General features: G+C 46.3%; 1 protein-coding gene and 1 long non-coding RNA gene across 5 annotated transcripts; one reads left to right on the top strand and one right to left on the bottom strand.

The window, feature by feature from the left end:
• The first annotated feature begins 41,119 nt into the window (after positions 1-41,119).
• LOC143833283 (uncharacterized) lies at positions 41,120-105,541 on the top strand. The gene is made up of 9 exons (XM_077328897.1): positions 41,120-41,655; positions 59,345-59,559; positions 83,204-83,264; positions 85,983-86,078; positions 92,843-93,013; positions 94,240-94,365; positions 96,174-96,394; positions 98,667-98,722; positions 99,588-105,541. Exons 1-9 carry the CDS (start codon positions 41,320-41,322, stop codon positions 101,432-101,434), a joined length of 3,129 nt encoding a protein of 1,042 aa, XP_077185012.1. The 5' UTR covers positions 41,120-41,319; the 3' UTR covers positions 101,435-105,541.
• LOC143833284 (uncharacterized) lies at positions 83,561-106,950 on the bottom strand. Of its 4 annotated transcripts, none has more exons than XR_013229582.1 (5): positions 106,744-106,950; positions 96,135-96,361; positions 91,898-92,023; positions 91,448-91,565; positions 83,561-84,184 (listed from the first exon to the last, which is right to left on the bottom strand). It is a non-coding gene; the product is annotated as an uncharacterized LOC143833284 (long non-coding RNA). The 4 variants fall into 4 exon arrangements; XR_013229581.1 differs by lacking the exon at positions 106,744-106,950 and adding an exon at positions 106,312-106,488; XR_013229580.1 differs by lacking the exon at positions 106,744-106,950 and adding an exon at positions 106,518-106,612 and having other exon boundaries at positions 83,562-84,184.
• Between the last annotated feature and the right edge of the window lie 37,229 nt (positions 106,951-144,179).

The raw sequence follows: 144,179 nt of genomic DNA on the forward strand, positions 1-144,179 counted from the left end.
TGTTTAATTCCATGTTATGCTAAGCTGTGCCTACCGGTTCTGCAGGTCAGTTGGCCACTCTACAAATACTTGGAGACCGCAACAAAGAGATCGCAGGTTGTGTAGAGTTTTACAGGGCAGCAACTGCGTGGGCCAGCCTTAAGTGGAATTTGATGCCTATTCTAAGCACAGACAAAACTTGTTTGATTTCGTGGAGAGAAAGATCAGACAGGAATTTGCTCCGGGAATGTCTCTGACCAATTCTGTTATCGCAAAGAAACTTTGTGTTTGTTGTTTTGGACACCATGGAAACCGCTGAGCAATTATTAGACCAACAACCTTCCCGCCTACAGGTTTGACCCTTGCTCTTCCACCTTCAAGAGAGTCGTCTTCCTCTAATGAAATATGAAGAACTCCAGAAACCCTTGTCAAAGTTTTGCTTTTCTTCACTAGAGCAATCCTATAGGGCAACCCTAATTTTCTCTACGTGCACAAGGATTTGGAGGACCCAGCCTGGGAGTCAAAGAACATCTATCCCAATCCCCCTTTATTTCCGTACTGGAGGGCCATTTATTTAGCTGTGAGTCACAACATGGAAAAGCCTGGGGGGAAAAAACCAACAAAGCTTGTAGTTTAAGCAAACATCAAAGCATTCTTGTTGAGGGTTCAGTACTGCAGGCTTCTGCATTATCTAGCAAATTCAAAGAGGCCCACAATGAGCTCCGCTCCACTGGTGGTGGGGGAAGAGCTTTATCTGGGGGCAAAATCAGGCAGGCACAGCATTCTGGCATGCATCAGGTCCTAAGCCCATTTGCACACCTGTATTTGCTGTACTGCTTTGAAAAGAGGGAGAGGGAGGGAGGGGGAGAGGGAGAGGGAGGGAGAGAAAGGCGGGGAGAGCAAATGATGGAGAGTGTCTGAGTGGCAACTCTTGGCAGGACTTCAATGTGAAGTAACAAAGAAATAATAAACCATGATTCTTAAAAAGGCTTAAAGTAACAAGCTGAACAAGCATACTCACTGTATGGTTGTGGCCTGTGAGGGAATCCTAGATCTTCTTCTATAGAGGAAGCCATGTTGCCCGAAGATTAGAAGAAGGGTCTTCACCATTCCCAGTTGGACCTACTTTTAGATAGCATCGTGGAAGCCACAAAATCTATAAGCCTGTGACATCATGATCATGTGACAGGAAGAAGGGGGGCTAGAGTTATGTCCTTATTGGTCCATGACCAAGAGACCTGGGGCCCAGAAACACCATCAGAGGACCAGCAGGTGTTCCATAGTGGAAGAACACATGAAGCTGCCTTATACGGAATCAGACTCTTGGTCCGAAGGCAGTATTGTCTACTCAGACTGGCAGCAGGTCTCTAACATCCCAGGCTGAGGTCTCTCACTTCACCTCCTACCTGATCCTTGCAACTGGATTGAACCTGGTACTTTCCGCATGCCAAGCTGATGCTCTGACAGTGAGCCATAGACAAAGTTCAGAGCCATGGAACAACCATATCCACTAGAGTTGCCAACTCTTACTCGGGAAATTCCTGGAGATCCGGTAGAATCTAGGGAGGGATTTCACCTAGGATCTAGGATAAACCATAGAGTTTGCTCTCTAAAGTTGCCATTTACTCCTCAGGAACTGATCGCTGTAGTTTGGAGATCAGTTGTAATACTATGAGAATTGGGTAACTCTAGTCAAAATTCACCAAGTGGCCTCATATTGCCATCCTGCAGCTCTTCTTGGCTTACATACAGAGAGGTAGGAGGTGTGGCATGAGAACTAGCAGTAGGCCCTTCTGCACAGCAGCAAAAAAACAAACAAACAAACCCCCCCAAAAAAACGAGATTAGAGAGAGCTCCAGGCCTTTTCTGGAGGTTGACATCCCCAGATATATAGGGTTTCCCGCCCTACCTTGGGAAATTACTAGGCATTTAGGACTGGTGCATGAGAAGCAGAGTTTAAGAAGGGGATGAGGATTTCCATATCTCCTAGTCTCTGTGGTCTACTTCCATTTGCTCCAGGCCAGGGGAACTCTAGAGGTCAATTGTAATTCTGGGAGAACTTCAGACCATGGAGGTTGGCATCCCCAGCTGTGTAGGTCCCCATTGAGGGCCCTGACCCACAAGGAGGACCACTGGATTGGCCAGCCCTCTAGCATGTCAAAAATGAAAACGGGGAGTCCCTTTCTGTTCTTCTCTCCCACAATGCTGGAAGATTTTTGCCGCCTGATATATGTTGAACTGATTTATTCTGCCACACTGGCTTCTAAAGGATAGCACGTGAGCAAACAGATCATAATACTTTAAAGTAGCGATCCCCAACCTGTGGGCCGCGGACCACATGTGGTCCTTCAACTAATTGGAGGTGGGCCCCGAAGGATGCCTCCCCCCCCCCCGGCCCTTTACTTCACCCCCCCCCCCAGCCCTTTACAACACACTTCATTGTTGTGGCGTGTCTGTATCTTATTTTGAAGGGATGTTTAAACATTACCATAGTGATCAGAGAGTGTTAGGGCAGTGGTTGAGAGTAGAGGAGTAAACTACCCCCCCACACACACCGGGCCTCAGAAAAAGGCGTTGAGTGGTCCCCGGTGAGTGATCCCTGGCGTTGAGTGGTCCCCGGTGATAAAAAGGTTGGGGACCACTGCTTTAAAGGAATGCTTAATAGGGTGTTGAATTGTAGAGTGCATCTGATTGCAGAAATGTTAGTGTGCATGATTCAAAAACCTATGAGGAATATCCTACGAGGAGATATGTATTTAGCATAGTTGGAACAGGAATTTCCTGACATTTTTCAAATTATCTCCTCCTGTGCCCTTATTGACTCTTTGGAGACTCCCTGTTCCTTTGAGCACACTTCCTCCCTGCTTGCCTCCAGAACAGATTGAATGAAGACAACAGCACACTTAAAGAGAGAGTTGAGTCTCTCTCTCCTCTCCTATTTCTCCTCATAATAAAAGCAATTTTATTATTTTAAGCAGCCTGATGCTCCTCTACGCTCTCTAGCATATTTAAACTCTGCTAACATGACATTCCCTGTAATCCCTCCCCCCTAAGAATTCCTCTCCTCAGACTGTATTTTGTGACAGGGGAGGTGGGGGGAGGCAGGGGTGCAAAGGAGAAATCTCCTCTGCCACCTACCACTTTCCCCAGCAAATGCCCTCCCCTGCCTCTGCTTGCATAGGTTTAGCATCGAACCTGCACAACAGGGCCTTGCACTAGCAAGTTTACACAGGTCACCACCAATCACAACTGACCTCCTTCTGCCATTAGATGCTTTAAAAAAAAAAAGAAATGTTTTGCTTTAGGGCAGGACCAGCTCTACCCAGTAGGCTGATCAACTGAAAATTAATGGGTTTCCCAAATTAAACCACTAAGGGAGGGGGCGTTACTCTCATACACTTCGTTTGATTGTGCAACAGGTCCCTGATATGGTGCCAATGGGAGGGGCAGGGGGCTCATGGGAATTGTAGTCCATGAACATCTGGAGAGCCACAGTTTTGGTCTAGATCAAGCTCCAGTTTTCTGTCCACTTTGCACATTAACAAAAAAAAGGGGAACAAAGAACCCAGGGAGAAAAGCTTATGGGACACAGCATGGATGTGGTCAGTAAGAGGTTAACCGATTCAGCTCTAGCTGATTTGCAGGTTCCCCTTCAGCATTCCTATAAAGGCAATCCAGACAAAAACTGCTTGTACTTTCCCCCTTATAATGCTACAACAAATGTCGTTAGAGACTTGCTTTTCTTTAAAAAGTGAAAGCTAAGAATCCAGGGCAGAGTCTGCACTTACATTCTTTATTCCATTGTCAATCCTGTTGAATTCAGATCACTTTGAACTCACGTCTTTCTCCCCCCCCCCTTCCCCATTGAAACAGGAAAGTCTTTGCACGTGGTTAGGGAGGCTCAGAAGGTGGGGGGGGGGAGGAGTCATGCCTCTTTCTTTCTTTTCTTGAGGGGAGGGGGGGAGAGGAGCCAGGCAGGGAGCCTCTTTCTTTTCTTGGAGGGGAGGGGGAGAGGATCGAAAAGGCAGAGAAGGGAGGAAAAATCCAGGACCGACAGAAGTTGAGAGAAATTAGGGGCTTCTCCTTTAAGGCAAGCGTATCACATGACCAGGTGTAGCCTATCAGAGGTTCTCTACCACAGAGCTTTCTTTCCCAAGCTGGATATTCAGGATTAAAAGCAGCCTGAGATATCGCACAATAAAGGTAGGGTCACTCCGGATCAATCCTTCTTGCTGCAGAAGGAAAATTAAGATCGCACAAAATCCAAACGGAAATCACATTCTGTGTAGAGGGCAGGGACTGAATCGATCTGGGGTTGGAATAAAAGCTCCGTGCAGTTTACACCCAGGAAGGGGGGGATGGCATTTTGAGGGGGCATTGCCCATTATGCCCCCTGTAGCTGCACTGCAGGCCTCAAGAACCAGAGACTTCCCTGGAATACAGAAATGACTCTATGAAACTATGGGCCAGTTCAGCCAATATATAGTAAGAGGAAAGGAGGGTTGCCAACAGGCCTGGAAAAAGTCCTGTATCTTTAATTGTGGCTTAATGGGATGTTATTTACCATGCTATGTTATTTAACACCATGCCTTGAAAAGCTTCACCTGCCATTCAAGCACTTTAAACCTGGATTAAAAGGACAGGACATGTTCCTTCAGGCCTTTTGGTAAACCTAGGGAGGAATGCCTTACCTCATCGTCCACCTGGCATACCTGTCCATCTTAAAACCTTTGTCTGTCTAGTACTGTAAACATACAAATGCAGCCCAGTCCAGTGAACACAGGCTTAGTAGATGGACTTTAAACATTTATATGAAATTCAGGAACTGATAACCTGTTCAGAAACACGTGTTGGCTCTTAATCCATTAACATGTCCTTCCAGGTTGATCCATTAACATGTTATACCACCTGGATTCCCCACTGCTTTACATGCAGCCAACTGGGTGATCTTGGGTTAGCTACAGTTCCATTAGAGCTGCTCTTGCAGACCAGTTCTGTCAGAGCTCTCTCTGTCCCACCTACATTACAGGGTGTCTGCTGTGGGGAAAGGAAGGCAAGGGGATTGTAAGCCGCTTTGAGGTGCCTTTGATGGTCATCTTGGTGTAGTGGTTAGGAGTGCAGACTTCTAATCTGGTGAGCCAGATTTGATTCCCCGCTCCCTCCCATGCAGTCATCTGGGTGACCTTGGGCTCACCACAGCACTGATAAAGCTGTTCTGACCAAGCAGTAATCTATCTAAGGGCTCTCTCAGCCTCCCCTCCCTCACAAGGTGTCTGTTGTGGGGAGAAGAAAGGGAAGGCAGTAATCTCAGGGCTCTCCCAATCTCACCTACCTCACAAGGTGTCTGTTGTGGGGAGAGGAAAGGGAAGGCAGGAATATCAGGGCTCTCTCAGCCTCCCCTCCCTCACAGGGTGTCTGTTGTGGGGAGAGGAAAGGGAAGGCAGGAATATCAGGGCTCTCTCAGCCTCCCCTCCCTCACAGGGTGTCTGTTGTGGGGAGAGGAAAGGGAAGGCAGGAATATCAGGGCTCTCTCAGCCTCCCCTCCCTCACAGGGTGTCTGTTGTGGGGAGAGGAAAGGGAAGGCAGGAATATCAGGGCTCTCTCAGCCTCACATACTTCACAAGGTGTCTGTTGTGGGGAGAGGAAAGGGAAGGCAACTGTAAGCCACGTTGAGACTCCTTTGGGTAGATAAAAGCGGCATATAAGAACCAACACTTCTTCTTCCTCTTCCTTTGGATAGCGAAAAGCAGGGTATAAAAACCAAGGGCCATTTCCCACGGCTTAAAAATAGCACAATGGTTGCTAATTGAAAACGCTACTAATTTGGCATTACCCACGACGTCGTAGACAATCTGCAACACTCCTGAAACCGATCAGCAATAAGCGCTTCGTTTTAGCGCTTTCAGGGGAATCCAGAAAAGTGGATTCACCCTCCGGATAGCGATACACTCCTGCAACCAATCTGCAACACTAGCGCTAAAGACCTGTGCGTTGCCATTGTTGCTGGTTCTTCAAAGTCCCTCCCCCTGGCTCTCTCCTCCAAACTTCCGGCGAAGCGATCGCCATTTTTTTTCTCGGAGCGAGCGGGGATAAACGCACCGGTGAGCCTCTTTCTGTTTAGAGGCTTCCCTGGCTTCAGTCCTTCACCTTTAGTCACTAAGCACAAACCACTTAAAAGCCCGTTTGCTGAAATAAAGTCCCTTTATTTTTTACACATAAATTCAGCCGAAAATCGAGCCCGTGAGAAGGGGGGGGGGGGGTTATCACTCGAGGCAGCGTGCAAACGATCAACGACAGCTCAAATTAGGCAGCTGGATGGGTCTCTCCGTAGCAACGAATCTACACAGATTCGTTGCTATGGGTCTGTTTTTTTTTTAAAAAACCTTTCTTAAAGGGAAAGCGGCTGTTTGGGAGCATGCTAACGGCTGCCCATTGGCTGCTTGACGGCCAGGGGCGGGACGAGCTTGGCAATAGCGCTTCCTTTCTAGCGATTTCTGCCGAGACCGGAAGCCTGTGGGAAACGCTAAAAAACGCAACTGATTCCACTACAAAGCCAGGTGTGCAAAACGACGAATTCCACTATTTTAAATGGCGATTTTTCATTCCGCAAACAATTTGCAACAAAGATCCCCGTGCGAAATGGCCCCAAGTCTTCATTCTCCTCTTCTAGCATGGCATAGAAGCCCTGACCTGGATAGCTCAGGCTAGCTCAGTCTCATCAGATACAAGGATTTGGATAGAGGGCCTCCAAGGAACACAAGGGCCATGGTAGGGAAGCAGGCGAAGACAAACCACCTCCAAACATCTCTTGCCTGGCTGCCAGACAATCCTAGGCTCTCCTGGCTATACTGCACACCTGCCATACGATCAATAAACAAATAATAACCACAGCAAAGAAGATGAAGTTGAGTTTCAGAAATGGATTTGATGGCCAAGGAAGGATTTGTCATTAATGGCACATGCAGTAGCTTGCCAGTGCAGAAGATGGTTCCTGGGTCAGTATATTTGGCATGGCTGGGCAGTCATATAGCAGAGGACCCCACTGCTGACACTTCCTGTGCCATTCCCTCCAGGTGTTTGAGGACATCCCCTGTTGCCATGTTTGCGGAGGTCGTGCCCTGAAGTGGTTTTTTGTGCAACATGGGGAATGCAAAATATGCAGAGCACCTGCAGTTTCAACAGTCAGTGAAGGAATTATTCAGATATTTCCACGAGAGCTGGTGTGGTGTAGTGGTTAAGAGCCACGGCCTCTAATCTGGAGAGCTGGGTTGGATATCCCACTCCTCTACATACAGCCAACTGGATAACCTGGGGCCAGTCACAGTTCTTAGAATTCTCTCAGCCTCCCCTCCCTCACAGGGTGTCTGTTGTGGGGAGAGGAAAGGGAAGGCAGGAATATCAGGGCTCTCTCAGCCTCCCCTCCCTCACAGGGTGTCTGTTGTGGGGAGAGGAAAGGGAAGGCAGGAATATCAGGGCTCTCTCAGCCTCCCTTCCCTCACAGGGTGTCTGTTGTGGGGAGAGGAAAGGGAAGGCAGGAATATCAGCGCTCTCTCAGCCTCCCCTCCCTCACAGGGCGTCTGTTGTGGGGAGAGGAGAGGGGAGGCAGGAATATCAGAGCTCTCTCAGCTCCACCCACCTCACAGGGTGTCTGTTGTGGGGAGAGGAAACGGAAGGCAGTGATATCAGGGCTCTCTCAGCCTCCCCTCCCTCATAGGGTGTCTGTTGTGGGGAGAGGAAGGGAAGGCAGTGATATCAGGGCTCTCTCAGCCTCACCTCCCTCACAGGGTGTCTGTTGTGGGGAGAGGAAACGGAAGGCAGTGATATCAGGGCTCTCTCAGCCTCCCCTCCCTCATAGGGTGTCTGTTGTGTGGAGAGGAAAGGGAAGGCAGTAATATCAGGGCTCTCTCAGCCTCACCTCCCTCACAGGGTGTCTGTTGTGGGGAGAGGAAACGGAAGGCAGTAATATCAGGGCTCTCTCAGCCTCCCCTCCCTCATAGGGTGTCTGTTGTGTGGAGAGGAAGGGATAAGCAGGGTATAAAAACGGATTTTTCTTCTAAATGCTCCCAAAGATGTTATTTTGCATGCAGAAAGAGGATGTGGGGCTCATTTAATACTGTCATATAACTCTGTCTTTATCCCTAATGAGGACCCAACCCAAAGTCGTTGACATGTTCCTTTCCTCCGGTTTTTTCCTCACAATGACGAGTCGGGTTAGGCTGAGCAGCCTTGAGTTGGCCAAGGCTCAGCCTGCAGGTTGCCATGTCTTTGAGGGAGGATTCAAACCTGCGTCTCCCAGATCCTAACCACTGGATCACCCTCTACTTAATACCTGATATTAAGAGATAATTTCTAGGTTGGAGGGAGTGACTTGTAGGCAGGTGTGACTTGGGAATCTCCCATGTTAGTAATTAAACACTGATTGCTTCCACCCCCACAGGTTTCCCAAAGCTATTTCAAATCTTATCCACTAGCCTCATGCCCTTCAATGTCTATTGAGAAGAATACAGATATGCTAAGGAAAGGAGCAAAGGACTGTGGGTATGCCATGGCAAAGGTTGCCAAGGGGATGGAAAAGAAAACCCTGTTCCTTCCACAGTGGTTTGATGAGTGGAAATTAGCAGGTGATGTTTTTCGTGCCATGAAGTTAAATGACATTCCCTGATAACAGCTGGCACATGTTCTGTTATTAAAGAGACAAGCAGAGGAGCCAGCTGAAGACTGTTCTGGCAGACCCAGATTTGAAGAAGAAGAAGAAGAAAAAGAAGAGTTGGTTCTTATATGCCACTTATCTCTACCCAAAGGAGTCTCAAAACGGCTTCCAATAGACTTCCCTTTCCTCTCCCCACAACAGACACCCTGTGAGGGAGGTGAGGCTGAGAAAGCCCTGAGATTACTGCTTGGTAAGAACAGTTTTATCAGCACCGTGGCGAGCCCAAGGTTACCCAGCTGGCTGCATGTGGGGGAGTGCAGAATCGAACCTGGCATGCCAGATTAGAAATCCACACTCCTAACCACTATACCAAACTGAAGCTCCACTGTGCTGTGAAAGCTTGCTGGATGACCTTGGGCCTGTCACACACACTCAGCCTACTGTACCTCACAGGGTCGTTGTGAGGATAAACTGGAGGGAAATTTAATTTAATTTTCCGCTTGTATTCCGCTCTTTCCTATCGGCTTAGGGCGGGTAATAATAAGATTCCAGGCAGTGTTAAAATACAGATAAGCTAATAAAAAGAGGAATACAATCTACTTAGCACATTTAAAATTTATAACTAACAATCATAGCCGCCATCTCCTCCCGCTCTGAGACTGTGAAGAAAGGGCGGGTAACAAATAACAGGAAGTTACACGAATAGAGCATCTAAACTGAGGGGACCACATGAACTCTTTGGAGAGTATATCTGTCTGGGTGGAAAAATAAACAGTGAGGCCAACATTTCTTGATGTTATTTCTAGTGTTCATCCATTGGTAAAGATGTGACAACACTTCCAGGAAATTCTAGAAGTGACATCTCACTCACACAATTGTAGGAATTGCCAAAAATTCTAATAATTCCTAGAGAAGACTGAATTCCCTTCCAAATTTTCCATGGAAGTGACAACATACCCATTTTTTTTAAAGCTTATCAGATGTATTTCAGTGAGGTCACTAATCCCTGGGGATGCCAACCTCCAGGTGGGGTCTGATAATCTGGAATTTCAACTGACCTCCAAATGGCACAGATCAATTCCCCTGGAGAAAATGGCTGCTTTGGAGTGTGGACACTAAGGCAGGAAGCTATGTTGAGGTCCCTCTTTTCCTCAGACTCTGCCCTTTTCAGGGTCCACCCCCACTTCCAGGAATTTCCCAACCTAGAGTTGGTAACCCTAAAATGCTCCCCAGGGCTTCTCTGAAAGGCAGTTGTGTCTCCCCCTGGTTCTTTTTACCTGCAGTGAACAATTACAGAATATTATTGTATATTTTCTAGAGTGAACAATCATTTAATCTGTAATAATGGTAAGGTCCAAGTAGAGCTTCCTGTGGTAAGCAGCAGAAATGCTATCTGAAGCTCTGCCCATGAGGCTGGGAGTTCAATCCCAGCAGCCGGCTCAAGGTTGACTCGGCCTTCCACCCTTCCATGGTCGGTAAAATGAGTACCCAGCTTGCTGGAGGGTAAACAGTAATGACTAGGGAAGGCACTGGCAAACCACCCCGTATTGAGTCTGCCATGAAAACGCTAGAGGGTGTCACCCCAAGGGTCAGACATGGCTCGGTGCTTGCACAGGGGAAACCTTTACCTTTACCTTTAATGGTAAGGTCCAGTCGGCAGAACCAGTGTTCCACTTGCCTAGAAGATGCACTCCAAAACACATCTCTGTATCTTCTGCAACAACCAAAGGGGAGCGTTTTCAGGAGGTGCTCATTTTCAAAGGATATCCTACAAGGAAAACGACCTGACAGTGCAAATGAAATCTGAATAAATAATATCTCAATCTCGTGTTTAATTAAATACCTTTAACTGTATTCCATACCATGCGAGACTCTGCCCATGTGGTTCTGGCTGCCCTGACTTTACCTCACACATTTTGTTAGATTGCCCCTTATATGAGCGATGTCGGGGTGACAGTTTTGTTGCTTTGCTGGAAATCAAGCCTTCTGTAAGTAAGTCAATGACCTTGCAATTCCTGCTCTCTGACAGAGATCCAGAGGTAACCATTGTAGTCACCAGAGTCTTAACTAAGATGCTTTTATACTATGCTAACTATTTTGTATTTTATCTTCTACAGTTTATCTTATCATTTTAAGATCTGTTCGGTCATATAACCCCACGGCCTATTTTATTATTTCATTGTAATTCTAAGCCCTATTTCTATATGTTTTATACATACTTTATGCCAATAAAAGGTTGCTGACTGGGGGAAAAAATTAAATACATTAAAGTGATAATTGAGTGGTCAAAAAAAAAAAAGAGTTCAGATCACAATACAGATCCTGGTTAGTAGTCAGAAGATCTTGTTGCTGTCAAAACTGAGGAAGGGCGCCTGAAGTCTGAAACGGCATGACCAGTCTGTTTGTCTTGTTTTTCTTTACCTGGATTAATTTCCCTTACCTGGATTGTTCTGCTTTACCCAGACTGTGTTGTGTTTTTGATCACTTGATTATCATCCATGCTGTAAACTTTAATGCATATGCCTTGTGGCAACATGTAAGAAGATAAACCTTTCAATTAAACACGAGATTGAGATATTATTTATTCAGATTTATTTGCACCATTATACAGCTTTCCTCGTCTGGAATGATTTTACCACTGTGCGCTCTCTTTTTAAATACATTTTCAAAGGAATCAAATTGATGTGGGAAATGCTCCCTGAAGGTCAGACTTTTGCAAAATTTTTGTCGTTTTCATTCATGATTCATAAACCCAGACTGCTCAGGATTCTTACTGGAGAGACACGTTCTGATTGCATCTCTTCTTTTTATTTTTAATCCCCTTTTTGGAGCTTAACTCAGCACATGTCATCATCAGCCACAATCTGATCTATCCATGCTCTCAAAGACCAGGAATGAATTTGCCTCTTCTCTGTGATCAAATGACTTTTCTCGGTAACATTTTTTTAAAGCCTAGCCTCCGAGTCAGACGATCACTTATTTTGGATGTGCATTCATATATTATTTCTTTTTAGACTTTATCCACACCATTATCCATAAAGGGAAGGCATTAATTCGTAAGAAGGTTTGAAGCTGAATGTCTGGAAGTTGTTGTTCACTTGTTTGCGTGAGGTTAAAGCAGGATACATACAGATGCAATTGGGAACAGGTGGGTGTGAGCATTTCTCCTTGGGTGTGAGCTCATTCCCCCCCCCTCTCACTCACACAGACACACACACACACACGTCAATTCCCAGTCAACACAATTACACCTCATAATTTTGAATGCCATTTCTTGCTCATCCTTTCTTTGATAGATGGAGAATGTTGCTTTTCCTGGCTTTGTTTTTCAAGTGCCTTTCGAGTGCCGATTCAGCACTTTATTTTGCTACACTTTTCACATTTGATAAGCTGCTCTGAGGGAAGGTGGGGAGATTCTTGTCAGTCAAAGTCCAGAGGCCTGTTCTGAGGCAGAAGGAGGGCCTTTGTGATTGAAATACGTGTCAGCAGTGTTGTGAAAAACCAGCTTCTGCGGAAAACGGAAATACAGTTTTCCTTTGGTTTGGCTTGGCTTGACAGAGATTTAAAATGTACCTGGAATGTGGCATGGCCATTTCTAGAATAGAAAATAGTTCTATCTTGGTCTCTTGTAGATGAAGGACCAGTGAATGGGGCATTGCTGCTTCTTGTACTTCTGTACTAGGTAGGGTTGCCAACCTCCAGGTGGGGCCTGGTGACCTTCTGCTATTACTGCTGAGGTTCAGAAAATAGAGATCAGTTTCTCTGGAGCAAAAGGCTGCTTTGGAGGGTGAATGCAATGGCATTGTATCCTGCTGAGGTCCCTCCACAGGCTCCACCCCCCAAAACAAACACTACTTTCCAAATAAAAAAAATAGGGCTGAATAGCATCTACTTCAAATGCATGTCATGAACGGGTGTGGATCATCTCTCCACTGAAAGACTTTGGTATAGACGAGCTTAAGCCAATAGCCATGTTTGAAGACAATCAGGCATGCATAGCTCCGTCCAAGAGTGAAAGCATCAAAGCAAGAAGCAAGCATATTGCTGTCAAATATCATTCTGTGCGAGAGATGCAGCAACAAGGGCTGACAGAACTCAAATGCTGTCCTTGAAGGAGATGGTTGCTGATATACTCACCAAGCTACTTGACAGAGGGAAGTTCCAGTCCCTGTGCAAGAAACTGAACCTTCCTGACTTCAGAATCTAATACTTGAGAAGGGGTATTCGGTTTTCCAGGTGTCGTCCCTTCAGTCATGAAAGGGTTATGCTGAATTTTCTGTGACAGCTAGTGAGATTAGCATTGGACCTATAGGTGTAGAGTAGACACCTCCCACCAAGGAAGGGGAAGCTTTATTCCTTAAGGTGACCTTAAGATTGACTATTGGCTAATCAATATATTGGAGATGGGACATGGTTTACAGCAGGTACCCCAGGGGCAGAGTTCTGGGAGAAACTTCCTTTCCTTTTGTTCTTAGGAGATGCTAGAAAGGATGAGTTGGTTAGGCTGTTGTTATTTTCTTCTCCTTTAACCTTTCCCCCTTAATTTTTAGGTAGGAAACTTTTGTTAGAAGCGAAACACACAAGTGTCCATGCTGCTTTATTGTCACTGTGTAACAATGCATTTTTCCAACACATATCAAAGACAAAGTGGGAGACCAGACCAATCTCTTGTTAAGTGTTTATTGCAATCTCAGTTCTGCTGGCTCCAAGTGGGTGTGATGTGCTTCCACACATCGGACACATTCTTGAGAAAACATTTACCCATAAGGTGACAAAAGGAGTAATAACAGGTAATGGATGTTAACGCACAGACGCCTAAGCTGGAGGGACATAACTAAATACAAAACTAGTACATAAACCATCATTAGCTGTACAAATGAACTATGAGGACCGGAGCTAATGACACCCTCAGAACAGTATATATGAGGAATTCCACTCCCAAAGTACACTTTCCCCTGGCATGCAACAAACAACTCAAAGATGGGCATCAAAACAGGATGAGTGTTTCTTGCCTGGAAGGTAGCCACTGATGGGCTGAGAGAAGGAATCTGGTCCAACAAGAATATGTGTGGTGCCATTGTGCCACTTTGAACAGCCATAGAAACGTTTCGCTTTCACCCATGCAGGGGAACAAGGCAGGTTCTCAAAGCTTAATTCTGAACCAAATTCTAATAGTAGGAGGCGGTGGGGCAAGATGGCATTGTAAGAAGACACCCTCAAGGCAGTCTCTAGTATCAGTTGAAGACAGGCCCAAATTCAGGGGTCTGTAGGCAGGAGAGAGGTGTGCTAATCCCCGCCCCTGTACCTCCTTTAGCAGCTTGGATAAGCATTAGGGGCTTAATTCGATCTCTCAGTATTGCAATAGAGTCCCAGGTATAGCAAGACCGCCCAAGTATCGGACCAAGGCAACTTCACCAACACTTTCTTCTTCTAGTTTACAACTGCTTACCTATCCTCTCCCCACAACAGACAATCTGTAAAGTAGTTGAGGTTGAGAGAGCTCTGAGAGAACTGTGAGAGGCTCAAGGTCATCCAGCTGGCTACATGTGGAGAAGTGGCGAATCAAATCCAGTTTTCCACATTAGAGGCCACTGGCTGGTGAATGTCCTCCCCCCCCTTTTTTTAACTATTTTGGTCAACAGGTTTGTTCCTATAATTTTGGCTGTTTGGTTTTGGAGATTGGTTTGTAGTGTGTGTGTAAGGTTTTTGTACACATTTTAAACAGCATGCACATGATCAGTATTATACCTCAGATATAGAAGGCAAAATGAAAGAATCAGGAGTCTGATATGTGCAAGAAAAAAAAGAAATAGAAAGGGAAAATTTGTTGATTAAATGCAACATCACTTCTAGCATGCAGATGTCTTCTATTGGCCTGATCTGTAGAGCTGCAAACTAAAGATGACCATATATGGATCCTCCTTGCTTTGATCCATTGTTTCATGAGTTCCCCATGTCTTGCACCATACTGTACCTGCCTGCTCACTTAACTGGAAGAATTGCTAACATTAATTTTAGAATTGGCCCATGAACTGCTGCAGTTTTCACTTCATGACTTTTCCCCCTCTTGTTCTCACATGATTTAGACCAATATTTTTCCAACTTTTGACCATGGAGGAACCCCTGAATTAATTTTTCAGGCATCAAGAAGCCCCAGAAGTGATATCAGTTGGCCACACACCCCTGCCTCCCCTCCCCCAGAAGTCACGTGTCACTGGAATTTACATCACCACCTGTGTTAACAGGCAGGCTCAAGGAAGACTGGGGTGGGGAGAGACAGGGGATGGTTTAAGGTGGGTGTGCAGGTTCCTCCCACTCTCAGGTGCAGAAACCACGAGAGGATTCACTCTTACCAGGGAGAGGGAGCAATGAAAGTGGCCAGTCCCCTAGCTTGTGGCTGAGTTCATTAAGGCAACATGGAAATGCCATGGATCCTCTCCGGATCCATGGACCCCTGGCTCGGAATCCCTGATCTAAACTACATGTCAAGGCATCTCCTAGAGACTGGCATCCATGTTGGCATTCTGTGTGGGACAGAATTTTACACTTAAGAACTGGCTGACAGCCAAATTTGGGGTCATTATGGCATTTCGATATTCAAAGAAGGGTGTTTCTGGGTGTCTACAAACTGCCCCTCATTGAGAGGAGGGGTCTACCTGCTCACATATGCACAGCATACTTTTTGTGCTTAAGGGCCAAAAGAAAGTGTTGTTTTGCTGTGAAAGCAAAGTTTGCTTTTCTTCCCCATTTCCTTGGAGCTGGAGGCACATTCTCTTCATTGTGGCAAGCCTGTGCTGTGGGTTTCCTGTGTGAAAGGGTGGATCCTGGGTCTTTGGATCTCAAGATGTTTTCCTAAGGCTTGTGCAGCAAACACAATATGGGTTAGAACCTAGGGAGAGGCTTTGGAATGCAAGAAACCAAAAGATCTGTGTTCTGTGGACAGTTTTGCTCTGTTTTGGCCATTTGACCTTGGAATTCTTGTCCTCCTTCCCTAAAGAACAAAAGCAGAGGCCTTCTTCATTCATGTTGTGACAGTGATTTGTCCTCTTAGATCAGCCTTTTTTTCAACCTGTTGACCATGGAGGAGCCACAAATAATTTTTCAGACTTTGAGGAGCCCTGGAAGTGATGTCAGATGGCCATATCCCCTGCCACACCCCCAGAAGTGACATCACAACCCGCATCCTTAGCTTTCCTTTTGCTACCTTTGCTGCCTTTATTACTACTATGAGAGTTTGGCCTCCTATAGGCCAGCAAGTAGAAGCTCAGAAGACATCCCAGATCCCCCCATGCTCTGCCACTTCAGAGCTCCCGTGGACCCCTTCAGAACTTCCTTGAACCCTCCTCAAAGTCTGCCTTGTTTTTCATGAAGTAAGTGATAGTGTTGCTCCTCTTGTTACAAGGTTTTATGTAGAATGTCCGGCCGTATAGTATATAGAATGTCCATAAGTCAGATTTACCAGCTTCAGGTTGGGAAATACTGGAGATTTTGGGGCTGGACCCTGAGAAAAGAAAAGTTTAGGGTATAATGCCACAGAGCCCGTTTCCGACAGATGAAATGATCCCTGTTCCCTGGAGATCAATTGGAATAACAAGAGATCTCCAGCCATAACCTGGAGGCTGGCCACCTTACCATAAGGAGAAATAAATGCAATGCATTGCCTCCTCTTCCATCTAGATGTGTGCCCTTTATTAGTCCTATATATATACAAAACTTGACCCATTGTCATTCTACCTGTTATTAGCTAGCTACACTTCTGATTATTCTGTCTGATTGGGTTTTTTTCTCCATTGTTTTCAAAGGAAGATCCATTTCCATCCGCAGCCTATCAGGCTGTGGGGACATTCTCCGGGATTGTCGTCCTTGCCCTGGGACCCTCCCTGCCAAATTTCAAATAGATAACAGGCCGCCATTGGAACAGTCAGAAGGAGACATTTGGCAAAGGAACCCATTAAAGTTGACCGCATGGTGGGGATAAATATGCTTGCCAACCTCCAGGTGAGGCCTGGAGCTCTCCCAGTGTCACAATTCACCTCCAGACTACAAGGATCAGTTCCCATGGAGAAAACACCTGCATTGGTGTGTGGATTTTGTGGAATTGTCCCCTGCTGATGTCGCTCCTCAAACCTTCCCTCCCCAGGCTCTACTCTCAAAATCCAACCCTGGAGCAAATGATAATAAAATGACACTGGGGAAGCACCTGGTATTGCAGGACTATGGGAGGAAGAAGAAAAGAGAGAGCTGTTTTATTGTGTCCTGCTTTTTACTACCCAAAGGAATCTCAAGTGGCTTCTCTTCCTCTCCCCACAACAGACACCCTGTGTGGTAGGTGAGGCTGAGACACCTCTGAGAGAACTGTGACTGGCCCAAGGTCACCCAGCTGGCTGCATGTGGAAGAGCGGGGAATCATTCTCCAGATTAGAGTTGACTGCTCTTAACCACCGCACCAAATTGGCTCGCTTTATATTAGACATGCAGGAATGGGTTCGGGGAGGGAGCAGCTTGCAGAAACACCACCCAACCCCCCTGCTGGCTCTGTATCACTGGGATGTGTTTTCCTTCCTTCCCGTTTTCCTGAACATGGAACTACATGCCCAGTTTGCTTCTATGATTCTCACTGAGGGGTGTCCAGTTGGTCCTGATCGGGGTCTTTCCCGCTTGCATGCTGTAGTCTGTTACTAAGAGGAGAGGAAAGAACAGCATTTGACTCTGTCTCCCCCCAAGGGGATGCCACCAAAGCATTTGCATCCTCAGGTCTACGACAGTGGCAACACTGCCGGTCAAAGGGGCAAGGGGGAAACTACCATCAGCATCTACCCTCTGCAGATTGCAGCATTGCCTGTGTCCCAGGATAAGTGAGCAGGATATTTGCCCCAGTGCACCAGAGAACAGAATAAGTTAAACAAGGAAGACACAGTGTTTATGCAGAATCAAATCTCCCCCCCCCCACACACACACACCGCCTTGTCTACAAGCCACCTGTGTGGTTAGGGAAAGATAGACTTATGCGCACAATCCTCTTAGGTGGCAAGATGTGTAGCTTGGCTAACTGGACAAGGTCCCTGTCAGTTGTACATCTGCTATAAATGAGATGCACAGTGATCAAGAAGAAAAGAGTTGTTTTTTATATCCCACTTTTCACTGCCTGTAGGAGTCTCAACTTAGATTACAATCACCTGCCCTTCCTCTCATCACAACAGACACCCTATGAGGTAGGTGGGACTAAGAGAGCTCTGACAGGACTGCTCAGTCAGAACAGCACTATCAGGGCTGTGACTAGTCTAAGGCCTTGTCCATCAGATGAGAACTAAAGAATGAAAACCCATCAGCTCGTTTTAGGCAGAGCAGTTATGTTCCGAGCTTTTGGGCTTTGCTTTAATCCCCTAAATTGTGGTAGTCAAACTGTGGTCCTCCAGATGCTCATGGATTACAATTCCCATGAACCCCTGACAGCAAATGCTGGCAGGGTCTCATGGGAATTGTAGTCCATGGACAATTGTAGTCCATTTTGGGTTGTATCAACAGGGGCATCACATCAAAATCACAAGATGTCATACTCCCATTGTAAACGGCACTGATTAGACCACACCTGGAGTACTGTGTGCAGTTCTGGAGGCCTCACTTCAGGAAGGACGTAGATAAAATTGAAAGGGTACAGAGGAGAGCGACGAGGATGATCTGGGGCCAAGGGACCAAGCCCTATGAAGATAGGTTGAGGGACTTGGGAATGTTCAGCCTGGAGAAAAGGAGGTTGACAGGGGACATGATAGCCATCTTTAAGTATTTGAAAGGTTGTCACTTGGAGGAGGGCAGGATGCTGTTTCCGTTGGCTGCAGAGGAGAGGACATGCAGTAATGGGTTTAAACTTCAAGTACAACAATATAGGCTAGATATCAGGAAAATATTTTTCACAGTCAGAGTAGTTCAGCGGTGGAATAGGCTGCCTAAGGAGGTGGTGAGCTCCCCCTCACTGGCAGTCTTCAAGCAAAGGTTGGATACACACTTTTCTTGGATGCTTTAGGATGCTTAGGGCTGATCCTGCGTTGAGCAGGGGGTTGGACTAGATGGCCTATATGGCTCCTTCCAAATCTATGATTCTATGATTCTATGACATCTGGAGAACCACAGGTTGACTACCCATGTTTTAAACTAACGAAATAAGACGTGATCTCAGTTGGGGCAGTCCATTCCTTTGTTTCCAGCCTTGAATATACTTGCAAACACCATAATTGCAGTGGATTGCAATTTACATGTACTGGTTTGGTAAGGCGGAGAATGTGATGTGCTCAGCAGTAAACCGTGTAATTAATTGTTACCGGATGTGGTGGATTCACGGCTCCACTTCCCCCAGCGAGGGAAATTCTTGGCGATCTTTAGAGGGCCAGTCTTTCTTGAAGGCAGGTTTTGTCTTATATGACATTCAAGTTGCATTATAAGATTTGAATTGTAACATGAGCAGTGGAGAACTGTGGAATAGAGCAGGCACAAACAATCCCACAGCAAGGCCTCCATTTGGCTGCCCCTCAGTCCCACAGAATTTCCCCTCTAGATGCTACAGAGGAAGGAGAAGTCACCCCTCAAAGCAGCCATTTTCTCCAGGGTAACTGATCACTTTAGTCTGGAGATAAGCTATAATTCCAGGGGATCTCTAGGTCCCACCTGGGGATTAGCATCCCTAAAATATTTCCAGGAATTATTTATAAACTTGATCGACCCTTCCTTTTCCCTCCCTAAATCTGAAATGGTGACTTAGATGGCTTTTCTGCACGTGATAAATACTGTGTGTTATAGGTGTTATATAGGTGTTATATTCCGGCTGCCCCATATGACATCACCCACATCCAGCGTCTGGGTGGCAAACTGCTCGCTACATCTTCCATTTTAAAGTGCAAGTTGGAGAATTGCATAAAGTGGATTCACCAACCTAAAAAGCACAAGCTACAAGAGAGCAACCAGCAGAGGGAAAGTACAGAGGCTCAAATGCACTAAAAGTGCCTGCCTCGTCCTGCCCTTGCACCCGCCTCCCTCTCCCTTGTTCCCAGGATGGATTTTTTTTTTAATGGCTAACTTACTGGAGCAACGAACAGGCAGACACATGTGCAAGCGATGCCGGAAATCAAACAATATTTTTTTCAAAGTTGTAACACAAAGCACGCCTCTTGAAAGTTTTCTCTCCCCCCCCCCAAAAAAAAATCAGGAATGATATAAATTTTTAGATGTATCAAAGGATCCATGATCCCATAAGGAGTGGCATTAAAAAAGCTCTATGCATCTATGATTCCATGCATAGGTATTGCAATGGAGAAATATGATTAAAAAAAATAGTGGGCATCATGGGACCTTTAAACAGTTGGAGAAAGGGGATTGGTTGCCTAAATTGATTGACAGGAGGAAGAAAGTCGCTTATAAGGCGCGTAGCTCTTTTTTGCCATTTCCAGCAGCAAATGTGGAGGGTGAGACGTGCGAAAAGGCGGCAGACAAAGGCAAGACAGCAAGTTAAGGAGGGGCTGGGAAGCACAAAAAAAAAGTGGTTTGCCATTCAGCTGGCATAATGCTTTTGTAACTGATGTGCGGAAATGCCCAGAGTGTCGACAGGCTTTGCATTAGCATTGCTGAAGGCCTGAATTGCTGACAGGGAACTAATTTGCCCCCAGGGGCTGAAAAAAATGTATGAAGGCAATGAATCAGATTATGAATGGGAATCAAAATGGATTAGATAAACTTAACGGCGGCTTTTCTTTATTTCTCCTAGTGAATTGAAGAGGTGAGCAGTGACTAAACAAGATCCACATTAAATCCTCCACGTGTTGCCCAATGAAAAGATTTTGCTTGTTTCACAGGACTTTTACACTGTAGCTCCAAAGCCTGTGAGGAAGTGGTTGTGAATTGGGTACCATCCAGCATTAGTTTTCTAAGCCTAGTATAAAGTGGTTGGAAAAAATGCCCCCCTTTTAGGCCCATTCTTAGGAACTGGCTTTGAAGCTAGTACAATAATAAAGGCCATATGACCACAAACCTCTTAGAGCTTTCCCTCAAATTCTGGCATCTCAACTTCATGTAAGGAAGAACCTCTAAATTTGCGTCAAAATTCTCTTATAGTGAACAATTATGACAATTTAAGAACATATTCTCATCTACCACATTAGGCTGTAGTGAAGATAAAAGGGAAAGCCATTTGCATTGGTCTGGGCTCCTCTCAGGAACTGTGGGATAAAATTTGAAGCCAAGCTGAAAGGGAATGCCTCCCCCCCCCCATGCATGACCCACCAAAAGGAATGTTTGTGCATGCCCACAGATACCCCTGTGTTGCTCTTGGAAGAACAGCGGCAAATGGCTGCCCCTCGGCATCAGACAGACAGACGGACAGATTGACGGAAAGAGAAACGCGTTCCTTGCCTCAATCAGTTGCTGTGAGAGGCTTCCACCAGAGAGGAGTGACCAGCTCTCCTCATGGCTGCCGGAGCACCTCTTTAAGAACCTGGAGGGGGGCGAAGTTTCGCCCCCATTGCAAAAGAAAGGGCAGCAGGGAGTGAATCAGAAGCTGCACGTGGAGTCGAGAGGGGAACACGGGACAAAAGTGAGTTGTCAGCAACACGGCTAGCTATTTATAAAGTAGAGGATGACAGAGGCTGTGCATTATGTCATCATCTTCTAGTGTCCCAGTGGTAACGAGCCATACTGTCCCAGTACACTATCCTGGTGCTAATGAGCAATGGACGGTGGAAGTAAAGTTTATATCTCCTGTACCTGGCATGACACTTCATGACACACATGGCCCAGCTGGACGGAAACATTTATGTCAGATCTGGCCCTCGGAACAAATGAGCTTGACACATCAGCTCTCGATGTTTCAACTATCAAACAGCGAACTTGGTGCTTGCTATTTTTATGTTTAGCACATGTGGGCCAGCAGGTGGTGCTAGAGAGGCCCAGCATCAGTCAGGCTTCTTATGGCTTCATTAATAATGCAACACAAGCTCAGAAAGTGGAACTGGGGTGTTTTTGTGCGTTTTTATGCATTTTTATTGCAATGATCCTTGTGGACCTCGTTGTGAATCACCGCGAGCCGATTGTTCGGGAGTGGCGGTCGATAAATGCAAGCATAAATAAATAATAATAATAAACTGGCAGGGGCTCATGGTAATTATAGTCCACAGACATCTGGTGAGCCAAGTTTGGCCACCCTTGCTTAAGGCCAACAATGTTTAATTCTGGATATAAGCATTTGTGTGCATGCCCATTTCTTCAGATACCTCATGAAAGTTCATATCCAGAATTATTGGTCCTAAAGGTGCCGCTGGACTCAAATTTGGTCTGCTGCTTCAAACCAACACGACTACACACCTGATACTGGCCAGAGAAACATGTCTGAGGTCTTCTCCCTGCAGCTCTAGTTAAGGACTCAGATCAGTGAATGGTAGTCAGAGACCTGATTGCCCCAGTTTTGTAATCAATAAATCTAGATGCTCACAGGAGCTGCAGAACACAACTTCTTTATTTGCAACCTAGCTCCAACTAACTTAGGAAAATGAAAGCAAGGAAAATAGGTTTCCCTCCAAAGGCTTCAGTTAACTCTTTACTATCTAGTTTACTACACCCAGCACCCCATTAATTTGGATATGAGGCAGCCCTATATGATTTAAACTAGGTTTTATTAAAAGGCTGATCTGAATGTCATCCAATTTCCAGCATTCTAGACTTTTCCATCTGTGCCATCGAGAAACAAGACACAGGCATCTTAAACTGGAATACAAGTTATAGTTATGTGTATAACCATTTTTAGAGCAGTTGCCTTATATTCAGGATAAATATAGTGAATTTTAAGATGGACCGCCACTGCAGCTACCCATATTTTGGGCAGTTCTGACTCCAGACTTAGCCAGCATCCCTGCTGACTTTTTAACATTCACGCATGCACATTCACTTCTCAGAGAGGTGTCAGGTTTTATTCCCCTCCCCCAAAGTGCTGTGCTGCTGACTAAGTGTTTGGCTGATGGTGCTCAGCCCCAAGGCTGTCCACTCCCCCATGCACCTTGCTGCTCCAGCAAATGATGGGATGTTTCAGGAATGTCCCTTCTTCCTTCAGTGCCTCAAGGTGCACACCAATTTTCCCTACCTGTCTTGAACAACCAGCCCTGTTCCTGGTACCTCTTGTTATGCTCAAATTGGCCCCTAGAATCATAGAATCGGAAGGGGCCTCCTGGGTCATCTAGGGCAGGGGTAGTCAACCTGTGGTCCTCCAGATGTCCATGGACTACAATTCCCATGAGCCCCCTGCCAGCATTTGCTGGCAGGGGCTCATGGGAATTGTAGTCCATGGACATCTGGAGGACCACAGGTTGACTACCCTTGATCTAGGGGCCTCCTGGGTCCTGCATTATGCAGGACACACACAACCCTATCACTCATCCACTGTCACCTGTTTAGTGGTTAGGATTGTGGACTTCTAATCTGGCACGCTGGGTTCGATTCTGCACTCCCCCACATCCAGCCATCTGGGTGACCTTGGGCTCTCCGCAGCACCAATAAAGCTGTTCTGACAGAGCAGTAAAATCAGGGCTCTCTCAGCCTCGCCTACCTCACAGGGTGTCTGTTGTGGGGGAGAGGAAAGGGAAGGCAATTGTAAGCTGCTTTGAGCCTCCTTCGGGTAGAGAAAAGCGGCATATAAGAACCAACTCTTCTTCTTCTTCCTCTTCATGCAAATGAAGGATTGTAATTCACCCTATCAGAGACTGCCTTGGCGGATAGTTTATGAACCAATGGGAACTGTCTGTTAAGGACCAAGTAGGGCTCTTGGCAGGCTGGTTAGACTGTATATAAGTTTGCAGTGTTCCTATGTTCAAGGTTCGGTGTTCCTGGTTGGAGTTGGAGTTAATAAAGAGCTGACTGTGTGTGAAGAGCTGTGTCTGTGTTTACCAAACCCGCAGACTTAATATCCATGATGCAACCCTGGACTACCTTGGTGGTCCCCCATCCAAGTAAAAACTAAGGCCGACCCTGGTTAGCTTCTGAGATCAGACAAGCTGAGGCTAGCCAGGGCCACCAATGGAGCTGCATAAGGAGGTGGAGTTTCTTGCTTGCCCTAAGCAGTGATGCAGCTTGCACTGAGTCTGTTTCTTCTCTATGGTGGCCACCATCTGGGCTCTATGCCCCAACCTTTCTGCCAGGAGTGGAGCCTGGGGAGGATGGGATTTGGGTTAGGACTTCAGAGACCCATAATGCCACAGTCTCTAGCTTTCCAAGGCGCCATTTTCTCTTGGGGGAAGTGATCTCTGTAACCTGGAAACCAGCTGGAATCCCATGAGATCTCCAGCCACTACTTTGAGGCTGGCGCCCCTGAATGCACTGCCCCGAAAGGAGAGGAGGCACCTGCCAGCAGCATGAGTGAGATGCAACATTTGTGTGCGAAAGAGACAAGGGGTGTGTATATGTTGAGAATTAATGAGACAGAAAGAACAAGGGTGTGTGTCTGTGACTGTGTGAGAATAAAGAAAGAACAAGAGGGATGTGAGAATGAGTGAGATGACAGAATGAGATGTGAGGGGGGTGCATGTAATGGGTGAAAATATGCCTCGTTCCTTAACTGTGTTATGCATATCGTTTGGTCTGTGGTTTGCTTCAAGCATACCATCGGGCAAGCAGGAAGGAGGAAGGCAGGGCGGAAACTCCAAAATTAACCAGGTCCGTGCTTGTCGTAAACTGGGAGGCCAAACTGCACATTACTGAATCCTTGTTTATTGGGGGACAAAACAAGAGTTTTGTATCAGGTGTGCAATGTGAGTTTTGTGCCTCTCAGATATACACTGGATCTCTGGCCATGTTGTGGCCATGTTGGATCCTCAGCGGAAAAGGGCAGTGTACATCTGGGAGGCACAAAACCCACAAGAACCCACATTGCACCTCTCATGATCCCCTGCACATTTGATCCAGTATTTTGGCTTGGGAATGAATGCCAAGTACTTGGACCCCTTGACAGAAGTTGTTCACCGTAATTTTATTCAACCTTCCTGACTATAAACATTGTTGTTGTTTATGGCTATTTATGTATGTGTGGATCTGTAACTGACCTCTGAAGAAGATCCATTTGGATCAAGACACATCGGTTCTTTTTGTTATAGGTATTTTTGTTATCTGGGCATATTCTGTGTTCCTCTCAGTATTCTTGGATATTTTCCACTGAAATTTTAATGCATTGTTTTTTAATTGACCTTTAGCTTTGCGCAATTAAATGTGTATTTAATAGATTTGAATGATAGTTTTTAAGCCTCTTGGTTCCTATCCTGATTTGGATGTAGAGCAGGTGTGACCAAACTGTGGCTCTCCAGATGTTGACGGACTCCAATTCCCATGAGCCCGTGCAAATTGGCCATGCAAGCAAGGACTCATGGGAATTGTAGTCTGTTAGCATCTGGAGAACCATAGCTTGGTCACCTCTGATGTAGAGTCTCAGGAGGGTGGAGTTGAGAGGGGGAAGGACCCAGCTGGGTAGAGTGCCATAAAGCCCACCCTTGAAAGCAGCCCATTTTCTTCTGTTCTGGAGAGCAGTACAATAAAGTTTGGGTCCAATGGTACCTTTAAGAGCAACAGAATTTAATTCTAAGTAAAATTTTTCACACTGGTCTTAAAGCCACCACCGGGCTCAAGCTTTATTCTGTTGCTTCAGACCAACATGGTCGCCGACCTGAGTTATAATTCCAGGAGATCCTCTGGCTGGTTGTAAACCCTATTGCCACTCTCTGGATTTTTTCTGGTTATGTGCCCTTAGCCCAGGGGTAGTCAAACTGCGGCCCTCCAGATGTCCATGGACTACAATTCCCAGGAGCCCCTGCCAGCGAAAGCTGGCAGGGGGCTCCTGGGAATTGTAGTCCATGGACATCTGGAGGGCCGCAGTTTGACTACCCCTGCCTTAGCCTTACGTATAACCAAGTGCCAACATGCTACAAATTAGTCTCAGCCCACTGTTTTCCCCATTCAGAGGAACTTAGGGTTGGAAGCGATCACCAGCAATGATGACCAAATCAGGAGGCAAAACCTTGGGTCTGCCAACATTTCACTGACGTGTGCATATGCAAAACCCTATTGCGTGTTTTTAGGTGTCTCCAGATGCGTGATCTGCAAGCAGGTACATATACAGCCTCGTAAATATCACATCGTGCCCTCATAAACCTGCCACTTTTCCAGCCCGCCGTCCACCGTAGCAGTGCAACCCGTCATTACTCGTGCTATAAATTAAGAGACAATGACAGAAAAGGCCGCGATAAAAGTGTATCATTCGGCAAAGGAGATGACATAATGTTGGCAAGAAGGATCCTGCCTTTAGTCGCAGCATGTAAAACCAGGGAGTGCTGAAGCATGCTCAAGTCCAGGGGTTTAACTAGATTCATGATCCCTAGCAGGGCGACAGGTGAGTGGGGTGGGGGGGAAACATGATTCATGAGCTGGTGGGTGAGTCAAGGGTGTGGAGTTCAGCTCTGCTGTTTTTCCTTGAGATGCTGAAGAGAAATAGAATTGAAAGAAGAAGAGCTGGGATTTTGTATTCTGCTTTTTACCACCTGAAGGAGTCTCAGAGCGGTTTACTATTGCCTACCTTTCCTCTCCCCAGAACAGACACCCTGTGAGGTAGATGAGGCTAAGAGAGCTCTGAGAGAAATGTGGCTGGCCCAAAGTCACCCAGCTGGATGCATGTGGAGGACCGAAGAAATCAAACTTTATTCTCCAGAGCAGAAGCCACCACTTCTTAACCACGACACCATGCTGTACATCACGCTGCAAATGCTGGCAGGGGCTCATGGGAATTGTAGTCCCTGGACATCTGGAAGTCCACAGTTTGACTACCCCTGCTGTACAATCAATCCCTACAATCAAGCTAACATTCCTTCTGTCAATCTAACCAGGGCCCATTCTGCACACATTGGATAATGCACTTTCAACATGCTTTGGCAGATGGATTTTCCTGTGCAGAACAGGATAATCTACTTCTAAAATGCATTGAAAGTGCATTATCCAACGCGTGCGGAATGGCTCTAGCTTGGAGTCTGAGCATAGGTCGGTTTACTCAGAAATGCATCCTGCTGAATGGATGGGATTCATGCTAGAAAAACACAGAAATGGCACGTCTCCTATTTTTAAAAAGAAAAGGGGAAAAAATACAGCTCCCATTCTCTCCTCCTACCAAAGAACATGCAATAAAAACACATGGCCTGACATCATAGTGCTTCGGATTTCTCCACCTCCAGAAGCAGAGCAGGGAAACTCAGAGTGTGTTGTCATCACTCCTTGCAACGTACTACATGTTAGCAGAGATGAGTGAGCATTCCCTCTTTTCTTTGTTTTTCTATCATATATTCTGAGAGGAAAGTCGGTCAAATCTGGGGATACTTAAATCCAGAGACTTGAGCTGTGAATGGACAAGACAGATCTTTGTACAATCCTGAAAAGCATCACAGGTTTTCAGAAAAATCTGAAATATAAAAAAAGAAAGAAAATACATTGGAGGTTAAAAAAAACAAAAACAAAGAGAGGCTATTGGGGATTTCAAGAAAGAGAGAAAGGATAAAGTGGGGGGAGGGGGAAATGGGTTGGCTCCCACAAGTTCCACTTGTTCACTTATAAGCCTGTCAACTATTTCAGTTCTCCAAATTTTGCTGATGGCTCTGTAGTTTTAGTGGTGCTGTGTGCACATGTTGTACGGTTTTTATGACCCTATTTGACAGTGTTTATTCCTAACATTTAAAACAGACATATAATACTAATCCACTGATGCATAAGTAAAGCTGAAACATAAATGCGTTTCACAAGGAAAGCTTAAATGAAGAAACCAATTTAGACTGATTCTGCATTGAGCAGGGGGTGGGACTAAATGGCCTGTATGCCCCCTTCCAATTTTATGATTCTAGGATTCTAACCAGAAGGAGGTGCCAAAATAATCACAGGTTCACATTTCCAAATGTGGGATTGGGGCCGGGAACAGAAGGGGTGAGAAACCAAAGACCGTTTCTAGACACAGGAGTTGTAGCCTGGCTGTTTTCAACAGCATCCTTGTGGCTTCCTGAATGTCTTGTTAAAGTCAATGGCTATTTCTGCACTAGGGATATCATTCAGAGTTGCATTTTTAAAGACTTGAGTTTTTTGTCTGTTTCCGCACTGAATCCGCCTCTTCGGGGACCGATCCAAATTGCACCCTCACTTGTCCTGCAACAAAGGAATCCCCAGAAAACTGGTTTTCATTTTTTAAAGTGGGGACTAATGGGGTCCATTTTGAATTGTTTGGAAATGTCCCTGTCCTCGCCGCCATCCTCCCTCCCCCCTCCCCTTCCCTACCTTTTTAAAAAGATTTTTTTTTAATCTTCCTTTTAAAAAAAGGGTGATTGTGGAACAACAATGTTTCTAAGTTTTAAAAAGCAGTCTTGCAGTCTTACACAGTAGTGTTAGGGTGTTATAATGTTACTAGTAATCAAGCCCGCTGCAGTTAAATGCAGCGGGCGCTAGGCACTTACTGTGAGTGGCTGTGTTTCTTCGGTGTCGGTGTTTCAGCGGCGGCGGTCCGATGGGCGGTGGCTGGCTTGGTCGGTGTTCTCTCGGTGGTGGCATCCTGACACGGCGAGAGGCGCTTCGCACCTCTCGCCACGTCATGGCGCCAGGCAGGGACCCCCCGGCAGCCGCGCTTCGCGCGACTGCCGGGGGCTCCCTTGGGCGGCGGCCTGACGCAGTGAGAGGCGCGAAGCGCCTCTCGCCACGTCAGGCCGGGAGCAACTGTGAGCCGCGCTGCGCGCGGCTCGCAGTTGCTGGGGCTGGGAATCGGAGGGACCAATCGGCAGGTGCTTCGCACCTGCCAATTGGTCCCTCCGATTGTCTATCGTGAGGAAGGGTCCAATCCGGACCCTTCCTCATCACGGACAAATCCCACCTCAAGGCCCCTTAACCATTTATTTAGTCCGTGGTGCCCGTGGCGCCACGGGCGGTTTAAAGATGGCGCCCGTGGCGCCACGGGCGGTTTAAAGATAACTCAGAGTTTTTTTTTTTAAACTACATTCAGGACATTGGGGAGGGAAGGCAATCAACAACACAGAATGGTAGTCCCACTCCTTAATGGAACAAGAACAAAGGTGCAGGGAGGTACCATTTTTGCAAAAAAAACACTACATTTTTGGAAGAGAGGAAGACAGCAAACCATGAAGGGAGGCTGCCTCCGTCAGACTCCGTGCCGAAAGCAATTCATGAATTTCAGCCTTGAAAATAAGAGGAGGAGAGCCCAAATGCGGAAAGGCTTAATTCGACTCGCAGCATCCAAAGGAAATCCAAGCGAAGCTAAAACAAGGTATGTCTCCTAATGTGGAAACAGTCAAGGTAAAGAGACGCAAAAAACCCAATTCTATACAGGCTTACTTGGGAAAAGTCCCATTGAATTAAACAGGATTCCCCCCCCCCCCAAGCAAACATGCAGAGAATTGCCCTGTAAATTGGATATATCACTTTGATATAAGGTGCAATCTTTGTATTTGGAGGCACGGTGTTCTTTTAAAATTACAAAAGGGATATATCACAGAGCTGTAGAAACACAGCTGATGTCTGAAGGAAGCACAAGCCAGAGAATATGAAGGGGAGTTATTTCATTCCTGTCTAATTAGTGTTATTATTGCTTACCTCTCATGACTGAAATTTCCTGGAGATTATGTGGGTGAGACGGCCACAAGCAGCTGAAATCTTTCTGGAGAATAAAAGGGAGGCCCATCCTGTTCTGTCTTTAGAGGCTATTTTTCTCACATTCTTGAAGTGCCCTGTCACAGGGTATTATTTTTCTTTCTTTCTCTGTCATCCTAATTCTCATTCCCAAGTGGGGAGGCTGGAGAAGGATGTAAATACTACGCTGGGTTAGATCCGGTCATTAATTTCTGCTAATGGAAGGCACTTCTGTCAACGAAATGGAGCATTCATTTCCAGGTACCTGTGGGGTACCCTGCAGTCTGCTGGGTCCCTCAAAATGCTGCTCCAGTGGTAGAGGAGTCCCTCAGGAATGGCATGAGGGGTCACTTGGAGGTAGAAATGTGAAGTGAGAATCACCAAGACTTAACATTTATGGTCTGGCATACTGTTCCCTCAGAAAAATAATTTTAAAGTTGAAATTTGAAACATTGTGGTTCAGTTTTTGAATTCACTTATTTATTTATTTGAGAAGAAGAGCTGTTTTTTATACCCTGCTTTTCACTACGCAATGGAATCTCAAAGCAGCTTACAATTGCCTTCCCTTTCTTCCCTCAGACACCCTGATTTGTGGGAACAGCACTAGCGGGACTGTGACTAGCCCAAGGTCACCCAGCTGGCTGCATGTGGAGGAGTGGGGAATCAAACTTGCTTCTCCAGATAAGAAGCCGCTGCTCTTAACCACTCCACCAAGCTGTTTCACCATCTTTCTCCCCAATGGGAACCCAACGTGGCTCACATCAGTCCCCTTTCCTCCATTTTATCCCCACAACAACCCTGTGAGGTAGGTTAGGCTGTGAGAATGTGACTGGTCCAAGGTCACCCAGCAAGTTTCCCCAACACAGATGGGGATAATGAGGGGCTTTTTGCACGGCTTCAAAATCGCACAATGGTTGCCAATTGGAAACGCTATTGATTTGCCATAACGCACGACGTCGTAGACAATCTGCCACACACCTGAAACCAATCTGCAAAAAGCGCTTCCTTGTAGCGCTTTCAGGGGAATCCCAAAAAGTGGATTCACCCTCCGGAAAGCGCTACACTCTTGCAACCAATCTGCAACTCTAGCGAAAAAGACCTGTGCGTTAACATTGTTGCGGTTTCTTCAAAGTCCCTCCTCCTGAGCCTGTCCTCCAAACTTCCGGCGAAGCGATCGCCATTTTTTTTTCTCCGAGCGAGCGGGGATAAACGCACCAGCGAGCCTCTTTCTGTTTAGAGGCTTCCCTGGCTTCAGTCCTTCACCTTTAGTCACTAAGCACAAACCACATAAAAGCCCGTTTGCTGAAATAAAGTCCCTTTATTTTTTACACATTAATTCAGCCGAAAATCGGGCCCGTGAGAGGGGGGGGGGGATTTTTTTTTTTATCACTCGAGGCAGCGTGGCAATGATCATACGATCAAACGACAGCTCACATTAGGCAGCTGGATGGGTCTCTCCGTTGCAACGAATCTACACAGATTCGTTACAATGGGTCTGTTTTTTTTTTTAAAAAAAACCTTTCTTAAAGGGAAAGGGGCTGTTTGGGAGCATGCTAACGGCTGCCCATTGGCTGCTTGACGGCCAGGGGCGGGACGAGCTTGGCAATAGCGCTTCCTTTTCTGCCGAGACCGGAAGCTGTGGGAAACGCTACAAAACGCAACTGGATTCCACTACAAAGGCAGGTATGCATAACGACGAATTCCACTATTTTAAATGGCGATTTTTCATTCAGTGACCAATTTGCAACAAAGATCCCGGTGCGTAAAGCCCCTGAATCTTCCAGATACTAGCCCAGCATTCTTAGCCACTTACACTACACCGGCTTTCTACTGAATCTTACTTGCTGTTAAATCCCATGCCCATTCATCTAGTTTCTTAGCAATGTGCTTCTGCTGTGCACTTTTTCTCAAATTTCTTCTAAGTAAAAGGCTGGTCCCGTTGAATGAAGAAGCATGGTGAGAAATCAGTGCAGTGAGTCTGTGGGACTGGGCAGATTCACCCACACTTGGGCATTAGGTTACCAAGAATGCCATGAGCAAGGAGGCAAGAAATCCTTGCCCCGCCTTTGTCATTCTTTAAATCAGGGGTAGTCAACCTGTGGTCCTCCAGATGTCCATGGACTACAATTCCCATGAGCCCCTGCCAGCATCTGCTGGCAGGGGCTCATGGGAATTGTAGTCCATGGACATCTGGAGGACCACAGGTTGACTACCCCTGCTTTAAATCACAATAGAATTCTACATGCATTGTGTGCGTGTGTAGTGAAGGCCCACATATGAGGCAGAGTAGGATCTGTTTACTTGTTTCTGATGGCCCTGCCTCCTACATAATTTCAGCAGGAATTGCAAAGTCTATAGGTATACAAATGGTGTAGCCATAGGCTCTTTTCTGATTATTGAGAAATGGCAGTAGGTTGCCAGCTCTGGGTGGTGAAATACCTGGAGACTTTGGGGGTGGAGCTGGGAATGGGTGGGATTTGGGGTGGGGAGGGACCTCAATGGAGCATAATGCTATGGAGGCCAAAGCAGCCCTTTTCTCCAGGGGAACTGATCTGTCACCTGGAGATGAGCTACAAAATGAAGGACCTCCAGGTCCCACCTGGGGACTGGCATCCCTAATTGGGAAGAGTCATCCTTTATATACATGGCCAGCAGCGATGATCCTGTTCTCTCCATACATGTGTTCACACATCGGAATACAATCCCAGAAGAGCACTGCACTCTACCAGTTCCAACAGGTTAGTGATTCTTGGCCCCCAAAAAAGTTCGCCAGACCATGACCATGGCCAGGGTCTTTTTGGCCCTGGCCCCCTACCTCAGGGGTAGACAAACTGCGGCCCTCCAGATGTCCATGGACTACAATTCCCAGGAATTCCTGGGAATTGTAGTCCATGGACATCTGAAGGGCCGCAGTTTGACTACCCCTGCCCTACCTGGTGGAATGAGCTCCCAGAAGAGACATGGACCCTGTTGGAGCTCATTTTGCAGAGCAGAGCTCTTCCGCTGGGCCTTGGTTGCGGCCAGGCAATAAAAAGCATCTGGGAGCCCCTCCCCCCACCCGGAATATCTCAAATAGATTGGACTTGGGAATGCAAGGATGCTGACTGCTGTTCTATAATAGTTTTTAAAAGCAATTTAAGTCGGTTTTCGACTTTGTACACCACCCCAACATGGCTGTGCTGAGAGGGGCAGTTCTATAAATGTAATCAATCAATCAGTTTTGGACAGAACTGCTTATGCTTGTTCTCAGAATATCCTGCCTACCCTATTGGGTGATATTGTTTTATATGCTATTGTCTTATATGTACAGAAGTTCCTTCCATCAAGTCACTGTTAGACCAAGTAACTCAAGATGCCTGGACATTGGGGGGTGGGATTATACCAGACTAAGTATGTTTAGGTGTTATCTCCTTGAATGGGATGCTTGTCTTAACCTGGGAGCTGCCCTCTGACCCCTCCTCTTGCTTTGTCCTCTGTCGTTTTATGTGACCTATCATGGAGACGCATCTTTCTGCGGGTCTTGCCTGTCAATACAATGCCCTCATACTCCCATAAACACGACGCCGGACGAGCTGGACCTTTGTGATTGGGGAAGCACTGCTTAGATTCCGCTTCCTCCTATTTGATCTGCAGCCTGAACGGGAACTGGATCTACTTGAATAAATGTAAGTTTACGGGGGTTTTTTGCAGTACACTGACTGGGAGATTTCTTTACGGAGCTCACTCTCACGCTTCTACGACTGGCCAGACTCTGCCCTATTAACCAAATATCCCAGTAGTCCCAACCCACTTATGGCAACTCCAGCAAGGAGCTTCCAATGCAAGTGAGAAGCAGAGGTGGCCCTTAGTGGTTTCCCAGGACCGGTGCTGTTTAACTTTTGATATCTGAGGAGACTGGGCTGTCCCATGCACCTTCTATCCCAGATATTGTTTTATATAATTGGTGTTTTCCAGTTATATTTATATTTTCTTTTTTACGGTTGTCACTAGCTGTTTAATAGGATTTATTGCTTAAATGGCGAAAGGAAACGTCTTCCAGATTTGAAAACTGATTTTAGACATTCACATGTGCTATACTATGCCTAATTTAGAGAGTCAACGTTCCAAAATTACACCTGATCACCCTGGTCAGTTATTTTTCGGATCATTTACCTCCTTGAAACCAGTTCTGCGGAAAGATCGTTCTGGAAGTGTCAATAAATTAAAAAGTCCACATCAGGTTAGATATGATATATTGATTTCACAATCGATCCCTCACTACTTTGAGCAAGATTAACCTATATGGGCCAGTATAGTGATTTTGTATGACAGGGCTGAGGTTAGGGATGCCATCCTTCAGGTGGAGCCTGGGGATCTCCTGGAATTACAACTCATCTCCAGAGATCAGCTCCCCTGGAGAAAATGGATGCTTTGGAGGGTGGACTCTATAGCATTGCACCCCATGGAGGTCCCTGTTGTCCTTCTCAGGCTCCAACCCCGAAATCTCTAGGAGTTTCCCAACCTGACGCCGGCAACCCTATACCCCCCCCCCCTGCAATGATTGGGGACAGGGGTAGTCAACCTGTGGTCCTCCAGATGTCCATGGACTATAATTCCCATGAGAGCCTGCCAGCAAATGCTGGCAGGGGCTCATGGGAATTGTAGTCCATGGACATCTGGAGGACCACAGGTTGACTACCCCTGGTTGGGGAGACCTGGCACCAGTGAGAATCAACTGAGAAACTGCTGAAGTGATTTGCATGGAAGTTCTGAATTTCTTCACAACAGCACTGTGACAGGTTTGTTTTGCTGCTGCTTCCTGTCCTTTGGCTCATCCACTCTGCCATTAAACATAGACAGTTAAGGATGAGATGTGTGTCTTTCTAAATTGCCCTCAATATTTGGCGTAGGTATGGTGGGGTGGCAGTGCAAACAGGAAAGCCCAGGAAAACACCCTTCTAACAAGTTATCATCACTCCCACGCTGCCAGGGCCTGAGGGACTCCCTGAGTGAAGGGCATTGCTGTCACTTCACATAACCTTGCCCCACTGCCACCAAGTGCCTTGCTATAGAGCAAATCTGGTTTGCCCCAAAATAGGAGTCAAAAATCTTTTTGCCATAATGAAAACTGTGGATTTCTGCATAAGCGGTAAATCCAAAGGCCTGGAGTTTGGAAGGGGTGAAAGGCAATTTAAGAAAATTCAGTGGCTGTCCTGTAAAGCTAAGCCTGAATGACCTCTGCAAAACTCTGTGCAGGTCTACTCAGAAGACAATTTATTGTGTAGAACTGTGGGCAGGATGGCAGCCTTGAAGTTACAAATAGCATAGATTACATTTGTCCTAGGTTTCTGGCCAAGAGGTATCTGGGTTTGTGTGTGTGTGTGTTGATATTTTATCTCTGGCCCTGTTAATTCAGTCAAATCCAAACATGTTTCACACAAGGAGTAAGGGGAGGCTAATATCAGACTTGGCAGGGTTGCCTCTAAGGTGTCTGCAAGTGACAAAACGGTGACACCAGGGATTGTGGGGACTTGTGTTGATAAAATGCCATTTGGGATGGGTGGCAGTGGGGAGAAAAGGAAAAAGAGATGCTGGTCCCCATGTAGAACCTGGGGATCCCCTGGAATTATAGCTCATCTCCAAGCAAAATATCCTTTTCCCTAGAGAAAATGGATGCTTTAAAGGGGGGACTCCATTTCATTATACTCTACTGAAGTCCCTCCCTGACCCAAATCCTGCCCACTCCTGGCCCCAGAGATTTCCCAACCAAGAGCTGGCAACCCTAGAAGATGATGGTAATGATGATATCCGTTCAGTCGTGTCCCACCCTCGGCGATTCTATAGGAAATTTTTCTCCATTCGTCTCTGTCAATGACCACTTCTTTCAGTTGGTTCATGGTCATCCCTGTATCAGCTTTGATCGTGTCAAACCAGCGGATCCTTTGGCAACCACGTTTCCTTTTGCCGCTGACCATGCCAAGCATTAATGATTTTTCTAACGAGTCTGATCACATGATATGTCCAAAGTAAGTGAGCCTTAAATATAATGTCTTACCTTCTAATGACATAGTTGGTTTGCTCCTCTCTAAAACTATTTTGATGGTAACTTTGGCTGTCCATGGTATTCCCAGCATTCATCTCCAACACCATAATTTGAAAGCATCTGTTCACCTCCTGTCTTCCTTCTTCAGCTTTCGCGTCCATAGGTTGTTAGGGGAAGACAATGGTGTTGACTAGCCGGCACTTTGTATTAAGGCTGATATCCTTACTCTTCTATATTCGGTTCATGTCTAACATTGCGTTCTGCCCCAGTGTTATTTGCTGTCTGATTTCCCTGGAAGGGAAGAAGGCAAAATTATCCCTTACCCCTCTTGTGCCTGCAAAGCTTCTTCTGTTGCTGAAACTGAAGGCCAGGATCCAAGTCATAGGCTTTGTGTAGAAGAGTTGACATGATGAACTGGACCGGGCTAAAAAGTTGTCTTTTAAGGGAACTTCCTCAAAACGTTGTTTCTGTGACACCCACACCCCTGGTTGCTTTTTTCTTTTTAATGTTAGTCTGCTCCTTCACTTCTAGAAGCTCCAGCACTCAGAGAAAGGCAGATGTGTACTTTAGTGTACATGCATTAAAGGCATATGCATAGATACTAATGATAGATACAGGTTGCTAGTTCGCATACAGCAGGCTTGTTATGAAATATCGGTAAATATATTGCTGGGCAATTTTGTGGGCCTTTTTGCACGCCTTCAAAATAGCACAATGGTTGCTAATTGAAAACGCTACTGATTTGCAATAACGCACGACGTCGTAGACAATCTGCCACACACCTGAAACCAATCAGCAAAAAGCGCTTCCTTGTAGCGCTTTCAGGGGAATCCCAAAAAATGGATTCACCCTCCGGAAAGCGCTACACTCTTGCAACCAATCTGCAACACTAGCGAAAAAGACCTGTGCGTTAACATTGTTGCGGTTTCTTCAAAGTCCCTCCTCCTGAGCCTGTCCTCCAAACTTCCGGCGAAGCGATTGCCATTTTTTTTTCTCCGAGCGAGCGGGGATAAACGCACCAGCAAGCCTCTTTCTGTTTAGAGGCTTCCCTGGCTTCAGTCCTTCCCCTTTAGTCACTAAGCACAAACCACAGAAAAGCCCGTTTGCTGAAATAAAGTCCCTTTATTTTTTACACATTAATTCAGCCGAAAATCGGGCCCGCGAGAGGGGGGGGGATTTTTTTTTCACTCGAGGCAGCGTGGCAACGATCATACGATCAAACGACAGCTCACATTAGGCAGCTGGATGGGTCTCTCCGTTGCAACGAATCTACACAGATTCGTTACAATGGGTCTGTTTTTTTTTTAAAAAAAACCTTTCTTAAAGGGAAAGGGGCTGTTTGGGAGCATGCTAACGGCTGCCCATTGGCTGCTTGACGGCCAGGGGCGGGACGAGCTTGGCAATAGCGCTTCCTTTCTAGCGATTTCTGCCGAGACCGGAAGCTGTGGGAAACGCTACAAAACGCAACTGGATTCCACTACAAAGGCAGGTATGCATTTTTCATTCAGTGACCAATTTGCAACAAAGATCCCGGTGCGTAAAGCCCCTGTGCTGTATCTCTAATCAAATGTGCTCTTGGGTTTTCAATACATTTTGGTCCGATTAAGAAAACAAAAGCAGCATACAACAGTCAGAAAATAACATGCAGCACTGTGCAGTATTTGCAGGGTGGAATTCATCTGTCAAATGCCAGTGCTGGGGTGACCATACTCCAAGGGGAGCTTAGATTTCTCCTGGATTTACAGCTCATCTCCAGATGACACAGATATTTTCCCCTGGAGGAAATGGCTGCCTTGGAGGCTGGATTTGTAGCAGGTCCCTCCCTGCCCCAAATCCTGTCTACCCAGCTCCACCCCCAAAGCCTCCAGGTATTTCCCAGCCTGGAGCTGGCATCCCTGACCCACTTCCACCCTGCCATGGTGACCTTCTATATCATACCAAGCTACACTTGGCCAAGGGACCAAGCCCTATGAAGATAGGTTGAGGGACTTGGAAATGTTCAGCCTGGAGAAAAGGAGGTTGGGAGGGGACATGATAGCCCTCTTTAAGTATTTGAAAGGTTGTCATTTGGAGGAGGGCAGGATGCTGTTCCCATTGGCTGTAGAGGAAAGGACACGCAGTAATGGGTTTAAACTACAAGTACAACGATATAGGCTAGATATCAGGAAAAACATTTTCACAGTCAGAGTAGTTCAGCAGTGGAATAGGCTGCCTAAGGAGGTGGTGAGCTCCCCCTCACTGGCAGTCTTCAAGCAAAGGTTGGATACACACTTTTCTTGGATGCTTTAGGATGCTTAGGGCTGATCCTGAGTTGAGCAGGGGATTGGACTAGATGGCCTGTGTGGCCCCTTCCAACTCTATGATTCTACACTTGTACGAAATGGAAGTGACCTTATTCAAGTTCTTTTTGAACTAATATGTCATCCAATAAGCAGCAGCTGAAGTGTCCTTTGTTCATCCCCCACCCTCTTATCTATTCCCAGGACCCTCAGAGCTCCCAGTCTGAAGCAAAAGGATGACCCTTGACTTAATTTTTAACCGGCGCTCTAAAGTGTAGTGCTAAGCCATAAATCAACCCAATTCAGCCAGCAAAGTCCAACCATGGCTTCTCTTCAAGGTCTGCCAAGAATAAACTCAATTCAGGTTTACTCTGTTGTGATTGTTCATTATAATCAGGACAAGGCAGCTTGGGGTCATACATTTCTTTCAAAAGAAGAAATCCCTTTCCAGACGTCTTTGCAAGTTGAAACAGGGAGGAGGGTGAAAAAAAAAAAAAACTAATCACCAATTATGTAGCTATGGGGAACAGAGGTTTTGTTTTGTTTTGCCCTCAAGTTGCAGCTGACTTACGGTGACCCCAGTACAGGTTTCAAGACAGGAGATCAACAGAGGTTTGTCCTTGTCTGCCTCTGTATTGAGATCCTGGTTTTCTTTAGCGCAGGGGCAGTCAAACTGTGGCCCTCCAGATGTCCATGGACTACAATTCCCATGAGCACCTGCCAGCATTTGCTGGCAGGGGCTCATGGGAATTGTAGTCCATGGACATCTGGAGGGCCGCAGTTTGACTACCCCTGCTTTAGCAGTTTCCCACCCAAATATTGACTAGGGCTGATCAGGCAAGCCTGGGCTTTTCAGGTCAGAGCAGAGACGCACTAGAAGGATGGACAGCTGCCCAATATCAAAAATTTCCAAAATAATCATCCAGATCAGGACAATTCCCAGAACTGCTTTCATTGCTGCTACAAATGCAGAGTCATTCAAAGTGGCAATGGCTCTTCTGCGCAGGGAGATCTCTAGCAGTATCTCCCCCCCCACACACATACACAGACTATTAATTCAGTGCTTTTTGCCCGCCATTTTTTAAAAATGGTAGTAAATTGCTGTAGAGCCTATATGAATATACCTACTACTAATGAAATAGCAAATGGTACATCTCAGGGGGAGAAGAATGGTGTCAGATCAAGCTGTTTGTTGTTCTTTTCTTTTAGAATATTTGCTATTCACTTCTGGGTCCTTGGCCAGGCATTCTGCTCCAAAATATTCATTCCATAGCAGCGGAGTGATTTAGGGCTGCCAGCTCTTGATTGGGAAATACCTAGAGATTGGGGGGGGGGGGAGCCTGAAGGGGGGAGGAACCTCAGCAGGTTATCTGAGTGGGAGGGGTGTAAAAATGTAATAAACATAAACAATGTCACAGAGTCCATCTTCAAAGCAGCCGTTTTCTATATGGAGACAGATCTATGTGTTCTGGAGATCAAATGGAGTGGGGTAGTCAACCTGTGGTCCTCCAGATGTGCATGGACTACAATTCCCATGAGCCCCTGGAGGAACACAGGTTGACTACCCCTGGAGTAGGTGATCCTATTAGATAGATCAACTTTTCTCAATGTTTTTATTGTTGAGAAACCCGTGAAAGATTCTTCATGTTTTGAGAAACCCCAGAAGTGGCGCGATCATGCAGAATTTGGTTCAGAAGCATAGCTGTGTATTTGCCCACTTGGGAGCCCTCCCCTTCCCACCCCTTCCAGGCTCATTATTGACCATTTTGTGAGGGGGGGGGGAGGTTGACATGACCATATATGGTCATATCACCTGATAAAAGTTTAACGAATTTTTAAAATCTATTAAAAATGAATTAGCTCCCACCCATTTCCAAGGCTGTGAGGAAACCCCAGGGTTTCATAGAACTCTGGTTGAGAAAGCCTGAGACAGATAGATAAATAGACAGTCAGACATCGCTTTTATTTAAAAGGAGGAGAAGGCACAACTATATGTTCTCTCACAACATATAATTTAAATTCATTTTACATCCATGTAATTAGGTGTCCCCCTTCAACAGAACTGTGTCCGTTCTCTCCACTGTAACTCTGAAGAAAGAATATCGCCATTCTCAATGAGCTTCCTCCCCAGATACCACCAGAAAATCTTCAGGAATTTCCCAATTCCATGTTGGCAGCCCTAGAGTCCACCCCCAGATCTCCAAGAATTTCTCACCGAGAGGTCGTAGCCTTATCTACATTCATGGTAAGTCTTTTGGGCAATTCTGTGCCATAACCCACATCCCATAGCTCCCTTCCAGGGTGCTCTACATAGCTCATGGCTTGTTGTGAGTTTTTGTAAAGTTGGCTTCTGGCTTACAGATTCAAAGAGCAGGTACCAGAGCAGTGCAGTGTGCAGTGTACTTCCATAGGTCCAGAATATACCATCCTGCCAAGAGCCAAGTGGCACCCTTCTGTTTTTATATCCGATCACAACAAAAGGAAGAAACCAATATAAAACTGTAAAAAATGTACAGAACCAGTAAAAAAATCAACATATAATCAGCCATTAGTGAAATTCAATAGTCAAATAGCTCTCAAATAGCCTTTGTTGAAAACTATTGCTAACCCACTAGCCTATCCTTTCTTGACATTTTTACCATTGAGAAACGCCTGAAATATTTTTCAGGCTTTGAAAACCCCCAGAATTGGCATGATTGTGCAGAATATGGTTGGGAGGCGTAGCTTTGCACATGCCCACCTGGGGCCCCTCCCCTTCCCACCTCCTTCAGGCCCATAATTGGCCATTTTGGGAGGGGGTTGGTAGGTTGACATGACCATATACTCGATAAATATATAACAAACTTACAAAAAATTATAAAAAGTTAACTGACTCCCACTCACTCGGGAAACCCTTCCAGGGCCGTCCAGAAACCCCGGGGTTTCACAAAACTCTGGTTGAGGAGCATTGCACTGGCCTCTGGACCACCCACACCAAGTATATCCATAAAGCACAGAAGACAAGCTTCAGTATCTTTCATCCTACACTTATGAATATGAACCACAACCACCTTGTTTAGTTGTTATTCAAGGCTGACAGAAGGAGCTTGTGGTAGTCCTGTGCACGCAGCAAGAACATGAATTGTCACAGAGTTTTTATCCTACACTTCTTTTGGATGATTTAGGACTGGCCCCTGCTGAAGAAATAGGGCACGGAGCCAACCTTCCCCTACGGGTTCTCCAGTCCGCCGGTTCTCTGGTGCGATTTTGTGTTTACTGAAGTGGCGTCAATGTCGCTTCTTTTTTCCAGACCTCTATTTCTGCCGTTTAAGGCTGAGATAGCCTTTCACGTCTCTCTGAGGGTGTAGTGTAGAAGGATGTCAGTGAGTAATAATTTTTGGTTTTAGTGTCCCCCCCCCCTCCCCTTCCTCTGCAAATGCCTGAGCATGTGTGTTCACCTCACAAACAAACTACAAAAGGCAAGAGGGAAGGAGGAAGGGAGAGGGAGAGAAAGCCAACAGGTTGATCTGGATTACCTCAACAGTCACACCCTCCCTACTTTATGAACATAGCTGAACAGGTGTTTGTAATTCATTAGCTAAACTGAGCTCAGCGCAGACAGGAATTAAATCTGCGCTTCTTCTTCCCCAAGGTGTTTCTGGTCTGTCTCGGTAGCAGCAGCCGCCGCCGCCAGCCGGCCTAGTGCTTCTTCTGGCTCTCTCGCAGCCACCATGACTAGCCACCATTCCCGGGACTTCACTAGCCTCAGCAGCAGCTCTCCGACTTCGCCAGGGGCCTCTTTTAGCAGGAGGAGAGAAAGGTCGCACTCCCCGTGTTCAAGAGATGGGGCCTGTGGCAGCCCCACTCGAGGTCTCACCAGGGGCCACAGCTTCAGCGCTTCGAACCTCTCTGCATACGGGAGACCTTCCTACCCCAAAGTCTCCTACAACAAGCGGCTGCTGACGCCCCTGAAACTGGATTTTGATCCCTCCATCCAGGCGATAAGGACCAAAGAGAAAGATGAGATAAAGACACTCAATAACCAGTTTGCAGCCTTAATCGGAAAGGTAAGATGACGCCCCTTTCTCTTGACCAAAGTGCAGGCAGGCCGGGGCCTACCCTGTCAAGGCAGAAGTGGCTTGCACTAAAAGATGTCAAATTGTCGTCAATTTGTCTCGCTGTGATATTTTCTGCCAATCAGACTGCAGAAATGTTTTCGTTTCTAAATGTTTTAGGGCTGCTCTGGTGCAGGCCAAAGGGCTTCTTTATAAAATCTTCCTAAAATATAAGATCCTGCATTTTATTTAAACGGGAGCTATGCTTACAAGAATACACAGGATTAGCCTGGCCTCGCATAATTGATAGCTTTGCTCTGTATTGTGAGAATATTACCTGTTTACCTGAATATTACGTTGACCTGTTCAAATGTTTAAAATTAAAACAGATATGCATTCTTCTAGAGCTGGAGATAAGGAACTATTGCTGCATAGCCTCAAAATAAGGGGATAATTAGTGAAAAGTTTGTGAAATATTCAGGAGTTGAGGTACAGCAGAGAAACTGTTAAAATTATTTTTAATTCTCTCACTCCCAGAAATCCACACTGTAGTCATAAAAACAAGCAAATGTGCTAGCAGAATGGGAAATATACATTTCAGTGAAAAACTACAGGAGTTTTAATGCAGGGAAAATATTATATTACCTGGGTGGAATTTTTCCTTAAGAGATAATACCTAGGTCTTATGTGACAAGTCATAGATTTTTTTCTTTTAATTGAGTAAATTTTAATGCTGTGTGGAGAAGATTTATGAGACAGAAAGTGCATGGTAAGGCTCTGAGTAGCGGTCCTTTGACATTAATGCCAAATCTACACTTCAAATTTATGTTAATTTTATACTGGTTTCATGTTTATTACTTTCCTCAATGAATTCTGGGAATTGTAGTTTGATGAGGTTACTCAGTATTGTCCTCCTTTGCCTTCTTCCGCCTCACAACGCTGCAGATCCCAGAATTCTTTGGACAAGGAAAGGATAGTTTAACAAGTTGAGGATTTTGGGAAAGGTAAACCATAAATATTAGGAGATAAATATTATGGTGATTTAGGGAATGAAGCCCTTCCCTCACACAATAGGACATTTTCCATTGTTTCATGTATCAGATTCTCCTGGGTAGGCCTATGATTTTGGGGACTATTGTTGTTCACTTTTATTTTATTTTTATTTGCTAAAGATGCTATAGAGACCAAAATCAAAGCTAGAGCCACAGTTTTGCATTATAATCCACAAAACGTTTCTGTGAGAAAATTGTGCCTTTCTTGCATATTTCATGGACAAGTTTTTAGCTTTCTCTGATAATATTCCTTTTTATTGGAAGATTCAAACATACGACAGTCCTTTGCCGTCTGAAACAGTTCAGCCCAGAGCGCTGTCCCCTAAGGGCATTACTGCATTCTGTGTATTCTGTAGGTTCGTCCACTGGAGCAGTAAGAAGAACCTATGACAGAAACGTTGCTAGTCTCACATAAGCAAATGTAGGCCAAGTTTTATTCCTGCTGTCAGCTGAATATGATATCTTAAACAGAGGGACAGGAATGAATTAATGGCTTAATATATTGTGGAGTTGAGACTTCTAGAGTTTATAATAGTCTAGAGGAGAAATACCACAGCAAGCATTTTCCTCCCCTTATACAGTGAGGAAACCTCTTGTGTATTAAAAACCCACAAGGAAGGTAGAGGGTTGTTTTCCAAGTAAAACAGTTTGACAACCTAAGGCAGGTTCCTACAAAGCCCTTGTGTTCCGTAAACAGATAGTAATCTCCTGAAGGACTGAAGGATTGCTTCACTGACGTGTCTAATGTAAGCTACGTGCCAAATTTAAAAAAAAAGGGGGGGGGGAATATACACAAGCTCACATTGGTATCACTCTGATTTAATAGGGAGAGACTTTTTTATTCCTCAGCTATGCAAATATTACACTCAATGTTCATTAACATGCAAATAAGAATATGTACAAGCTTGCTACCTGATTTGTGCATTACAACACAGGGACTGAATCCAAGGCCAACTAACCATACACGTTTGGTTCAATCTTTTGAAATCTTGATCTTGAGAATACAGAAGCGTCCATTTCAAGGGCATTTGGACAAAAGGCACTTGGGGAGTTGATGTAGCATTCTTTAGTGATTTTCAAACAGTGTTCTGTGTTCACGTGTTCCTATCAGGGTTCCTTGTTTTAAAAGACAGTAATGGAGGACAGATTTCCACAGAAAAACAGCTTGCCTACCCAGTACTCTGCAGTATAAGGCTGCAGATGATGATTGGGTGTGGTGTCTAGTGTTGCCAACCTTCAGGTAGAGCCTGGAGTTCTCCCAACATTACAACTAATTGTAGGATTGTTTACTGATCTCCAGACTATAGCTTCCTCTGGAGGAAATGACAGCTTCAGAGAGCAAACTCTATGGTATTCTCTATATCCATCCCCAAATTCTTTCCTCCACAGTCACTTCCCCCAAACTCAGGGAATTTCCCAAGCCAGAGGGGATTGTGCTACAAGGTACACTATCATCTCATGGAGGATACTGAAGCCAGATGCTTCCAGGCCATCATTACCCTACATACAACCCTTTCCAGGATCCTCTGAACCCTTCAGTAGCTTTGTAGCAGATATGCAAGCATCCTCAGCAAACAAGGCGACACAGAGAGAATTTCTGAGAGCACAAATTCTTAAATCTTCTTTTCTCTGGTAATTTTTGGCTAAAGAAAATACATTATTTGCTATTACCCTTGGATCTTCCTTGACCCCTTCACTCCAAGTGTGAGGAAAGGAAATGGAATGATAAGGATACAATTCTCCAGGTGGGACCTGGGGGGTCACCTGGAATTACAGCTCGCCTCGACTACAGAGAGCAGCTCTTTGGGAGGTGGACTCTCTGGAATTCTACTCCACTAAGGTTCTTGTCCTCCCAGGCTCCTCCCCAAATCTCCAGGAGTTTCACAACCTCGATCTGGCAACCCTGCACCCTCATCCCCACTGGTGGCTAGGGAGGGCCTGGCAACCTTATGCAATGACGTCATGTCATAAGGCATCATGTGATAAACATTACTCTGTAAATAAAGGGTGGAGACCTGAAGCTTCTCCTATTAGTAACAGAGAAGCACACAGGCCTTCTCTCTCTCATCTCCGCTTATGGAGAGAAAGGACATATGGTGACTGAACTTGTCAATCACTTATACGGGGAGCAGCAATTGGTGGCTAAAGTCATTTTTAGCTGTTCTAAATCCAGGAATTTTATGCACCGTCTGTCAGTTCACACTCAGTGTTCCCATACATGACTGCTTCGACAACGTGTTTACCCTGGTTTGCAATCCACAATGGTGTCTTTCAGAGGATCCTCATGACAATGTCCTCCCATTCATTCATGCTTTAGGATGGTTAGGGCTGATCCTGCGTTGAGCAGGGGGTTGGACTAGATGGCCTGTATGGTCCCTTCCAACTCTATGGTTCTATGATTCTATGATTCCCAAAGCTTTCCACTCTTTCCCTTCCTTTGTTCTAACATTTCCTGCTTGAATTTGATCTTTCCAGAAAGCAGGTGGATGGTAAGGTGCAGATTTCCAAGCCTCTCAACACACATCAAGCATCATTTTTCCTATTCCCCCACACCTGCCATTCCTCCCAGCCCCTGTATCTTTTTTAATAAGTTAGTAAGTATATGGCTATAACAATATAGCAATATACTTATTTCCAGTGTATTAATTAAAAACCAGCATGAGGCTGTCTGGTGTTGTATATTTGGGTGGGGACACCAGAGAATCTCCCCCTTTGGATTCAGTGTAGTCCATGCCTATGAATTCACAGTGGCCATGAGTCCACAAAGGGGAAATCTTCTCTGTATGGAAGCAGTCAATGGGACCCTTTCCAGAGACAATGGAAACCTTGAAAAGTCATAAAGTCAATGTAATCTCACCTTCCGCTCTTAATTAGCAGCCGTGACTAACCACAGCCTCCATTGATACAGTGGTCGGCGCCCAGGAAGGAGCAACATTGGGTAGGCGATGACATGCTCCGCCGTGGCCGGGCATCATGCAGAGGGGGGCGGGGAACAGGCCTATTTAAGGCCTTGCACATGTTCGCTCTGCCTCTCCACATCATTTGCTGCCTGAACAGCTACTCTTCCTCCCACCCTATGTCGATTATGTTTTGTATTAGATTTCTATTTTGTGGGTAACATTTGTCAAAGCTACGGGTTATGCCCGGTAAGGAGCCTGTTGCCAATTAAAGCTGCTGCCAATTAAAGCTTTCTTCTTATAGAAGTTTTGGTTGTGAGTTTTGTCAGTGCTTGACAGGAGGGAGTCCTGTCTGCATATGGGACTCCCTGAAGTTGGGGGTCTCCCTAACGAGGCTGACCACCAAGCGGGTGCAGCCTACCCGGCTGGGAGGCCAGGGGCCCGTGGCTAGGCGGCTGGGGTTACTAATAAAGGCAAACGCCCATTGCCCCCCCCCCCATTAAGTCGCCTCCCAAGGAACCAATTCCGTGAATTGGTGTGAGACCTGCCCTCCTGGCTGGGAGCGAGGCAGAGCCCCGAGTGTCACGGTTCATGACATCAAGGCAGCTGGACAGCTGATGGGGTCAGGCTTCCTTACCTGGCATTGGGCCAACCCTTCGTTGGGGGTTGCAAGAAAGGCTGCGGCCATTTTCATTGCCAAAATGGAATCACATCTTCCTTGGGCTAGTCACCACCTGCTAGTCAGTGTGTGAAACAGGAAGTCCTCCTCCCCTCCCCGATGCCAGTGTTATGAGGATGAGTGAGGTAGGAATTGGAAGCAAAAAAGCATTTGCTGTACTTAAATTGCCATCGCAATTATTAAACCTAATGCAACTATTTAATGGCCCACTCCCAAGCATTTCTGTACAAGCAGAACAGTGTGCGGTGCTTCAGCTGCAATCTAGAATCACAATCTGACACGTTACCCTGGTCCCAGGGAGCCAATTTAGGTGAGGCATGTCAGTGCCAACTATTTCTCCCTGCCCTGATGTGGCATTGTTAACATCACTTTTGCTGCCTTAGGGCCAGCGCTCGCCATTTTGTGTACAACTTCACAGGTGGGTGCAGTTTGGCAAACCTCAAATAGCACCGGGTAGGTTTTGCTATGACAGCATCAATGCTCTGATCAGGACCTTTTCAAGGTTTCACCCTGCAAACAGGTGAGATCGGCAAGTGTCCCTACTTGAATGTCTCCTGTGGTGGCCCTCCACTTGGAGGAATAATGATGAGGTCAGGAAGACTCCCACGTTATTGATGTCTCCCAGAATGTATCAAATGTTGTAGAAGTGTTTTCTTCTGAAGGGGTGGCTACTGCAGTGATTTTAACACTTTGCTGAAGATTTATTAATGTTGATGATATTGTGTTCATAGTTTTGTTTTAAATTTTGAACTCCAACTAGACAAGAAAGATGGGCTAGCAAGAAATCCACGAACAAATAGGCCAGTTTCAAATGCGTGTTTTACATACGTAAGGTCCCAAGTTCCTGACATCTATTAAAAAGATTGAAGGGCTCACTATTTCTGTTGGGGGCTGGGAATTCATTGCCATGGCCTCCTTCTGGTTAATCTGTAAATTTAGGAGAAGCAGTTAGAAGTGTCCGTAGTGTTCAGCGGCAGCTTCTGATTACCTGTGCCAGGAGGCAACATCAGGAGAAGGTCTCAGCCTCCATACCTTGTTGTTGGCTCTCCAGAGAAACCTAAAATCCCATTTGCCTTTTTAGCTTCCGAGTCACGCTGCTGACTCATGTTCAGTGTCTGGTCTACTAAGACCCCCCCAGATGCTTTTCACATATACTACTGCCAAGACAATTCTCGCCCATCCTATAGTGATGCATATGGTTTTTCCTACCTAAATGAAGAACTTTACAATTATCACTATTGAAATTCATTTTGTTCATTTTAGATATGTTCTGTTATTTGAAGCATTTTTTTTTCTCCTACCCATCACCAATATCGGAACTGAGCTGGACTGTACAAAAAATGCTTAAAGTAATGAGTGCAATAAGGCAAGATAGGCAAAAGGACAGTGGTTTAGTTCCCTTCAATCACATGCCTAATTTTTGGTCCAAGTTGGATTTTCTCCCCCAATTTCTGTGGTACCAACATTTGTCTCACCTGCAGACAAAATGACCCTATCCAGGCTCCAATGAAGGGAAGGTTTAAAAAAAACCCAAAATATTAGATTCAGTGAAATCACAATGGGCGAATACTGAGGGAATTTCCACATATCAGCAAAAATACTGTTATGCTATCTGAATGGCAAAGCGCTAAATTTTATCACACCACCCAGCCCCTCCTCATCTTTTTGCTGTCTTGCCTTTGTCTGCCTTCTTTTCACACATCTTACCCTCCACATTTGCTGCTGAAAATGGCGGAAGATAGCAACACACCTTAGAGATGTTGCACTTCCATCTGTCAATCAATCCAGGCAACCAATCCCATTTCTTCATATTTTAAATATCCCGCTATTCCCGCCAATTTTTAAAATAAAAATTTCATACTTCTCTGTTGAAATGCCTATACATAGAATCATAGATGCATAGTGCTTTTTGAACCCCACCCCTTATGGGATGATGAGTCCTTTGATATTTATAAAAATTAATCTCATTCCTGATTGGGGGGGAGAAAACTTTGAAGAGGCATGCTTTATGTTACAACTTTGAAAAAAAATATTTTATTTCTGGCATCACCTGCATGCTTGTCTGCTTATTCGTTGCTCCAGGAAGTTAGCCACTTAAAAAAATAAATTCCCATCTCCGGGAAGAAGGGAGAGGAAGGTAGGTGTAAGGCCGGGACGAGGCAGGCGCCTTTAGTGCATTTGAGCCCTCCATACCCTCCCTCTGCTGGTTGCCTGCTGCTTACTCTCCATTAACTAGTGCTAAATAGGTTGGTAAATCCACTTTATGTGATTCCCAACTTGTGCTTTAAAATGGAGGATGTAGCAAGCTGGTTACTGCCCAGACACTGGATGCTGGCAACGTCATATAGAGGGGCCGGAATATATTGACCTTTTTTGGCAAACATTACACTATATTTCATGGGTGCGGAAATGCCCTGAAATTTGAGAGCTGAAGACTTCTTGTCTGGGTCCTATGTCCATTTTTTGCTAAGTCTTCCTCCAATAAAGAATGTTGTTTTTTTTTAAATAGAGAAAAATTCATTACTGAAAGAAGTTGTGCATTAGTTTAGTAACTGTTGTTTGAGTCACTGCTGATGTTTAGAAATTTGTCCCATTAGAGAAACTATAGTCTGTTGCTGGGCAGACTAGATCGGTTATAACGGAAAGAACAATGGAAGAGACAATAGATCAAGGGCTGTCATTAGTCCTTCCTTATTTCATCACCTCTTCTCTGCATCAAGTTACACCACAGATGTCTTTCTCTGTCGGAGGAAGATTTGGTGGCAGGGAAACATAGGATTAGGCTTACCAATTTCAGATTGGGATGTACCTAGAGCTTTGGAGGTGGAGCCTAGGTAAGATGGGGCTTGGAGAGGGGAGGGGCCGCCACAGGGTATAATGTCATAGCCCCCACGCTCCTAAGCAGCCATTTTTTCCAAGGATAACAATTCTCCAGAGTCTGGAGCTCTGAGGAAAATTGAGGGAGATTTCCAGACCCCAATGTCTTGGCAGTAGCATGTGCAAAAAGGATCTAGGAGTCTTAGTAGACCATACATTGAACATGAGTCAACAGTATGACTCGGTGGCTAAATAGTCAAATAGAATTTTGGGCTGTATCAAACGGAGTATCATGTCCGGATCACGGGAGGTGATTGTACCGCTGAACTTTGCTCTGGTTCGGCCTCACTTGGAGTACTGTGTTGAGTTTTGGGCACCCCAGTTGAAGAGGGATGTAGACAAACTGGAGCGTGTCCAGAGGAGGGCAACAAAGATGGTGAGGGGTTTGGAGACCAAGACGTATGAAGAAAGGTTGGGGGAACTTGGTCTGTTTAGCCTGGAGAGAACGGAGAGGAGATTTGATAATCATCTTCAAGTATTTAAAAGGGTACCATATAGATGATGGAGCAGAGTTGTTCTCTCTTGCCCCAGAGAGACAGACCAGAACCAATCGGATGAAATTAATTCAAAATAAATTCCGTCTAAACATCAGGAAGAAGTTCCTGTTAGAGCAGTTTCTCAGTGGAACAGGCTTCCTCGGGAGGTGGTGGGTTCTCCATCTTTGGACATTTTTAAACAGAAGCTAGATAGCCACCTGACAGAGAGGCTGATTCTGTGAAGGCTTAAGGGGGTGACAGGTTACAGTGGATGAGCGATTGGGATGTGAGTGTCCTGATAGTGCAGGGGGTTGGACTAGATGACCCTTGAGGTCACTTCCAACTCTATGATTTTTATGATTCTATGATTCTATGAATGACAAGCTTTCAAAGGATTCAGCCCCACATCTGTTTGTATAACTGTGGAGAGGTCCCTGCTGTCTCCTAGTTTGTGCCTTTAAGTGGCAATGGTTGAAGCCTGTATTCTTACGGCACTTGTTCGGTGCCTTGCCCAACACGATAACAATCATGCCCGAAGCCTCAAGGTGCTGTATATAAGAGGATTACTAGGATGATGCGTAGCAAAAGACCTCTCTCTGGTAGTTCCTAGCCAAGAAAAACATTGGAAGCAAGAGCTGATGACAGTAATTAAGCTAAAGAAGAGGCTTGCCAAAAGAGTGGGTGAATACTCCATCATGTGCAGTCTTTTGAGAGACAGCAGAGATAATGCGTGAGTCTGAATATAGGTTAGCCGGGCTTGTTATCATGGGAGCCATGCTGAAAGTCGACTCTCTCAGGGTAAAGGACTTTAATGAAAACTTGCAAGGTGTTGAAAGCAGAGATGATTGTCAGTTTCTGTCGTTACTCAGTGAGTCGGCGGGTTTTTGGGTCACACAGTCTATCTTCCTACACTGAGTACTGGTATTACATAGTGGCGAAGAGAATGAGTTGAGAATTGTTTAGCTCTTGCCGGTGGCACAAACTCACTGGGTGGTCTTAAGCAAGTCCAGTTTACAGTCTGGAGATTTTTGTGTTCGATGTTTGTGCTCTGCTTTTCTCCCTAGTGGGTTCTCAAACCAGTTTACACCGTAGCTCTCCTGTCTTCCATTTTATTCTCACAACAACACTGTGACATGGTAAAATCAGAGTCCCGTAGCACCTTAAAGGAGCTACTGGACTCTGATTTTATTGTGCTCCTTCAGACCAACAAGGCTACTCATTTGAAACTGTGACATGGGTTAGGCTGAGACACAATAACTATCCTGAGATCACTGAGTAAACTTACATGACAAAATACGGATCCAAACCTGGAACACCCAGATTCTAATTCAACACTCTGCACATTGCACCAAGAGTGGCCAAACTGGGGCTTTCCAGATGTCCATGGACTACAGTTCCCATGAGCCCTTGCCAGGGCATGCTGGCAGGGGCTCATGGGGCTTGTAGTCCATGGACATCTGGAGGGCCACAGTTTGCCCACCCCTGTGATAGAGGCTTCTTATAACTACTTCGCTATAGATTTATACAGCTGGATTGTAGTCACCATGGGGTTATTATTATGACCGACTCTAGCAGTGGGGCAGTGGTGAGAATAGGATGAGTCCAGCAAAAGATTTCCACCTTCACTTTATTCACACCAGTAGAAACAAGTTCTGCGTGAATTTACAGTATCCCAAATGACCTTTCTGCTGATACAAGATATTCTGCAAGTAATTACAGGAGGAAAGGGATAGATCTAGTTGTATCTGTTCTTATCAGTTTATCATCATCTAGGGGTGCAAGAAGTACTGCTCTGAGCTTTCCTTTCCATTCACCCATCACTTGATTCAAACAAAGATTAAGGGATTCTATTTTTGGCTGGTTCATTCTTAAGCTCATCAGTTCAGCAACGATATAGTTCGATTTCAAGAGTGGAAGAATCCTGAGCATTACTGAAAGGCACAAATACTTTCTGCCACACATAGCCCCTTGCTTGTTACTTTCGACAACTTTAAAATCACTGTTCAAATGACAAAACTCTCTCCCGTTAGCTTTGGTTGAACTCGTCACTTTTTTGGACCTCAGGAAATAATTGTTCCATATCGTAGTGCAACTTGGGATTCATGAAAATGGCTATTAGAAGTATGACAGCCACTTATAAACTCCCTTTAGATTGACTGGTTGTTGTTGTTAGGTGCGAAGTCATGTCTGACCCATCATGACCCCATGGACAATGATCTTCCAGGCCAGGGGTAGTCAAACTGCGGCCCTCCAGATGTCCATGGACTACAATTCCCAGGAGCCCCTGCCAGCATTCGCTGGCAGGGGTTCCTGGGAATTGTAGTCCATGGACATCTGGAGGGCCGCAGTTTGACTACCCCTGTTCCAGGCCTTCCTGTCCTCTACCATTACCCAGAGTCCATTTAAGCTCCCACCAGCTGCTTCAGTGATTCCATCCAGCCACCTCATTCTCTGTCGTCCCCTTCTTAGAATCATAGAATCATAGAACCATAGAGTTGGAAGGGGCCATACAGGACAACTAGTCCAACATCCTGCTCAACGCAGGATCAGCCCAAAGCACCCTAAATAATCCAAGAGAAGTGTGTATCCAATCTTTGCTTGAAGACTGCCAGTGAGGGGGAGCTCACCACCTCCTTTGGCAGCCTATTGCACTGCTGAACTACTCTGACTGTGAAAAATATTTTCCTGATATCTAGCCTATATCGTTGTACTTGTAGTTTAAACCCATTACTGCGTGTCCGTTCCTCCAAATGACAACCTTTCAAATACTTAAAGAGGGTTATCATGTCCCCTCTCAACCTCCTTTTCTCCAGGCTGAACATTCCCAAGTCCCTCAACCTATCTTCATAGGGCTTGGTCCGTTGGCCCCAGATCATCTTCGTCGCTCTCCTTTGTACCCTTTCAATTTTATCTACGTCCTTCTTGAAGTGAGGCCTCCAAAACTGCACACAGTACTCCAGGTGTGGTCTGACCAGTGCCGTATACAATGGGACTATGACATCTTGTGATTTTGATGTGATGCCCCTGTTGATACAGCCCAAAATGGCATTTGCCTTTTTTACCGCTGCATCACACTGCCTGCTCATGTTTAGTTTACAATCCACAAGTACCCCAAGGTCTCGTTCACACACAATGTAGAAGCGTATCCCCCATCCAGTAGGCATCCAGTAGGCATGCTTTTCTTTTTTCTGACCCAGATGCAGAACTTTACACTTATCTTTATTAAATTGCATCTTGTTCTCATTTGTCCATTTTTCCATTGTGTTCAGATCTCGTTGAACTCTGTCTCTATCTTCTGGAGTATTTGTCACTCCTCCCAATTTGGTGTCATCTGCAAACTTGATGAGTAGTCCCTCTACCCCCTCATCTAGATCATTAATAAATATGTTAAAAAGTACCAGACCAAGCACCGAGCCCTGAGGTACCCCACTACTCACCTCCCTCCAGTCTGATGGAACACCATTGACAACAACTCTTTGAGTGCGGTTCTCTAACCTAGCGATAGCCAACCTGTGGGCCATGGACCACATGTGGTCCATCAACTAATTGGAGGTGGGCCGCGAAGGACGCCCCCCCCCCCGGCCCTTTACTTCATCCCCTGACTTCCTTGGATCACCAAATTGTCCTCCAGATGTTTGCAGATCGCTCCCTTTAATATCTGCCCCATTATCTTCCCCACAACAGAGGTCAGACTCACTGGTCTGTAGTTTCCCGGGTCATCCTTCCTCCCTTTTTTGAAGATCGGAATAACGTTTGCTCTCTTCCAGTCCTCTGGGACATCTCCAGTCCTTAAAGAGGTCCTGAAGATGATGGACAAGGGTTGTGCAAGTTCTCCGGATAGCTCTTTGAGCACTCTCGGGTGCATTTCATCCGGCCCAGGGGATTTGAACTCATCCAGTGCAGCTAAATGCCTCTCGACAACCTCTCTGTCCATGTCAACCTGCCACCCAGACACTACCTCTTGGCTACTGCCACCTCTAGATGTGCCTAAACCCTTTGACCTGTGGGAAAAAACAGATGTAAAATAGGCTTTTCTTCTTTTGCCCTAAGTCGCTCCCAGCATTAGGCTCTTCTCCAGGGAGTCCTTCCTTCTCATGAGGTGGCCAAAGTATTTGAGTTTCAAGATTGACTGGTAGGGATGCCAATTCCCAGGTGGGGAATTCCCAGGGATCCCCCAGTTTTACAGCTTATCTCCAAGTGACAGAGATCAGTTCCTCTGGAGGAAAAGGCTGCTTTGGAGACTGGACCCCATAGCATTATACTCCATTGAGGTCCCTCCCTACTCAAAATCCCACCTAATCTCTATCCACAAATTCTACAGCTGTTTCCCAACCCAGAGCTGCCTGCAGTCATCTCTAATGCCGCATGAAGCATATCATGCCACTGCAGTTGCCGCACATTTCCATACAGTTGCAGGCTGAAATAATACTCATATCTTGGTGTAGCCCCAGATGACTGGCTCTCGCCCACAGATGGCTTTCCCAGCTGACCTTTGGTTCCTGTTCCTTTCTGCTTGGTTTATAATCTCTGCAGTTCTGTGATGAGATGAATAAAAACCGCTTGTGGCGCCTTTGTGGTGCAGAGGTAAGACTGTTGGACTAGGATCTATGAGACCCATATTTGAATCCCATCTCTTCCATGCAAGTTTGATGGTTCACTTTGGACCAGTCACACCCTGTGGAAGAAAGAGCACAAAAAATGGAGGGGGGGGGAAATAAAAAATACAACAGGAATATTGTCATCACCCTGATTTTTCATTCCTTTTTCTTGATTTGCAGTGGAAATATTTCCAGAAAGAGAACTATGAGAAACTGCAGTTCTTGATTGATTTTAAAAAATGCGCTTCTTCATCGTTCGGATGGTTCATAAAACATTATCAGTATAGAAAACCTTCCGCTCCTTTTTGAACATGTCCCACCCAGTCCTGGCTCACCCACTGGTCTAAATGGTTGTTTTCTCTCTAACGTGCAGAGAACGGTGTCCATGCTTATACTGTGTACACATACTTGTGGTAAAACACCAATAAAAGAGGCTGCTTTTCAACTGCAAGGACTGACTCTCAATCCTGGTTGTGAGGATAAATGCAGTAAGAATGGTATACGTTCAGTATACCACAAACATTCTATAGAAATCATTATAGCTAAAGATAAATCCTTTAGAGCAGTGGTCCCCAACCTCTTTATCACCGGGGACCACTCAACGCTTGACAATTTTACTGAGGCCCGGTGGGAGTGGAGTAGTTTACTCCTCTACTCTCAATCACTGCCCTAACGCTCTCTGATCGCTATGGTAATGTTTAAACATCCCTTCAAAATAAGATTCAGACACACCACAACAATGAACATAAGGAACATTTTCTTTTCATGGAAATTTTAACTCATGACAATGACAAATCAATGGGACCCCTGAGCTTGTTTCTCTGCCAGTCCCATCTGGGAGTGATGGGAGACAATGACACCCAAAGTGTGTTGTAAAGGGCCGGGGGGGGGGGTGTGAAGTAAAGGGCCGGGGGAAAGGTAGTCCATGGTAGTCCATGGACATCTGGAGGACCACAGGTTGACTACCCCTGCTTTAGAGGACTCCTCACGACAGCCTGTTATTCTGCTCCCAATATTTGGGAGGACTCCTTTTGCACCACTAATCTGCTGAACTGTCATATGTCAAGTGTGATTTTGGATTAGCTCCTTATTTATTTAAAGCTATTATTCAAGCGTAACTATTTTAGATTTTGAGAAAAGGCATGACGTTACAAAACCCGTGATAAAGATCAGACAAAGCTGTCAAAAACGTATATATTTCCCACCCATGGTGTGTCAGTTGTGGTTTTAAAGCTGGGAGTTCATGACGGGCAGGGATGGTAGTTTATTTTCTTGGTAATTACCACAGCGGAATCCCACCCACTAGAGATTCTCCTTCACAACATGTGTTCTTTGTGAGCACAACCTTCCATGTGCTTATTTGGGAATAACTTTCATTGATCTCATTGGGAGCTCCTTGGAAATATGTGAAGGACTGAACCTTTATCACTAGTTATAGGTGTATGTGTGTTTGTGCTTGTTGTTGTGTAATATTATTTTCAACAGAAAAGGGCATGATTACATAACCTTATCAAAGCCATGAAATTCAAAATAGAAGTCTAATTTGAGTCAGGCCTCATCAGTTCTCTTCTGAATTGGAGAGTTCTACCTAGAGCAGCCAGATCCCCTGGAAACACACTGCCTTGGATCCCCTGGTCCCTGCAGACCCTCAGTAGCATTAGGGGAATGATTGGGAGCCATGCTGATGCTGTGACATCACTTCCATTGTTAATGGGAAGTGACATCATCACATTGGTATCACACTCTAGGATTCACCCTATGGCATCGGTATGTTGCTGATCAGGTATGCCCCCACATCCCACAGTCTTCCTCCAGGTGCTAGGGCTGTCCTGGCATCCCTAATTCAGCCTTAGGTTATGGAGCATGCCACTATCCCTGGCCCTAAATTTGTCCGCCTGGCCTCAACCAGGGCAAGAGCATTTTCTGTCCTGGCCCCCACCTGGTGGAATGAGCTCCCAGAGGAGATCAGGGCCCTGACGGAGCTTAAACAGTTCCGCAGGGCCTGCAAAAAGGAGCTCTTCCACCAGGCATTTGGTTGAGACCAGGCATAACCAACAGCTAATGAAGGGCCTCTGCTCCCCCCCCCCCCTAGAACTCCACCAGAGTGCTCTGGACCTGTTGTGCCATTGCACTGTTGCATTGTTGTACTGTTATATTATATTGTTATACTGTTACAGCTACTGTTATTAATATTATTGTATGGTTATCAATGCAGATTGGTTCATGTATGGTTCATAAGTTCAGTGTAAACCGCCCTGAGCCTCCAGGGAGGGCAGTAGATAAATAGATAAATAAATAAATACATCTCAACATATAATTTTGGTTATCTTGTGAGTCAGGAGATATTTTTTTCCAGGAAGCCATGGGCGTTGGCATTTTTTATTTTTCTAGAAATTAAGATCTGAAAATAGACATTTCATTGTCTGGAAGGAATTTAATAATAGTAAAAAGAGAGAGAGGCAAGATTTTTCTGCCACTTTGATGATTCCATCCCTAATAAGTCAGGGTAGGCTGGGAAGAGATTGCTGTGCAAAGTAAAATGTTGATATCTGAGCATCCCTAAATAAATATGAAAAATCCAAAAACTAATGTGAACCAATACAACTGTATCCGCAGGTCCTACCTGGAGGCTGACATCCCTAAATAAATATGAAAAAGCCAAAAATTAATGTGAACAAGTACAACTGTATCCCCAGGTCCTACCTGGAGGCTGACATCCCTAAATAAATATGAATAATCCCAAAACTAATGTGATCAAATACAACTGTATCCCCTACCTGGAGGCCGACATCCCTAAATAAATATGAAAAATCCCAAAATTAATGTGAACCAATACAACTGTATCCCCAGGTCCTACCTGGAGGCCGACATCCCTAAATAAATATGAATACTCCCAATATTAATGTGAACAAATACAATTGTATCCCCAGGTCCTACCTGGAGGCTGACATTCCTAAATAAATATGAATACTCCCAATATTAATGTGAACAAATACAACTGGTTCACAGAATAATATCTGCTTAACATAAATGCATAAGTGCCATACACAGTGCCACCATCATGCTTTCAGATTCATTTCCTGGACAACTTTGTACAACAATAGATGCCAATATATTCCTTAATAAGCAATAAAAATGTTTAAGTGCAAACATTTGGAGCACTAAGCCTTACAGGATTGCCACTCTCCAGGTGGGTCCTAAGAAATCTCTCAGAATTACAACCGATCTCCATACAGAGATCAGCTTCCCTGGGAAAACGATGGCTTATTTAGAGGATAGTATTATACTCCCCTTGATGTTCATTCCCTCCCTAACCCTCCTTTTTTCTGTTTTCAGATTTTTCTGAAAATCTCCTTTCTCTCTGTGTTGGCCTGGTCCAGGCATTTAGATTTCTACAGATCAGCCCACACTTCAAACTTATATATTGTTTCCAGACAAAACTGACTTATCTTAACACAGCCTGCGGCGCCGCGGGCGCCGCGGCCTAAATAAAGCTGTAAGGGCTGTGAAGGCGGGATGTGTCCGGGATGAGGAAGGGTGCCAATTGGTCCCTCCGATTCCCCGCTGGAGCAACTGCAGTTCCTCCTTTGCCGGTGGCCTGACGCGTCAGGAGGCGCAAAGCACAAAGAGCCTCTCGCCATGTCAGGCCGCCGGGCAGGGAGCCCCTGCCAGCCGCCTTGCACCCGGCTGCCAGGGACTCCCTTCGTGCGGACAGAGGACCTCCACGCCAACCCGCGAAGCCTCCAGGTGCTGCTGCCCTCCGCCACTCCTCAAATGGCGCCCCTGCCAACAATGGCGCTGGCCACGCCCACGGGACTCCCACCGCCTCTGCTGTCAGTGGCTGGCTCCGGCACAGGCCGCGGCCAACACGCTGGACCCGACGCCGCTACAACATCCACCAATACGCCTCTCTCCACCGACGCCTCAAGTACAGCCGGCCCCAGCTACACATCCACACAAGCCCCCAGCCAATGCGGCACACCCTCGCCCAAGCCCATCCAAAGCCTCCGGAACGCACCTGACCGCTCCCAGCCCGCACAGCTACCCCCCAAGCCCCCATTGCCGTCCTAGCGCCCACTGTATTTTACCTGCAGCGGGCTTAATTACTAGTATTTGTATAATTAGATAGTAAAGATTTTAGAAAAGTTGTGACGGAAGGAATTGGTAAAGGATTAATATGAAGGATAATAAAAGCCAAGTCCTTTTCAGGGAGGGGGGGTCCGTTCAGTATATGTGGTTATTATGGGCCTGGGAGATCCCTTGAGCGAATGACAAATCTGTCATCTACATTTGTTATTATTCAGAATAATGACCCACTCTTTGAGAATGTTGAAGGACAAACAGGATGTTAGGGAACACCTTTGTCAATTAAAATACCAATTAAAGTTAAATTAAAAGTCTATGAAATTCATAACACTAAGCCAAACAGCTACTTTAGGTGTGGCCAATAGGATTAATTGCCCTCCCCTCCTCTTTAAATAGCAAGCATATATGGCGTATCAAAAGAGTTTTTTTTTTAATCCCTTCAGGTTGAAAAGCAGTTTGCTGTGTGAGGCTCCTGCTTGGGAACTGCAATGCAAGATCCTTTTTTTTTTTTTTTGACACACAGAACTAGTTGTGCAGTCCTTGGGATCCGGTCTAATTACATTGCTTCATAATGAAAGATAAAGTAATAAGGAGAAATGTCTTGAATGCAGGAGCATTTCACAAACACGTTAACACCCATTGCTTTATTTAAGATGAAGTTGCAGCACATTCTGTTCTTAGGATATAATGTACAAAACATGGTTCTCAGATGAAATAGTCTCACTAAACACTGAATTTCCAAAGGAAAATAAATGCGGGTGGGAAATAAATGATATAATACTAGAGGACATTTATTAGTGTGTGTGTGTGTGTATATATATATATTTTAAAAAACAACACACACAAAGGGTATAACGTTTGGTGTTGTGTAATTTGGGATGGTGTTTTACTCTGTGCCATCGATGATACACATGCAATTTGGGTAGCAAGTTAATGAGAAGGCTACATAAGAATCTGGCAGACATATTTTTGATAGGGCTGATGGGTGAATGGAACCCTTGAAGCTCCTCCAATGCTTCATATTAATATCCTTCAGGTCCAGAGTCTGGAACAGCACAACCAGGTCCTGCTTACGAGGTGGAACTTCTTAAGAGAGCAAGACAACTCCCTTTCTGACTTGGATATCAAACTTCTCTACGATCAGTACATGAACAAACTCAGACAACAGATCCGATCTATCGATGCGGAGAAAGAGCACCTGGACTTGGAACTTGATGAAGTATTGGAGGCTATGGACAAGTTCCGGAGCAAGTAAGTCTCTCTTCTGATTCTTTTTAGAACTTGATAGTCACATAACCAAACCTCGATAACTGTTATCCTACAACCTTCAGGGAACAGTTTGCATGAATACTCAGAAATATTGTCTCCTGACTTTATATCTAAGACCAGGGGTAGTCAAACTGCGGCCCTCCAGATGTCCATGGACTACAATTCCCATGAGCCCCTGCCAGCAAATGCTGGCAGGGACTCATGGGAATTGTACTCCATGGCCACCGGCAGGGCCGCAGTTTGACTACCCCTGTCTAAGACACTGGGATGGATTGTAAAGATTGTGAGAGTAGTGCTATGGGGTGAGTATCTACATATTGGGGACGGGGGTCTCCATCTATATGTAGAAATATGTGAGTTTATATATTACGCGCTAGGAGACCCGTAACAGTTGAGAATATTAGAGAGTCAATTAAACGGGGGTTGGGGGGTTGAAGGAGTGGGGTGATCAGGGTTCTGAAGCTCCGGAGATTAATTATAAAATTATTGAGGGAGTGATCTGAGAGCATATAAAATCACTGAGGCATCTGTGGCATAGGGGGTCAACATTTCCAGTTTGGATTCCCAACCAGCAATTCTTCACAAGTCCCCCCCACTTGTTTTTTTATAGATTTTATATCTTCATCCCACGCAGACATCCTTGGTAGTATGAACATGTTTCACAAAACACAGGGACAGAAACATGTTACAAGTGTTCATTTAGACGCAAACAGAACTGGGAAGGAACGGGATCGGAATTATGTTGACCAGTGTTCCCTTCTCACCCATCATCTCCATGTAGGATTTGTGTACACAGGACTTTCTAGCTGTATTTCATGACTAGGGATGTAACAAGATTTCTGTGCTGGTTTAGTTTGAATGGTCAAGCTTCTCTTTCAGAAAATTTGGATAACAATTTGAATGCTCATTCAAAATTCGGAACTCCGATCAGAATTTCAGTCTTCTGTTCAAGTATTAGCATTTCCCAATGATGATTTTCCTTGAAAACCATGAAGAGTTTTCATTGCAAAACCGAGCTACAGGGGAGGGTGGTATATAAATATAATAAATAAACAAAATAAATAAAAATAGCACCAGTTGTGTTGTGAATAGGGTTGTGGATTCAGTTATTCCAAGATGAAAAATCCCAAAAATAATTTAGTATTTTGCAGGGATTAATTCAGTCAGATTTAAAAAATAAATAAATAAATTCAGCTATCTGAAATGGCTAGCCCAAAAAATCCTGAAAATCGGGACAGCTGGCTGACCACAGTTGAAGTACATTTAAAGAGGCCTCGGTCTTTTTAAATGCCTTTGGAGTGAACTCTCAGCTTTGAGAAGACGAAGGAACTGTGAGCTCTGAAGGCATTTAGAGTTCACTGTTTCTGAGGGTTGCAGAAGGCATTTAAATTTTAAAGGGGCAGTATTCTCTCTCTTTGGGGCCCATAAAATTAGACCCATTGGTTTTCAGATTTGGAGTTTTTTTCTTGAGGTCGAGATACTAGCAGCTAAGCTTGCAAATATGGTGCATCTGCCTCAAAAAAACAATCCCCCAGAGCCCCAGATACCCTTGGATTGATTCTCCACTGTAGCCTATGGGGGCCATAGTCTATATTGGCCATAACTTCCACTATAGCCTATAATGGAACCAAACCTGAAAAACATACCCAGAGCTGAAAAACATAGAATTGTAGAATTGGAAGGGGCCATACAGGCCATCTAGCCTCTTGTGGCTCAGAGTGGTAAGGCAGCAGACATGCAGTCTGAAAGCTCTGCCCATGAGGCTGGGAGTTCAATCCCAGCAGCCGACTCAAGGTTGACTCAGCCTTTCATCCTTCCGAGGTCGGTAAAATGAGTACCCAGCTTGCTGGGGGGTAAACGGTCATGACTGGGGAAGGCACTGGCAAACCACCCCGTATTGAGTCTGCCATGAAAACGCCGGAGGGCGTCACCCCAAGGGTCAGACATGACCCGGTGCTTGCACAGGGGATACCTTTACCTTTTTATACAGGCCATCTAGTACACCCCCTTGCTCAGTGCAGGATCATCCTAAAGCATCCATCATAAGTAGCTGTCCAGGCGCTGCTTGAACATTGCCAGTAAGGAGGAATTCACCACTTCCTTAGGCAGCCAATTCCACAGTTGAACTACTCTGTGAAAAAAAAATTTCCCTGATATCTAACCAATACCATTCTGTATGCAATTTAAACTGATTACTGCGGGTCCTCTCCCCTGCTGCCAACAGGAACTGCTCCCTGCCCTCCTCTAAGTGACAACCTTTCAAATACTTAAAGAGAACAATCATATCCCCTTTCAATCTCCTCTTTTACAGGCCGAACATTCCCAAGTCCCTCAGATTTTTGTCATAGGGCTTGGACCTGAGGCCCCAGATCATCTTGGTCACTCTTCTCCTCATGTTTGTGGGTTGTTTTTTTTTGCACACTTCCAGTTGTGAATTGTATTCAACTGAACCTTTGACTTGATGTTTATCCAGTTCTGCTGATGCTAGCTGACCAGGCAGATGACTCAAAGTAGTTAGCTGATGTTTCTTTAATGAGTGCTAATTGTCCCGTAATAGTTTAGTTAAGTATCCATGGGATCCTGGAGAAGTAACCTCTCCAGGTTGACTCAGAGATTTAAACAAGGCCAATGTAGTAAGAGTAACTGGATAAGAACAGTGTAGCAGACAAAACTATTAAATCACACATAATTGGAATCACTATATCTGACAAAGTATCCATGCACACGAAAGCATATACCTTGAATAAAATTTTGTTGGTCTTAAAGGTGCTGCTGGACTCAAAGGCTATTTTTACCCATGTGCAGAAATGCCCTTTGTTCTGCTGCTTCAGACCAAAATGGACTCATTCCTGAATATAACTTGTCGTTGAAAAGAAGACAAGAACTAAAAAGGAGTCCGGTTGGATGAGACCAATGATCTATTTAGTCAAGCATCCTGTCTCATACGGTGGCCTGTCAGTTTTCTGGAGGGCCAACAACAAAGCACAGAGGATGAGGCTATCTCCTGATGTTGCCTCCTGGCTCCAGGATTCAGAGATTTAGTGCCTCTGAATATGGAGGTTCTTGTCAGTCACCATGACCAGTGATAGACATATCCTCTATGAATCTATCCATCCCCTTTTAAAGCTGGTTACTTCTGTGACCATCACCACATCCTCTGGGGGATTCCACATTTTAATCACTCTCTGTGTAAAGTAGTGTTTTGTTTCATCCATCCTGAACCCTACTGCCCAACAGCTTCAATGGATGCCCTCAAGTGCTAGTAATTTGGGAGAGGGAAGAAAATTCTCAGTTGGCAATTCTCTCCACCCCATTCATAATTTTATAAACCTCTATCATGTCCTCCCTTAGCTGTCTGTTTTCTAAACTGTAAAGTCCCAGATTCTTAAGCCTTAAGCCTCAAAACTTCCATACAGCTGTGCTTTACACCAGAATCTGGTGACCTTCCCCAACAATGCATGCCACAAAAGCAGACCTAAAAACAGAGACACAATTACAGCACCTACAGTTTTTGTAGGATTTTTTGGTTGGTTGTTTTGCCATCAAGTCACATCTGACTTATGGTGACCCTGTGGGGGTTTCAAGGCAAGAATCATCCAGAGGTGGTTTGCCATTGCCTTCCTCCACATCATGGTCCTGATATTCCTTGGTGGTCTCCCATCCAAATACTAGCCAGAACCAACTCTTTTTCACTGCCAGGATCCAACAAGATCAGGCTGGCCTGAGCCATGCAACTTGTTACACAACAGTTGGTTACCTAACAAAAAATCAAAGCAGCTCTAAAAGAAATCAGTGGAATCCAAAACGTTGCCAAAGAAACTGCACAGGAAGAACATTTCATTTCCAAACTAGGCAAGAAATCTAAAAGAACCCAACACTGATATGTTCATCTAACCAGAACCTTCTGTTTTCCAAAATAGCAAACTATAGGAGCACACAGAACCCATGCATAGGATCCTTGAATCTACGGAGACTGGGAAAGATGCCAGCAAGTAGGCTCCTGATCACACCCTTCTATAGACCCAATTGCCCCCAGATGGATGTCTGAACAGGGCTAGAGAGAATACAAGAGGGAGTTTCCCAGCAGAGAGATTATATCATGAAAAATAACCTCTCTGTCATTTGTTGGGGAGACTGAGATTCTCTGATGGAATATGATGATAGACAAGAGTAGCTTCCAACCTAACCCTCAGCCAACCACAAAAGATGCTCTTCTGCAACTGAGCTGTACCAGTGGTCATTGCTGTGCCTTCCCAGGAGACACAATTGGGTGCACCCCCTGTGCAAGGGGACTCTTGTGCCAGGGAAAGGATTTTTCCCCTTGCCTTCTGCATGCAACTGCTGAAGAAGAGATCAGATTGCAAATATGTGTTGTTGTTTTTTTTTTACATTACAGTGATTGTATGGAGACCTTTATTCCCTTTTGAGAATCATACTAAGCCCCTTAATTTTAGTCCTGGCTGGTGAATAACGCTCTAGCATCCTGTTGGCTTGATTAGTGCATAATGAATTGGTTCTTCGTATGGCTTGCAAAGCCAGTACACAAAGCATTGCAGGGATGCAGCCAAATGGAAAAGAAATATGAGGAGCAACAAGAGTTCAATATATAATTATGTGTTAACATAGTACACCAGCCTCCATGGTCTTGCTCTTCTGTATCTTTCTGCATGTTCTTCCTTGTACCTTTCCCTACTCCAATGCCAATCTCCTAGTGAAGTGTAAGATTACCATCTCCTCCTTTGTTCCCTTTATTTTTTTGGCAGCTCCCTACCACTGGAATTCCCTTCCAAGTATCATTTGATTTTCCTCCTTGTAACCACATTCAAATTGCTCCTCAAGGCACATCGCCTCATTTTTGCATCTCCTTGAAGGTTGCCTTCCTTTATGTCCTGTTTTAACTGAAATACTAACCTGAACACAGGGCATGCTTCCTTTCTAGCAGCTTGTATCTTGAAATAGTTACTAAACAGAGTGCTGTGGAGTGATCTCTGTTCATTGTTTTGTACCACGGGGCTGATTTCGACTGCAGGATTAAAGAGTGGTCAATCAATGCACCACCTTTGTATACCCAATCGGAAGTATTGGCAGATATGTGCAGCAGTTCATCTGGTATAGTATAGCCGGAAAGGAGGGAGCTAAAAAAAATCAGATCAAGTCTTCTTTTTGTTCAGTATGAGCTTGAAGCTTTGGTGACTTAAAGAGTCTGGTTCAGTTATTGTGTTTTCTTCCAAGATTTCAGAATGGCTAAGGGTAGCGCTGGTTGTAACCAATGAGAGGCCAAGCTCAGCCCTCATCAAGGCCACAGGGGACCAAGCAGCTTGTAGGTACTCTATAAATAGTAAGCAGTAATGATCCCCCACTATAAATACTTCTGCTAAAAGAAGAAGAGTTGGTTCTTATATGCCACTTTTCTCTTCCCGAAGGAGTCTCAAAATGGCTTACATTCACCTTTCCTTTCCTCTCCCCACGACAGACACCCTGTGAGGTGGGTGAAGCTGAGAGAACATGTGGGGGAGCGTGGAATCAAACCTGGCTCGCCAGACTAGAAGTCCACACTTCTAACCACAACACCAAGTTGGCTAGATACAAAGATTCTAGATACTTCAGTCATAAACATCATAACAATGGCCCCTGAATCTGGGGTTTTTTGATGGCCCAAACCTTATTTTGAGGTGCAGAGCTTTTCAGTTGTGCTCAGCATTTTTCTTTGGATCCACAAATAAAGAACTGGGAAATATGAATAAAGTACTGGGAACCAACTTCAGCCTCCTGTCATAAAATCACAACCAAATAAAAGAGGACATGACTGTGTGATCTGTTTGAAGACTGGTCAATCAATGCCATGAGGATGGAGAGAGGCGTGGAGATTACTGAGCATCCTCTGCTAAATTTAAAATGAGGTGTATGTTTTTGTAACCTACCCAGTTCTGTGCAAAGCATATATTTATATGTCTCACACCTCCTTAATTAAACATTAGAACTTCAAAATTTACTTCAGGATTATTATTATTATTATTATTGGATTTATTGCCCGCCACTCCCAGAGTAGCTGGCTCGTGATGGGTTAGAAGATAAAAACCCCACAATAAAATCCCCATTAACCCAACCATTACAAACCTCATGACAGTGAAAATAACTAAAAACTCCCTACCCCCCTATTCCCTCTGCTCAACGAGCCCCTTCAGTCTGTGCCTCAGGGGGTATTAATAGGCAGGTAGCCTGATGTTCTGACTATTCCAAGGTGGGGAGCCCTGATCTTATTTGCTCTGGCCTCATCCAAATGCCTGGTGGAAGAGCTCTGTCTTGCAGGCCCTGTGGAACTGTGGAATTTCCAACAGGGCCCTCAGCTCTTCTGGGAGCTCATTCCACCAGGTCTGGACCAGGATCAAAAAGGCCATGGTGCTGGTCAAGGCCAGGCACACTTCCCACAGGCCAGGGATCACTAACAGATTTGCACCCTCAGAGCAGAGGGACATAAGGCGATAGGTGGTCCCTCAGGTGGGGTTCAGACCACAGGTGGCCTTAAGGGTCAATGCCAGAGCCTTGAACTTGATTTGGGACTCAAATGACAACTATTGCAGCTGCCTGGCTATGGGACTGCCTGGCTATGGGACCTCCAAGATTTATTTATTTATTCATATTTATATACCGCCCTCCCCGAAGGCTCAGAGCGGTTTACATATAACTGAAACTATACATGAAACCATACATATAATAACATTCATATTATTAATTGATTAACCAGGTGACAGTATAACATGACAGTATAACATTATAACATAAACAGTGGTCACTCGAACAGATCCAGGAGTCTTAGTGGGTTTCTGGGGGGAGGGGGGGCAGATGTTGGTTGGTTGGCCTGGCCTCAGCCAAATGCCTGGTGGAAGAGCTCCCTTTTGCAGGCCCTGCAGAACTGTTTTAGTTCCATCAGGGCCCTGATCTCCTCTGGGAGCTCGTTCCACCAGGTGGAGGCCAGAACAGAGAAGGCTCTGGCCCTGGTCGAGGCCGGGCAAACTTCTTTTGGGCCAGGGACCATTAGCCGGTTGGTGGCGGCAGAGCATAAAGCTCTTTTGGGGGGATAGGCAGGGAGGCGGTCCCTCAGGTACACTAGGCCCTGACCGCGTATGGCCTTGAAGGTAATCACCAGAACCTTTAACCTGATCCGGAATTCAACTGGCAACCATTGCAATTGATGTAGGATGGGCTGAATGTGGGATCTCCACAGTGTCGCTGTGAGCATCCTGGCCGCTGCAATTTGGACCAGCTGTAGTGTCCGGGTCAAGGCTAAGGGCAGGCCTACGTAGAGCGAGTTACAGAAATCCAGCTTGGAGGTGACCGTCGCATGGATCACTGTGGCTAGGTGTTCCGCGGCCAAGTAGGGCGCTAGTAGCTTGGCTTGACGGAGGAGGAAGAATCCCAGCCACGCTACCTTTGTGATCTGGGCTTCCATTGCGAGGGAAGCATCCAGGATCACACCCAGGTTCCTGGCGGAGTGAGCCATAGTAAGCTCTATGCCATCCAGGGTGGGCAGGTGTGATTCCTCACATGGCCCTTCTTACCCAGCCACAGGACCTCCGTCTTTGAAAGATTGAGCTTCAGGCGACCCTGCTTGAGCCATCTTGTCACTGCTTTCTGGCAGCTGGCTAATGTTTCTGGGGGAGAGTCAGGGTGGCCATCCATCAGGAGGAAGAGCTGGGTGTCATCTGCATACTGATGACAGCCCAGCCCATACTTCCGTACCAGTTGTACAAGAGGGCACATGAAAGCATGAGGGAGCTGGTGGCTGGGTTCTCCCTCCCAGCTGCACAAGAGAAATCCAGTGGAGAGCAGGAACTGCAAATCCATTCCTCATTTCTGAGGCTCTGCCAGCTTTGGAGTAGTGATTAGGAGTACGGACTTCTAATTTGGCAAGTCGGGTTTGATTCCATGCAAGCACCTGGGTGACCTTGGGCTCACCACAGCACTGATCAAGCTGTTCTGACAGAGCAGTGATATCAGGGCTGTCTCAGTCCCACCACCTCACAGGGTGCCTGTTGTGGGGAGAGGATAGGGAAGGCGAATGTAAGCCGCTTTGAGACTCCTTTGGGTAGAGAAAAGCGGCATATAAGAAACAGCTCTTCTTCTTCCCCTCCTCCTCTTCCTCCTCCTCCTTCAGCAGGACAGAAAGGGTGATGATGGATAAGGGTGCTGCTGAAGGTATGGGGGGTAGAGGCCCCACCTGAATTTGTCACTTTTTTGATGGTGACTCCAGTTCTATGGCGTGAACATGACCATGTTATCTGTGGTGTTCTTTAGTACAAAATGTCAGTCTGAATTGTTCAAAATACTCTTTTAGAACTTTGCCTGCTATTGCACTGATTGTTTGGATCCATTTTTGTTGGTTTTAGTACTTATAGTGTAATCTGTACCTCTGGACACTGCTCTGGGTTCATGACAGAAAAGTGATGTATACAAATTAATAAACCAAAGGAACTGAAAGGAAATGTTTAGAAGATCAGAGGGTTTTTGTTTTTGTTTTGGAACTTGAACATTGAGAAAATTCTTGATGAGAAGAATTTTAGAAGCATATGCCTGTTGTTGTTATCATTTTGCTGCTTTGTGAAAGGAAGATTAATTACCACCTAATTTCTAGCATTTGCATTTCCATGCACACACCCCACTCTAATAAATGTATTCCACTTACCAGAACACAACTCATGCCCTTTCCCAAAACTGCCATACTGTTTACCCTGAGAATATAATGTGCACATGGGTGGCAGACGGAAGACGGATTGGGGTGGACAGACAAATCTCCTCATCTGTCATTGGGTTATTATTTACACCCACATACCTTCAGGGATTAATCCAAGCATCTGTACCTTTTGTGTGAGAACTTCGTTTACTTTGCATGTGACATCCGAACAATGCAGGAGGGTTTCTTCATGCTGCTAATCCAAATTAGACTTTCAAATGGCCTCTTCTTTGCCATTATCCATTACGCGTACGTTGGATAATGCACTTTCAGTGTGCTTTTGCAGGTGGATTTTCCTGTGCAGAACAGAATGATCTACAGCTAAAGTGCATTGAAAGCGCATTATCCAATGCGGACATAATGGACTCTGGTGTGTAAGACCCATAAGTCCTCAAAAGGTGAGGCTGGCCTTCTTTAAAGGAGTTGTGGGGAATATAGGACTTCAGCCTTTCTCCTCCTTCCGAACATGTAGGATAATGCACTTTCAATGAGATTTTACAGCTGGATTTTTCTGTGCAGAGCAAGTACAAACAGTGTTGAAAGTTCTTTAGCCATTGTTGAGTGTGGAATGAAAGAGCCAAAGAATGGAATCCACAGAGCAGCAGTTCCTACAAGTCCTTGTGAGCTCCTGGTAGATTGCTGGCAGCTGCAGAGTATCCCCTAGAACAGGGGTTGTCAACCTGTGGTCCTCCAGATGTCCATGGACTACAATTCCCATGAGCCCTGCCAGTGTTTGCTGGCAGGGGCTCATGGGAATTGTAGTCCATGGACATCTGGAGGACCACAAGCTGACTACCCCTGCCCTACAAGGCCCATGAAAAAATCATAAAATCTGTTCTAGATCTGTCCACCTGTGTCCTGTCATTCTCCCCCCAACCAATGTATTTAATAGGATTTTTCCTGCTAATAACTTAATTTCTGGTGGTCTTCCTAATTCATATTTTGTGTCTAGGACAGTCTAAAGTTTAACAACATATAAGGAAGGGGGCTTAATTTAGGGCATTAGAATTAGTTCTCATTTCTCATAAAAAAAGGTTAGTGACCCTTGCTACAGCATTAACAAAAATAGATTATACATTTGCTTGGAATTCTCAAAACATTTTTCTCTGCGCTACATATTGACCCAGCTCTATGTTGCTAGATGCTGAGGCTTATGTGTATTCTCCTGGATCTTTAATAAAAAGGTCACACTTCAGGCTTACATGGCTCTGCTCTCTTTCTTGTCACAGAGCAGGGCCCATGAGCATGGAAACTACCCTTAGATACTTCGCAAGTCATGTTGAAACTCTCTTCGTTTTCCTCAGATGTATTGCCCAAAGAGGAACTTTGATTCTTTTTTTCTTTATGAGAAACGTTGGTGGCAAATCTAGTTTTGGGGACTGGCAGGCACCCTTCTCCCCTCGGGGGCGTCTCGGCAGCTGGCACAAGAACCAACTAGCTGTGCAGGTTTCACACTAATTCTTGATACCCATTTGAACTGGCAGTGACAAACTGCCAGCTAAAAACACCCTGAAGAGCCGCTACAGGAGACAGAATCTGTCCTTAGATCTGCAGCTCCAGATCTGGACTTCATAGTCATTGACTTTGCGGCAGTTCAAACTGTTTTGAATTGAACTTAACTCGTGATAGAAGACAGTTTGGGAACCTCAGAAATTTACCCCCAGATGCCATCAGTCATCGAGCCCAGTAATGGGGCTTTTGGTTATTACACAACGACAACTTTTCCCAAGGGAAAACAAAGCAACAGCTCAGGAGAACAAGCTGAAGGTGCCAGCAAGAAGCTTTAACAGCAAAATGAAAATGTGCGAAACTTCCTGTTTTCAATGTGTTGCTTGTTCCTTTTTCACAAAACAAATGGCTTAATTGTTTCCCTCCAGTTTGGAATTGGTTTCTGATTTCACACTGTTTTCTGGACCAAACTGAGTGAAATTGAATGGATTTCTTAAGTTTGGAGACTAATCTCCCATTCTTAGTCATAATTTGTCTATCCTGATGCAAGAATTTTATGTTCGCTGCTGTAAATAAGTGTCCTCAGCATGCTGTTGGTTATGTGATGTGCCATAAAATTTGACAAAAGAAGTATCACCATCACACAAAAATGCCCATTATGCTATGAATCAGAAATTGGCTTAATTACTTGTTTTGTGCATGCTATATCATTTATTTTGATGCAGCATTTCTTACATGTTTACCTTTGTTCCATATGGCAATTCATAATTGCATTTTATTTAGGGCTGCTACACCAAATACCTTTCCATTTGGATTTTCAGTCTCAAAATATTGTTGGGGAGAAAGAGAAAGGTTTCCCCAAAAGCCTTTATATTGTCACAATTTTTATGGATATTAGCTGAAATAGAGGATGCATTTCATGAAACACTTTGTAAAATGTACCCTCAGTCCCTACAGCTTTTCAGAATTTGAGGGATGTTTGCACTGGGGCAAAAATCTTCACATATTTAGGGTGTGAGCATAGAACATTGCCTTCAAATTGATTTAGTTGTGTGATATCATCAATCAGTCAACCTAGATTGATTGTGTACCAAAATGATGTCATTGCATAACTGATAGGATCTCTGATGTTATGCAGCAGCTCCGAGGAGAAGCCCTGGAGCTAAAGTAATGGTATTGAATGGGGGAAGAAGTAGCCTCTAGATAAGGCTTTCTCAACTTTTTTAACATTGAGAAATCCGCGAAAATTTCTTCAGGCTTTGAGAAACCCTAGAAGTAGCACAATCATGCAGAATATGGTTGGGATTACTGTACAAAAAAAGAAAGGTTCACAATGAACAATCAACAGTAGAGAAAGGGAACCTTTCCAAGGCAAAGTGTTTGTAATAATATATACAATGAGTAAATACAATTTCCTTTACATCTTTTATATATCAGAAGGAACAACCATAACGGCTTCTAGATCAATTCCGTTTTCATGGGCTTCATTAGTGGTTGAAACCTCCAATCCTCCAAAAACAGTTTGTAGTATCAAAGGTGGCAAAATCCTATCGCCTTTCCTTATATTACTATTGTTAATATTTTAGTATCAAGCGGCCATAGGCTCTCTAGGGCAGTGGTCCCCAACCCCCAGTCCGGGGACCGGGACTGGTCCGTGGATCAGTCGGTACTGGGCCACGGCTCCTCCTCATCCTCCTCCCCGGCTGCTGCCTCAGGGGCTGCCCTGCCAAAATGGGTGGGGCTCCCCCTTGGCGTGGCACTGCGCAGCTGCTGCTGGCAGCGCCCCCCAGCGGGTGGCAGGAAGTCAGGGGCGCCAGTGAGAAAGCAAGTGTAGCCGACGCTCAGGCGGTGACGTTGCCATCCCTCAGCAAAAGCCTCCCCCCCCCCCCGGGCCTCAGTAAAATTGTCAAGCGTTAACCGGTCCCCGGTGATAAAAAGGTTGGGGACCACTGCTCTAGGGTACTGCGGGGAATGCTAGTCAAGGACCACTCCCCCAACACAACCATAAATGTCATATCATCTGATGCATGTTTAACGAATTGAAAACATTCACTCCCACACGTTTAGGAAACTCGTCCAGAGCCCTCGAGAAAGCCTATTTTCTCAAACGGTTCATGAGAAAGATGAAATATAGTTCTCACTCTCTGACAAATTATTTTAGTATCTCCCATCATCTTGACAAAAATTCCGTTCAGCTCTGTGTCCACCCTATTCAGTGCTATTCTTATGCCTTGTTTTCTTTTAGATTCCTTCTTGGTTATTGCCAGAATATTTATAAGGAAAATGGCTACCAACTGGGAGTCACCACTGTTCTATATAGCCAAACTGATTTAAGTACATGTGATTAATTCATTAGCGTGATTGTTTAATTTGTGATAAAGGCAAACAAGGCCAACCAAGTATGGTGAGGGCAGAAGAGTCTTGATTCATCAAGTCACGCTACAACAAATCTGGCTACAATTTCATAGAAAGAAAATAAGACCAATTGACCAATTGAGTGAAGCAACAGCAATATAAATGAGCATGCAAGCATTTTAAAGATTAAAAAAAAAAGTAAGGGGAGGAGCTTTGCCATTGCCAAAAACATTCCCAAAATACGACAAGTAGTTTCAGTTTTATTCGAATAGCATTTAATTAGGAATTACACCCCGAGTCCTGCTACTATTAATGTGCACAACTTTCAGTTAGTGCTGATAAACCCATAGAAATGTCAGTTTTACCAGGTTAGAAATGAGTAGTACAATCTTAAGCATTTACTCCAGTTGATTTCAATTGGTTTAGGCTGGAGTAACACATCATAGGATAGAACCTCAAAATGTAAACATTGTCCAATGACCAGATATCTCTCATGCCTTTCCTTTATTGAGAACCAGCTTGGTGTAGTGGTTAGGAGTGCAGACTTCTAATCTGGTGAGCCGGGTTTGATTCTGTGTTCCCCCACAGCTGGGTGCAACCAGCTGGGTGATTTTGGATTCTTTTCTTATTGAGCAGTAATATCGGAGCTCTCTCAGCCTCACCTACCTCACAAGGTGTCTGTTGTGGGGAGAGGAAAGGGTAACTAAACTAAATCTTCTTCTTCTTCTTCTTCTTCTTCTTCTTCTTCTTCTTCTTCTTCTTCTTCTTCTTCTTCTTCTTCTTCTTCTTCTTCTTCTTCTTCATTAGTCTAGTAATTCTTTGTGCTTCCTTAATTTCAGTTTAACTAGGAGAATCTCCAAAATGAATTCTAGAATTACAACATGAGCAGTTTGCCATGGTTGAGGGTTACCCCCCCAAAAAAAATATTACTGTTATGCACATATGCATTAATAAAATGCTGCACAGAAGCGATTTCCATTTAATTGTACGCATGACAATTTGTATTGTGCTGTGTATTACTGATTCATACATGCTCGTCTATCCATAAAGTACTGGATAAGGAGAATCTCAATACAATCACATGAATCATCACATTGATTTCTGTTGTTGGATTGTGCTCTCTGACTTCCTCCTTGTCCTGCCATATCTATGGCCAGGCAGTGGTAAGAACTATGCTACTCAGCAAAGTGTGGTTAGTTAATTCAGGTGGTACGATTAGCAAACCATATACAAGCCTAACTTGACATCCTGGTTAAGAATTGTCTCCAGGGTGATGTAGATTCACTAGACCAGCTGCACTGGCACATCACACCTATGGCTTATAAACCAAAGTTTATTGTGATCAAAAAGCACACTGTTGAAAAATATTGTATTAATATTTATTGTGGTTATTCTTATTTATTTTTCACAACAATTAGTAATTATATCAAGCTGGAGTAAAATGTCAACTTTTTTCTGGAAACAAAGGAAATTTGTTTCTTTGGCTGACTTGTGTGTTAAACATTCTTTGGCTGATTTGTGTGTTAAACATTTATTGAGGTAAGTGACCAAATATGGTCATATTGACCCCCCCCCCCCAATAGCCAATGACGGCCCTGGAGGGGTGGGAAGGGGAGGACCCCCAGGTGGGCACGTACACAACTATGCTTCTCAACCACACGCTTCTCAACCACATGCTTCTCAACCACAATTGTGGGGTTTCTCAAAACCTGATGAATGTTTCAGGGGTTTCTCACCAGTAAAAAAGTTCAGAAAGGCTGCTCTACAGCACCCATTTTCTCCAGGGGAAACTGACCTTTGACATCTTGAGAAGGGCTGTAATTCCCATCTGGAGGCTGGCGACCCTAACATAGGCTTAGTGTGTGTGTACACAACAGTCAGTATTGGGCCTAGACATAATGGAGCCAGATGCAGGGAGTGCCTTTGCACACTCTCACACCCCAGTGGGTACAATCTTCTTTTATTGCACTTGTAGCTCATTTCACGACTTTCAGGCACAGTGTGTGTGTGTGCAAGATTTATTCCTTTCCCTCAAAGCAGCAATAAATTCTCATGATGGGATCCATAAAGCTGTATTTATTCGGGCTGCATAAAATCAAATAAAAACATGTTTGCAGCAGCTTTTTCACAACTTGCATGAAGAATATTTTCGACAAGCAGGTATCTTCCCGCGGCATTGTGGTGCTTCTGTGTACTTCTAGTTTTTCTCACCTTTGCTCTAGTCTTCCCCTCACCTGTTTTGCTGCAAAGTTTGGGAAATGATCACAGCATAACCTTGATAGCTGCTGTGTTGGTTGGAACTTTCTCCTAGTCCTACCCACATGGCAGCCATTTTCCTGCTCCAGTCTGCGTGGTGGCCGTTTTCCCTCCCTCGCCTTTTATTAATTTCTTTATTAGGCCAGCAAATGACAGAACATTCTGTGTATTAGCTTCTCTGAAGGTAGGGATGCCATTTCTCAGGTGGGACTTGGGGATCCCCTGGAATTACAGGTTATCTCCTGACTAAAGTGATCAGTTCTCCTGGAGAAAATGGCTGCTCTGGAGGGTGGACCTCATGGCATTATACCTTGAAGCCTGAGAAAAATATTCCAGTGGTCAAAAGATTGTAAAAGGCTGGAGTAGGTGATAGCCTTCAAATATTGATTGGGTTCCTGAGCATGTAATCCACAGCAGGCATACCCTGAGACTGGAACTCCCAAACCCTTTCCCACAGGTATTCTGCATTGCATGTCTTTAAACCCTGTCCATCCTGCAATGAAATTCATTAGTTATCATTAAGCCATGGTTACAGCCCACTGGTGCATGACGGCTACTACGGCACATTACCTACTCTCCCCACCCTCTCCTAAACAACTCTTTCCACCATCTAGCTTGTTCATAATACACATGATTCTCAGGGGATTCAGAGGCTGAGATCAGGAAGGGATGTTCACCTTCTGTGTGAGTCACCTCCAGAACACAACTCCTGGATACCTGAGACTCCTCTGCAACCACTTCTGGTTGAGAGCAGGTGGGTGTGTTGGCATATTATGCTCAGGGGGCACATTACCTACTCTCCCCACCCTCTCCTAAACAACTCTTTCCACCATCTAGCTTGTTCATAATACACATGATTCTCAGGGGATTCAGAGGCTGAGATCAGGAAGGGATGTTCACCTTCTGTGTGAGTCACCTCCAGAACACAACTCCTGGATACCTGAGACTCCTCTGCAACCACTTCTGGTTGAGAGCAGGTGGGTGTGTTGGCATATTATGCTCAGGGGGAACTCTTCTGCAATCCAGTCAAAATGGATGGACCTGACAGGTGCTCCTCCTTCTCCACCCTCACAGAAATTATGTCACAACCTTGCAATGCATCAAGTGTATCTCTCTTTGGGTGGTCTGAGGCCAACCCGTATTGGAATGAGGTTCAAAAGAGGATGGAGTAGGACGAGGCGGGGTGTAATTAAAGCTTAATGCATGTGCCCTGGCTGCCCGTCAAACATTCCAGCTAAAGGGCAGAAAAACCAGAAGAACCAACATTTCTGCCACTCTCCTTGTAATGGGGCTTATGAAATAGGTAGCTCCCAGGGCGGAGAGGAGGTTGTATCACCACCCATTTAGTATTTGGAATAACCTCCTCTTCTCTACGCCTCAGGGCTGTTTCTGTCAGTTGATTCACTTACGGCCATTTGGGCTCTGTGCACATTGCAGCAACAGGGACTTCAATGCTCTAACAAGGCTCAGGTCTGGGATTTAGTTTAGTGAGCTGCCTGGGGCTGTTCAGGCCTCAGAGTCTTCTTGAGGCACAGAAAATAACAACACTTGGCAACATCAGCATCTACAACTGACAGATAGTATAAAATGTCTAGGCTGGTCAGCTCTGATAAAAATACTGAACCCCTGGCCCATAGCTCCAGCGGTAAATCTCAAGAAGGAACCCAGGGTTAAAATATGGTCACCATACCCACAACATTCACAACATGAACAGGACCCATGGCTCAGTGGTAGAGCACATTTGACAGGAAGGAGGCCCAGAGTTGATCAGTGTAAAAAAGGTAGCTGGTGAGATGCTGGGGATGATCACTGTGCTTAGGGGAGAGCCGTTGCCAGTCAAGGAGATCATGCTAAAATGGATGGGGCTAAGGTTGGCTTCAGAATAAGGCAGCTTTGTGTATTCACCAGAGCTTGGAAATCAAGCAGGATCAGCCATGGTTAGTCATTGGGATAGAAGACCACCAAGAAAGTCTGGACTTAGGCTTGCCAGCCGTAGCTTGGGAAACACCTGGAGAGTTTGAGGATGGAGCTTGAAGAGGATGGACTTTGGGGAAGGGAGGGACTTCAGTGGGGTATAATGCCATAGGGTGGACCCTCCAAAGCAGCCATTTTCTCCAGGGGAACTGATGTGTCACCTGGAGATCAGTTGTATCTCAGGAGATCTTCAGCTCCCAAGAGTTGCTATGCAGACAAAGACAATGGCCAACCACTCTGTTCATCTCTTGCCCTTCAACTCCCGTGGTTCTGCAGTTGGTTGTGACTTGATGGCACACTGTTACAATTATTTAAAATGTAAAGGGATAGAAGGAAATAACTGGGAGAAACCCTATTTCTTTCTTAACAAGAAAAGGGGCAAAATAACCTTTTGGGGGGGCCAGTTCCTATAGAAAACATGACAACCAGAGAAAACTAACAAATTGCAACTCAGATGACAAGCGTTTGCATGGTCATCTGAGCAAAGAGGTTGTAATCTGACCATTCCACTGCGGAAGGTCAAGGTGCACATTGAAAGCGGCATCTGGAGATAATTTAAGGAACTGTGTTTGCTTGTCGTTGCTGACACCTGGGAAAGAAACCCATGAAGCTTCTTACTCCAGCCCCCACCATGACCACACAAAGGCGGGTGTGTGCATAAAATGTACCAAACTCATATTGTAAAAAACAACACACAAGGCCCCTGTTTTATTTTGGTTGCCAGACTACTAAGGCTACCCCGGGGGAATTATGATAATAAAATTAATGTGGTATGACAAGCCAACATCGGGAACCCTTCCAGTTACGCCGCAGCCATCCACCTCCTTTGTATTTGTCAAAACTGTCACCAACTCACACCCCCCACTCCCTGCACTGTCTATTACTCCAATGAAATAAAGACAGCTGTTACAGAACAGAATACACAGCCCTCACCCCAGGCTAATTAATGCCTTCCATTGTGTTCAGAGTGTGCCTTGGGGTCCCCTGTGGGATCCACGTGACACCCAGAGGCCTACACCTTATCTCTTCCCTGCTGAGGTCTCTGGCATGCGTCTAAATGCAGGCTGCCAGCACCACAAAACAGGGCTGCCTTGCTCCCATCCCCATGGCATCTTAACAAACCTGTTCACAAGCACCCACAGGGATCTAGCCTCTTCCGGGAAAGCTGAGCGCCTGGGACACCAGCCTGCCCATCCAGTTATGTTGCTGGCATGGTTTTCTTCGAGTTAGTTTCGTTCATTTAATCATCTCTCTCCAGTGTCCTTTTTTTGTGGGGAATGAGCTCAGGCTTCAGTGGACAAGACTGTTTCATTAGTAGTAATAGTCATTGTAATTAATAACACTGTTGTTGTTGTTATGTGCGAAGTCGTGTCCGACCCATCGCGACCCCATGGACAACACTGTAGACATTTTCAAAATAAACTAAGCTGGTTATACTGAATTACAGCTACAGGATTAAGGATGTCAGGATTAAGGAAGAAGCAGAAGAGCTGGGTTTTTAGTACCTGGCTTTTATACTACTTGAAGAATCCCTTCCTCTCCCCACAACAGACATCCTGTGATATAGGTGGGGCTGAGGGAGCTCTGAAAGAACTGTGACTGGCCCAAGATCACCCAACTGGCTGCACATGCAGGAAAAGTGGGGAATCCAACCTGGTTCACCAGATTAGAGGTCCTCGTTCTTAGCTACTATACCAAGCGGGTTGTGGAGGAGAATTAAAGGGACGGGTAGGCAGCAAAATGTTACTTTAACGTCAGCTGCAGCAAGCTTTGTAAAATGATGCAAACAAGAGGCCATCTTGCAAGATTTACAAACAACAACCACAACTCTGCAACCACAGCTTTAATATGTACTTCGGATTTCCTGGATATTCTTCCCACCATTTCCCTGGACTCGAATTTTGTTCTGCTACCATAGATTCAAATGACTATTCAACTTGAAACTCCCTCTTCTCCACTTCTGTGAAAGATAATGTCCTTTTCTACTGCTCAGTTAGTGGTTTTGGGGGGTAGAAATTATTGTTTAGGCAGATGGTCAGGTGCAGGGAAGGTCAAAGCTCCTGTGCTTTTTAATAACTGTGTAGAAGGGGAAACCCTTAGCAGGTGCACCATTTTAATGCAAGAGTGAGGCAAAATGCAGCTGCTAACATTCCCTCTTCTAGACAGTTAATAAAAGCATAGGCCTTCCTTTTATCTCATACCTCTAGAGACAAATCCAGAAGATGAGCACGTACAGTAAAGGCTATAGTTAAGAAGTGAGAAGGTTAGACCTGAAAAAGATAAATGATATTGCTCCACAAATGAATTGAAATGTATTGATTAGCAGGGCGGCATCTCAGCCAAGGAAGACGCTACTCGCTTTTGGCGTAAATCTGGCCGCAGCCGTTTTTATTATGCCACCCTCCAAAGGGTTGGCCTGGCTCAGTAAGTAGCCTGACCCCTCAGCCGTCAGGCTGCTTAACCCGAGGGTCCCTGGACGCCACGGGACCCACTCCATTCCAGCTGGGAGAGCAGGTCTTCCCCGTCCGGAATCCCTAACTGGGGACCCTATCAAGGCCCACCAGGCGTCTACCTCACTTTGGTGCCTCGTGAGTCGCTCAGCTACAAGCCCCTGGCCTGACCACCCAGCCAGCTAGGCCACGCTCGATCTCAGCCGGTCTCTTTAAGGAGACCCTCCAGCCCCAGGGAGTCCAGTACTGCACTGGACCCCCTGCCAACAGGCTCTTAAAGGTAAAGGTAAAGGTATCCCCTGTGCAAGCACCGAGTCATGTCTGACCCTTGGGGTGACGCCCTCTAGCGTTTTCATGGCAGACTCAGTACAGGGTGGTTTGCCATTGCCTTCCCCAGTCATTACCGTTTACCCCCCAGCAAGCTGGGTACTCATTTTACCGACCTCGGAAGGATGGAAGGCTGAGTCAACCTTGAGCCGGCTGCTGGGATCGGACTCCCAACCTCATGGGCAGACAGCTCCAGACAGCATATCGCTGCCTTACCACTCTGCGCCACAAGAGGCTCATAACAGGCTCTTACCGTGCCTGATTTGACTGCGAGAAAAGAAACACAAGCACCGGAACCAAAACTGAACATGGGAGGGAGGGAAGCTGCTCAGCTGCCCAGTGCAAAAGAGGGAGGGCAGCGCACGTGGTGCCTATTGAAGGCATGTGCGCTCCCTTGCACCTTGAGCATGCTGATGGCGGAGTGCCGACGCGCCACCCGCCGCATCAATGGTGGGTGCGGTGAGTTCCCGGCTACTAATTGTTTTTTTTTTAAATTATTATTATCCTTTAATTTATATCCCACCTCCCCCCAGAGGCTCGAGGCGGGTGTTGAAGCCGAACCCATAACAATCATGCAAACAAAGCAAATGCAGAATAAAATAATTGAGGTGAAATTAAATAAAATAATTATAATTATACATCAACTAAAATATGGATTCCTCAGCCATATTTGAAACAAACCCTTTTCTAATAATAATGGACGAGGAAATGATATTAGCAGCCATTAAAGTGACAGGAGGGAAAACATCTGCCAAAAGAAATATATTATTATTATCATCATCAGATCTAGAGACAGTCACTACTCTAGTTTTCTTGCCAAGTGTGCCCAAGCAAGACCTCTGCAGACCAAACTATGCCATATCTTAGTGTGTGTCACAGCCAGGCCCCCCGAGTTCTTCAGGCCCAACTGGGGCTGTCCAAACCGGACACTCTTCCCCTGCAGCTACACAGCAGGTGCAGAGAATATAATTTGTAAAAATGGCAGAAGCCCAGTTCATCTTGGAATTGTGGCACAGAGGGAGGAGGTTCTCTTGCCTGCACTTCATGCCATTTGCCTGAGCCAAAATGGCCTTATTTGATTCAAGCAAATGGCTGTGGTGATGATAGGAGCCCCCTTTCCCCCATGCCACAGTTCCGGGCTAGATCAAGCTGTCAGATTATCCATCCATCCATCCATCCATCCATCCATCCATCCATCCATCCATCCATCCATCCATCCATCGTCTGGGAATATGTGTACATATGAACATTCAGAATACATGCTGAGAAAATAGGTAATGTCTCCAACAAATAGGTACAATTGGAGCGTTTTATCTAGTAAAATTAACCCTGAGTAGTTTCTTGAGAGGAGTAATTCAAATAACATAATTTAAATAAGCTTTAACTATGCTAATCTGCTGAATCAAACCACTGCTCTTTCATGACTTCATACCATATCAAAGCCGTTGACAATACACTTGCTACCACTGTCACCTGTCACTCAGATATGGAGAGTCACACTGGAAAAGCAAGAGAGGTCTCATTGGCATTCAGATGCCTATTTAAATTTTATCAAGAATGTAATAGTTTTACAAGACAAATCATTAAGGAGCGTTGACTTAGCCTGATATATATTGGGCTGATCCTGCATCGAGCAGGGGGATGGACTAGATGGCCTGTATGGCCCCTTCCAACTCTATGATTCTATGATTAAGTCTCCATACAAAGAACTATGATCCAGTTAGGGATGTGCAATCTGAAATCAAGATCCAACTTCAACTGTGCCCATGTGTCAAAATGATAATTCCAATCCAAACAGAATTATTTCCAACATTCAGAAGCAGTCAAAAACATTCTCATGTGATCATTATCTTTCCTTCTTACTGGTTCATTATTCCTGGTAGAAAGTGGGACATGGGCCAGACAAGTTCAGTTCAGCCTTTCCCAACTTTCTTACCATTTAGAAGACCCTGAAACACTCTTCAGGCTTTGAGAAACCCCAGAAGAATATGTTTGGGATGAGAAGCATAGCTGTGTACATGCCTACCCGGGGCCCCTCCTCCAGCCCCATCATTGGCCATTGGGTGGGGGTCATCATGACCATATATGGTCATATCACCTGATAAATGTTTAACAAGTTTAAAACATCTATTAAAAAAATAATTAACTCCCGCCCATTTGGGAAACCTTTCTGTGGCATATAAGAACCAACTCTTCTTCTTCTTCTTCTTCTCCTTCTTCTTCAAGAAATCCTGGTTGACAAAGCCTGGTCCAATTAGAACAATTTTCAAAACTTGTGGCCAAACAGGATTGTCTTAACTGGCATTTTTGTGCAGAACATGTCCACATTTTATCAATCGTTGCACCATCCCACAGTTTTGTGGGGGCCTTTTATTGGTTTGAGCTGTTTTGTTCAATAGGGCTAACTTGCTAGGCCAGACTGTGCCAGCCGCTTGCCCTGTAGGGGAGAGAGGCAAAGGCATTCCCTATACGCTCTGTGTCCCTTTGAGGCGGGGGGCTTTCCAGGGAAACAGGATTAGATTATTAGTCTGCAGTAGGCCTTGCCTTAGGTTATTCTGTATCAAATCAACAGCCCTGATACAGATAGAGTGGTGTGGGTAGCAGTCACCTGGACAGTTTGCGGTTGGTTCTGACATCATGTCTTAAGTTCTGGGACATTGCTCAGGCAAGCATCCATGTTATCTGGGCATCTGATGTGATTCAGAACTTCCAACATTACTGATCTAACGTCGGAACTGACCGCACTGGAGCGGCACCCACTGCACAGACTTTGAACACGGCCTGGGAGGAAGAACATGGGGTGGAGCACTTGCCGCAAATTTCTGTTCTTTGAGGCAATGTGGTTAGCCACTACTTCAGTTGGGGTCAGTCTCCAGCAGTTCTGATGGCTTATTTAGGGATAGTTCTTCTGCTCTCTGGCTATTTTGGGAACTCATTAGGAGAGTCATTATTATATACATGTATGGCATCCAAGACAATTTGGCCCGGGACCTCTAAATGTTATGAAACATATGAAGGAGTAGAGCAAAGGGTGGGCCCTCTAGCACCTTAAAGACAAGATTTCTAGCGGTTTATCTGACAAGGGAAGATTTGACAGTTGAAAACTTACACCCTTGATGTCTTGTTGGTTGTTAAAGTGCTACTGGACTAACCTTGCTTGTCAACGGTAGACCAACACAGCTATCGACCTGAAACTATGTTAGGAAGTAGCTGGAGATGTGCCGCTTAATTGCAGTGGGCGGGGTGGTGATCACCATTTTTGTTTCTTGGGCCAATTCTGCACAGGCAGAAAAGGTCGAGGCGGCATCAGTATGGACACGGGGCTAATACATGTGTCCACATGACATTGCTGCCATTCCGGCCCCATCCAGGGCCTGCCATGGATCGGGCCCTCATTTGGCATGTGCTAAGGCAGGGGTAGTCAAACTGCAGCCCTCCAGATGTCCATGGGCTACAATTCCCATGAGCCCCTCCCAGCTGGCAGGAGCTCATGGGAATTGTAGTCCATGGACATCTGGAGGGCTGCAGTTTGACTACCCCTGTGCTAAGGGAATGCAGGAAAATCTATGTTCTCTTTTTGCATTGCGGTGGCCAATGGGGCCTGTCCCATGGCAGGCCCATGTGGATAGAAAGAGCCAGGCCCTCCAGGCCCAGCTTCTCCCATCCTATGAAGGTTGGGAGGGGGGCAAAAATGCCTTGGATAGTTTCACAGTGCTTTGCAGCGCCACAAGGCAGACCAGGGCCTTTAAAAATTATTTTGCAGGAAGCTTAGATTGTGTTCCCACAATTCCACCTTTGTGTAAAATAAAAATAAAAAAAATCTGCCTCCCCCACACAAGCAGCTAACCTGGCTACCACAGCTGCATCCCATGGGAGGGACACATCTCAGCAATGGACCAGGTGCCCCACTGAAACTTGTCCCCACCTTACACAGACAAAGGAAACAAATCAAAAGCTTCTATTCCTTGAATAGCAAGCACTTTGTTGGTCTCAAAGGCATCCCCGGACTCCAACTTTGTTCACGTACACTCTTTCATATTTTCTGGCATTTCATTCATACCAGCCCTTGTTCTTTCCCACTTAGGTACGAGGATGAAATCAACAAACGCAGTGCGATGGAATTTACCTTCATGACACTCAAAAAGGTAAACAGGCATGCTTCTCCATGCCATTGGGATGGCTGCCCTTCTGCAGCCAGGTGGGTGAGCTGTAAACCGCCTAAAGGTAGAGGTCAAATCTAAGACAGACGGGGGGGGGGGGGGGGGGCTCCGAGTCTTGAGCTGCTAATTCCATGCAGGTTTTGACTTGGAGAGATTTTTCCCCCAGGCTTTGGAATGAACAATTAAATGCAATATTCTTTTCAATAAAATGTTTAAAGGGAGCCTGACCTCTGATAGTTATCTGTATGTCCGACAGATACATTATAAGATGTCTGTGCCAGAGTTGGCAATCATCATTTTAATATGTCTTCTATAGCCTGCCAGGAAATTAAACAAATGGAGGGGTGGGGAAATCTCTGTGTTTTTAATTGTTGACATTTTTATTTCAGGCTTTCAGTGTCTGAGCTGTGTGTCCTGTCCCACGTATCAAGTTCTCCCTTTCCTTCTTCTTTATTGGCTGCCATTCTCAGGAACAGGGACATGTGGCACCCTGCTTTTCGTATGATTAGATGTTGCCAGGGACAGGGTGATTGTGTGCCAGAGAGATAGGGTTGCTGTTTTTGGCATCCTCCATAATGCATCTTCCGTAATGTCTGCTCTTGGCCTCAGGATTTTGTTATATGATACCTCTCCTGAAAGGCTGATAAACAACAAAATGGAATCCAGAGAACCTGTAATTGCCAGTGACTTCTGGCATTCTTGTGACAATAGCTGGATTAAACCTACTTAATTATAATCAGCCTGTTCAGGATTTGAACCGAATTTTCATCTGCAGACAGAATTTTCATGCTTTTCCTGTTCGTACAGCTATAGGGACGGCCTTGTGCCACTATGTAATTGCCTTGTTCCACCTCTGGAGGGATGGTTCTTGAGCGTTACTTGAAGGCAATTGCTATGGAGACAGCCTGGAGACAAAACAAGTTGGGTGTCATTACTGAACAGAAACCTTTTCTATGACTTGTTGCTATTATGAATGATGGATGCCTTTTAAATGGATTCATTCCCCCCCCCCATTGAAACCTGTTTACAGGTAGCTTTTTGTTTACTCCACTGGTACTAGCCAACAATTCTTCTTTTCTTATAATTATAACTGATGACTCTGCGGGCCAGCCCAGTTTACTTCCTTCTAAGCTCCACCTAATTCCCAGCAGAATTAAAGTTACTGCAAGCATACAAATAATGTTGCAAAATGGAGGGGAGGGTAGAGGTGTGTGCCCCAAAACTCTTAGGAATACACATGAGACAGACTCCCTCCTGTTATGTATGTGGACAGTTTGGTGCTAACATGAACTACCATGCAAATGAAGGCTTGTAAGAGGACCAATCAGAGACTCTAAATCTTGGACTTTATGGACCAATCATAGGGCTACATTAAGAGCCAATCAGGGCTCTTGGCAGGCTCCCCAACTTGTATATAAGTCCATTCCCCCCCAGTTGTTTGGTGTTTGGTTGTTGTTTGGATTCAATAAAGAAGCTGTGTTTTCGAAGAACTTGTAGTCTGTGTCTACCAAACCCAAAGACTTATTACCTCCAATAAACAAAATGATTTTCAAACAATTCTTGAGAAGTACGGGATTCCTTTTTAGAAGTTTCTCAAAAACAACATTAGGAATGATGGAGACATTCTCCTGACAAATTGGCCATCAGTCCTTTTGATCTTCTCCAGAAATACGCAACTGTAGGATAGCACTGAACATGTTCTAGAGCAGGGGTAGTCAACCTGTGGTCCTCCAGATGTCCATGGACTACAATTCCCATGAGCCCCCTGCCAGCAAACATGGGAATTGTAGTCCATGGACATCTGGAGGACCGCAGGTTGACTACCCCTGTTCTAGAGTATTCTTTTGCAGCTCAAGTACAGTGATAGTGACATCGAACATGCAAAGAACTGATCATGCACCTCAAAAGATGCACCCAAAATCCTTGGAATTCTGTGATTATTTTGCAGGAGTTTCATGGCATGAAAATCAATGTGGAAAGAGTCAAAAGTTTAGAAGCCACTGATTGGGAGCATGATGGGTTGGATCTGTCAAAGGGGTTATACAGACTACTTGCAGAGTATGACTTTCTTGCTACCCCTTCTCATTTCATCCTCAAATTCTGCCGAAAAAAATCTGTTCACTGGGAGCAGCAATTGGGCCTGCAGCAGGAAGGCAGAGGCCCAAATCATGCTGTAAAGACAAAAGTTCTTGTGATCATGGAACCAGTCCAATGAATGCAATCCAATTAATTTTTTTTTTAAGGAAGTAAACTTTCACGTCAAAAAAGTGCCCATGAAAACAGAAGATGTGCATCTGAATCAGCATTTTTGGTTCTAAAACTCAATGGTTATAAAGTGCTCTGGGACAAGCTGAAAAAGAGAGATCAACTTTTTTTGAAAATGTTCAGGGAAGACATCTGATGATTTTTAGTGTCACTCTTGATTTATTTCAGTTTGGATTATAGGTTTTTAACCTGGTTGTATTTTCTATTTATTTATTTTATTGTAAGCCGCAGGGCATAAATTATCTAAATGAACTAATAACGTCAGGTCATTTGGCTGAGTGTCATTCCTGCAGCAAAGCCAAAAGTTACCCGATCCCACTGTACAACTACCTTTTCCAAAACAGGAGTTGCACAAGAGCTCCCCACCTTCGTTTACAAATCCAGAATTATGTCACCTAAAGTTTCAAGGACAAACTTTTCTCTCATTGTACTTAACAGGATCTGGACAATGGATTTCTGCACAAAACCGAACTGGAATCAAAACTGAATGGACTTCATGCGATGTCAGAGTTAATGAAAACTATCCAAGAGCAGGTAAAAAAAAAAAGCCAAGGATATTTCTGAGGGGTGGAAAAATGGGTCCTTCCAAGCTAGGATAAATACCAAGAACATGCAGACTGGTGCACACCTAGTACATTTATAAATCTACGTGGGTTCTGGTTTAGAATTCTTCTGGGTCTATTCCAACAAGTCTTGCATGTGTTCGTTACTTATGCTCATTCACCATGTCTAACCTGTGTGAGTCACGGGGCATCCGTGCAGAGCTTGCATTGACTCGCTGTTGATATTGTATTGCCAGACACTGTTGATATTGTATTACCAGAGACTCCTTGCCAGTACATCAGTGGCGTATGACACACAGGGGAATGGGCAGAAGCCACGTTTTAATTGTTTTCCCAGGTATCTTTGTGCCAGGTACTTTTGGGCCTCAGTTTCAGCATTACCTCACAAGGAGTTTGATGTAAGGGTGTGTAAAAAAAAACCTTTTTTCCCCCTTTCATTTTTATTGTGAAAGCTTAGGTGGTTTTTGATACCACCTTTTGTTATCTTCTCCTATTTATTCACGCCACATTAGGTCCAGTGTAGCTCTTCAGGCAATTGGAGCAGTGTCCAGGAGGAAACAGTGGGGCACAGAATGAGTCTGTCCTCAGCCAGCCACCTGCATTGCTAGGCAGACATGGCCAACTTGGCAGTGAGCAGCCAGTGGCCCAATTACAGGGCAGCAGACGAGAGGGGGAAAAGCAGTGGGGAGGGGTAATTAAGGGATGAATAAAAGCTTCTAAAGGCCGAGCGTCAAAGAATTGAGGCTTTTGAACTCTGGTGCTGGAGAAGACTCTTGCGAGTCCCTTGGACTGCAAGGCGAACAAACCGGTCAGTCCTAGAGGAGATCAGCCCTGACTGCTCCTTAGAAGGCCAGATCCTGAAGATGAAACTCAAATACTTTGGCCACCTCATGAGAAGGAAGGACTCCCTGGAGAAGAGCCTAATGCTGGGAGCGATCGAGGGCAAAAGAAGAAGGGGACGACAGAGAATGAGGTGGCTGGATGGAGTCACTGAAGCAGTCGGTGCAAACTTAAATGGACTCCGGGGAATGGCAGAGGACAGGAAGGCCTGGAGGATTATTGTCCATGGGGTCGTGATGGGTCGGACACGACTTCGCACCTAACAACAACAGCTTCTCATTTGTTCCTTCTCTATTTTCCTGTTTGTAGTTGATATTATAATATGGAAAATAAAACCAATGAGGCCTTTTCATTTGTTAAAAATTTGTTTGGAAATGAATGTACATGCTTACTGGTAGTAAAAAAAAAAAAAAGCTTGGATATTTCAAAGAATAGATAAGGGCTTAGAGCTTGGGTTGCCAACCTCCATCTGGGGGTGCCACAGAATTACAGCTCGTTTCTATGCAACAGTGATCAGGAAAGACAGGTAGTAGATCTGACCTAATAACTGTAGTGCTCTTATCTGCAACCCAGATGCAATTACAAACATGCTGTTCTGAAGCGCAAACCTCTTCTGCTGGTTCAGGATGGAATTTCTCAGCACCCCCTCGACCCTCATGGTATTTCGTCCGGGTACCTAAGACTCCCCTTCCCTTAGGAATTCAAAATATGCCATGTCCAGGGAGACCCTGTGTCAGGTTCTCTCAATCATTAACTGAAATGAACATGCCAAACATTCAGACGGACTCTCCACCTGCAGCCTCTCCACAGTTTCTGTTTAACAGGAAACAGGGTCCATATTTTCTCTGAAGTAAGGAGGGGAGAAAAAATGAAACCTGACAAGTTGCACTCAAATTGAGCACAATGATGTTTCCCCTTTATTATGGGGGCTTCTTGGGGAAAGCCAGCTGGGTGGCCTCTAATCTGGAGAACCGGGTTTGATTCCCCACTCCTTCTCCACATGCAGCCAGCCGGGTGACCTTGGGACAACTGCAGTTCTCTCAGAGCTCTCTCCACCCCACCTCCCTCGCAGGTGTCTGTTGCGGGGAGAGGAAGGGTAGGTAATTGTAAACCACTTGGAGGCTCCTTTGGGGTAGTAAAAAGCAGGGTACAAAAAACCAGCTCTTCTTCTTTCTATCCAAGCAGGAGGAAATCCTTGTGCGGCAGCAGCTTTTGGAAGTGGCTCAATCCACTTCTCTGGCCATTCCTTGCTTTTAGTTTTCCTGGTCATAACCCCATTCCCACCCCAGCTTGTCTCCTTTCCCCTGATTCATACCCCCACTTGATCCCTAGCAGCTTCTTCTGCACAACAATGTTATCTTCCCGCTATTACCACATAAAACCTTCTGGACAGGGATTGTGTTGCCCTTCAGTTCTGTGCAACACCCAGCACATTGTTAGCTCTACATGAATGTTAAGGAATAAGGGCCAAAGTACATGGGACGTTAAGGGTGATGATCAGAGGGGCTGGGGAGAGTTGATGCTTTGACCCCTTAATAGAAACTTGATAAATGGAAAAGGGCAGGTGAGTAGCATCACCTGATGACTGGAGGGGGAGGTTAAAAGCATCACCTGATAATTGATTGTAGAGAAAACAGAAATGGAAGGAGTGGCAATCCAGTTTACAGGGAGGCAATCCTATGTGATGCTAGTAGGCTAGTTTTGCTGGCCTCCAGGTGGGACCTTGAGATCTCCTGGGATTACAACTTATGTCCAGTTGACAGAGATCAGTTTGCCTGGGGAAAATGGCTGCTTTGGAAGGTAGACTCTATGGTGTTATGCTCCACTGAAGTCTCTCCTGTAACCCTGCTCAGGCTCCAGCCCCAAAATCTCTAGGAATTTCCCAACCTGGAGCTGTCAACTCTATAGTTGACCCAACCCTTCTCCAGTAATATATGGAGGGACACATGTCCGATTTCAAAGACTGGCAAAATTAGTAATTTTCTTAGAATTTCTACTTGAATGTTTGGCATTATTTCCTTCCCATTATCCCCAAGAAAAATATATAAAATTATTTTTTCCCTGCCATGTGTTATCATATTCCATATATTTTCCTTCAGTAAAGGGGTCAGTTGCCTTGTCATGTTTCTGTCCCCACTTGGCCATTTTTCAACATTTTAAAAGGAGCATTGGGTAGTGAGGCAGGATTTGGCAGCCGTCATTTTGGGAAGCCAGTGCTTGAAGCAGAATGATCGGCAGTGTTTGGTTTGATAGTACTAAAGGTAAAGGTATCCCCTGTGCAAGCACCGGGTCATGTCTGACCCTTGGGGTAACGCCCTCTAGCGTTTTCATGGCAGACTCAATATGGGGTGGTTTGCCAGTGCCTTCCCCAGTCATTACCGTTTACCCCCCAGCAAGCTGGGTACTCATTTTACCGACCTGGGAAGAATGGAAGGCTGAGTCAACCTTGAGCCGGCTGCTGGGATGGAACTCCCAGCCTCATGGGCAGAGCTTCAGACTGCATGTCTGCTGCCTTACCACTCTACGCCACAAGAGGCTCTGTTGATAGTACTAAGTTTAATTGTTAGAATGAGGGTCTGAAGGGGTTAATGTGTTTGTGAGTGATTCCCATGCTCTGGAACTTTGGGCAGGAAAATAAGCCTATATAAGGAGGGCCAGTGCTGGAGAGAGAGTTGGAGTTGAATCAAGGCTGTTAATGTTGAGCTAGCTGTTGGCTGAATTCCTCCAGACCAGGGGTAGTCAAACTGCGGCCCTCCAGATGTCAATGGACTACAATTCCCATGCTGGCAGGGGCTCATGGGAATTGTAGTCCATGGACAACTGGAGGGCCGCAGTTTGACTACCCCTGCTCCAGACATTGCAGACACCTAAGTGAGGAGTGTGGACACTGTGTGGAGGCAATCAGAACATGAGCTGCTGCTACCCTTCACGTAAGTCATGTGATCCATAAGGGTCATGTGATCCAGGGGAAGCATGGCAAATGTTGCCAGTTGGAAAGGGGGAATGATATCCTGTCTCTTTGACTAGAGATTTCATGTGCAGTAGCAGGCAATTAAAGAGCCTCTTGTGGCGCAGAGTGGTAAGGTAGTGACATGCTGTCTGAAGCTGTCTGCCCCTGAGGTTGGGAGTTCAATCCCAGCAGCCGGCTCAAGGTTGACTCAGCCTTCCATCCTTCCGAGGTCGGTAAAATGAGTACCCAGCTTGCTGGGGGGTAAACGGTAATGACTGGGGAAGGCACTGGCAAACCACCCCGTATTGAGTCTGCTATGAAAACGCTAGAGGGCGTCACCCAAAGGGTCAGACATGACCCGGTGCTTGCACAGGGGATACCTTTACCTTTACCTAGCAGGCAATTAAGATTTCAGCATGGAGCTAAATAACATTCACCTTGCAGATCAAATGGCCATTAAAGGGGCAGCCAGTACGACCAGTTTAAAAGTCAGCAGCCCTGAACATAGCAAAGTTATGATTCTGTCTGAGGTTCCCTTTCCATATATAAAGAGATGGCCGTACCTATTGGTGTAGCGGTTGGGAGTGGGGACTTCTAATCTGGTGAGACAAGTTTGATTCCTCCTGACAGAACAACTTACAAGGCCTTGAAGAAATAATATTTTGGGCAGAATGTGGAAATTTTTTGGTGTTGACCATGAAAAAACAATTCTACCACAGATATGAGACAATTATTCTGCAGCACATCCTGTAATTTAGGAAGCAGGAATCCAATCGTTTTTGTTTTTCAAATTAACCATTTCAGCAAAGGGAGTAACTGAACACCTTGCTGATCATAGTTGCCAGCCAGCCAGAATTTCAGTGGTCACAGTGAAACGGTACTCTGGCCAATTTACCACCATTGCAGTCTGAAAAGCCAGCAAACCGTTCTGTCAGGCCCCACCCATACACGTCCAGTTTCCACACCAGATCTGCTCTGCTCCAGATCCAGCAGGTGCTCCTTTCAACCCCTCCCAGATAGGTAGCATTTTTTGACATCTAAAGTTGGCAAACCTAAAATTGCATAATTGCTAACATATCTGAAGAGCCAGCATTGTACAAATGGATGGAATCTATTCATACTTTCTCTGCATTTGTCCTGTGAACTTTAGTTCTTATTTTTTTTTAAATAAGAGAGAGCCCTGCCTATTTACCCAGGAATTAAGTGTATGGGAACAGAAGTAGCAAGCTCTGCTTGGAAGCTTTTTGCAAACTTCCGCCTTTGTTCTTTGCCATTGAGGGATAAAGGAAGAGGGGTGCAGCACAGCGGAGAATGGTAATGCCTCTTATGGAAACAGTTTCAAACCTTTCTCCCAAAAGTGTAAACTTTCAATGAACTGATTCATGGAAAGAGGAAATCCAACTGCCTGATCCTTGCCTTGACTGGCAGAAGGACATGGGCAAAAAAAGTAGAGGAGGCCAAATAAGCACTGAAGGTATTCTGGCTTCAGACTCCTTCAGGTTAGCTCTTGCCTGCACCCAAACCACACAGGTATGTGTAATTTTACTCACCGGAATCACAATCCTTTTGAAAGTTACTGAGCCGAGCTGAGGCTGCTTTCAGAGCTGTCAAGGAGGCCTTCTTCTGTATCTATCAGTCATCTAATAAGTATCTGCCAGCGGTCAGGACCTGAAGCACGTTACAAAAAAAAGATGTTAAAAATGTGATTTATGAGGATAGAAAACCAAAGGGCATGCAATGGAAAGAGCGGCCTGGTGCTGAGCAAAACCCAGCTTGCTCTGCTCAGAATTTGGCAGGGGTCCTGGAGAAGATAATAAGGGCCGTGGAAGTATGAGCCTTGTGGACAAAGGCTGCATGTTTACCTGGGCAGTAGAGCAGAAACGGTTCAAGAGGATTCAGTAGGAAGGCTGGTTAAATGAATGACAAGGCACACACCACTGCAACACAGGAGATTGCGTTAATAAAATAAGTAAATGCTACTGTAAATTCAAGGTACCCACCCACAGGGGAGACGGCTCATCTCTTTTGTGATTGATTGTTATGCCTTGTTTCAGTCATCATTGAAAGTAGAAAAATTAGTTCTGCCTTATTTCTTTATCAGGTTGTTTTGGATCATTCAGTCATACCTGACACACGCAGAAACAACAGACAGTAAGACACAGTGAGATTCTCAGACCTGGCACACAGCCTTCCCCCCCCCCCCCATGTTCCTCCTCCCCAGTGCAGAACCCAACAAACAGCCCAACAAACAGCAGAGGGGTAGGCACATTGAAGGAAAGGCATGCTGGGTCTGTTTAAATGCCCAGGTCCCTTTAAATGCCTTCCCCCCAGCATGCCTCTCCCCCCCCCAGTGTAGAGCCCAACAAACAGCTGATCCTTAGCTGTTTGTTAGGCTGTGCACTGGGGATGGAGGCATTTAAATACCCCAAACAGCTAATCTCCAGAGAAAGGCTTATCTTCATGGATCAGATGTTTGTGGCTGTGACCAAATCAATTCAGCTGTACTCGAATCATCCAAATCCAAATCCCCATTCTGATAATGGGATTTGGGTGATTTTGGTATATCCAAATCAATTCGGTTCAAATCGAAACAGTACTGAATATTTTCTTGGTGCACATCCCTAGATGAGTACTATTCTTAATCATAGGGGAATACCAGAAGTACCATTAACTGACTAGTACCCTCAGCCCCTGAAAATTATGCTGTTCCTTTGTGGCAGTGTAGCAGGTGAGGTGATGTGGACTGTCTCCTCCTGTAAAAACACATCATCGCTTGATATTTGTATCCAGGAGTACTGGAATAAAGTCTGCGAAGCATTTGGGGAAAATTCTGTTTTCTAGTTCATGCTGTTATCCACATACAGCCCCACTGCCAGTACTTAGATAACCAACGTAATTACTAAAATCTTGGCAACTGAAGCCCAATCTTCTTTCCACTTTTCTAGGAACTTGAAGAAGCAATGTCACAAATCAAAGACATCTCTGTTGTCCTGGGGATTGACAACAACAACAGAATCAATCTCGACCCTCACCAGATTGTGGAGGATGTAAGGGCCCAGTATGAAGCTCTGGCTCACAGGAGCTGGGAGGAGTTAGAGGAACTCACAAGAAGCAAGGTGTGTATCTACTTGCCCCCAGGAGAGTTGTCACAAAATTCTGCATGCAAACAACAGGTCCTACATCAGTGGTGATCAACCTTCATAATGCGACGACCCTTTAAAACAGTTCCTCATGTTGTGGTGAACCCCCAACCATAAAATTATGCAAGTGTTCTTTCACGGACATCAAACAGAAACTGACCAATGGCGTGAAGATCCATTGTTCATGATTGTATATAAATTCTATTTTTTTCGGGGTTTCTCAGTTCAGTTCCCACCATGCCGATCTCGCTCTTTTCCGCTGCTCCAGACAGATGAACGCTCTACCTCGATCTACCCCACAAGGCTATTGTATGCATGGCGCCTCCCGGCCAAGCTGCTTGACCTGCCGCAACCCCTGTCAAATGGTCGTTTGACCCCCAAAGGGGTCCCAACCCCCAGGTTGAAAACCACTGTCCTACGGAGTGATATGGAAAAGTGGTAAACTTGTAATAAAACACTATGGCAATTATTGACCGAGAACACTGAACAAATAGATTAAAACACACACACAAATGTCTTCTTTCCTCAGAATTCTGAACTGTTTTGGAAATCCACATGAGAGGAGCTCACTGGGTGCTTTATATATGGGCCCAAAATATTGGGAGATGTTGTGAAATCTAACCAATAGGTATTAGATCAAGTAACTGACAGGGCATGATGTATTTCTGTACTGAAATCAGTGGACTGTATCCAATGTGCAAGGTTTGTAGCCTTTCTCCACCTTTAAGGCTCTTCCGAGGAAGAAACTGGAAAAGGGGTTACCTGGGCTGGAAGAACATCTGATGTAGGTGTTCAGGCCATGGCACAACTTTATCAAAAAAATCATGAATCATAAGATGTTCATCAGGTCAATATTGTGGGAACCTACCAATTCTGTGTTAAAGCAATGAGACAGCTTTAAATTTACTGTCACGTCAAACAGGGGCCTATTCTGCACACATTGGATAATGCACTTTCAATGTGCTTTTGCAGCTGGATTTTCCTGTGCAGATCAGGAAAATCTACTTATAAAGTGCATTGAAAGTGCATTATCTAACATGTGTAGAATGGGCCCCTTCGGGAAGTGGGAGGGGGGCAATAACCACAATTAAAGTTGTTTTTATTGGAGATGTATTTTCTCCCCTTGGGTCCTGCACTGTGCGTTCCCTCTCCAGTGCCATGTGCCGCTGTTGTGTAAATGTACTCTTAAATATTCCCTCCAGCTGTATGAAGGAGAGCTGCAGTCTGCTAAGTATGGGGATCATCTTCTTAATGACCGAAGAATAATTGCCGAGCTGAATATACAAATCCAGAAAATGAGATCTTGCATCCTGTCTCTGAAAAGCCAGGTAAAATGTGGTTGGCGCAAGACTTGAAAATGAGAATGAGAAAGCAAAAGGAAATGTATTCAGCCAAGATCTTGCAATTATGTTGTACTGTCCCCAATGTAAAATATATACCAATGCAAGTGTAATGCTTTGGGGAACATTGCTTTGTGGAACATTGTGCATTTTTAGAGATTTGTCCTCATACTTGAGCATACGAATGTCCATTGCACAAAATATATTAAACTTGGACAGACAAAACAAGAAAGACATGCACATCCATAGGTCTAGCCAATCAAAATGAATGATGCACAGGAATATCTGAACAGTACAAGTGATATGGCAGGGCCATTGCTTGATCTCAGAGCACAGGCTTGACTTTCAGAGCATTTTAGGCAGATTATCTGGAATCCTCTATTAAAAAGAACTTGGGCAACGGGGATGGAAATGTCTTAGAGAGCTGCTCTGAAATGGCCAGGCCATTCCTAGGAGGGTGGGGCCTCTGGGGCAAGTTTTTTCCAGCTCGGCAGGCCTCACACAGATCTTGGCAGTAACTGGAGGCTGAAAGTTCCATACCGCCATTGAGCATCTGGCCGGTGGAATCTTTGGATGGGTTGCAGCCCAAAACTCATGAGGAGCGGAAGCTTCTTTGGGGAAGCATAGGGTTTCCCAAAACATGGGGTCCAGCGCATTCCCCAGTTCTCTGTTGGCCAAAGGCAACTCTGCCAGTGGACCAGAGAGGTGTCTTGAAGTCCAGCATATTGTTGGAAGATGTGATGCTCGCGGAAGCTAAACAGGTTCTGGGTCAGTTGTGTACCTGGGCCGGTGACCTCCTGAGAAGCCCATGTATGCTGTCTTGAGCCCCATGATGGAATAAAGGAGGCAGGCAATGCATTTTGCAACAACAACAGTGACAATGGAATCGTAATAGAAACAGTGAGGTGGTTCTAAAGCAGGGGTAGTCAAACTGCGGCCCTCCAGATGTCCATGGACTACAATTCCCAGGAGCCCTTGCCAGCATTCGCTGGCGAATGCTGGCAAGGGCTCCTGGGAATTGTAGTCCATGGACATCTGGAGGGCCGCAGTTTGACTACCCCTGTTCTAAAGTGACTCCATGCTATGAATTCATGTCCTTTTTATACCAGCTTAGTTCACCAAATGAATCATAAGAATTTTGATAAGGGTCCATTCAACCCATTGGTTCTGGTCTGCTCCTCTGGGGCAACAGAAAACAACTCTGCTCCATCTTCTGAAGTCTCTTTCAGTCAGTACATTTTCCCTCCTCAGTTCAGTGAGGTGTTGTATAACAACGTTTGTGGTGAGTTTGATGCTGCTGAAATGGAATGGCGTTCCCAGGGCTTAAGAAGATTTATTTAGAAGGCCATTGCAAAGGTGCGTGCCACTGTAAGCTATTGTACACTTTTAATATTTCAGTGGCACTGACCTGCTTATGCTCAAGCATCTTTGGCTCAGAGCCAGTTTGGTGCAGTGGTTAAGAGCGGTGGCTTCCAATCTGGTGAGCCAGGTTTGAGTCTCTGCTCCTCCGTATGCAGCCAGCTGAGTGACCTTGGACTTGTCGCAGCCCTGATAGTGCTGTTCTCACAGACCAGCCCTGTCAGAGCTCTCTCAGCCCCACCTACCTTACAGGGTGTTACAGGGAGAGGAAGGGAAGGCGATTGCAAACCACTTTGAGACTCCTTAGGGGGGGTGAAAAGCAGGGTATAAAACCCAACTCTTCTTCATCATCAAGAAAAAAAAGACAGCAGAGGATAAGAAACTACCAAAGCATTTACCACCATCCCTCAATCGTCGTCTTTGTTTTCTCACTCCAGTGTCTTCGTCTGGAAGGGACCATCAAAGAAGTTGGAAGTCAAGGCGAAGCTGTCCTGAATGATGCCAGAGCCAAACTGGCTAACTTGGAGGAAGCCCTTCAGAACCTCAGGCAGGATTTGGCTCACCTCGTGAAGGAGTATCAGGAGCTGATGAATGTTAAGCTGGCCTTAGACATAGAGATTCTTACCTACAGGGAGTTGATGGAAGGGGAGGAGATCAGGTAAGTGACCAGAAAAGGAGCATAAGTGCGAACTAAGAATAGGGCAGAATGACCATCAACTTAGCCCCCAAAAATTCTCTGTGAATTTCAAAGATGGATGTTCTCTAGATATATTTTTAATGTTCATGTGGCATTGCACAACATTCTTTGGTGTTCGTTGAAATCAAAACAATGAAAAGATTCCAGCTGCTCTTTAAAATCCTCAGAATCTGAAATCGGATGTTACAAATCTGATTTCTAAATACAAAACCATGCATTCAAAATCTTGAGAGCCAGTTTGGTGTAGTAGCTAGGAGTGCGGACTTCTAATCTGGCATGCCGGGTTCGATTCTGCACTCCCCCACATGCAGCCAGCTGGGTGACCTTGGGCTCCCCACGGCACTGATAAAATTGTTCTGACCAAGCAGTGATATCAGGGCTCTCTCAGCCTCATCCACCCCACAGGGTGTCTGTTGTGGGGAGAGGAAAGGGAAGGCGACTGTAAGCCGCTTTGAGCCTCCTTCGGGTAGGGAAAAGTGGCATATAAGAACCAAGTCTTCTTCTTCTTCTGAAGACCATATTTGAAATTTTGGCCAAAAATTGAACATTTATGAATATTATTTTCCACTCTAGCAAAGATCAAGTTCTTATCTAAATGTCAGAGCATATGTATTCCTTCCAATTAGTAGTTCATTGTTAAAAAACATCTGATAGAATTTTAAGCAGGGATGCCACAAATTTTACAGCAAACATGTCAACCGTCACACATACTCTTCAGTTCAGCACCCAATGACTTAAAAGCCCACCTCACAAACACCCTCACTGGATGCAGAATATTGTATGTAGGCTTGAATTATACTGGTCTAAATGGCTATAAATGAACATCTTGGACTCTCTGTAGGCTTGCTATACATGCATAGAGCTGAACACATGTTCAAGGTGGGATAAAGTTTCATGCAACTCAAGAGACATCTGATGAAATGAGCTCTGACTCAGAAATGCTTATTCTGAAATAATTGTCACTTTTTATGGGTCGATTTCTACAAGATGGGAGCTCACCAAGTGTGGGCCACCCTGTGAACCCTTATCACAGTGTTATTTGTGTGCTCCTCTTGTGCATGTACCTGCTCCAGTTGGGAGCTTGGCAGCACAAAGGAGTTGTCCACTGTGCTACTCCAAACTGAAACAATCCAGGCAAGAAGCTATTTGGCCCATATTGGGAGATACATGGGCCCATGGACTGTTGGACAGGATGGGCTGGAAGGACATCCAAACTCCTACATGTTCCTCTAGTCTCCACCAGAGTAGAAATGGTGTACACGAGGAACAGAGAAGAACATAATAGTTTTGGTGGAGTTCACAGCCTGGGTCCAGGGTTCTCCAGCTTCTCAAATCCTGTGAATGCTGCGTCATTGAAATGGTCACTCCTGTGCAGGGTTTCCCAACCACATTATTGAGAAACCATGCGAAGGCCCCTCAGTGGTACCATGGGGTGGGGTGGGGGTTTCAGAATGGCAGCTGTGGGAGCCCTCCCACTCATGAAAGAATTAAAAAAAATTCTACCCTTATATGGCCAGTATGACCTGCCCCTTCCAAAAGTGTCCAGTGATGGGCCTGGAGGGGTTAGGAAGGGGAGGGCCCCAGCCATTTAAACCTGTGCCCCTTGAGGCGCCTCTCACTTCAGGGAGGGGGGAGCATGGCAAGGAGGTATGGCCAGCTGACATCACTTCCTGGAACCTGAATGTTTCAAAATGGCAGCTGTGGGAGTCCTCCCACTGTGAAAGCCCTCCCACCCTATGAAAGAAAAGGTATTTTTTAAAAATCTACCATTATTTGGGCAGGTTGACCTGACTCTTCCAAAAGTGTCCAGTGATGGGCCTGGAGGGGGCAAGAAGGGGAGAGCCTCAGCCATTTAAACTGTGCCCCTTGAGGCTCCTCTCACTTCAGGGAGGGGGGAGCATGGCAAGGAGGTATGGCCAGCTGACATCACTTCCTGGTATATCAAAGCCTGAAAAATATATCAGCCACACCTCCGTGGTCAAAAGGTTGAAAAAGGCTACTCTAGTGCCATGGGACTCCTGCTTTATTATGCTGCCATAGACTAACACAGCTACTCATCAGAAATTATCCTGTGTCTCAATGCGCATAGGGACTTTACACCAAATACTCATATAAGCCAAATCTCAGTTAACCTGCTGCCCCCTCCCCTCCCCTTTGAACTTCCTTCCTCCTTATTATTCATGTCTTCTCGTGAAACTTAGTTCATATGCCTTTTCCTTTCCCCCCCTTACAGCATGGAGTCCCCAGCATTTGCTTTCATTAGCAGAATCTACTCCGGCCCAAAGTTCTGTAAGTTCATGTTTCTAAATCGTTTTATGGGAGCTCCATTCATCTCCCTCAGTTTGAAGGACATCCCGTGTTAAAACATCCAGTGCTGGCAAATGAGCCAGAAGGCAGGAGCAAGATAGACTTTGTAAAACAAGCGAGAACTCTCAGAACAGAAGGAAATATCCTTCAAAATGATGGATAAGTTGGACTGTCCATCTTGGGCTCTTTTGGAGGCCCCTGCTGCACCACTCTAGCTGGAATGGATTAGGATCTACTTACGCTAGAATGGATCCCATTCTTCTTACAATTTCTACAGCGGGGGATAGTGGTTAAGAGTGATGGACTCCAGTCTGGAGAACTGGGTGATTCCCCACTTGTCCCCATGCAGCCAGCTGGGTGTCCTTGGGCTAGTCACAGTTTTCTCTGAGCTGTTCTTACAGAGCAGTTCTCTCTGAGCTCTCTCAGCCCCACCCACCTCACAGAGTGTTTGTTTGGGGGGAGAGGAAGGGGAGGGTGTTTGTAAACTATCCTGAGTTTCTCAGAAGAGCAGTATAAAAATGAAATAAATAAATAAGCTGCTTTGGGACTCCTTTGGGTAGTGAAAAGCAGCGTATAAAAAACCCAGCCCATATTTTAAAAAGTGGTGTAGAATGGCATGGCAATATCAATTTGAGACATTTTCACATTCTAAATTAACATTATGTGTCAATATAGTTTTAAAAAATAGAAATAAATCTTTCTCTTTTTTGTGGAAGAGTTGGACTGCTTACAATTAGGAGGAGGGGTTTTTGTCATTGTTCTTAGCTGAAGTCTAGATTTGTAACCTTATGGATAAATAAGCAAAACATAAAATAAAACCCTTCCTTCCTGTGCTGTCATTTTGCAGCTGCATTAACCTCCAGCAACCCGACCACTTCAAATGTGACATCCCAAGCAAGAGAAGCTTCGAGCCACGGTGGTGAAAGGGGGGGACTCTCTGGGGGTGACTCCTCTAGAAGCCACGGCAATGTGAGGGGAGGAGCCCCAGCCACTTCAAGATACCACAGCAATACCAGCAGAGGCACTTTGGAGAGCAGCCTTTCGAGAAGTCCTAGCAGCAGAAGCGGAAACTTGGCCGACGTCGAAAACAACACGGAAAGCAGCCTGTCTAGAAGCCGCGAGAGCTTTTCGCAGGCTGACGCTCACAGGAGCAGCAGGAGCAGGGATCATCCAGAAGGCGGGCTGTCTAGAAGCGCCAGCCGAGGAACCTCGGAAGGCAGCCTTTCGAGGAGCCAGAGCAACAGAAGCGGCGGCTTAACGGATAGCGTGTTTACTAGAACCCCCAGTGAAGATGTCTCGGAGGGCAGCCTCTCTACGAGTGCGTCCTTTGTAGCAGGGGGCCTTTCCAGAAGCCAGAGCGGTGAGCATGAAGAACACGCCAGGCCTAAGCTGGTGAGGAGGAACACTGCCGAAGAGGGCGGCGTCCCAGTGGGGGGCGTTCTTGCCAGCCCTGGCGGGGAAAGCTCAGAAGGCAGGCTGTCCAGAAGGCAGAGCGATCAGAACGAGAGCCGCCGGGAAAGGGAAGGATATGCTGAACCTTTTCTTTCCAGAACGAATTCAGCCGAAGATGGCGGAGTCGTAGTGGGTGGCGTTTCCAGAAGCCAGAGCGACGGAGCTGGCTCCCCCGGCAACCGCAGACAGGGAGGCAACAACGAGTTCATTCTTTTTAGAACCAACAGTGCTGAAGACGGTGGGGTCCCGGTGGGCGGGGTCCCGGTGGGCAGCATTCCTAGCAGTCAGAGCGAGGTCAGCAGGTACAGCCCTGACCGTAGCCTTCCTCGATGCCATGATGGCTCGGACGTGGCCCGCAGTAGCCACAGAAGGGAGCCGTTCGCTGAGCCCGTTGTTTACAGAAGTGGCAGTGCCGGGGCTGGAGGCGACATTTCCAGAAGCCACAGCGGGACCAGTAGAGCCACCTCAGCAGGGAGCCTTTCTAGAAACCCAAGAGATCAAAGCGGAGGCGTGGCGGACCCCGCCCTTCCTAGAGCTCGCAGCGAAGGCACGCAAGAGGGAAACCTTTCTAGCGGTGGAAGGGGCGTTTCTGGGAGTCATAACGATGGAGCTAGAATCACCTCGGTGGGAAGCGGCTTTAGAACGCCAAGCGTCACCAGTACGGCCTTGACCGACAGTGTCTTCAGCACGGCGCCTCACGCTGCGGAGGAAAATGTTTATGAGGAAATCCCCAGCGAGGCGACAGAAAACGTCCCAGACACCCAGAGCGGTGACAGTGAAGGCCCTATAGAGACATCCACTCCAATCTGCTACGGCAGCCGACAGGACGCCGCCGCGGAGCTGAGCCTTTCTAGAGAGAGCGGGAGTTTCCGGGCAGCCGACTCTTCTAGAAGCCCGACTGTGTCCAGCAGAGGTGTTCCGGAGGGCAAGTTTTCCAGAAACAATAGCTACCTGACTGCAGTTTCGCATCCTGGCATGGCTAGAACCTACAGCAGCGAAGCCGAAAGCCCCAGAGGTGAGATAGACACCCCCCAGGGTCGCCCCGGAGATCGAAGAGAAGCTGTGCCCCAGAGGGGCCGGGGCGGAAGGCACAGCCGCGAGGAAGGCCTTTCCAGAACCCCGAGTGGCGGGCCAGCAAGTCCAGGTTCCACCTACATGGTTGAGGAGGCTCATTCCGGCCATCTTTACCACCCTCCAGCTGTGGAAGCGAGCTATTATGGTGAATTTAGTTCCAAGGAGTAAGCATCCCACAAGCGCAGGAATACGATCCGGATACTTTCTCCTAGAAGTCCCGTCCCATCTATTGGACCAGAGATGGGGCTCTACATTAAGCAAGGTTAACAGTCAGGAAATGGACTCTGCTATCTTAAATGGGCATTGGGAAGACAAGATCAGTTGCACAGTGTAGACACCGCAGGGAGGGGAAAGCAACAGACAACATGCAGCTATAATCCAGGCCTTAACCTCAGGGAATTATAAACTAGCAGTATAGTATTTTGACCAGTATTATAAGCATGCATTTTCCCCCTTCCTCTTCCCTTTTCCCCCCTTCTATTTATGTTTAATTTCTTCAAACTTTTAAATAATTCAGGGCTTTTCGACAAGCACGTCTCTCAACGTGGCAGAAGGGATTATATTTGTGGGGACGTTTCACCGCTGATCTTCCAGCTGCTTTTAAGAGTCCTGTTTTGAGTTTCTCGGCTGAATTCTTAGAAGGTTTTTTTTACTTCCATCGAGGTTTCTGGGAAACTGTTATGATAGCAGGAAGGTTCCATCCAGGTGGGTAGCTGTGTTGATCTGAAGCAGCAGAACCAAGTTTGAGGCTGGTGGCTCCTTTAAGATGACCAGAATTTAATTCTCGGTATAAACTATCGTGTGCATGCAACACTAAGAAGTGCACCTATGAAGAAGTAACTGAAGAGGTGTGCATGCACACAAAAGCTTATACCCAGGATTCAGCCTTGTTAGTCAGGAACATCCCAGTTTCACTAAAGGCATAATCAACCTGTGTTTAAAAACACGAAACCACAAACTATATCAAATAATGGCTTCAGGTGCATACAAGACATACGTCCCCAGAATGCATTTTGTGCCAATGTCAGAGGTAGACTGCCAGACGTACAGGCCCATCCTAAGCAGAATCATAGAATCATAGAGTTGGAAGGGGCCATACAGGCCATCTAGTTCAACCCCTTGCTCAACGCAGGATCAGCCCAAAGCATCCTAAAGCATCCAAGCTGCTGCCCTTTGAGCCCACTGACCTCAGTTGCCTGCTTGGGTGTGTCTGAATGTTCATCAAGTCACAGCTGACTTATGGCGACCCCAGCCAAGGGCTTTCAAGACAAGTGGTGGCTTGCCATGGCCTTCCTTTGCAGAGTCTTTCTCAGTGGTCCCCCATCCAAGGACTGACCCTGCTTAGCTCCCAGTGTCTGATGAGATCAGGCTATGCCACGCCCCCCTCCCTCCCAATCCTCTGCTTAGGATTTCACTATTAGATGTTGCTGGAGCCAAGGGCTTGCCCCAGGACAAGGGTTGGAACTAAGCCTGGCCTAGAGTGCAGCACGCAGAAGATTCCGCTGTGTTGACCTAGGAGACCCAGCCAATCAGCAGGCTTCATACGGCCTCCAGGAGCATCTGAGCTTGGGGCAGCTCACCTGGCTAAACTCCAGCCATCATTCGTGATGTTTCTGACTCAGGCATTGAAATCCCCGGCAGTAAGCCTCTGAAAAGCAGCCCTTTGGCCATAGCTGTATGGAATCTGGATGCAAATTCCCCATTTGGGCGGATTCCAGCAGAGGAAGAGCATGCCTGAAGCCAACCTCTGTCCATTTTAACATATCTTCAGGCTCAGCTGCTTACCCAAATGCAGCAGATTCATCCTTGCATGTAGATCTGTCATCAGTGCAATAGGTGGGCTATCACTTTGCATCCCTGTACTGACACACATATAGATATAAGCCAGTGGACTGGAATAAGGTGCTCTCTCTCTCTCAGCCCCTCCCTCATTCCCTTTCATGATGTAGGCATGTTTAAAAAGCTATCTCACTCACAGGGTTTGTTTGTAAGGCTGAGGGTGCAGAGAAAATAGAGCAAGTTATTCTGTAATCGCAAGGAACACAGAGTGGCTATCAAGGCCCTCTGCAGCCAATCAGATCTGGCCACAGGGTAAGTCAGGTCAGTTCTTCCTAGAGAGTAAGCACACAATTGATTCCACCTATCAGAACAGGAAACCTGTCAGATGTAGACACGGTGATCTTGTTGAGGGTATGTGGAAGAGTAGGCAACCAATGCAAGTAAAGAGGCTGACATTTTAAAAATGGGGTGCCCTCCACCCACTGCAGTGCTTGCAGTTGGATAATTTTCATGAAAACCTTTCATCTCAACCATTGCAAACCTCATTTGCTCTGGATCGGGGCCTTTATGTAATGGCTAGTTCAGTAAGAACAGCAAATCAATAAAGAGCACATGGTTGGAAAAGCCAACCTCTTGTCATTTCCTCCATCCCACTCCACTGGGTCTTTGACTGGCTGTTTTTGACATGAACGAGGTGTGAACAAATCCCTGTACTTCTGAAGAACTTCAGTGAAGCCTCCCCCTTAGGCCATTTCTGTCTAGGCCTTATAGTTTGGCACCTTTAACAAACATAGATGGGTGGTTTAGAAATAATATTAGTCCCCTTAGAGGTGAGGCTGACGGGACTGTTCCTCAAGCTGGCATGAACTGGGTATCTCTGAACATGCATGTATTGTGAATTAGCATTGTGTCCCATTATGTGTTAACAGTCTGCTGTATAACATATTTATATGTTGCTGTAAATATATGGACATCTGCATATGTATCAAAGACCTAGAAGATGAGGAGACCAAAGAAGGCTGAATGTTTAAAAAAAATACACAGAGATGATTTAGATGGGGCAGGTGGACAAATATGTAGAGAGTGAAGAGATCATTAGAAGACCCCGTCAGGAAACCAGCCTATCAAGAAAAAAGACAGCAGCGTGGAAAATTACAGGCGGACAGAGGGTGACTCTGGAATGTGAAATGATTGCATCTGAGATCTTTAAAGGGGAAAAAAAAACTAAATCGGGGAGAGGTTTGAAGTTCCTTTCCTAGCAAATTAAGGAAGAGGTGACTATTCAGCTAGATATTTTGTTTTTCAGTGCTGGGGATTTCACCATTAGATTGCATACAAAAGGCAAGAGTTACAGTAAATGAGACACGCATCCACTGTGAGGTTTATTTTCTCTTAGGATATTTATTGCTTTGCTCAGATAATATGTATTGCCTATATATTTGTATAACTTATTTTGGTACTTTTAACTTAATACCTAGTTGCTTCGGATTAAAATAGATCCCATATAGTAGCAATTCTGTTTACTGGGGTGGAAATACTTTTGCCATGAGCTTGATTCCATATAACCTTGTCGCCATTGTCAGCAGAGATGTTTAACATGTTTTGTGACTCACTGCAAATCCTAGAATTGGCCCCTGTGGCAGAATTTCCATTTTCCTAATGGAATTTCACTTCTGTTCAAGACAGTGTTGCGGTTAATACAGGCTGATGTCTTTTCTGCTGTAAGTTACACAACAGATTCTTAAAAGTCAATCTTTGGGAAAGCACATTGGATAAATCTATGCTTTTGGTCTGCTTTAAAATATTTTGGGGTCCCCAACGTGGCGCCTGTGAGGGCTTCCAACATCTTTCCTAGTACCCACCAAGTGCTTTAGGAAAGTGTTAGGGGCCAGGTGGGCCTTTTGCCTGGTCAGGCTTTTGATTGATCACTGAAGATTTGATTGGCTGTGCAGACTGGCCACCACAGCACAGGATCTTCAATAGATAAGCTGCAGCAGCCATTTTCCGGCTGGCTTCACCTCCTGCAGCAGCCATTTTGAGGCAGCCATTTTGTGACTGGGCCCACCATGCTGGGTGAGAATTCCAAAGGCACTCACCAGCTCAAAAAGGTTGGGGACTCCTGGTGTACTGAGACCAATTGTTGACAAATGTTGGCAAGATCAGAGTCTACAAGCATTATTTTTTTTTCCTCCAAAAGTTAACCGCTACACTTTAATTTTCACTTGATAGATTTATTGGCTAGGGATTTTTAATTGAGTTTTCCGGCTCATAGGGATCCAAGGGCATCAACATTGTAAGACTGACATCACTGCAACAGGCTGAGCTTTACAGTTCTGTATTCTCACTGGGCGTGGCTAGAACGGCAGCGCCGAAAGTTCCCCCAACGTGGTTGGATGGCACAATTCATGACAAGGTCTTCTTTGTATATTTCTACTGAATTGTACTCAACTGGGTTGACTCTTTCCTCTTCAGTTTTATTGGATGTACTAATAAAGCATTGAGGTATATAAGGAGAAAACGATCACTACAGGTGTGACATTCATTCCTCTGAAAATACCTGCCAGACATTTTTGTCACATTTCAATAGCATCAGTTTTCATTCTAGACACGATGAATAGAGGTTCAGACCACTGCTTTTGACGCAATGCGAGTTAACTTTAAGTGCAGCCAACAGTGGGTTATCCAGCACTATGGTATCCAAACAATGCTATTAACTGACCCCAGGGCAAAAGGAATGAAGGGAACCCCTTGCTCATTGCAGGCTCACCCTAAAGCTGGGGTAGTCAAACTGCGGCCCTCCAGATGTCCATGGACTACAATTCCCACGAGCCCCTGCCAGCGAATGCTGGCAGGGGCTTGTGGGAATTGTAGTCCATGGACATCTGGAGGGCCGCAGTTTGACTACCCCTGCCCTAAAGCATCAGCCAAAAGTGGCACAGGGAACTCTATTTTCCAATATTTAAGATGGAAAGCAAAAGCTTAATAGATGGACGTGTGGGACAATGCACAGTCTTTTTACACAGGCCTGAAAGGCTCACAGCAATCAGCTTTCTAGCTACCCAAGCTATGCGAATAAGTAGCCACCTTGATTCTCAATAGCTGGAGGTCACCATGGGATCTCATTTCCAAGTTAACTCCCTCACAACTTCACGGACGTGAGTAGATGCTATTCACTATGGGGGAAAAGTGCTGCCTTTGATGGCCATCCCTGTCATCCCTCCCTCGCTGGCTGGGATACACAGTGTGTCTGTGCACAGACCCCTCACTGAAATGTGTGCATGCTGCAGGGGTTTCTGCAGTTTCTAAGTCCTCCCTCAATGCTGTATAATGACGGGCACATTTTGGTTTAATTTGTTATTCCAGATCTGGTAACCTCTCCGAAACATCTCATCTCCTCCCTTCCAGCTGATCCCATGTGAACTGGAGAAAGAACATTTGCCTGCCTTTTTAAAAAAAAAACAAATATTCTCACCAGGGATTCCAGCTTTAGCTACTCAACTAGAATATCCGTTCTCAGTGTAAGGGCAAGGACCAACAGTTAAAGGGGGCCCTCCTCCCCTACTGGACAATTAACTGAAGAAACTGCCACTAGTCGAACAAGAATATGTCCAAACGGAAAACGACACATTCAAGTTCAGGGACAGAGAAATGTGTGTTTCAAAAGGACAGGCAGAAGAAATTCTCTTTCGATGACTCACCCCACTACTGATCTTGTAACTGTGAACTCAGGTCTACATCCTGGTTAGGGGATTTCAAAACATATTCAAACAAAAGGAGCGGCTCGGCCTCCATATTTTCCAGTATTTGGACGCTCACAGCTAGGAATGTCTTTAGCAAATAAGCAGCCAGTGCTAGGCTAGCGGGTTCACCTTCCAATTTGTGGAGAAAAAGGATAATAAATCTTGAAGCCTCCTTTCTTAAGGAAGCCTAGAGTGGCAGCTGATGTACCATTGACAGGAGAAGACAACTGAGGCCTTCAATTTCCAGCATTTGTTTGGAACTGGGACATCTGCTTTTTTTCCTCAGAAAGGGGGTAGGAAACTGGGAGAAATTCTCATCAGAGTAAGTATCAGAATTCATACTGTGAATAAACTGGGAGAACCAAGACAGGTCTCCATGGGGAAAAGAGTGTCTTTCAAAAGTCACTGGAAAAGTAAAGACCCAAATGAACACGTAGATCAAGCTCTCTCATACCAGGGTTTCATGAAAACCTGAGGTTTCTTGATGGCTCTGGAAGGGTTTCCTTAATGTGTGTGTGTGTGTGTGTGTGTGTGTGTGTGTGTGTAAAGGTAAAGGTATCCCCTGTACAAGCAACCGGGTCATGTCTGACCCTTGGGGTGACGCCCTCTAGCGTTTTCATGGCAGACTCAATACGGGGTGGTTTGCCAGTGCCTTCCCCAGTCATTACCGTTTACCCCCCAGCAAGCAAGCTGGGTACTCATTTTACCGACCTCAGAAGGAAGGAAGGCTGAGTCAGCCTTGAGCCAGCTGCTGGGATCGAACTCCTCTGAAAATGACCAATGATGGGCCTGGAGGGAGTGGGAAGGGGAGGGGCTCCATGTGTGTGTGTACATACCTTTGTTTCCCAATCATGTTCAGCATCATAGCACCACTTCTGTTTCAGGGGTTTCTCAACAGTAAAAAAGTTGAGAGAGGCTGATTTAGTTTGTGAGGGAAAGTGTTTGCCTCACATCAAAATCACAGGATGTCATAGTCCCATTGTATACGGCACTGGTCAGACCACACCTGGAGTACTGTGTGCAGTTCTGGAGGCCCCACTTCAAGAAGGACATAGATAAAATTGAAAGGGTACAGAGGAGAGGAACGAAGATGATCTGGGGCCAAGGGACCAAGCCCTATGAAGATAGGTTGAGGGACTTGGGAATGTTCAGCCTGGAGAAAAGGAGGTTGAGAGGGGACATGATAGCCCTCTTTAAGTATTTGAAAGGTTGTCACTTGGAGGAGGGCAGGATGCTGTTTCTGCTGGCTGCAGAGGAGAGGACACACAGGGCCATTTCGCACGGCTTAAAAATAGCACAATGGTTGCTAATTGAAAACGCTACTAATTTGGCATAACCCACGACGTCATAGACAATCTGCAACACTCCTGAAACCGATCAGCAAAAAGCGCTTCGTTTTAGCGCTTTCAGGGGAATCCCAAAAAGTGGATTCACCCTCCGGAAAGCGATACACTCCTGCAACCAATCTGCAACAATAGCGATAAAGACCTGTGCGTTACCATTGTTGCGGGTTCTTCAAAGTCCCTCCTCCTGAGCCTGTCCTCCAAACTTCCGGCGAAGCGATCGCCATTTTTTTTTCCCCGAGCGAGTGGAGATCAACGCACCGGCGAGCCTCCGTTTAGTCAGTGAGGCTTCCCAGGCTGCAGTCCCTCCTCAGAGCAGTTTAGTCACTAAGCACAAGAAGCCCGCAGAAGCCCGTTTGCTGATGTATTTTCCCTTTATTTTTCACACTGTTTCGGCTGAAAATCGCGCCCGTGAGGGGGGGGGAGGGGGATTTTTTTTTTCCACTCGGAGGCAGCATGGCCACGATCAAATGACAGCTCAAACAGAGGCTTCCCCGGCTTCAGTCCCTCCCCTTCAGTCACTAAGTGACCTTCAGTTTCACACATTCCATTCAGCCGAAAATCGGGCCGTGAGAGGGGGGGGGATTTTTTTTTTTCACTCGGAGCCAGCGTGTTAACGATCAAACAATCAAACGACAGCTCAAACACCCCAGGCAGCTGGATGGGTCTCTCCATTGCAACGAATCTACTCAGATTCGTTACAATGGGTGTGTTTTTTTTTTTAAAAAAAACCTTTCTTAAAGGGAAAGGGGCTGTTTGGGAGCATGCTAACGGCTGCCCATTGGCTGCTTGACGGCCAGGGGCGGGACGAGCTTGGCATTAGCGCTTCCTTTCTAGCGATTTCTGCCGAGACCGGAAGCCTGTGGGAAACGCTAAAAAACGCAACTGATTCCACTACAAAGCCAGGTATGCAAAACGACGAATTCCACTATTTTAAATGGCGATTTTTCATTCAGTGACCAATTTGCAACAAAGATCCCCGTGCGAAATGGCCCACAGCAATGGGTTTAAACTTCAAGTACAACGATCTAGGCTAGTTATCAGGAAAAAAATTTTTACAGTCAGAGTAGTTCAGCAGTGGAATAGGCTGCCTAAGAAGGTGGTGAGCTCCCCCTCACTGGCAGTCTTCAAGCAAAGGTTGGATACACACTTTTCTTGGATGCTTTAGAATGCTTAGGGCTGATCCTGCATTGAGCAGGGGGTTGGACTAGATGGCCTGTATGGCCCCTTCCAACTCTATGATTCTATGATTCTATGATTCTATGATTCTATGATTCTATGATTCTATATACACAGACATGTATAGTCAAGTCCCTTATTTCTTCTTTATAAGATAACTAGCATCAAAGCCTGTTGCAGATGAGAATACAATGGGTGCTAGACAAGGTCCCAGGTCCAAGACAGGATGCTACGGGCACCTCGCAGGGTGGGGTGGAGGGAGGGAGCACAGTCTGGGAGCCCCACATTCCTGCCAGCACTGAGGGCACCAAGGGCTCAGCAGCAGCTTTGCAGGACAGTGGGGAGTGAGCTGCGGAAGGGAGGCGTAGATGGCAGCTGGCAGTGGCAAAGCATCCGTGGGAGGCTGGAAAGGGCAAATTGGTGGGTTGCAGGGATGGGGGGAGGGAGCGTCAACAGGGAGGGCTCTACTGCTGCGGGGGGGGGTTGCAAAGCATTCCTCGAAGGGCGCATAGGGTTCGGGGACGGTGAGGGGGGCAGAGGAAGTGTGGTCAGGGAGCCGTGGCATGTTGCCTGCATGTGGGAAGCAGCCGCTGAAGGGCGCAAAGGCCTCAGTGGGCGCCTTGGTTGGGGTGGGAAGTAAGTTGCGGCAGGGAGCCCCCCCCCCCCTGCGAGTGGAGATGGCATCTTGACTCTATGGCGACGCTGTGGCATGGTCTGGTCACCAGGAGGAAGGCCATCCCATCCTGCAGTTGTGGGAGCAGAGCCCAGTGGGCGTGGCTGGACGCTGGAGGTCTGTCTTCGGCAGTGAGAGTATGTTGGCGTGCCTTTTACCTGGTAATGCTTCAGTTATCCATTTCCATTTCCATTTCCATTAGAAGAAGAAGAAGTTCTTATATGCCACTTTTTCTCTACCCGAAGAAGTCTCAAAGCGGCTTACAATCGTCTTTCCTTTCCTCTCCCCACAACAGACACCCTGTGGGGTGGGTGAGGCTGAGAGAGCCCTGATATTCCTGCTTGGTCAGAACAGTTTCTCAGTGCTGTGGTGAGCCCAAGGTCACCCAGCTGGTTGCATGTGGGGGAGCGCAGATTCAAACCCGGTTCGCCAGATTAGAAGCCCGCACTCCTAACCACTACACCAAGCTGGCTCTCCAGTCCTCTGTTAACAGGGCAGGATCCCCCTCCCTTTTCCAGGCTGTTGCCAACCACACTTGCCTGCCTTAAATCCTTTTCTTACCAGCCCAGCTCCGAGAGGGGAAACAAATCACACTGGATGAGGAAAAGTGTGAGCAGCAAGGGCAAAAATAAATGCACACCTTCCACTTCACCTGTCAGCCAGGCAGCCATTTTGAGCCACACACCTCTCACTGACCCCTAATGGCAGCTGAGGATTCTGCCTCAAGATTCCATTAAGATCCACTACACACAAACCCAACATATGAAGACAGGTTGAGGGACTTGGGAATGTTCAGCCTGGAGAAAAGGAGGTTGAGAGGGGACATGATAGCCCTCTTTAAGTATTTGAAAGGTTGTCACTTGGAGGAGGGCAGGATGCTGTTCCCATTGGCTGCAGAGGAGAGGACACGCAGTAATGGGTTTAAACTTCAAGTACAACGATATAGGCTAGATATCAGGAAAAAAAATTTCACAGTCAGAGTAGTTCAGCAGTGGAATAGGCTGCCTAAGGAGGTGGTGAGCTCCCCCTCACTGGCAGTCTTCAAGCAAAGGCTGGATACACACTTTTCTTGGATGCTTTAGGATGCTTAGGGCTGATCCTGCGTTGAGCAGGGGGTTGGACTAGATGGCCTGTATGGCCCCTTCCAACTCTATGGTTCTGTGATTCTATGATATCTTACCAGGGGGAAGCCAAGGAGGAATCAGTGCTCCTTCCAAGTCACTGACTTTGCTCACCTTTAATACAGGCACGTTCTTCGCAGTACGCAAGGTGTGGTAGTCTACACTCCACTCTAAAGAACAAGATCTGAAGCTCTACCTGCGTACACAGCACCATCTAGCTCTGAGAATGGACAATGCCTAATGTGAAGAGAACAATGTAAGCTTTATGTGCACCCTACTGAAAGGAAAGGTGCATGAAATCCAGAGGATTAGTCACTGAGCTCTGAAAGGCAATTTAGTAGACTGCAGAGGGGAGGGAGAGGAAAAGGAGAGGCAGGGTTTCTATGAATCAAAGAAACAGTGATTTTTTCTTCTTCAATTGGCTGGGAATGTTAGGCTTGAACTGGGGTGGGAAGCACACATTAATCCTATCCCAAACAGAAGAAGAAAAAGACGAGTTGGTTTTTATTCCCCACTTTTCACTGCCCAAAAGTCTCAAAGTGGCCTACAATTGCCTTACCTTCCTCTCCCCACAGCAGACACCCTGTGAGGTAGGTGAGGCTGAAAGAGTTCTGACAGTACTGCTTGGTGAGAACAGCTCTAACAGGACTGTGACTAGCCCAAGGTCACCCGGCTGGCTGCATGTGGAAGAGCGGGGAATCAATCTCAGTTCACTGGATTAGAAGCTGCCGCTCTTAACCACTACACTACGCTGGTTCTCTGAACCTGTAATATTAAGGCTTCTTTGAAACGGAAATTTTATTTATCAGACATAGGATCACAGAGTTGGAAGGTACCTCCAGGGTGATGTAGTCCAACCCCCTGAACAATGCAGGAACTCACTACCTGCCCACCCACAGTGACCCCAGTTTCATGTTCAAGTGATCCCTCCTCCACCAAAAATCTCCAGAATCCAGCCTGGACTGGAGGAAATTCACCTACCATCCCACAGTGACAATTAGCCATTTCCTGGGTATGCAAGGAAGGGCCACAAGAGACAAACACTGGCACATCCCTTCCCACCCACCCACTCACAATCTAAGTTCATAAAAATCAGCATTTATGTCAGATGACTATCCAGCCTCTGCTTAAAAACTTCCAAAGAAGGAGAGCTTACCACCTCTTGAGGAAGCCTGTTTCACTAAGGAACTGCTCTAGCTGTCAGGAACTTCTTCCAGATGTTTAGATGAAAATTCTTTTGAATTAATTTCAACCCATTGGTTCTGGTTTGTCCCTCTGGGGCAATAGAAAACAACTCTGCTCCATCTTCTATATGGCAGCCCTTCAAGTATTTGAAAGATGGTTATCATATTACCTCTTAGTTGACTTCTCTCCAGGCTAAACAGACCAAGCTCCCTCAACCTTTCCTCATATGATTTGGTCTCCAAATCCCTCACCATCTTTGTAGCCCACCTCTGAACATGCTCCAGTTTCTCGACACCTTTCTTCAGTTGTGGTGCCCAAAACTGAAGTCAGTACTCTTACATATTCTTATCCTCTATGTAGCTCAAGGTGACTTACATGGTTCTCCATGAATTTCACAATCGTTTTGTGAGGTACATCACTTTGAGACAGAATAGGTAGCCCAAGCTCAGTCACTGAGCTGCATGGGCAAATGTGGATTTGAACTCATGGATAAATGGGGATTTCAAAGGTAAATGGGGATTTGAACCCAAGTGGAGCTGCCGACCTTCAGGTGGCACGTGGGGCTCTCCCACTGGTATACCTGATCACCAGATAAACAAGTTCCCTGGAGAAAATGGCTGCTTTAGAGGGTAGACTCTGTGGCATTGCATCCTGCTGAGTTCCTTCTGCCCCCAAATCCTGCCCACTCCCAATTCCACCTCTAAAGTCTCCCAGTATTTCCCAGCCCAGAGCTGGCAACTCTAAGCCCAAGACTTGTTGGTCCTACTCCAACCCTCTTAACATACTATCCTGGCTCTCTATTTGGCAACATGAAATAAAAAGTGGGAAGAACTAGGCATGACAGGAGAACAAGGCTGGTTACTTCCTATTGCTGGCAATCAGGGTAGGTTCCCCTTAGCACAGATTCCAATTATAACTAGGCCTGTCTCAGTTGCTTGCCCTTGAGCTGTTGCGACATGAAGAGAAATCAGGGCTGTCAGCTTCCATTAGATTCTATTCTTTTTTCCGGAGCATCAATCTGACACCAGGGTTGAGCCGAGAGTCCATTAACTGTGTCAGTCTCTCAAAGCAGGCGTCATACAATGTCGGGAAATATTAAAGCACAAGGCACCTTGGAACACGAAGCAGCTGAGAGGGTTCCTGGCCCTTGGTTAGCCTTACAACGCTAATATGATGGTAGGCAGCAAGAAGGTACACACTTTTCCTCCCTTCCTATCCTAGACCCTTCGTATATCACAACCACTCAGCTGTGATTCCTACCCCCTTTTTTCCTTCCAGAGGGCCCTAATATAGGGTTGCCGGCTTTGGGTTGAGAAATACCTGGAGATTTGCAGGGTGGAGCACGGGGAGGGTGGCGTTAGGGGAGGGGAGAGACCTTAGTGGGGTAAAATGATCTTGGTCCTCCGGAGATCAATTGTAATAGTGGGAGATCTTCAGCTTGCTGCCTACCTCAACATGTTGGGTTGCTGCCAAGTCAGAGGTAAGAGGAGGAGTCAGGGTAAGCGTGAGGGAAAACTGGAAGTCGAGGGAAGGATTATGTATGCAAATCCACAAAATCTTTGGCAGGGGGAGTGAACTTGGTCACAAGGTAAAGGTAAATAGTTCTTGCTGATCAGTCCCTCCTGGAGCATGTGCCCTAGGGGGGGGGGCTATTAAGATACAGGGCTAGGTATTGCTGAAGTGATCGGTTTTCATACAGGGAGAGTCCCCACATACGGTTGCCAACCTCCAGGTGGGGTCTGGGCATCGCACAGAATTACAACTGACTTCCAGGCTACAGGGATAAAGTGCCTGAATAAAATGGCTGCTTTGGAAGGTGGAGTCTGGCATTGCACCCTGCTGGAGTTCCTCTGCTTCCCAGCCCTCCCCGCCTTCATCCTACACTCCCGAAATCTCCAAGAACTCCCCTGCTTAGCGTCAGCAACTCTGTCCAATGTAATTGCTGATGTTCAACTTCCAGTTGACTCAGCTACCTGCCGCCTCGTCATGCTTCCAAGGGCGTACTTCCAGCCCCATCTGGAGGGAACCATGGTCATTGCAACCTGTGCATGCCTGGCCTTTGGACTGCTAAATCAGAAACTTGATTGCAGTCCTAGGTGTCTACTTGCCTGAAGAATAGGGACGGCTTTTAAATAGACAAGCCCAAGCGAAAGTATTTATGTGGATTTTCATAAAGACCATCTCCTGATTAGAGGGTGCACGAGAGCGTTCCTCCCTCTGGGCCCTGCTTGAATGATATCCCCATCTATATCTCTGCTCTGCCGCATAAAACCCACTCACTATTCATGTTTTTTACAAGAGCAGAAATTATTCATTCATTAAAGAGCCACCTTTCTTCTTCCCTCTTTCTCTTAACTTTCACACCATCTCGGCCTTTCTCCTGTGTGAATTCCAAACAGACAAAGCACAGGACTGCTGAAGGCACGGCACCGCAGGCTCCCTTTCACACAAACTGCAGAGCTACACATCTGTTGTAGAGCCTCTTGTGGCGCAGAGTGGTAAGGCAGCAGACATGCAGTCTGAAAGCTCTGCCCATGAGGCTGGGAGTTCAATCCCAGCAGCCGGCTCAAGGTTGACTCAGCCTGCCATCCTTCCGAGGTCGGTTAAATGAGTACCCAGCTTGCTGGGGGGTAAACGGTAATGACTGGGGAAGGCACTGGCAAACCACCCCGTATTGAGTCTGCCATGAAAACGCTAAAGGGCATCACCCCAAGGGTCAGACATGACCCGGTGCTTGCACAGGGGATACCTTTACCTTTATCTTTATACATCTGATGAGTTCTGCAGGCCCTCTAGTGGATTGCTTTTCACTGTATTTCGAAGGTGGAGTTTCCATGCCTGCTCTGTCCTCCTGGCACGTACAGAATACTCACGTACAACATCTAGCGGTTCGCACGCCACCAAATGTGTTCTAAAAGCCAAAAACACCTACAGCTACAACAGAAATTGGCTTGGCATATTGTTACAGACAAGCCGGGAAGCTGCGAAGAAACTCCACGGGGAGGGAAACTTGAAAATCCCACACGACTTAAAAACTTTCAGGTCCTTTCAGGTCCTCCATGCCCATATTTTGTCTCCTCTTCTCTCTTTTCCCTTGACTCTTGACATTTGGTGCCTTCTGGAGTATTTTTACCAGCATGGATTTTGAGGGGTTTTCCTTTTCTTATTACTTCACAAAGGGACTCTTTTTTACTTAACCTGTTTCTGTTTAATACTTTATTTCCCATCTGTCTGTGTCCACATATTATTGAGACCGAAATCTCACCCTATTTCTGATTTTAACAAAGTCACCTATCTGTTATCAGATGTTGACCCCTATATCTCATATAGGGTGGCACTTTTTGCTCTGGCTGCCAGGAAGATTCGAGCTAATGCATTTTTACAGGAGCCTCCACCTTGATACACCATTTTATCCCTTTTATTGTAACTTAGTTGTCCATGTTTATATTTTAGGTACACAATATTGGAGAAATATTGTTTTATTTATTTATATTCGTGTCATATTGTTTTAATTGTGTTTTGTAATGGCCTTTGGCTACATACAATATATGTTATCGTATCGACATACTATTGAGATTCTAGAGTGATATCCCCCTTGACCAGGTGTGGTTTAAGGATTTGCGGGGCCCTAGCAGAGTACAATTGCAGCGAGAGAAGCCAGGCTGGGGGTGGAGCCCCCCCCCCCATAGTGGAAAGGGGTGTCACTTGCAGTGTCCTTAAAGAGGGAAAAGGTGGAGGAGAGAAGCTATGGCCCTGATCCATGGGGAGGGGAGGCATTGTGCAGGGATTCTGGAAGTGCAGGGACGGGAGCATGTGCTTCTGTGTTACATGGATAAATCAGCTCTGTCCTTGACGTGAAACGTGTTGAGGTTTCACAAATATTAAAGACTAGCAATAAAGTCAATTGCATGAAAAGAAATCACATGTTGATGGTGGAGATGCCATGGCTGTGGTGAAGAGATCTGGGAGGTGTCTGGGGAGTGGGGAGAAGGGATGTGTAGCTTGGCTGTGTCTTCCCTGCAGCAGTGAGGGCAGCCACAGAAGGACTGCAAGTGGCCCACAGACACCTCTGCATTGCTCAGGCTGCCCTCAGCACGACACAGACCGACAGACACATCCCTCACCTCAGTCAGTTGCTGATAGTGACTACCTTCCCCATAGGCCTGAAAGGAAGGGGGGTGCGGAATCCTGAGCAAGAGCCACAACTGGACATGAGTAGGGGATATTCCACCAATAGGAAAAAGGCAGTCCAGTTTTGTCAGCAGTTGCTGGGCAGATCCCTTGGACTGCTGGTTAACTGGTAAGCCCTCTTTTATCACAATTTTCCTTTCATGTAGGATGAGGATGATGGTTCTTTCCCTGCAAGCACTAATTCCCCCCCCCCCCCCGTTTTCTTTGTTGAACTTGTTGCGGCCCTTTTCTCCCTCTCATCATCCACACAGAGTTCAGCCAGATTGTTATTAGAGCAATGGGGAAAGAGCAGAGGGCATGGAAGCTGGACACATGCTTCCTCTTTTTGTGTTTTTTGCTGAAAACTCACACCCATTGCCAGCAGTGTAGCCCCCTGTGTGCATCCCCCCTGGGGGGGGGGATGTAGGGGGAATGCATAACCTCCCTATTCACATGTATCACACGCTAGAACTTGTAAAAGGCTTTAGAGTACAACATCATTTGGATGAAAGACATTCTTAGGCAAAATGTGCAACCATGGAATAATGGTCTATTTCGCTCTAGATTGCCATAGCTGATAAATAGGTTTTGGAGGAGATGGGCTGTATCCTAACACACTAGTTATACTTGATATAGTTTAGAGCTGGAAAGAGGTGGATTTAAATCCCAATTAAAGATCAGCTATACATTCTGTCTCTTCCATGTTCTGATTCTATCTCTGATTTTTTTTTTTTAATTTTAGGGAAACAGTAGGGGTACAGAAAGAAAAGGGGGGAAAAGATTATTACCTTTGTCAAAGGCAATTATATAGTACATAGTATATAGGACAGAGAATATTTTCCCTTTCATCCCCTTCTACAATAATATCTATAAAATGCAATCATTCTTTTTTCTGTTGGGGCAAAACTGTGTTCATCATTTAAGTTTCACATTTCAAACTTCATAATGAATCTAATTTGACTACAACACTGGTTTCATCATTACTACATATTCAATATTTTCACCGCTTCTACCTATTTCATTAGAACCTTTATTTATACTATATGCCACTTCTTTCCAGATGGTCTCAAGGCGGCTCACATCAATAAGGTAAAAAAATTAGAATACATTAAAACCAATTCATACACCTATCTACAACGCCCCTATACACCTGATGATTAAGATGTCCATGGTAGTTAGCCAGGCACAAGATGAAGGATGATGGGGGTCCAAACAGGGTCCTGTTGGATGGTGATTTGGGGTCCCTGACCTCAACCAAATGCCTGGTGGAAGAGTGCCATCTTACAAGCCCTCTGGAACTTTGAGATCTCAGATGGCAACACATTCCACCAGGCTGGAGCCAGGGCCATATAGTTGTATATGACATTTTCTCACTTTATGTTTGACTCCTGCTAGTGTAATATACATAATACACACTCTTTCTCTCTTCAAATTTGGTAAAAGACTTGTTTTTCAAATGGATTGTTAATTTTGCCATTACTGCATATTCAGCAAGTTTATTTTTCCATTCTTCTAAATGTGGACAGACGTCTAGTTTCCATTTAGCTGCATAAACAGCTCTAGCCACCATCACCAAGTGACTTCTTTCTTGTGTTATGACTTTCTTTCCTGAGCTATGATCTTTTTAACTGATTTCTTATATATCATACTACATTCATCATACTACATACTACATCATACTATATTCATCATACTGCATTCATCATACTACATGTGATGAAGTACAGCTCACCAGTTAACCAGCATACCGAGGGATCTGCCCAGCAACTGCTGATGAAACCAGGCTGCCTTTTTCCTATTGGTGGAATGTCCCCCACTCAGGGCAAATTGAGGCTCTTGCTCAAGGCTCGGTGCCAGTCCCTTTCAGGACTGCAATGAAAGAAGCCTCTATCAGCAACTGACAAAGGCAAGGATATATCTGCATTCGCATATATCCGCAGGGAAATGAAGGCCTGTGTCACACCAGGCCTGGGACCACCTAGAACCGGCAGCAATGGAAAATGACCAAATGAGCGCTACACCAGGCCAGATTCCTGGTACAGAAAAGGCCTCTTTCAAGAAAAAAAGCCAACTGCTCAATTCCACATATTAAGCCTCGGTTACGGGGAAAGGAGAGCCTCTTGTGGCGCAGAGTGGTAAGGCAGCCATCTGAAAGCTTTGCCCATGAGGCTGGGAGTTCAATCCCAGCAGCTGGCTCAAGGTTGACTCAGCCTTCCATCCTTCCGAGGTTGGTAAAATGAGTACCCAGCTTGCTGGGGGGTAAAACAGTAATGACTGGGGAAGACACTGGCAAACCACCCCGTATTGAGTCTGCCATGAAAACGCTAGAGGGTGTCACCCCAAGGGTCAGACATGACCCGGTGCTTGCACAGGGGATACCTTTACCTTTACCTTTACGGGGAAAGGACATTTTTCTCCAGGCCTGTTAATAACCCTTCGTAATGTGAAAACAGAAAACCACATAATTCAATCTGAATTCCTTGGAAGAAGAACACTATAAAACAATAGTAAGATAGGCAGATAGATAGACAAGGAGGGAGGAGGAGAGAGATGCAGTTGAGGTCATACAGTCCTTGACTGTCACTATTTTGCTGGCTTGATTGATGGTGCAATTCTAAGGATACCTTTTTTTGGAAGTGAGCTGCACTGAATACACCCGAGCAGAATTCTGAGTAGACCTGTGACTCAGCGGCTGTGGTTAGCTCTTGATCATACTCCCGAATGTGTAAATGACGCATTTCCCCTCACCTGGCAAAGGCCTCTCAGGGTGACCTAGCAGTGCAGTCTCACACGAATCAACTGTAGTGGAACAAAATGGCCTATGGGCTGAATCCCCATTGATTGGAAAGTATTGGGCAGGTGTCCCTTACCTCGCCACAGTTTGCTCTCTTCCTCTAATGAGGTTGTGTTCCTCAGGGAGCTGTGAGAGGTGGGAAGATTCTGGCTCAGATCTCACCTCAGCCAGCCAGAAGTTTACCAGGTGGCCTTTGGCAAGCCACACTCTCTGGCTCTCACGATCTAAAATATTTTGGGAAGCAGACATTTCTTTCTTTTACTGTCTCTTCTTTGTATTGGAGGCTTAAATCCTCCTGTCAGTCTCACCCTCACATAACATATCTCTTCCCTCAAGAGAAGGAAGGAAGGAAGGAAGGAAGGAAGGAAGGAAGGAAGGAAGGAAGGAAGGAAGGAAGGAAGGAAGGAAGGAAGGAAGGAAGGAAGGAAGGAAGGAAGAAAAGAAAGAAAGAAAGAAAGAAAGAAAGAAAGAAAGAAAGAAAGAAAGAAAGAAAGAAAGAAAGAAAGAAAGAAAGAAAGAAAGAAAGAAAGAAAGAAAGAAAGAAAGAAAGAAAGAAAGAAAGAAAGGAAAGCAGCTCCACCCAAATGATCAACATCTCTCCAGACATGTCCGGTCACTTCCCTAGGTGTGGAAGGTAAGGCAGGTGTTACCTTATAAGGCCATCTGCAGCTCTTCTGCTGGATCGGCTGGCCAATCAGGAAAGGAATGCAAACATTCCAGCCTGAGCTGAAGCTTTCAACATCTGCCAGCTTTTTTAAAAAAGGTTTGCTTTTAGCTCCCCAGGTGTACTGGCAGCCGTGTACAGGCTGGGCAGAAACAGTGTTCTTCGCCAAAGGCACTCCTAGAAATCACTTTTGCTCAGCATGTGGTCTCACTCTGACTTTCAAGCAAGACAAAAATTCAGCTCTGGTCACCATAAGGCCTCCTCCTCTTGCATTTGACCCCCTAAGAACTACATTTTGAAAGCCAGGGGGCCAGACGTCCGGGCTATTTTTCCAGGCAGTGAGACCAGAGTACTTTTTTTCTGGTGGCCAAGATACACTATGCCCTGAATCATAGAATCGCAGAGTTGGAAGGGACCTCCAGGGTCATCTAGTCCAACCCCCTGAAGAACGCAGGAAATTCACAGCTACCTGCCCACCCACAGTGACCAAGTGATCCCCCTCTCCAAACCCCCCCCCCCAGGATTCCTGGCCAGTCTGGCATGGAAGAAATTCGCCTCCCAACCACAAAATGGTTATCAGCATTTCTCTGGGCATGCAAAAAGGGTCCATATTACAGCTTCTTAAATTGCTCCATATATTAACTGCAAGGTGAGCCAATCATGAAACTTCACTCCAGTTATTTTAGATGCTGTGGCAGCACTGAGACAGCCACATCTCGTATGCTATGTAGCACTGCATAAGAGCAACCTCCATGCCGAGTGCTTTCCATGCGTCAGTCACAATTGGCACAGTGGCCCCAGTGCACAAGAACACAATAGGATGCACTTTTTTAGCATATATGTTCCTACGTAATTTGCTTAACAGTTTGTGTGGCCTACAAAAACGAGAGGTTATTAGTGGGCAATAGAATGCAGCTAGGAAAGGTCCAGACCAGGGGTGACCAAACTGTGGCTCTCTAGATGTCCATGGACTACAATGACCATGAACCCCTGTCAGTTAGCCATGCTGGCCGTGGCTCATGGTAACTGTTGTCCAAACAGATCTTGAGAGCCACAGTTTGGTCTAGAGTTCCCTAGGGATGGCAGCAACCTGGGGATGGGGTTTTGGGAAAATCTGATGTCACTAGATGATGCTCTAGGCTGCATGCTCAAAGCCTCTATAGTCTTCACCAGAGAGAGTAGAGAAAATTCCTAGAATGTCAGTTGTAGAGGTCATTTTTCTCCAGCACCTCAGTATCTCGGGTTGGGAATTAAATCTGATATTGGGCAATTCCATGTGGTAAAAGGGAGGCCTAGCATGGTTTCAGCTATGTCCCAAGTTCGGGGACTAGATGGGGCAGGAGTGGAGAAAAAATGTTTAGTCAGTAAACTGGACAGCCTCTCTTTTAACAGCTCCATGCTCTTCCAGAGTAATTTATAGGATATAATTCTTGGGAAGGATTTATTTCCTACACATTTATTGCTTGTGTATCTCTTTTTTCCCCCAAGGTGTTTTGCAATCATGCCTCTGTTTGTTCACATAAAAATGCTTTGCAGGTATAGCTGCCAGCTGGACCACTTTCCCAAAATGCTGCCAACCTATTGAGCCAAGAAAACAAAAATGCCACCTGCCAGTCTCACTGGCTGAGGATCCTCAAGTACTCAAAACCACAAACAGAGATTGGACCAAACAGACTGGCGGTGGCTTCTTTCGAATCCTAAGGCTCTGCAGTAGCCTTCTGGGGAAAGGGATTTGGCACCCACTCCACCCCAACACATTGTTGCAGCTTGCCCATATGTACCCAAGAGGTCCCTGGTAGAAGTGGGACTGCAACCCAGGTCTGCCTGCCAAGTTCATGTCCACCTCTTGGACATGAATCTCCATGTGCAGTACAAAGACTAGAGTTCTACGACTTCAATTGGGCTCATCAGGATGCTAAATGAACCTTCTGATCCCATTTTGTTGAGCCAAGATGAATCCATGGCAAAATATCTTGGGTAGAACCAGGATGGGTTTCAGGGTAGCCGTGGTTCATCTGCCCAATATCCCTGGACTTTTTTTGTTTGGAAGGAAGGAAGGAAGGAAGGAAGGAAGGAAGGAAGGAAGGAAGGAAGGAAGGAAGGAAGGAAGGAAGGAAGGAAGGAAGGAAGGAAGGAAGGAAGGAAGGAAGGAAGGAAGGAAGGAAGGAAGGAAGGAAGGAAGGAAGGAAGGAAGGAAGGAAGGAAGGAAGGGTAATTCCCTTTTTAACAAGATATTGCAAGAATGCTCACTCTCATGCATATGGCAGCTGTCTGGATCAATGGACAACAAATTTGCATAAGGCCCCAAAGAACTTTGTATCCAACATCAACTGCAAGTAGGCCCAACCCAGGCTGTCTAGATGCAGAAAGGGCTGCTATATCACTGGAGGCTGTATAGAAGGAGGAATTTTAGATGGACCTCCAGAAATCCCCACTCCTGCATGTCCCCTGAAGGGCCAGGAGCTTTGCTGCACTCCTTTTCTTTGCATCGGGTCAGCCTGTGGGTCAGCCCATCAGTGGTGCTCACCTCCTGGCAACCACAGGTCTCCCCCACCAGCTCACGTGGGTAGCAAACAGTACAATCCTAAACAGAGTTGCACCACTGAAGTCGTTGGACTCAGGAGGGGCGTCACCCTGCTCAGGATTGCGCTGTGAGTTTCGTTTCTCCATACGCAACAGTAAAATAGATTGGAAACCGGTTCCCACAAAGGGTGGAGTTTTTTTTTTTTTTAATTGCACACTTCAGGTGTGTCCTCAGTTTGGGATGAAGCGGGGCAACAGCGCCACCAAGAGGCCTCGTGAAGAACAAGCAGCGAAAGGAGACGCTAAGCACCAAGCTCCGGAGAAGGTTTGCTTGGCTCAGGGCTGCTCCCAGGTTTTGGAAAGCCCTAAGCAGAGAGTGCTCAGGAGCCCCATCCCCTCCTCTGTCCATGTCATCTCCCTTCCTGCCCCACCCGCCCCACATTTCCTTCCTAGGCCCACAAACTACTCCCACCTGGCTTTTCTCCAGCGGCACGGGGCAGCCTGTAACCGGGGACTGCCAGTGATGCTGCTGTCAAAAATGCCTCCGGTCTGTACCACCTGCATGCCCTTCCCCAGTGACGCTGGGTGGTGCATTCGGCAGCTGCAGGGGGTGGTGGGATACCATGTTCAGGATGATCTCCAGCTCATCCCCAGCCTACGGAGATCCATTCCCCAGGAGAAAATGAATGCCCTGGAGGGTGGACGCTATGGCATTGTACCCCACTGGGGTCCCAGTCCTCTGCAAGCTTTATCCCCCAATCTCCAGGAGTTTCCTAACCTGGATCTGACAATTCTCCCCTGCTTTACCTGCCCGGAGGACCCAGCAACTCTAGAAGCAGAGGAGGGGAAGGGCAAGCAGGCAAGTGGTGGGTCAAGCACGTGGGCAAGAAGTCGGAGGCAATTGGCCAGGCCAGGAGCCCCGTGCCCTTGTGGCTGCCCCCCTTCAAGGGATGCTGCCACCAGTCCTGTCATGGCTGCCGCAAAAGCCGGAGAAGGCAAGAGTTGTCTTGGAGCTTTTGAAACGCAGCATCTCAGGTTTATGCAGGCAGCTCGGCAACATGACGACAAAAATAGCTTGTGGCTTCTTTCCCTTTTTCCTAGTGCCATTCTGCCTTCAAGGAAAGCACCCAGGCTGAACAAGTGCAAGTATGCAGGGTCCAGAAGAAAGCAGCGTTTGAATTTCAGCAGGTTCATTCAAAAACCAGCCCATTCACTTTATTCCTTGGCCTTTTCTGCACAGAAGGCATGCCCGCCTTTAGAATCCAGGAACCATTCCACACATAGTAGATCAGGGGTAGTCAACCTGTGGAGCTCCAGATGTCTATGGTCTACAATTCCCATGAGCCACAGGTTGACTACCCCTGTACTAGATAATGCACTTTCAATGCACTTTCGAAGTAGGTTTTCCTGTTCTGCACAGGAAAATCCAGCTGCAAAAGCACACTGGAAGTGCGTTATCCGGTGTGTGCGGAATGGGTCCAAGTTTCTTTGAGGCATCCTCTGCATTTAATTTAGCACAGCATGTCAAGCAGCTGTAAGTACAGTTAGGTGGGAGCAGAGCAGGGATGGAGTCCGTAGGCGCCAGAAGCAAACAGACACCCCACCTGCTTCCTTATTTCAAGGAGCGGTGCCTTCATTTCCGGAATGCTCATGAACAGATGTGGTCTAAATGCAAAGGTCAGCTTTACTTCAATACATTACAGGGTTGTTCTGAATCCCTGAATGGGCCTTTTTCATTCCCATCTCACAGTGTCGTCTTTCTCTTGGAACGAGGCAGTAGCAACCTGAAATTGTATGACGTGCCTAAAGTCCAAGCAATAGTGGGATCATGTATGAGGATAATGAAGGCATGGGCACAGCAGAAGGAGAGATGCTACAAACAGGAGATGCGTGCAGGATCCAAAGCAAGGCCCCCTTAATTTCACCACCTGCTTCATAGAATCATAGAGCTGGGCCATCTTGTCTAACCCCCTGCTCAATATAAGATCAGCCTAAAGCATCCATGATAAATATCTGTCCAGCTGCTGGGGAGGGACTGTATCCCTGGAAGAAATGGCATTCTACTCTGCTAAGCTCTCTCCCCTCCTTGCCCTTTCAGGACTCTGTCCCCAAATGTCCAGGGATTTCCCAACCGAGGGGAGGGGTGATGCTAAAGAGGCTTGCAAACCAACAGGCGAGATTCTGAGAGCCGATGCCACCCCACTGTGCAGAGAAGAACTGTCACCACTTGCTTGTCGGAATGCCATTCCATGAGGCCACCCATGCCAGCTGAAGTGCTTTTCAGTCACCCACCGCTCCTCCCTTCAGCTTTTGGGGTGCTTATCTGAAAAACAGAAAGCCAACTATAACTGCACAAGTAGGCAGGAAGGCTGCCTTTAAAGCTCAGCTATTAGGTTTCGGAATCCATTGCTGCTTACGCAGGAAGTCGATCTATCATCGCATTTCAACGTTGCCTGCGTCTGACACCGCACGCAGGATTTCAGGCCGAGAATGGGGCTTCTTTCTTTCTTAGACTGGTTTTAAACATTGAAAACAAGTTCAGGGAGAGGACACAGGAGGGGGGAATCTTCCCACGTTGTTTCTGAAGCTGAGCCCGAGAGTCCTATGACTCACTGCACCTAAAAGTATATTGTATACAGTTCCAGTTGCTGCATCACCAGGAGGGAATTGAAACGCTGGGAAAGGGCAGCCAGAATGACCACTTTTCCTTGGGTACCTTTTGTGAGGCTGAGGCACCTGAGGCTATTGGAGTCCAGACCTTGACATGACAGGGGTCGACTCATCCCGCAGTGGGCAGAGAGATGTTTTGCCATTTCCCGTAATACCAGAACTCAGGCTGACCCTGTGAAATGGATTGGCAGTAAATTCAGTAGTCAAAAGGAAGGGAAGCATCACAAAAATGAGTAGATCACATGAGACACTCAGCTGCCTCAAGATGTGATGGCCCTTGACTTAGATTTTAAAGCCTATTATGTAGGGATGCCAGTCACCAGGTGGGACCAGGAGATCTCCTGGAATTATAGCTCATCTCCAGACAACAGAGAGCAGATCCTCTAGGGCAGGGCAGCGGTCCGCAACATATCCGTGGCTGCAGACCACTGCCACGGGGTGGGGGGAGAGGGCGACTTGGGCCCCCGTGCACGCATGGCAGCCCCGCGCAAACGTGTATGCGCGGACTTGCCTCACATGCGCATTTGCGTCCAGCAGGGCCGCAAACGTGCACGCACTGCAGTTTTGCGCATGCATGCATGCACGCCATCGCCGCACATGAGCGTTCACACCCCGCCAGGAGCGCAAACGCACATGTGTGCCAGTGCTGTACATGCACGCATGCGCAAAACTGCAGTGCATGCGCGTTTGCGGCCCTGCCAGATGCAAACGTGCATGCACGGCAAGTCATGCATGTGCGTTTGCACCGCCAGCATGCCGGCAGTCGCGGGTCCCTCTCCCCCCCCCCCTCCTGAAGCAAAAGGCTCGCCGGGCCGCAAGCTAATCGGCCGCCTTCGTGGCACAGCACTGGGCCACCGCCCGGGGGTTGGGGACCACTGCTCTAGGGGAAATGGTGGCTTTGGAGGGGGTACTCGATAGCATTATGCTCCACTGAGGTCCCTCTCCGCCCCAAATCCTGCCCTCTCCAAGCTCCACCCCCAAAGTCTCCAGATATTTCCCAACCCAGATCTGGCAACCCTGCTATTATCCAATTTGTGGATGATCACTCTGTGTGTTACTCTCCCTTAGGAAGACTGGCCACCTGCTTGGAATATCACGGGTGATGATCGACTGACATAGCCCTCTCTCCGGACTACAGAGATCAGTTTCCCCGGAGAAAAGGGCTGCTTTGGAAGGTGGACTGTATTGGCATAATACCTCACCAAGGTCCCTGTCCTCCACAGGGCCCATCCCCAAATTTCCAGTAGTTTCCCAACCTGGAGCTGCCAACCTTATCCCCCCCCCACACACACACACACACTCCACCTGACATATGTACTACCCAAAGTCAGCAACCCTAAAGGATGCAGGACCAGGCCCATTCTGCACTTGTTGGATAATGCACTTTCAATGCACTTTAGAAGTAGATTTTCCTGTTCCGCACAGGAAAATCCAGCCGCAAAAGTACAGTGAAAGTGCATTATACAACGTGTGCGGAATGGGCCCAGGTAGTCTGTGGGTCAAATCCATCATGGCCACTCTTTTATTCTTATGTTTTCTCATTCTCCACGGTCAAATCTTGGACCACTGGTGAGCATAGATGTGGCCTTTCATTGGGTAGAGGACTCGGAGAGAAAAAAGCAATGAGTCATCATGGGGAGGGGGCTAGGAAGCTGCCACCGAAAGTCTCCCTCCCCTCCCTCGGTGCCGCCGGTGTGGGAAACCAGGCTGCAGTTGAGTGAAGCGGCTGTTTCAAGAGAGGATTAAAAGAATGCGACCCAAACGGGCGGAACAAAGCTCCAGGGTTGGCTGTTTTCTCTGGCAGAGCCGACCTGGAGGGAGGCCAGGGATAAGCTGCTTGTGAGGCAGTGAGAAAAAGACTCTCCCGGCTTCCTGCTGGGGCCTGTGAGGGTTTTGTGGGGTTGGCCGGCACACCCTCTGAATCAGGCCTTTGAAAAAGGAAAGAAAGCAGCCACCTCACAGCCGAGGAATCCCAGGGTGGGGCGCTGCCTGCCGGAGCCAGCAGAGAAAAGCGACTCGGAAAGAGAGGCCCGGGACCCTTCCTAACCAGGGTTGCCAACAGGCCCAGAGAAGAATGTCCTGGCCCTTTCGAAGGGGCTTAATGTGTGAAAATGGGCAGGGAACCTTTTTGTTGTTGTTGGTTTTGGCAAGCAGGGAGATAACTGCTCACTCTTCAGGGAACAGCATATGTTGCTGGCCACCCGAGTTCTTATGACAATGAGAATTAGGGTTGCTTGCAGCAGTGGCCAAATCGGCCGTTCCAGACCGACGCAGGCAGCGCCACGCCGTGGGGGGGGAGGGGAGGCGCGGGCACCGGTGCGTAACTCGGCACACACATGCAGGCGCAGAGCTCTGCGCTTGCGTGTGTGTGCTGCGTTGTGCACCAGCGGCCTCACCTCCCCCCTCCCCCGCAGCACTGCGTTGGCTGCGTCAGCCTGGAACGGCCGATTCAGACGCCGCCGCGCACAACCGTAAGAACTCTTTTGCACTCCGGAACCAAGGGAAGTGAAAGCTATGGGTGGAAAGAGAAGATGTCCAAAATGAGAAATCCATTGGGAGACCGTAAGAAAAAAGAGGCGTCTTATGGGGGCTACAACACTGACAGCCAGTCAGGACCCAGGCTAGCCTGATCGGATCAATTCTCAAAAGCAAAGCAGGGTGAGGCCTGGATTGTAGTTGGATGGGAGACCATCAAAGAATGCAGGATTGTGCTGCAGAGGCAGGGAGTGACAAACCACCTCTGCACGTCTCTTGTCCTGAAAACCCCTACTTGGTTACTAAAGTGCTGCTTAGATCCCTTTATGGAATCCACAATGTTTCCTGTGTAATTCAATATCAAGTGAATACAATGAAATCCACATTACTGGTTTTTCCTATTTATCTCTGGAGTTTGTTAAACATTTTCATTATGCTGGCTGTCAATTTACTACTCACACTTTGCCTGTAAGTCTGAACTGGTTCCTTCCATTTCAGGACATTGTCTTGGAGGCAGTGTGTGTGCATACCAAAGCTCACACCCTGAATGAAACTTCATTGGTCATTAAAGGTGCCACTGGAACAAAAAATTAATCAAAGTTCTGTCAGCTTTAAATTGTATTGTTTTTTTAAAAAAATATTCTTAGGCATGCTGACTGAATTTCAACTTCAGTCAATGAAGCATTGGAAGGCCAGGGGGCACCAATGGCTGTGTTTAGGGTACCCGTTGGCCTTAATGTGTAAGCCAGCTTGGTGTAGTGGTTAGGAGTGCAAACTTCTAATCTGGCGAGCCGGGTTTGATTCCACGCTTCCCCACATGCAGGCAAAAACACCCAGATGGTTCGTGGCAGTGCCTTGGTTGGGCCTCATCATACCACAAGATTCTGGCAGCACTCCTGAGGGTGAGGGAGGTGCCCATCCTAGTATGCCTAGTACTGCACAGTGAATGGACCTGGACTCAACTGGTTGGTGCTGACAAGGCCTCCATAGCTGGCTGATTGGGCACCAGCATCCTGCCTGCTGCTGCAGCCCCCATGGCTCCTCTCCCAACGTGCTCAGCTTGGGCTGTGCCACACCATCAACTGGCACCCAGGGCATGTGCCCGGGTCACCCTACCTGAGATGTGCTACTGGGAAACTGTTCTCTGAAATCTGGAGAACAATTGTCAGTTTTGGTGAAGCTGTAGGCTGACAATCCTCAGGGAATGCAGCTTAGCTGGAGATCCACTATCATTCCAGAACCCCAGGCCTTACCACCTTCTGGTTAGTAACCTTCCACTCTGATCATGAGCAAAGATTCATCTGCTGTATAACCCCCAAGGAAAAGAGCATGAGAAACGTCTTCCTCTTTCCAGTAGCTGTAGTACAAGAAGAGTCAATATAGCCAAAGGAAAAATAAACTCATATTCTGATATTAAAAGAAGAAAAGCATGTGCAAATGGGGTTGCCTGTTCTCGGTTGGGAAATGCCTGGACATTTTGTGGGTGGAGCCTGAGGAGGGCAGGGTTTGGGCAGGAGAGGGACTTCATTGGGGTATAATGCCGCAGAGTCCATATTCCAAAACGGTCTCATTCAAAATAGTGTTGAGGTGACCTCAAACTTGTTCCACAAATGCTAGCTCGAAATTGAATCAAAAGCTGCCTGTAGATTGATAAAGGCGGCAAAAAGTTCTCCATGTTTTGATGACTACAGATGCAATAGCACTAGTGTATGATGTATGGTAGAGTGCCCATTTCACTAAGGAGCATGTCTGAACCTGAGGAGAGAATTCTCTCACATCTCTATCTTCCATGCAGAGCCAAATTCCAGCTTGGCCAGACTCTCTAGCTAGGTAGGACACCTGCACAGAGTTGCATCCAAATACCTTCCAGGCTCATACGCCGGCAAGGCTCTGCCAGAGCGGGAAGCCCCAGGAACTTGTCCTGGAGGACAGAAAGTTCAAAGATTAAATTCACCCTTCTTCTCGCCACCACGATGCATGCCCTGACCAATGCATTTGATATAGAATCTGAATATAATTTCAGTGCCCTTGTTTCATCGTAACCGTGCATAAATGCTAAGGGAGGGGTGGGTGTGAATGTCTTGGGAGAACTCCCCTTGCTGCATACATTGCTAACAATGGCTGTGCCAGAGATGGAGGAGGATAAGCGCTGACCAGTAACCAACTTCCCAAATGGAGTGTTCTGTTTTTTTCCCCATAGGTGTGAATAGCAAATATAGGGAAGAAATCCAAAGGATACCCTGGAAATAACTCAGATCAGACGAATGGGTCTAAAGCAGTTCCACATGCCTGGGAGCTCTAAACTGATGAGAATCCTGTCTGCCTAGTGCCAACCCTTCATCTGCATAGCCACATCCTGGATTCTGTTCCTTGGCCATGTTCTTGTGAGACAGGAAGAGGGAGGGAGGGATAGAATGTTGGGGGATCACATTTCATATATCTAGACAAGGAGTAAAGCCTGTTGTATCCAAAAATACAATGGATGAAGGAATTTTTTTGTGGGGGGCTTTTGGATCAGCTTTTTTTAACCTTTAGACTGTGGACGAACCCCTGAAATAAATTTTCAAGCTTCAAGGACCCCCGGACATGATGTCAGCTGGCCATGCCTCCCTGTTAGACTCCATGGAAGTGATGTGTCACTGGAAGTGACTTCACCACCCACACCCCTCACCATCCTTTCACTCCCCCCACACCTTTACTACTACTACTACAGCAACTCAGTCTCATGTTGGCTTGAAAGAACGGCAGGAGCTGAGAACATAGCCCCTCCCCATACCACGACACAACCAACTCTCCCTCCTTTTTTTATGCAGACAGCCTACACACCAAGCCCACTGGTGGGTAGCTTGTGGCCAAGCCCATTAAAGTCGGAGGGGATAGGCTGCGGACACCCTCTAGAGCAGTGGTCCCCAACCTTTTTATCACTGGGGACCAGTCAACGCTTGACAATTTTACTGTGGCCAAGGGGGGGGATAGTCTTTTGCCGATGGACGTCGCTGCTGCCGCCTGAGCCTCTGCTCCATTGCTTTCCCGCCAGCACCCCTGATTTCCCGCCGCCCGCTGGGGGGCACTGCCAGGAGCAGCTGTGCAGTACCATGCCAAGGGGGAGCCCCAGCCATGGTGGCCACTGGAGAGCACCAATGGTGAGCCAGTGGCAGAGTGGCTGGGCAGCCCCCAAGGCAGCAGCCAGAGAGGAGGACGAGGAGGAGCCGCCGCCTGGTACTGACTGATCTACGGACCAGTACCAGTCCCCGGACCAGGGGTTGGGGACCACTGCTCTAGAGCTCCCAGGGAATCCCTGTTCTAGTTAGATTATAATTAACGTAGATGAAAATAAGCTAGTGCCAGCTATAAAATCCATTACCAAGAGGCTTCAGCTAGTCACATACACTTGAACAAGAAGGTTTTAACATGAACTTCCTGTGTTTGTATCCTGGTCCACATAAGCTCTTCAGGAGATCTCCCACTCCAGGACGAACCAGGTCCAGACCTGCTGAGGCGGCTACATCAGATGTATTCAGATGGCAACTCAAGATGATTTCCCCAAATTCAACGGGCTTGGCTTGGTTTCCAATGAGCGTTTTTCCTTATTTCTCTATTGCCTGATTGCAATGGCCATTGTTTTTTCCCAGGGAAACCTTAATCACACATCAAGGAAGACTTTGGTGGCATGTGACGAATAGCAGGTAGGTATGCTTTGTTCTTGACCTGACAGCTGCATAATATACAGAGACCTGACAGACCTGGCCTTGCAGTTGTATCAGTCTCTGCTGAAGAGGCCTTGAAAAACAAACAGCTGCTTTAATATGATTTGGGGTTTCTTCCAACACCGTGACTTTCAATGAAAGGATTTCCCACGTTCAGCTGGCCTGGAGAAAAGAAAAATGCCCAGCTTGGTGTAGAGTCATTCAGACCAAGTTATATAAACAGAATCCTAAGACAGTGGTCCCCAACCTGCGGGCTGCGGCCCGGTGCCGGGCCGCGAAGGCCATGGCGCCGGGCCGCGGCTCCCTCTCCCCGCCCCCCCCGCAGTAAAAAACTTCCCAGGCCGCAAGCTTGCGGCCTGGGAAGCTTCTTACTGCGGGAGTGCGGGGAGAGGGAATCAGGGCCGTGCTGCGCATTGCGCATGCGCGGTCGGGCTGCGCATACGCACATGCGCCATGCAAGGCCGAAATCGTGCATGCTCGGGCGGGGCTGTTGCCCTGCCGGTCCCCAGCCTCAGAAAGGTTGGGGACCACTGTCCTAAGAGACCAAAACAGTATGGTCCCTAGGTATAATACAATTAACACAAATCTTTAAAATAAAACTTACAATTGTCTTTCTTGCAAACTTCATGTTTTTATGGCAGCAGAGCAAAACTTAGCAAGCTGAATTCTTACCTGGGGGGGGGGGGGCTCATTGCTCAATCTAGAAGAAAGAAAAAAGTTGGTTCTCATATGCCATTTTTTCTCTACCAAAAGGAGTCTCAAAGCGGCTTACATTTGCCTTCCCTTTCCTCTCCCCACCACTGACACCCTGTGAGGTAGCTGCAGCTGAGAGAGCCCTGAGATTACTGCTCAGTCACAACAGCTTTATCAGTGCTGTGGCGAGCCCAAGGTCACCCAGCTGGCTGCATGTGGGGGAGTGGGGAATCAAACCTGGCTCGCCGGATTAGAAGTCCACGCTCCTAACCACTACACCAAGCTGGCTCTGTTCTGGATACACTTTGAAGAAGAAGAAGAAGACAAAGAGTTGGTTCTTATATGCCGCTTTTCCCTACCCGAAGGAGGCTCAAAGCGGCTTACAGTTGCCTTCCCATTCCTCTCCCCACAACAGACACCCTGTGGGGTGGGTGAGGCTGATAGAGCGCTGATATCACTGCCCAGTCAGAACAATTTTATCAGCGCCGTGGCGAGCCCAAGGTCATCCAGCTGGTTGCATGTGGGGGAGCGCAGAATCGAACCCGGCATGCCGGATTAGAAGTCCGCACTCCTAACCACTACACCAAACTTTGAGTAGTGAGTAGATTAAATTGCCTCAAATGTCTGCATAAACAATACATGAATTCTGTGTGGCCACTCTCACAAAATCACTGTCTCAGTGAGAGGGGGATCTTCTTATAACAATGCTCTACTAGAGCTGAAGACATAACTGATTCACTACATCTCTCTCAGAGCTCTCTCAGCCTCACCAACCTCACAGGGTGTTTGTTGTGAGTAGAGGAAGGGAAGGTTATTGTAAACCGCTTTGAGACTACTTCAGGAAGTAAAAAGTGGAATACAAAAAGCAGCCTCTTTTTCTTCTCATCAGAGACTTCATGGGGTGTTAGGACCAGATTGTATTGATTTTATTGACCCTCATGTTATAAAAAGCTTCAGCTGCCAATTTCCATGCATTAAGGCCTCATGGTTTCTCAGTTAGCAACTGTCTCTTAGCCTGCTGTCCTAACAGCTTTCCTGGGTGTAAACATCTTTAACCGCTCCTGTGGAGCGGATAAAATAAAGCGCTAAGGGCTCCTGGGGAGGAGTTGGGCGGGCCCTGTCCGGGATAAAAACTCGGAAGGGCGAATCAGGAGCCGTGAAGCTGCTCCTGATTCGGCCTTCCGAGTGCCACTCGGGGGCCAAGCGGCCAATTTCGCGTGGCTACCCATTGGCTGCTTGACCCGGCCTCGCCTCGGCCGCCAGGGGAATCGCCGCTCAGACAAAGAAGACCTCTGAGCCAGTGAGTTCTCCCAGCGACCTCTCCTTCCCGTTGGGAAAGGAGCAGGGACACCGCACAACTACGCTACCACAAACCGCCCCTCCAACCTTCTGTCCTGCTGCCACTTCTCCACAACACACGACCAACGCCTATTCCCCCCACGCCCCCCAGACCACTTCCCAAGCCGTTGCCGCTTGCTACACATCCAACAAGCACACACACACGCACCCACCGAGAACTAACCCCCTCGCCCCCCAGACCCCTTCCCACGCCGCCACCAATTGACATGAACCCCACATGCACACACACATGCACACACACATGCACCCATCCACCCTACGATCGCGACCCCCCCCTCAATCCCCTGAACCCTTCCCGCATCGCCGCCCCAGCTCCACGATCTTCCCCCGGCCCCTCGCTGCCACCCTCCTTACCGTTATGCTGTCATCCGCTTTACTGTCCCTTTGTGATCCTTCCCGCAGCACCATGGCTAGGCCATGCGACCCGCACGGCAGCCACCACGGCGCTGCACTGAACGTGCATGCCTGGTTGCCCTCGCTGCCCGGCACTCCTGTAAGGCGGGTGGGGGAGAAGGCTCCAGGTCGCCACTGCCTGGCCACCGGCCTTCTCCCAGCCCCGGAAACAGCCGGGAGAAGGCCCCGCGTCACTCCCAGGTGGGTGGCCGGCTCCCTTCTCCCAGTTGTGGCCGGGAGAATGGCCCAGGTCCCAGCTGAGTTACCATGACACGCCAGCCCCCGGGAAGCCTTCGCCTAGTGCCCATTTTATTTCTGTATAAAATGGGTTTGATTTCTAGTCACTGAATAAAATGGAGCTTACTCTTGAGTAGGCCTTAGGGGGGGGTCACTCTATCCCTTAGCAGTCCATTGTCAGTCCACACAAAGGAATATAAGTGACTTCAAACCCACAAAGTTCTCCCAAACTCTTGATTATGTTGTCATTTTGAATTAAAACTCTATGTACTTCTTACCCAACGGAACTATTCTTCAGAGAAGGGATCTTGCTGAGTCTCTTTATGAATTGTGTCTTAGGCTATATCCCCAATTCAAACGGGGGGGGGGGGTTGCCCCGAGCAGTGATCCATGCAGAGACAAAGCATATAACTTCCTCTGAAGGTAGATACTTCAAGCACATCTCTGCATGGGATGTGCTTGGATCACCCATTCAGCAACAGAGGAGGAAAAGTGGAAGGGAGCATGCTCAGGACGGTGACTCCTGCAGAGAGACAGCAGGAGGCTTCTTCTGATGGAGGTGAATTCCGGCTTACATGAGCCATCAGTTATACATTTTATCCATCACATCACATTAGCAGTATCCCTACAGCACACTCGTGTTTCTCACTCAGCACACCATTCGGGGAAAGGCTGCCCTAGAATCTTTGGCACAAAGATTTCCCATGATGCTTTAGGATGCTTAGGGCTGATCCTGCGTAGAGCAGGGGGTTGGACTAGATGGCCTGTATGGCCCCTTCCAACTCTATGATTCTAGGATTCTATGATTCACCCTGCCTCCATCTAACTATTCATACTAACCTTGTTCAACTCGTGTATCCATATTCCTCACAAATTATTTTATTTGTTATAATGTGACTGTAAGGTAATGGCAATGTAATGGAATTTTGAGTTTGACTCCCTGGCCTTGGGATAAGATGTTGTTAGGTGCAAAGTCGTGCCCGACCCATCGCGACCCCATGGACAATGGCCCTCCAGGCCTTCCTGTCCTCTACCATTCCCCAGAGTCCATTTCAGCTCACAACGACTGCTTCAGTGACTCCATCCAGCCACCTCATTGATAAGATAGCTACCAGCAATTCCCTTTTAGGAATGTTTCACAGTTGTATGGGGACAGATGGGGCAAGCAGCATAAGGTGAGGTGAGAGCCTTTGATCATTGACACAAGCAGTTTTGTTTCTCCTATGTTTTTGTCAACTGAATTCCAGGGGATTGATTGGCTGTTTTGGCAATTTTTAATATATTTTAAATATTTGTTAAACATTTATCGGGCGATCTGGCCCTATGGTCATGTCCCCTCCCCAAAGGGCCAATGATGGGCCTGCAGGAGGTGGGAAGGGGAGGGGCCCTGGGTGGGCAGGTACACAGCTATGCTTCCCAATCCTATTCTGCATGATCACGCCATGTCTGGGGTTTCTCGAAGCCAGAAGAGTGTTTCAGGGGTTTCTCGATGATAAAAAAGTTGAGGAAGGCTGGTGTACCCTCACACACAAACACAGACACGCCCCTTAGCCTGCTTCCTCAGTAGTGTCATGCAGAGATCAGTTCACCTGGAGAAAATGGCTGCTTTGGAAGGTGGCCTCCATGGCATTAAAACCATGGAAGTCCTTCCCCAAACCCCACCCTCCGCAGGCTCTTCTCCACAAATCTCCGGGTATTTCCAAAACTGCAGCCAGCAATTGTATTCATCGGGCAATTGTGAAGAGGCAAGATTGTTTGCATATGCATTACACACTATGCAATCTTTAGATTGAGCATTCTGGAATATGCTTCTCACCAGCCAAGTCTTGAGAGGAACGGGGCGGAGGGGAAACTGTGACACTCTGGCTCCGACAGTGTACAGGCTCTCACCTGCACATATCCCTGAATGCTTTTCTAAGCGCTTGTGTCTTTGATAGCATCAGGGAGTGGGTGAGTCCCTACTGCTTATTAAAACACAGCAAGTGCTTTGGAAATCTAAACACACCAATGCACACAGTGAGAAAGATTCTATCCTCCAAAACAGCGATTTTCACCAGGGGAACTGATGTCCATAGTTGGGATATCAGCTGTAATTTGGGAAGGTTTCAAAGACCCATCTGGAAACAGGCAATGCTACCCCAATGGGTTTTCTTTCTGATAGCATGACTAGGCTAAGGTTCCAGATAGAATTATAGAATCATAGAGTTGGAAGGGGCCATACAGGCCATCTAGTCCAACCCCCTACTCAACGCAGGATCAGCCCTAAGCATCCTAAAGCATCCAAGAAAAGTGTGTATCCAACCTTTGCTTGAAGACTTCCAGTGAGGGGGAGCTCACCACCTCCTTAGGCAGCCTATTCCACTGCTGAACTACTCTGACTGTGAAAAACTTTTTCCTGATATCTAGCCTATATCGTTGTACTTGTAGTTTAAACCCATTACTGCACGTCCTTTCCTCTGCAGCCAATGGGAACAGCATCCTGCCCTCCTCCAAGCGACAACCTTTCAAATACTTAAAGAGGGCTATCATGTCCCCTCTCAACCTCCTTTTCTCCAGGCTGAACATTCCCAAGTCCCTCAACCTATCTTCGTAGGGCTTGGTCCCTTGGCCCCAGATCATCCTCGTCGCTCTCCTCTGTACCCTTTCAATTTTATCTACGTCCTTCTTGAAGTGAGGCCTCCAGAACTGCACACAGTACTCCAGGTGTGGTCTGACCAGTGCCGTATACAATGGGACTATGACATCTTGTGATTTTGATGTGATGCCCCTGTTGATACAGCCCAAAATGGCATTTGCCTTTTTTACCGCTGCATCACACTGCCTGCTCATGTTTAGTTTACAGATGATAGTTTAGTTTAGATGATCTTCTCTGTACAAGGTTGGAAGATGCATGTGATTTTTAATTCAGAGAGCTGTTTTAGTCTGTCTCAGAGACAAAGGCTGGCTCAGCCCAGGGAACAAAGTTGGAAGGAGAAATATAAATTGAGCTGGAACAGGCCAGGCCAGAATGCAGAGAAAGCTAGAACTCCCACACAACAGAGTAAAAGCCAAAGCCTGAAACCTAGAAAGCTGCAAGACTATGTGGGATGGGGAATTAGAGAGGAACATTTTGGGGTCCCTGGTGGCTCATGGAGCTGGGCGGGTCATGTGTTTTCATGTGATTTTTGTGGTTGGTTTGGTTGTGTGGTCAGGTATCCTCTGACTCTTTTCCCAAGGCCTGTCCCGAGAAATGTCCAGCTTTTGCTTCTGTCTGGTAAAAGCATAGAGCAGGGGTAGTCAAACTGCGGCCCTCCAGATGTCCATGGACTACAATTCCCAGGAGCATTTGCTGGCAGGGGGCTCCTGGGAATTGTAGTCCATGGACATCTGGAGGGCCGCAGTTTGACTACCCCTGACCTAGAGCAGCTGGTGATTCCTATAGAATCATGTTGTCAGCCCTAGAGATTTTTTTTTTGCATTACTTTCTCATGCTACTGACAGAATGGTGGTGGGGAATGGAATCAGGGGAAAGAAGATCCCCTGCCTCTAGCAGGGGCCTTCTATCAAACCAATAGAGTCACAGGAATAATGGGTAGAATGAATTACTAGCCCAAAAGTTGCTAGTGTGCAAAAAAAATTCTCAATACAGTACTATGAAGTATTTTGGCTGAAATATAATAAGCATACATTTCTAAACAGGGGTAACTTGTTTGCTAATCAAGACTAGAAATTTTACCAGTGAATATTGGTACACAAGTGAGATATCAGACAAGCCACTGGTTAATGCTGTGTTTTGAAGTGTTCTTCGCCAGCTATAGTAAATTTCCAAGTGCAAAATACGGAGTTCTTCACAGTCAAAAGATCTCCGTTGGCTCCCAGATTTATCTGTGTGACCAAACTCTCTATGAGTTTAAGAGACATGTGATGGGATGATCCACTGAAGGACAATTCTCCAAAATAAATATCATTAGTTTCCAGCAAGTAGACAAAAACTGTAACTTGAAGTAAACTGTAAGTGAAGACTAATTATTGATGATCCCCTGATGGCCATATGGGAAACTATTAAGGTTGGGCAAGATGTTAGGGATTGCTAATTTAGGTAGGTGAGTGTAAGGGAAGAGATACTGAGAAATTTATTAGTTACCAGTTCCTTGGAAGCCTATTGTCCCAAATTATGCATCTCTGTCATAGGGAGGGATCCATTAGCAAGTCAGCTCATTTTTTCCCACAAGTTCTACACTGATTGTCCAGGTACGCCCTGGAGACTGACAGCTGGCTGGCAGCCATGATGGTGTCCTGTTTCAGGCAGACAGTGCATTTTACACTCCAGACATAGTTGACATTTATTTCTCTGTCCATTTCAGCCAGGCAGTGTGCTGCCAATTAATATTTAACATGCTGTTAAAGGAAGGGTGTTTCTGGGTGCCTGTCTATAAACTACCCCTCAGTGTGAGGAGGGGTCTGGCTGCTAACCCTTTCGTGTGATCTGGCTATTCAGCTTTTTCAAAGTACTGAGTAAAAAAAAACATTGGAATGAGGGTAGCAGACAGAAAAGCAGGTGGTCAGGAGGGATGGATTTGCCCATTTTCTGTGTAGGTATGAAAGCCCAGAGACATGGGGCAGCCCAGAGACATGGGGGGCTTTGCCTTGAGGTGAAGGCAGGCCCAGGGCTGTTCCCTTTCACTTGGAATATCTGAGCGGTGCTGTCAGTAGGGAAGGTAATACATTCCGTGCCAAAGCTGCAGGCCCTGGCTGGTAGCTGGCTCTCTGCTTTGTATGCATGCTTGCAATTTTCTTTCTCCAAGAAGCAAGGGCTTGCTTTGGCTGGTCTGGAAGATGTGCTGACTTCAGCTACTCCAAAAAGATGGGTGGGGAGACGGCTAGCAAGCAGACAAACAAGAGGTTACTAAAGGAAACCTTTGCACAGATTTCCTACCATTTTTTGCTTTGAACCGATAAAGATCAGAAAGCAAACATGCTTTACAGGGCAAAGCAGAGAGTGGAGACAGAAGCTACTGAATTTGATGCTTCTATTAGGCCAAAAGCCTACAGTTGTTGTTTTTTTCCAGACCTAAAAGAAATAGATGCCTATCTGGGGCATTTATCAACAGGGGTAAGCACAATAGTTGCCTGCATGGCTGATGAAAATTAACTACTTAATCCAATTACTTTGGGAATAAGATCAGTGTGGTATTCTCTGCATTTATTGGGGTGGATCTGTTCAGAGAGGTCCCAGCGATCCCTCTCAGTGCACACAAGATTCTGGGAACTAATAAGAACATACCAGGAGCCCACCTGGATCAGTCAGGTGACCCAGTGAGCCCAGCATCTTGTTATTCACAGTGGCCAACCAGTTCTCCTGGAAGGCCAACAAGAGGGTCTAGAGGAGTGATTCCCGCTCCATGAGAGCTCCCCAGGGAATCCCCAGCCTTTCCCCTATATCCTGCCTTAATGGACTCAGCCCTTTCTGGCCCTTTCTAGGGCTCCTTGAAGCCTGAATAAATATGTCTGGGACTGAATTATTGCACTTTATGTAATAAATATTTGCAATTTTTAAAAATTATTATTGCAGCTCAATCTTTGGGTTCCTAACTTTTCTGGTTAGGTAAGGTCAAAAGGTTGAAAAAGGCTGGACTAGAGGCTGAAGCTTCCCCTTCTGTTGCTGCCCGGCACTGGTATCGAGGCTTACGGATACTGAATGTGGATCTTCCATTTAGTCACTAAGTCTAGTAGTTACTGATGGCCCTCTCCTCCTCGAATCCACTGAATCCCCCCTTTTGAAGCCACCTATACGCCGGGCTATTGCTATGGCTGATGGGTAGTGAATTCTCCAATCTAATGACGTGTAAAGAAGCATTTTCTTTGGTGCATCCTGAATCTATTGCCCCTCCTCTTCATTGAGGTTCCGGTATTATAAGAAAGGAATAATGTACTTATTTAAACTTATTGATAGTACTAGCTTCAAAGCCCGTTCCTAAGAACTGGCCTTGAAAGGGCCCCCTCCCCTGGCCCCCGGCCAGGCAGCTTAAGGTGGCTTTAGGCCGCAGCTCGCAGTGGGGTGGACGAGGGCTGGGCAGCTCATTAGCAGGGCCGAACAGAGCTCCTTAGCAGGCAGTCAGCAGGGCCAGCCTAGCAGGCCAGGAGGCCATCATTAGCAAGTCCTCTACCATGACCTTTGCCCAGGGCCCTCTCCCCTTACCTGCTGCTGGCTCCAGGCACTGAGGCATCTGAGAGGAAAGAGGCTAGAGTCCAGGGACGGAGGGTGGGAGCTGCAGGGGCAGGGCCAAACAGGACAAAGCTGGCTGCACCCTGATTTGGCCCTATTCTAACTTGGACAGCTGGACACGTCCCACACCCCAGGCTGTTTCAGAAATATATAGAGGAACAACAATGGATAAGGATAGTTTTCAAGACAAATGTGGTTGCCTTTACACTGGGCTGGGAATGAGAAGATACATACTCAGCTCCCAACTTCGCCATAAAAGTAACTGGCTCTCCTTGGGTCAGTTACTCGGTCTCCAACACCTACCTCATGGATAGGAGGTTATGAAAATGCATGGTGGGGGTGGGGAACTATATACAGCAGTTGGAGCTCTTTAAGGAAACTAGATGTTACAGAACCAAATTTGGCTCCTTTAGAGACTATGCAATATATGCAGTATGCATGACTGAACAGAATATGAAGAATATCCTACAGGGACATCAGAGGGGATGTGTATTTAGCATAGTGAGATTAGGAACTTCCTGATATTTTTCAAGTAGTGTCTTCCAGCATCCTGATTGGCTCATTTGGAGACTTCCTGCTCCTTTGAGCACATTTCCTCTCTGCTTGCCTCCAGAACGGACTGAATAAATGAAGAATACGGACAGGGCTGTTTCCTCTTTTTATACAAAGTCTGTTTCTCTTCACAATAAAACAATTTTATTCTTTTAGGCAGCCTGGTGCCTCACCTCTCTTCTTTGCTGCATTCTTGTAAAATAATCTTCTATTGGAGATTTCATCAAGGAGGATGTAGAAGAAAGTCTGTTTTTGTATCTACACCAAATGTTCAACAAGCCAGATGACCATTTGTTAAGGTTTGATTTTTTTCCCCTTTCCTTTTAACTTCAGTGAAGACCAACAAAGTTTTCTTTGCCAATTTTCATTACCAATTTTAACTCAGCCAGCACAAGGAAGAGCAAAGTACCAGCTCACACCTTGGGCATCTAGTCACACAAAGTCCTGAGAATAAGCTCTGGGAAGTTATCTTTACAGAGCTTCTGTCCTTTCAAAGCCACGTGCCGAGGACTATGGTAGATCCACCTTCTCCCCAGGCAAAGTCTGGAGAAAACTGTCTGTCCCTTTTCTGCTGACTGTGTGGAATTTAAAGGAAAAGAAACCATCTGAGGAAGAAAGTAGGTCTTGTCTGAAAAGGGGATGAAATCGTGGCTGAGTGAATGCAGGACAAATCCAACAAATTCTTGCTGATGTGATCATTTCAGACTCTGTGGGGAAACCTGCCCTGTCACGGAGGGAAGGGTTTCCAAGTTGGGCCTAGCAATCTCCAGCTATTGCAACTGATCTCCAGACAAGAGAGATCAGGTCCCCTGGACAAAATGGCTACTTTGATGAGTGGGCTCTAGACCAGTGGTCCCCAACTTTTTTATCACCAGGGACCGGTCAATGTTTGACAATTTTACTGAGGCCCGGGGGGGTAGTATTTTGCCGAGGGACATCGACACCGCCTGAGTCCCTGCTCCGCTTGCTTTCCCACCGGCCCCCTGACTTCCCACTGCCAGCTGGGGGGCGCTGCCAGCAACAGCTGCGCAATGTCATGCCGAGGGGGAGCCCCAGCCATGGCGGCTGATGGAGAGCACCAAAGGTGAGCCGGCAACAGAGTGGCAGGGCAGCCCCTGAGGCAGCCTCCGGGAAGGAGGACGAGGAGGAGCTGCAGCCCGGTACCTACTGATCCACGGACTGGTACCGGTTCCCAAACTGGGGCCCATCATTGGCCATTTGGGGAGGGGTGGGTGGGTCAACATGACCATGTATGATGGTATCTTCCAATCAATGTTTAACAGATTTAAAAATATATAAAAAAATTAACCTCCACCGATTCAGGAAACCCTTCCAGGGCCATCAAGAAACCACGGGGTTTCTTGAAACCCTGGTTAAGAAAACCTGCTGTACAGCAAGACACCAAAGCTAATCAGAACTTCTGCCAGAAGGAGACCAGCAGGGCCATTCTCCAAGGGGAATTTCTCTCTACAGTTTGGAGAAGAGCTGTAATTCCAGAGGATCCACAGGCCCCACCTGGAGGCTGGCATCTCTATGAGCACAGTCTGGAGGGGGACCTCAGTGGGCTATAATGTCATAGAATCCACCCCCCCCCAGCAGCCATTTTCTCCAAGGGATCTGATCTCAGCCTCCTGTGGATCAGCTGTAATCCCAAGAGATCACCAGCTGCCCTTGGAAGTTACTAGACTGAATCCAAAGGAAGTCCAGAGGCTGGAAATCCTCAATCACAAAAATTCAAAATATAAGTTTATTTCTCACAATTCTTAATCATTCAGGCAATGGAGGTTGGCAACCTCACCTGTAAACTCAAGTAACATGAGAGCTGGAGTTAAAAATGAGGATTAGATGGAGCCCCCTTCGCCACCACCGCCACCACCCCACCATTTGGATCTTTCCTCAGCCTGAGGTGCCGTGGATACTAAAGGAAAGTGTTGGGTGAGGCCTTTTCTGGGAACGATGTTGATGTCAGAATTACCTCAGGGCAGGGCAGATCTCATCCTCAGCCAGTGACATGGGAAAAAAACCAACCAAAGCCGTAATGTCACAGTTTAGATCTTCATGAGGGGAATCCATGCTTGTTTTATTCTACGCACACCGGCCTGGCTTTCGGCAACTTGATGTTACTTGTGACCTATGACTTGAGAGCCAAACATGGCTCAGCACAGAACCAAATTTGGCTCCTTTACAGAATAAGAAGAGCTGTTTTTTGTACCCTGCTCTTTACTGCCCAAAGGACTCTCAAAGCCAGCTTGCCTTGGTGGTTCAAATCTGAGGGAGGAAACCCTTGCACACTTAAGAGGACGCTTCCTGCTTCCTACTTCTCAGTCCTAGTTGTGACAGGATATGCAGGGGCAGTGAGAGCATTTCCTCCTCTGCTGTTGCTCATAGAAAAGGATGGGTTGGGGGCACCAGCTCTGCAGATTAGGACACCATAGCATTCCCTGCTGGCCTAGGCTTATTGTTGTTTTCTTCAGTTCTGCAAGAGCTGGTGATAACGAGTTATCACACAGAGGGTGGTGCAAGCCTCAATAACCTGGAATGCTTGGTAGGTGCAAATAGCATTCAGCCCAGATGATCACAAACAGTCATCACTTAGCCGTTAACAAAGTCTTGGCTTTGATCAAAGAACCCTCCCCACCCCCAAAAAAGTGCTTTGCTTTCGGTCACTCCCTAAAAGTGCAACCCAGGTGGGATAGGAAGCCTTAAAAGTCCCAGCTCTGTCGTTATTCTTGGCAAGAGGTGCTCCGAATGATTACAGCGCACTTAACCTCACGACTTTTTGCAAAAGTAAATAACCGAGAAGGGACCACACCCTTGGCTTGAGCAGAATCAATTCATAGCAACACCTCAGAATGGGTTGAAGAATGAGGAAAGGCCGTCACTAGCGAAGCAATGGCTCCCATGCTGAAGCAGAGGAGCAAGCCTACCTGGACAAGGGAGGAAAAAGAATTACGGTAGAGGGTGGCACAGAAGAGGCCTGAGTCAAGCTGCCTCTCCCATGCCACCTCGTTGCCAACCTGTAATAGAAGCATGGTAAGAACATGCTGGGAAACCACTTCAGAAGTGTTGACTCACCACCATCTCTTTCAAAACGGCCTTCCAAGGAAATTGGTTGCTGACCACGGAGGGCATTTTGGATTTGCACAAGGATTTGCACAAGGGCAGGGTTATGGTTTGACCCAATAAAGGGCTTGTTTCTTCATATTGGCAACAAATATACAAAGCCTCGGTTCTCTTGAACTCAGTAGCTTCTCTGTGCCTAATTCCCCAACTGCACTGGATTTTTTGTTGCTCAGTGGATGGGAAGAAAGGCCAAAGTCTCCATTCCCACTCCTTGAAGAGGCAAACTCCGTTGCAATAGACACCGTCACCACAGACATCCCCATCCATCACTTATTTCTAGGTTGGCATCTGGAATGGGGGAACAGTACCTTTTGCAGGTCGGATTTGG

This window comes from Paroedura picta, chromosome 3 (assembly GCF_049243985.1).
Source record: "Paroedura picta isolate Pp20150507F chromosome 3, Ppicta_v3.0, whole genome shotgun sequence".
NCBI classification, from domain to species: domain Eukaryota; kingdom Metazoa; phylum Chordata; class Lepidosauria; order Squamata; family Gekkonidae; genus Paroedura; species Paroedura picta.

What these genes read in the sequence shown, in the direction of transcription:
- LOC143833283 (XM_077328897.1), top strand. Translation starts at nt 41,320, where the DNA reads ATGACTAGCCACCATTCCCGGGACTTCACTAGCCTCAGCAGCAGCTCT. An exon ending in AGGAACTCACAAGAAGCAAG is followed by an intron (nt 93,014 to 94,239) that starts GTGTGTATCTAC and finishes TATTCCCTCCAG; the next exon opens with CTGTATGAAGGAGAGCTGCA. An exon ending in CTACTCCGGCCCAAAGTTCT is followed by an intron (nt 98,723 to 99,587) that starts GTAAGTTCATGT and finishes GTCATTTTGCAG; the next exon opens with CTGCATTAACCTCCAGCAAC.